This window comes from Adiantum capillus-veneris, chromosome 12 (genome assembly GCF_014529385.1).
Source record: "Adiantum capillus-veneris isolate H3 chromosome 12, ASM1452938v2, whole genome shotgun sequence".
Taxonomy (NCBI): Eukaryota; Viridiplantae; Streptophyta; class Polypodiopsida; order Polypodiales; family Pteridaceae; genus Adiantum; species Adiantum capillus-veneris.
The window spans coordinates 145,252,069-145,396,247 of NC_140942.1; the positions used below are offsets into that span (position 1 = coordinate 145,252,069).

The window sequence follows — 144,179 nt, forward strand, 5'->3', positions numbered from 1 at the left end:
AGGTCTGAGTTTCAGTCTATGAATTCTTTGCAAGGTTGCATACGAGGGGTTCATCATGAACCATTGGTTTTGGTTACTCCTCAGGTTATGCCTGAGCAATGCAAGATGATGGGCTAAGGCAAGACATGAGGCAAGTAGTAGATTTAAGGAAGAATCTCAGCCTCTAAACATGCTAGGTAATGTGGGAAAGGTTCTCGAGGCAGACGCCCACGTGTTATAATTGTGGAGAGATTGGCCACATCAGCCCGCAATGTGATAAGCCACCAAGGATGGGGGGAGCCATGTATCCATTGCCAAGACAGGTGCTAACTAGGTCAATGATTATGGCATCGAAATTAAGGGAGAAGAAGGAGCCAGTGGATGAACCCAAGAGGAAAAGGGAGAGACAAAAGTGATAAGTGTGGTCACCTTTGAGAAGGCAGCAAGGCGGCTGAAGGATACATTAGTGATGCATATTGGGAAGAGGACCACACAGGATAAGGAAGGAAGTAGTGTCCCATGTCCTAGCAAGAAAAAGGGAAAGAGCCATGAAGACGAGGATGTCAAGGCCAAGAGGAAAAGAAGGGCTCTTCGCGAGTTTCATGTTTCAGATTTTCCATTAGGGGATGGGCAATTAAGTTATGACTTGAAGGAGGATCTGACACGCAGGAAAGCAGATGTTACTTTTGGGAAGCTTATAGCGATGGTGCCTAAGCGAAAGCGACACTGGAAGAGGATGGTTAACCCAATGGAGAAAGAACCAAAGAGAGGTTCAGTGAAGGTGTTGGCGATGGTTGAGCTACCAGACATTTTCCAAGTAGTAGATGTGTGGCACAAAAGAAAAAATATAGGACAAGGTTATGTTGATGGCGGAGCCTAAATATGTGTCATAACACACTCATGCGTTGAGAAGATGGGTCTTACAGTGATTGGGGTGTCCGGTTTTTGGATCAGATTAGCAAACCATCAAAAAATAAAATGTTTGGGTGTTGTAAAGAGCTTAGAAGTGCAGGCGTATGATGCAAAGGCGGTGGTTGATTTTCATGTGATGCCAACGGGGTTGAAAGCATATCCTATTATACTGGCCAGACCATGGTTACGTGTAGTGGGAGCTATTCAAGATTGACGACGTGGTACGATTAGCCTCTATGGAAAGATAGGTGCCAAGAAGCTATATAATATGGACACAAGGAAAGTATTGGAAGAGCTTTATGAAGATGAGGATGAGTCTAGTGATGAAGACTATTCCATAGTGATGATTGATGAGAACAATTATAGTAATACCAGCAGTGATGAGGATGTTGATGTTGCATTTCTTTTGATGCATGAACAAAGAAATCCAGGAGTCTGGTTTAGTTGCATTTGCAAATGAGATTGAAGATGAAAGTGAAGGGCGTTATGAAGTGATTGAAGGGCTGATGCAAACCAAGGTTGAATTGTCAAAGAAGCAGGAATTGATGACACAAATGATCGGTGGAGACCTCTCAACTATGAAGAAGGAGATATATTTGCACATGCTGGCTAGTTTTCCTTATTTGTTCATTACTCTATATGAAGATATTAGAGGGTTCAAAAGGGAGAAGAGATGCATATAGAGCTGAAAGAAGGTGCTAAGCCAGTGCGGAAAACGCTAAGAAGGATGGGTCAAGAGTAGATGGAAGCCTTGCGGGAAGAGGTGGACAAGTTATTGAAGGTAGGGTTCATAGTCCCAATGGAGACCACACAATGGGTGAATCCAGTAGTAGTCAACCCAAAGAATTGCAGTGGACTATCTCTCTACATGGGTAGAGGCTACAACAGTAAAACAAAACACTGCAAAGGATGTGGCAAATTTGTGTATGATAAAATATGTTGCATGTTTTGGGTGCCACTAGAGCTACTTTTGGACAAAGGGCTAGGACTTAGAGCTAAACTGCTAGACTTTGTATGTGCGAATATGAAGATTAGGCACCAGCATACCACTCCTTATTATCCACAATGTAATGGCCTAAAAGAAAGATTCAATGGTGAGCTGGTACAAATTCTTTCAAAAGTGACAGAGCACCAAGGAAAGAATTGGGATTTGGAATTGCCTAGTGTCTTATGGGCTTACCGTACTTCGGTGAAGACAGGTATAGGGTTTACTCCATTTCATTTGGTATATGGGAAGGAAGCACTATTGCATGCCGAAGTAGAGTTGCCTGCGGTCTAGATGTTAGAGAAGTTGCTTGGACAGTCTAGTGATGCATTCAAAGAAAGGCTCTTACAATTACAAGAGGTTCAACTAGATACGATGAGCGCATTGGAACATTATGGGCAGATGCAAGATAAGGCTTTAGCAAAGATAAATGAAAAGGTCAAAATTAAGGGGGTATCAAGAAACATGACTTGGTTTTGCGCTACAACAGTAAGCTGGGCAAGACATTCCAAAAGAAGTTTCAAATTAAATGGGAAGGCCCTTTCGAGGTAGTGAAGTGTTTTTCGAATGGTACATATCAGTTGGCTAACTTGGATGGGATTCTACATAAGTCAAGGGTAAATTTATTGCATCTTAAGTTGAATCATACTAGATTAATGATGGTGGAGTAAGATGAGCTATCTGCAGAACAAGTAATGTATGTGAGGGATGAGGAGACATGTGACGCAGAGTGTCTCATATCTCTTTTTGCTGCTACTGATCATGAATGATCTAGCAGGCTAGGGGATGGGCAGATTATGTTAGGAGTTTTTTGGAAGAAGTGATTGCGCATATGTATATACCCATGCATGGTGCATCAAATAAAGAATTGCCCATTTTCTAGAGCCATGTGGTTACATGGGGTCCGCATGTGTACAGGTAGGACAACATGTACATAGTGCATCGATTTTCACTCTCACCAGTAACAGTGTGTTTTTTGTGTAATAAAGAGGAGTTGGTTTAGCGTGTAAAACTTCTCAAGGAATCTATCAGCGGGCGCACACCATGAGGTAAGTAGGTGCGTCAGATGGCATCCAGTGTGTCAGGAGGTCGAATGGGGTCAATACTTGCATGTGGACACACAATGGGGGTGTTTTCTTATGATGAATTATGCAAAAAGGTCATCATGAGAACTGTATTTGGGGGCCGCTTCACGTGATCGCGGGATGCATTATTGGGAAAAGTTGAGTGCCAAGTGTGCGGATGGATGTAGAAAGTTGACAAAAATGCACTACGTGGCCATTTTTGGCTCTGTTTGGGGCTTGTTCAGGGTCCGTTTGAGGTCAACTAAAAGGCCGAAGGTGCCCAAGGGATAAAGTGAAGTGTGGAGACTGAAAAACCTGACAGAAGACCAGAACAAATGTGGAGAGAAGAGGAGGAACAACTGCAACTGAGTTTGTGTTGTTTATGAAGCCTATTTTGGCCATAAACTGCTCAGGCGAGGTCGGCTTTGAGCACTTTGATGTTGTAGACTGGGGTCTTGGGCCGTTCCGGATAAAATGGCACTATCCATTTTGCCAAATTCCTCACTTTTTTCCTGTTGTTTTGGCCGTGTAAGTTTCTCCTTTGAGCGAAGCCTCTGCTCCAATTTGTGATTATATTTGGCATATTTCATCCATATTATGTGAGCCATTTTCCCCATTGGTGTTGGCCCAAGCTCAATTTTATCTAAACATTAGAAATCTTCCTATTTTAAGCAGAGTTTTTTTGTTGTGTGTGTGTCTCTGTGTTGAGTGGGTGAATGGATAGTCTCTCCATCGGTACGTGCCCTGTCTCAACCAGGTGGGTTGTGTAAGCCGAGTGGCCCCATAGTGTTTGTGTGTGTGTATCATTCCAAGAGTGTGTGTCGGGTGATTATAGAGGCATTGTGTGTGTTTCCATCCCGCTCACAGTGCCAGGAAAAAATCGATACCGATATCGATGACTCAAAGCTTGTTTCAAGAGTAAAATACGCTGGAATAATCATCAGCATAGACGCCGGTACGGTGTTGTTGGTAAATGTATCGGTATTTTAGCCATCAAAATAAGCTATGAAAATGGCACTGGAATAAACGCTAAAATAAGCACCAGTGTGATATTGTATAATACCGATGTCTGTTCCGAGGCCTATACCAACATATATACCGAATTTTGTACCAACGACAAAATCTGCAATTTTATTTTTGGACAAAGAGGGCTGGGAATTGATGTTGCATATACTGTGGCAACAAAAAACAACCCTCTATACCCAAAGGAAGAGTGAACAAGCAACTGCACTTGACGCTAAAGAGCTAGTGTATACAGATTAGTAAAATTGTAAGAAGAACAAAACCACAAAAGTCAAAAGTTTAATCATGACAAGTTCTCTAAATCATAACCATAATGTCGACTCCCAAACCATGGGCACAATGGCATAAAGATTTTATATCCATAATTCAAAACATGATTCGAAAACTACAAAACCATGAACATAACCCACTTGGCATACCATAACTATAACCATAATTTGCTTGTCATACCATAATCACAACTGCCTTGCTATCATTGCAAAACCATAACCATAACCATAACCATAACTTGATTTCCAAACCCTAACCATACCATGATTGCCATACCATCATTGCAAAATCATAACCATAACTTGATTGCCAAACCATGACCATAACCTCTGTGCCATACCATAACCATAACCTCTGTGTCATACCATAATTCGAAAACCATAACCATAATCTAATTGTCATAGCATAATCATAATCGCAAATGAAGTGCAAAACCATACACATAAGCGTGAAACTATACATGTATAAAATCACTGAGTAAGAGTGTATCAAGAAGACCACAACTATAAAAAATACTGTATCAAGATGACTAAGTAAGACTGTATCAAGAAGATCCTCATGGTAATGCCTCCTAGTCGACGGCCTCTCCATCCTCCTACAACTAGATCAAAGGGGCTAGAAGTCCATGCTTGTACCCATACTTATCCTCTTGTCGTGTCGGAGAGCGCTTCACGACAACTTCCTCCAAAATTATGGTTTAATCATGAGATAAATCTTCAAATAGTATATACATTTTTAACAATTAAAAGCATACATATAATACTTACAAAGTCATGTCAAAGTGTGTCGTAGCCTCCACTCCCAAGATGTGACGCTCCAACAGACTCCAAACGTGCACTGGCTGCATCTCTTTGCTGCTAATATCTGTCAAGATTGTCTTGTGTGTCTCGTGCAATCCCCATCCACTCCTCTGCGTCCAACCATGCTGGCTTTGGACTACTATTCATTTACATGTCTCTTGCCTCTAACCAACGGTGTGACATTGTGGCACAAGCCACGCCCAAAATCCAGCCATTCGAGACGGGATCGTACCCCTCTACCGGAGTGTACTCTATGTGAATGCCCTCAACGATGTAACTCTTTCTTTCATCATCTTTATTATCCCAAGTCTCCATCACAAAGTGGAAAAATTAAACTCTATAGAGCTACCAAATCCTTTGTCGCATGGCCTTTCCGACCCTATCTACCATACTTGTCCCATCCCTACTCGTGTACACCTTGATAGGATCATGCTCGTGTGATCCCCAAGGTCTACATGGTGTGACAATCGTTGAACTATCTACTGAATAGAGTGGTGGACACTCTAGCAGTGCTATGGATGCATCGGTAGAACCGCTACCAAAACAACTACCGCCTCCAAGTTTTGGGTGCCACTCGAGCTACTTTTGGACAAGAGGCTAGAAGTTAGAGCTAAACTGCTAGACTTTATCTGCGAATATGAAGATTAGGCACCAGCATACCACTCCTTATTATCCACAATGTAATGGCCTAAAAGAAAGATTCAAGGGTGATCTGGTACAAATTCTTTCAAAAGTGATAGAGCACCAAGGAAAGAATTGGGATTTGGAATTGCCTAGTGTATTATGGGCTTACCGTACTTCGGTGAAGACAGGTATAGGGTTTACTCCATTTCATTTGGTATATGGAAAGGAAGCACTATTGCATGCTAAAGTAGAGTTGCTTGCGGTCTACATGTTAGAGAAGTTGCTTGGACAGTCTAGTGATGCATTCAAAGAAAGGCTCTTACAATTACAAGAGGTTTAGCTAGATAGGATGAGCGCATTGGAACATTATGGGAAGATACAAGATAAGGCTTTAGCAAAGATAAATGAAAAGTTCAAAAGTAAGGGGATATCAAGAAACATGACTTGGTTTTGCGCTACAACAATAAGCTGGACAAGACATTCCAAAAGAAGTTTCAAATTAAATGGGAAGGCCCTTTCAAGGTAGTGGAGTGTTTTTCGAATGGTACATATCAATTGGCTAACCTGGATGGGATTCTACATAAGTCAAGGGTAAATTTATTGCATCTTAAATTATATCATGATAGATTATTGATGGTGGAGTAAGATGAGCTATCTGCAGAACAAGTAATGTCTGTGAGGGATGAGGACCTGTGACGCAGAGAGTCTCATATCTCTTTTTGCTCTTGCTGATCATGAATGATCTAGCAGGCTAGGGGATGGGCAGATTATGTTAGGAGTTTTTTGGAAGAAGTGATTGCGCATATGTACATACCCATGCATGGTGCATGAAATAAAGAATTGCCCAATTTCTAGAGCCATGTGGTTACGTGGGGTCCGCATGTGTACAGGTAGGACAACATGTACATAGTGCATCGATTTCCACTATCACCAGTAAGAATGTGGTTTTTGTGTAATAATGAGGAGTTGGTTTAGCGTGTAAAACTTCTCAAGGAATCTATGAGCGGGCACACACCATGAGGTAAGTAGGTGCGTCAGATGGCATCCAGTGTGTCAGGAGGTCGAATGGGGTCAATACTTGCACGTGGACACACTACGGGGGTGTTTTCTTGTGATGAATTATGCAAAAAGGTCATCATGAGAACTCTATGTGGGGGCCACTTCACATGATTGCGGGATGCATTATTGGGAAAAGTTGAGTACCAAGTGTGCGGATGGATGTAGAAAGCTGACAAAAAAGCACTACGTGGCCATTTTTGGCCCTGTTCGGGGCTTATTTAGGGTCCGTTTGAGGTCAACTAAAAGGCCAAAGGTGCCCAAGGGATAAAGTGAAGTGTGGACACTGAAAAACCTGAGGGAAGACCAAAAAAAACGTGGAGAGAAGAGGAGGAACATCTGCAACTGAGTTTTTGCTGTTTATGAAGCCTATTTTGGCCATAAACTGCTCAGGCGAGGTCGGCTTTGAGCACTTTGATATTGTAGATTGGGGTCTTGGGCCGTTCTGGATGTAATGGCTCTATCTATTTTTCCAAATTCCTCACTTTTTTTCTGTTGTTTTGGCTGTGTAAGTTTCTCCTTTGAGCGAAGCCTCTGCTCCAATTTGTGATTATATGTGGGATATTTCATCCATATTGTGTGAGCCATTTTCCCCATTGGTGTTGGCCCAAGCTCAATTTTATCTAAACATTAGAAATCTTCCTCTTTTGAGCTGAGTTTTTCTGTTTTGTGTGTGTCTCTGTGTTGAGTGGGTAAATGGATAGTCTCTCCATCGGTACGTGCCCTGTCTCAACCAGGTGGGTTGTGTAAGCCGAGTGGCCCCATAGTGTTTGTGTGTGTGTATCATTCCAAGAGTGTGTGTCGGGTGATTATAGAGGCATTGTGTGTGTTTCCATCCCGCTCACAAAACCAGGACAAAATCGATACGGATACCGATGACTCAAAGCTTGTTTAAAGAGTAAAATACACTGGAATAATCATCAGAATAGACGCCGGTACGGTGTTGTTGGTAAATGTATCGGTATTTTAGCCATCAAAATAAGCTATGAAAATGGCACTGGAATAAACGCTAAAATAAGCACCAGTGTGATATTGTATAATACCGATGTCTGTTCCGAGGCCTATACCAACATGTATACCGAATTTTGTACCAACGACAAAACCTGCAATTTTATTTTTGGACAAAGAGGGCTAGGAATTGATGTTTCATATACTGTGGCAACAAAAAACAACCCTCCCTACCCAAAGGAAGAGTGAACAAGCAACTGCACTTGACGCTAAAGAGCTAGTGTATACAGATTAGTAAAATTGTAAGAAGAACAAAACCACAAAAGTCAAAAGTTTAATCATGACAAGTTCTCTAAATCATAACCATAACGTCGACTCCCAAACCATGGGCACAATGGCATAACGATTTTATAGCCATAATTCAAAACATGATTCGAAAACTACAAAACCATGAACATAACCCACTTGCCATACCATAACCATAACCATAATTTGCTTGTCATACCATAATCACAACAGCCATGCTATCATTGCAAAACCATAATCATAACTTGATTTCCAAACCCTAACCATACCATGATTGCCATACCATCATTGCAAAATCATAACCATAACTTGATTGCCAAACCATGACCATAACCTCTGTGCCATACCATAACCATAACCTCTGTGTCATACCATAATTCGAAAACCATAACCATAATCTAATTGTCATAGCATTATCATAATCGCAAATGAAGTGCAAAACCATACACATAAGCGTGAAACTATACATGTATAAAATCACTGAGTAAGAGTGTATCAAGAAGACCACAACTCTAAAAAATACTGTATCAAGAAGACTATATCGAGATGACTGAGTAAGACTGTATCTAGAAGATCCTCATGGTAATGCCTCCTAGTCGACGGCCTCTCCCCCCTCCTACAACTGGATCAATAGGGCCACAAGTCCATGCTTGTACCCATACTTCTCCTTTTGGTGTGTCGGAGAGCGCTTCACGACAACTTCCTCCAAAATTATGGTTTAATCATGAGATAAATCTTCAACTAGTATATACATTTTTAACAATTAAAAGCATACATATAATACTTATAGACTCATGTCAAAGTGTGTCGTAGCTTCCACTTCGAAGATGTGACGCTCCAAAAGACTCCAAATGTGCAGTGGCTGCATCTCTTTGCTAGCTGCTGATATCTGTCAAGATTGTCTTGTGTGTCTCGTGCAATCCCCATCCACTCCTCTGCGTCCAACCATGCCGGCTTTGGACTACTGTCCATTTACATGTCTCTTGCCTCTAACCAACGGTGTGACATTGTGGCACAAGCCACGCCCAAAATCCAGCCATTCGAGACGGGATCGTACCCCTCTACCGGCATGTACTCTATGTGAATGGCCTCAACGATGTAACTCTTTCTTTCATCATCTTTATTATCCCAAGTCTCCATCACAAAGTGGAAAAAGTGAACTCTATAGAGCTACCAAATCCTTTGTCGCATGGCCTTTCGGACCCTATCTACCATAATTGTCCCATCCCTACTCTTCTACACCTTGATAGGGTCATGCTCGTGTGATCCCCAAGGTGTACATGGTGTGACAATCGTTGAACTATCTACTGAATAGAGTGGTGGACTCTCTCTCAGTGCTATGGATGCATCGGTAGAACTGCTACCACAACAACCACCGCCTTCAGAATTACTTCTACCTCGTCTCAAGGATGACCCACCCGTTGGTGTAGGGGACACACTCGACTGAGGTGTGGGGCCAGTGGGTGTAGGGGGCACACTAGTACTAAGCGTAGGGGTGGCCGTAGTAGGTCTAGAGGAACCATTTGCCCAAAGGTTCTGTGTGTAACTAATATATTTTGGTGTGTACTGTGTCAAGAAGGAGCCCATCTTCTCGGGTGACATGACGGCCGGAGTGACAGGAAAACTAAAACTAGGAGAGTATGTATCACCATCATTGGCCATGGCTTCACATACAAAAGTAATACATATAAAATACCTTAGTTTACAAAAGAAACGCTTAATCGATACAAATAAAAAAAACAAAGCTGCAATACAACTCAATGAATCTATCTAGTATTGTATACTAATAAAAAGAGTTTTATAAAAGAGCTCCTAGCAAAAATTAGTAGTTAATATCTGATCTTCTATGAGATCGGATGCACCAAAGATGTCTATCTAAATCTGTACTTTTGCATCTTCGTCAATCAAACTCCACTTCTTCGTCGCTCTCCGCATCAGCTTCAGTATTTGAAAGCTCATCTCTAGGTTCAGGCATATGCTCACCACTGACCTCTAGCTCAAAATCCAAACTTATATCATCCATCAGCCATGTACTTTGTTCGTGAATTAGCTCTTTGACCTCAACTTCCAATCCTTCACACACTTGCTTGCTTCATGGAGCAACTTGAACAACATAGAGCCAACGCGGTTTAGAAATATCATTTTCATCATTTTCTCTCCATAGTGGATCTAGTGTGAATACATCTTGTTCACAATGCTGTGGAAGTACGAATGCATCCTGCACATCTGTACACACCTGCCTAGAGTTCACTTGAATCAATCCACTCTTATCTTTGCACACAGTTACATTAGGGCTGCTCGAAATAACTTTGGACCACTTGACATCAAAGATAAAAATATCAAACTTTCTAAAACTAATCTTCAAGATGTATTGGATGTAGCCAAAGTATTCAAGCTAGCTAGTCTCTGTGTTCTCATCCCTAGTACTACTCCAACTTTCTTGGACAAAGCTTTCCCTAACACCACATTTGAAGGTGAACCTTTGTTCATCTATCCGTTGCGCTCTAAAGTGTTTCCCATGCGACCACAAAGCTCCATATTTGTGATATTGCAACCACAAAATTGAAACAAAACTTAAAGCTATTAAGGTAATTTCATCATGTGGAGCTCGAAAAGGAAGTTGTGAAAATTTACATGCCAATCGCAACCCCTTGACATCTCCTCTTCCTCTTCAGTAATCAACACTCCATTCCTCTGCCTCTGAGATTGTCGCATCTAACCATCACCAATTGGAAAGTCACGAAATTTCTGAAGATGATCTGGAAAAGTAAGGTTTCAAATAGCATGGTTGCGCTTGAATTGCAGGCGATCTGTCAAGCATTGTTGTTTTTCCCCTTCATACCTCTTTATCCACTTTTGCATGATATCTGAGTTGAGAAGGAGAAATCTCATAACCTTTTCTCGCATTGTGATGTCCATCTTCCTAATGATGCCTTGTCCCTGTAGCTCGTTCCCTATCACCTTGACATTGACCTCAGTGGTCTACATTCAGGGCATCTTTGGATCAATTGATCCCAAAAATTCATTAATGAGGACAAGAGACTCTTGTGCAAGCCATCCTTTGGCCATGCTACCCTCGGGGCGATCCCTTTGACGAATGAAACCCTTTAAAGTCTTCATAAATCTCTTCAAGAAGAACATCCACGTGCTATGGACTACCCCAGCAACTGCAACTTCATCGATCACATGCACAAGTACATGCATTTGGATGCTAAGAATATTTGTTGGAAAGTACTTCTCCACCATACACACTTCTTCAATAGCATTTAAGTGTGCTGCTTTGATGTCTCCTCTTATCTCTTTTAAACAGGTCCAGTGTACCAACTCACTAATTTTGTACACCGTTCTTCTAATGTCATCTGTCAAACAATCCTTTATGAAAATTGCCTTGAATGTTGTCATCTTCTGTGTTTTCAATGATGGGATCCATGTCAAAGAACACATCTAACATTTTCTCCATTTCTACTTCTTCAAATGCCACATCAGTGGGAGGACTCAGTCGATGGCTGTTCCTTTGAAAATCTTCTTGTCTGGGATGAAGTTGGAGCAATATCTAGTTGTGGAGGTTGATCTTTTGTCTCTAGACCATGAGATCGATAACGTAGGTCTTGTAGTTTCTCTATGGGAAAGAGACCGTTTTTGTATATGTGCTGGTCGCATTTTTTTTTTCAAAAGATCTAATGCTTGCAATGCACACAAGGACACACCATTCTATTGTCCATACTTTATCTAGCAATGATGTAATAAATAATGAAATCACTCTTCTTATAACTACACACTACTAACTACATGACAATACATGATAAACCCCACAGTCTTTAGCTATGCCTCATCCCTGCACACCTCAGTCTAGAGGTGCACGGATATTAGGACCACAGGGTAATAATCTTGTCTTTATTGGTCAATGACTATATATTAGGGTTTTTGAAGTATTTGTGCGCTTTTGAAGTCCGATTGCGTTATTTTACTTTGTTTATCAAAGTGTGTTTGTGTTTTGAAGTACACGTCATTTTCGAAGTCCGTTTGCGTTTTTTCAACTATTTGCCCCTAGCTCTAACAACTTCATATTCTCTAGCCCTGCCTGATCCTTGCACACCTCCATCTAGAGGTGCACGAAGATTAGAACCACAAGGTAATAATCTCGTATTTATTGATCAATGATATATATTAGGATTTTTGAAGTCTGTGTGCGCTTTTAATGTCTGATTGCGTTATTTTACTTCGTTAATCAAAGTTGGTTTGCGTTTTTTGAAGTACACGAGTCATTTTCGAAGTCCGTTTACATTTTCCTTACTGTTTGCCGCTAGCTCTAACCTAGTCTACAACCTAACCTAACTTATAACCTAAACCTAACCTAACCTAACCTAGTTTATAACCTAACCCCTAAACATAAACCTAACCTAACCCAAGTCCGTTTGCATTTTTTGAAGTGCACAAGTCATTTTTGAAGTTTGTTTGCGTTTTTTTTACTATTTGTCGCGACCTGATAGCTCTAACCTAACCTTACCTATAACCTAAATCTAACCTAACCGAAGTTTGTTTGCGTTTTTTGAAGTACACGAGTCATTTTCGAAGTCTGTTTACATTTTTTCTATTATTAGCCGCTAGCTCTAACCCAACCTATAACCTAAACCTAACCTATAACCTATAGCCTAACCTAACCTAATCGAAGACTGTTTACATTTTTTGAAGTACACGAGTCATTTTTCAAGTTCGTTTTTGTTTTTTCTACTATTTTCCGTTAGCTCTAACGTAACTATAACCTAAACTTAACCTAACCTTTAACCTAAACCTAACCTATAACCTAACCTAAAACTAACTTAAACCTATAACATAAACTTCATTCGCATGATGATGATGAGATGGTAGCGAGAACGTTCCCCAAAGCATAATTTCAAAATGAAATTGCATAAAAATTTAAATAACATCAGCTAATACAAGGGTCATTCTTTGAGCAATGAGTTTAGTCAACACCTTGTACACCAGTGTCATCATTGTGATTGGTCTCCAATTCTTGGGTTGAGAGCATGATAATTGCTTGGGGATGAGCTTAATTATTCCTTCCTTCATACCTGATTCAAGCGTACCTTTTATAAAGGATTTGTTGACCATATGCAAGAAAGATGGGTCCAAAACTTCTCAAAACTCTTGACAAAACTCGGTCGTGATCCCATCTTACCTTGGTGACTTTTCTTTGCTCATCTTTTTGAGTGTCATCCAACACTCATCCAAGGTAAAGAGCCTTTCTAAGTAGTTCGCTCCGTCTAAGTCCACAAATACTTGGATGGCTGTGCAAATATTAGCCCTGACTTCATTGATTATGGGAGAGGCAGAATCTTCCTTTCCGGTCGATGATTTGACTGGGATGATCTAGCATCACTTTTCCCATCTAATCAGGGTTGTTGATATGAACTCCTTGGTTGTCGATCAAAGAAGAGATGGTAGCCTAACATTTTTTTAGCTTGATTGTTCTGAGTAGTGTGTCTTTGTTGGCCTCCTTAGTCTTAATGCTCCTCTTCATGCCAAGGGAGTTCACTAAGTAAAATTCTCTTATATCACGTGTGTTCACCAAAATGAATTTTAATTACCCCTTATACCCCTCTTGTACACATGAATCTTTAAATTTACAAATAATTAAAATCCCTTCTGTTGAGAACCCACATGCTATGTTACATATACTTTAGTGAACTCCCCAGGTCTCCTTGCCCTGAAGCCTAAGGAGATTAATCTCCTCTACTTCCCTTTCATGCAAGATTTGCTTGATCTTGAACCATTCCATGTGATCTTGGTTAGAGGCCTTGCCTTGCATTTTGTTTTGGCCTAGCTCCTCAAATCTAGATTTGGAGGTTGAAATTGTGTGACATTTGTAAAGGTTTTATACATATATGTTAGGGGTGAGAAGCTATGAAAGGGATTATGAAGATGTTGGATTACTAGTTCACCAAGGGAGTGGTCTCAAGAATTTCACAAAGCTCATCGATTAGGTGTTAGTCAGGGTTGGAGTGCAATTGCTTAAGGGCTAATGCCATAACTGAGCTTAGTCTCTTGGCCTCTTAGGCTCAAAATTGCTCTAAGTAGACTTTGATGGAGGTGATCTGTGATTAGCCTAGAAGCTTCTTTCTAGGTGAATCGTGGATCACCTCCATCAAATACCATTGCTACCTCCAATGCTTCTGTAAGTAGCAAGCCTATCCCTACTTCTTCTAATGACGGAGACCATGTTCATGAGGTCAAAATTTCCATCTTGCGGTGTGCACATGTACTCTCTTATAGCTTTTTCGATGTTTTTTGGGAGAATACTTTAGCATTATAAAGTCCATTGTATGAGGAATTATAATACAGGTACTACGTATTTACACAATTGAGTGGATCAAAGCTCGAAACCAGGGAGCCAAAATTCAAAACGAAGCTAGGCCTTAAGGTAGCTTTCAGACGCGGCAAAAGAAAAGATTTTGGATCGTAGCTGGCTGTAGCTTTCAAGAAGCACGGTCCCCTGGATGTATATAATTACTGTGTGGGGAGAGAGAGAGAGAGAGAGAGAGAGAGAGAGAGAGATAATTTCTATGCCATCATCATCAACCGATTCGACCTTGTCCTCCTTGACGATACGAAGAGGAAGACGAGAGAGAGAGAGGCGCTAAGCGAGCGAGCTACTGTGGCTCGTGGAAAAGCTCCTACTGTTGCTTGCTCAACGTTGGCCGTGCTGCACCAGGGGCATTGTCATCTTCTTCTCATCATCCAAAGAATCGAGACCTCTCTTTGTGCACGCATGCAGCTGGGGTTAATTACCTTCTGGGCTCCGCTGCTGCGCATAAAGCAGAAGGGAGCTATAGAAATGCTAGCGGTGAGGCTCTGATTTGCAAATAGGCATCTGCGCCTGGTTGAAATGTAGACTGTTGAGTAAGCTGAGCTCAAGCAATATGGCAGAGCACTCCTTTCCAGCTGGACGTACGCCCCGGCAGGCGCAGAGAGAGAATGGCCTAGCTGAACAGCTGCCACCATGGCAGTACTACTCAAGGACACCATCACTTATACCAGAGGCAGTAGTAGAGCCTGCGTGCCTGCTTATATCATCATCGACGTCATCATGGCAGGGAAATGCAGCTGGCCTTCCATCCTCGTCAGATCATGCGCACGCAGACACAGCAGATGAGGATCGAAGAGACCATCATGCGTATTTGCAGCTCATCGACGAGCTTCGCAAGTCCGCACAACTGAAAGCAGAGATTGTAGCGCACCCGCTCTTTCACAACCTGCTGCAGGCGCATGTGGAATGCGTGAGTGTGGGCGTGCCTTCGCAGCAGCTGCCGGCTCTGGAGGACCAGCTGGCCAGAAAGCGGAGTGTCATGCACAAGTATGTCACGCTCGGCTGTAGTGTCGACCCCACATCGACATCCCGCGCAGCTCGTGCAGACCAGCTGAGGTGCAGAACAGCTGAGATCGACGCTTTCATGGTCAGTTCAAATCCTGTCCTTTGTTTAATTATTCTCTGTTGATGCTCTCTTAATCACTGTTCGTTATGTTTATTTTTAATTTCACCGTAGAGATTTCTTTGGCATGCCTTCCGCTTGAGTAAATTCCTTCGATTGTTTCAAAAGGACAAATGTACCGCGTGACCACTGCCTTATTTCTTGCCCGTGTACATGGCAGTAAATACCTGTTGAAACATATGAGATATGCATTGTGCTTGCATCCAATATAGCCGTCCTTGCCACTTGTGCTTGCGAATGTTCGAGTGCTGAGCGAGCCACCTTCCTAGCCAGCCTGCAAACCCCTTCGCCATGAGAAGTGGTCCTATGCAACCCAAGGCTCCCCACATTCGCCATTATTTCTTTAGGTACGTCTGCTTACCCCTCCTTGTTTTGGGGCTGACGAGTAGCTGGGTTTGTGGCCAAGATCACATCCAATGCCATACATTGGATTATGTATATGCTGCATGCAATGATTGCAGTTCCGTTGCCCTAAACAAAAAAGAAAGAAAAAAAGATCCTTCTTCCAAAATAATCGACTTGGGGAATCGCCCTCGATTCCATGGGACAGACAATTTTTCAAAATCGTTAAGGCACGTATTAATCAAAGCTTGTCTTGGGGGCAATGGTGTCCTACCACTTCGCATTGTAGTAGTAGTCGTTGACCTTAGCTCTATGGCTGCATTGTCTTTGTACTGTATTTTGTTTTCTTTCTTTTAGACAGGGACTTGTCATGGAATTTTTTTGTCATAGAACTATGCAATAAAAGAATAAGTCCACAACAACAAGCATAGTTGCAACATACATAACAAAGGAAACAAGAGAGAGAAAGAAAATATTCACAAAACACACAATTTTGTGGTTATAAGCATGATTCTTGACCCTCAACTATGTATGAAAGTATAAGTATTGGTAAATACCTATCTATATACTTCCACATATCTGCTTGCTTGCATAGTCACAATTATATACACATGCATAGTCGTGCTTATAGCCACTAGTTGACTTTAAAAAAAAGTAAAGAAACCTATCTGGATGGCCTACCAAATAATCCATTTGCATAGGTATCTTGTTTTAAAAACCTCTAATTAAACTCTACAATTTAGTATATAACAATTGATGATAGCTCACAAAAACATTAGACATAATAAGTAAAGAGACGATCGAAGTCAAAAGCTAATATTAAAATAAATTGAGTTTTCACAAAAACTTGTGGGATTGCAATAACTACTAAGTTGATTTGGCCTCTAACGAACTCTAAGAAACATTAAAATGAAATACTATATCCCCGAAGGCATGTCACGGTGTGCTAACAAAGCCTCCAAATGGCTAGACTACTTTCTATGTGCCTCTCATCATCTGGCACAAAATTAGGCATTAATCCATGCTTGTATACAAAGGTAATTATTAAGTTTTAATGATTAAGCCACATAGTTCTTTAGATAGCGATAACAACTTTACCACTTATAATGCTAAAAGTGGCTCTTGAAGACATTGATGAGAATTTACATGCTGTTCACAAGGATTACTACCCCCTCACATCACTAAAGAATCGGTATGAGTGTCAGTATCACATAGTCGGCAAGACCATTGGTATCATACTAAGTATGAACATTGGTATCACAAACAATATGAGTATCAAGGGGGTGAAAATCTTGATCTATATACCGATTGTGATAACAATACTCCTCCTGACCATATTGTATGATATAGCAACCATAATACCAATGACATTTGAAAAAAAAATTGGGTGGCTCATCAACCATAATATTTAAGAGGCCATGCCCTAACAAGTGTGCATCACCGATTGGGTAACACTTTGCAATATAACGCTCATCAAAAGCACTTACAAACACAAAAACAACAAGCCCCATATAGGAAAAACTCCCTATCTATAGGCCCTAGAGCACTAACCCAACCCCCTATCTACAAATGCTAAAGTGGTCATATACCCCCTTTCTACGATGTTTGTATAGTCAACATGACCCCCTCTGTAATATATATACGAGTTGTTGTCTCGTCTTTTATTCTATTTTATATTTCACAAAAGCGTTGTCAAAAGATACGAAATCTATGTCAGAAGGCTCTCAAAACAAGAGCATTAATGACAAATCACCTACTTTTTTCAAACGTATACCTTTCTTGCTCTCTAGTTTGTGAGAGGTTTTAAGTCTTTCCATCTATAGTTTCTTTCTTCTCTAATCTCTGAGTTTCCATGGCGTCTTTTGCACGTCACCCTTCACATAACATAACTTCTTGTGACTTTCATAACGTTAGAGAGGATGGTCTTTGGAAGTCCATCTCTTTTCGTGTGAATGACTGGGTAACAATGTTTCCTTCATGCAAAGGTGTACATAGAGTGAAGACAACTAAACGCGATAAAGTAAAAAACCATTGGAAAGGTCGTGTTCTTGCTTTCAAAGTGACCGACAATGGCTGGCTAGCTAAGGTTCAACATGTGTACATGGCCAAGGATATGGTGTTAGATTGGGAAGAACATCCCACATTGCATTCTTACTGTAAGTACAAAAAAAAACTATTTGATACACTGAATTTTTTTCATTATCCCATTGTTTTTCTCATTTTTTGATTCCATTCCATATATATTTCCTTCAACAGCTGTGGAATGGCAGCCTGTGGAGAGTCTGAGTGGGACATTCAAAGCAATGCATAAAGGGATTGCAGATGCTATGTATGCTGACAAGCCACCTTCCTTTTACAAAAAAATGGATTTGTTTGTCTATTTTGCAGAATACAAAGTTCCATCACGAGAAGGTGCATATGGAGAACTACATCAGTTACCCGTTCCCACCATAAGTTCACTTGATTGGGAAGCTCCTGATGCATGTACTATATCAAGCTTCAAATCCAAGATCAAAGAAGACATCCTTAAAGCTATGTCTCCGGGCAGGATATCAAGAAGGATTAAAGTTCAATGGTTCTTGCCTATACATGTCTTTGTGGCATGTTTCAAAACAATGGATTTGCAAAGGACAAAGACGACGTGGCTTAATAGAAGACTTTCTATGACTGAACTGAATAATGTTCTTGGAGACGGATGGAGCACCAAAGAAACTTTCCATATTGGTGACAATATTAGTTGTAGAGTAATCCCAAATTCTATGTCTATCTCATATCAACTATGTCGTCAATCATTAGTTCTCGGCTATGACTATAGGAGATGGAGAAGCAAATTAGGTAGCTGGGTTCCTCTCGACTCTGAGGAAAATTGTCCAGAGTTTGAACTAAAGGTCACAGTCCATCCACACACCGAGTATAGAAGCCTGATAGTAACAACAAATTGCAGACTAAATGATGTTAGAGAATCTCTTGAGTTTCTTGATGAAACATCTCCCGAGTATAGATTCAAAGTGGATGAAATTGTGGTGAGCACAAGGATGAGAATTCAACCTCTTGCATCACATGCCTTCCCCCAAAAAGAGTTGTATTTGAGCCACTTGCAAGGACTTGAAAAAACAAGTTCAATATTGTAATCATTTTGCAAATATATTTATCTTTTCTCTACTTATGTTGTTTTAAACTTACATGACATCATGATACACATTTAAGAATCGACAGTTGGTATTAAGTATTTGAAGTACAAAATTATGAATCACCAAAGGGTATATATATATGTTCATATGGACAAAATTAACAAAAGTCTACATAGCTTTTGTGGACTATTCAATCATGAAACTCCACTTTTCTTTTTGCCTGAGAGGATTCTGCATCCTCAGAGACCCTTTTCCTTTTGTGTTCAGAAGGGGGTGAAAGTTCAGGAGTGGGTGGTGGTGGTGACTTGGCAGGGGTTGGTGCTTTGGACCCCTTAGGGCTTGGCACGGGTGACTTGGCAGGGGTTGGTGCTTTGGGCTCCTTAGGACTGGTTGGCTTGGGTGATTTGGCAGCTTTCTTTGACAACATGAATGGTAGCTTGAAAGGTGAGCTAGGTGCCTCCCCCTTATTGTTCTTAAGTGTACGACGCTTTTGAACCTTGAATTTCAATGGTGAGTGGAATGGATGGCCCTTTGTATCTGCTCTAATTTTTTGCAAGGCTCTTAGTGGGACTCTTTCCCTTGGAATTGTTCTTAGTGAGACTCTTCCCCTTGGCAGGGATCTTCTTTTTGGTAGGACTCTTTCCCTTGGCAGGGATCTTCTTCTTGGGACTCTTCCCCTTGGCAGGACTCTTCTTGTGATCCTTTTTCTTTGTATGGATCTTTGCAGGACTTTTCTTCTTTTGATCCATTTTCTTTGCATCCAAACCTTTGGTGGCTCTACCTTTCTTTGGTGGCAAAGGAGAATCTGGATCATTTGGATTTATTGATCTTTCCAAAACCATAGAAACAGCCTTCTCTCTCACCCACGTGACCCAAGACTCTGGATAGTCATGCAACTGGAAAAAAAAAGAAAAAGGAACTAAAGGACATTACATACATACATAAAACATCAAAATAAATACATGAACCACACTTACAGTGAGTGTAGTCATCCGGCACCTTGACTCAAGATATCTCCATGCATTTGCAAGCACCCTCCATCCACAAGATGTTGAGTCTGTCTGTAAAGGCACTTTTTGATTGTAGTACTTGAAAGCTTCTATATTATAATCCTTATTTGTGGTACTCAGGTGACCAACAATAAGTTTGGCAGCACTGCAAGAAGACATTGAATCAAAAAGCTACTAATAGAAAACAATGGGCCATCATCAAGCATAGATTATGCTTCATACTTACAGTTTACTTATCCCATGGATACTTGACAATGAATTCATAAATATAATATCTTTCTCCAAAAGATTGAAGATAATAAGACTCCAATGTCCTCTACAAAATAAAAAACAATTAGCTAAGAATACCACAAAATGTTAAAAATAACATGTAAGGAGTTAAGAATTACCCTTCAACATAGGGGTATAATATGTAATTGTAGGTCAGCATGTTAAAATCATCAAAAAAACTTGAAAGGGTTCCTTGCTTGTTGAAAAGGCACTGTGTCACTAGAGGGTCAAGTATGGCAATTTGCATAGCTAGAGCCTCTGGAAGATCCCTCATAAGACACCTGGAAAAGGAAACACAAGCCCCAATGAGCCCCTTGTGCCTGCCTGCCATGCACATGCACTAATAATTAGCAAAGCAACACACCTGAGACAGATATAGAGCACAGTGTCACCAAGCTCAATGTTGGGATTTACAAGCATACTTGTGTCTTGAAGGAATATGTCCAAATATGCCTCAGTATCTCCAAACAAGGAGATATCCACCACCATTTGGCCTGTGACTTTTTCATAAAGAAGAGAGTTGGATGCTCTTAAAATTTCAGCTTGCTCTTTAAGGATAGCATCCTCAGATATCATGTCTTGCTCCCTCTCAACTTCCTTTCCTGCTTTAATATCCTCGGACTTTCTTGTCTCGCACTCATATGTAACATCCTCAATGACAACCCCAGAATCTTTCTGCTGCCTGGAAGGAGGGATGTTTAAAATTTGGAAGGCTCTAAGATCCTCACTAGGAATGAGCTCAAGAGCCTTATCAAACTTGTACCTTAGCCTTGACACAAGCACAAAATCTTTGCTCATAATGTGACCCTCTGAGAAAATGCAGCTGCAATGTAGCTATCATTCATAAAGTCTATGAGAAAATCCTCAGCAGCTTCCTGAAGGCACATCACAGCTTGAGATTGCCACCTTACTGAGACAAAAGTTTTGATATTCATCATGCTTACAAGTCTATCAGATATCTCCTTGACAACTCTCATGAAAGAGAGCTTTGGAATCAGTAGACAAGTAGACTTTTGCGCTTTTCTTATTTCTCTTAGGGACTTCACCTGATAATTCAATCTTTTTCTGGCATTGGGCCTCTGACGAGGTAGTGGAGGGGGTGCTTTCTCTGCATCTTTCTCAGCATCACCTATTTCTAGATCAGTTGGGGCTTGGTAGACCTTCCTTGCAGTTTGCTTAGTCCTCGCCATTTGGGTAAAAGAACACACCACGCGACAGACGCGTAAGCCACAACCTTCAAGGTGTTTCTATCGCGCTGTGTATGAGGAGAAGGGTGACAACACGAAGCGATAGAAGGGTGACCCAAGCTGTGGAATAGGTCCGTATCGCGTCGTATGTGATCACCGAAAGATCCAAAAAAAAATTCAAAAAATGCCCTGTACGACGCGATAGAGGGCGCAACCACACCTTAGAATATCACCGTATCGCGTCGTATGTGAGGTGTGACATCTTTAAGCCGAGCAGATCCTACGCACGATGCGATGAGAGCCTCACCTGACCGTTGCAACATACGCCTATCGCGTCGTATGGGAAGCCATGAGTATTCCAAAAAAAAAGACTTTCACAATGCGATAGAGGGCACACAAACACCTTAGGACATGGTATAGAGAGAGGGTATGCGAGTTGTGAAAACGTTTAATTAGCCGAGCAGCAACCCCGTACGACGTGATGAGAGGTTCACCGAGACTCTACAACTTGCGCCTATCGCATCGTAAGGGATACTAAGAGTGGGAAGTGGTAGGAGGTGCACCCACATGCCCAACACTTCCGGTCGCGTCGTTTGAGAAGAAACTTGGCTTGGCTTAGTGGACGAATGACTCGAAGTGCGGGTAGTTGAGGATGACACGACGCGAATGTCGAGTATGGGAGAAAGCACAAAATGAGCATGTGACAAGGGTTTATATAGATAAGACCGTTCGTACGACGACCGTTGTGCATAGGCCACGTGGCACGTGTGCATGGCTGACACGTGTCACTAACGGTCATATTTCGGATGTTATATAAAGCTTGGTCTCGAATTTTAAGAAGGTTGCACGTTCACTTGTCGCATACAACGCGACATATTATCCATTTTTGTGTAATCCTTTCGCCTCGCACGATCTCATCCTTTGCAAATTGCACATCGGTGGCCCCTATCGCTTCTTGTTTGCTTTGTTGTGGCTTTGTCTCGTACGACGCGCAAGGAAGTAGTTCCAAAGGCTGGGTCTAGCGCCTATCGCGTCGTTCGGTGTGGCTTTGTCCTACACGACGCATAGGGAGGCACTTCCAAAGCCTGTGTCCAGCGCGTATCGTGTGGTGCGGGGTTGTTCGTTTTGCTGTGGTTTTGTCCCGCACGATGCGTAGGGAGCAAGTTGCAAAGCTTGGGTCCAGCGCGTATCGCGTGGTTCGGGTTTGTCATTGGCACTAGTACATTAACGTTGGGCGTATTTCCGTACCTTGTACCTAGCTTCACCTGTCGACTTTTCCTCTACCATGATTGAAGGCCGAGAGGAGATTTTGGAGGAGAGTACAAGTGAGAAACTATTGGTGGCTCTGATGGATGGTGGTTACATGGAGGTGTACACCAAAGCATATGAAATATTAACCCTGTGTTTGATCTTGCAGCTTTGTTAGAACATTTGAAAGACTTCTTGGCAGAAGAATTCAAAGAGTTTGAAGAAGCAGTTGAAGGCAAGTGTTTGGTTTTAGATGGAAGGCTTATTGTCATCTAACTGAATATACTACAGACTCAATTGAGAAGAGCAAAGTAACAAGGAGGTTTGGAAGATTTTCTAAGAAGACTTCCTTTGTTTGTCCACCTACCATCTCTTGTCAATTACATTTAAAACCTTGTAACCTTGTTCCAAAAGAAGTTGCTTTTCTTTTCTTTTTGTTCCTTAGAGTTGACATGCAAGGCAAAGCTGATGAAGTGAAAGATATAGATGAGGCAACAAATAAAAATGTTTCCATAGTTTTGCAGCTTGAGAAAAGTGAAATTCTAGAAGAGGAGGAAGTTGATGTTGCAGCTGAGGAGCAGGAGAGTGCAAATTTTGATGTTGCTCAATTTAGAGCTAGTACTGTCATTGATGAGCCAACAGATGAGGTAGAGGTATCTGAAGCTTCCCTTACTATTCCAAATCTTCCCTACTTCTTTATCAATGGGAAAGAGTATATTCCTCTCCATCATATCCAGGGTTTGCTTAATATGAGGGAGGAATACCGTATTGCAACCATTTCTGAAGCTTCTGAGGTGGCCAAAGATTTTATTGACACAGAAGAAGAGTCAAAAGAGGAGTTTTTAGCACTTGATCTTCATACATCCAATTAAGATTTTTTGCCTGCTCCTGATGCACTTGCTCTATGCATAGGAAGAGTGGAAGAGGAAAAACCTTCCCTCAAAGATGAGGATTTTGAGAAGAGGCTTGTTGAGCTTGGCATCCAATCTTTTGGCAGAGACTTTAAGCTGAAAAAAATTGGAAAGGAAGTTGACATAAGAGAGATGACCGGATCATGCAATCTCCTTCAATAGTAAGTCATTGCTGAAGATGAATTGCAAAAGGTGATCTCCCTACTGAAATCTTTCTTTTTTTTCAAGTTAGTTTAAATTACTCATTGTCTTGTTTTGCAGATTGAACTCCTTGACAAAGACAATTTTCTTGGGAGAGCTAAAGGCTCGAGAGGGAAAGCAATAGAGGGCTCTTCAAGAAGGGATGCCTCCTCTCTCATGCACTACATGCCTACATTGGATAGTGCCACCTTCTGTGCTTTCCGCATGCAGTATTCTGAAGATCCTGAGTTGCCAATGGTTGCACTGAAGATATTGTCACGATTTTTAGGATACACTCCCCTTCAAATCAATGCAAACAAGATTATGCTACTTGAGAGAGCAGCAACACTTCGAACGTTTGGATATGCTGCAGGATTCAATGCCTCAAGAGCAATATACTTTCTTTGCTACTCTAGCTATGCAGCAGCAGCTGAGGAGACAAATGTCAACCTTCTTGGGGGCTATAAAAGAAGAAAGTTTTTGAGATATAGGGGTGACATGCCTGGAGATATAAAAAAAATCAAAAACTGATGTAAATTTGACAATTTTTTGCACCAAAATATCTTTTTTGAATTTGGATCTCTTTAGAAAGATTCAGTACAAAGTTTCAAAGTGAAGCATTAATCTCAGATCTGTGGTTGAGCAGCATGGTTGTTTGATCTCATCCGTTGTAATTGCCTCCTATAGAACCAATTGAATAATTCCTTTAGTGCATTGCTCCTTCTTTGTCCACCTCCCTTTCTCGTACATTTGAAAAAAGAAACCCTCGCTTGATAGTGAGATTTTTCCATTCCCTGAGTATTCCATGTTGCAAGGGTCCTTGTTTTGCAAAATATGACATGTTGCAAGGGGTCCATGTTGCAAGGGGTCCTTGTTTTGCAAAACTGATGTAAATTTGACAATTTTTTGCACCAAAATATCTTGTTTGAATTTGGATCTCTTTAGAAATATTCAGTACAAAGTTTCAAAGTGAAGCATTAATCTCAGATCTATGGTTGAGCAGCATGGTTGTTTGATCTCATCCGTTGTAATTGCCTCCTATACGACCAATTGAATAATTCCTTTAGTGCATTGCTCCTTCTTTGTCCACCTCCCTTTCTCGTACATTTGAAAAAAGAAACCATTGCTTGAGAGCGAGATTTTTCCATTCCTTGAGTATTCCATGTTGCAAGGGGTCCTTGTTTTGCAAAATATGGTCCATGCAGGTACAGAATATGCTAAAAATAAAAAAAAGTTAATTAGTTGAACTCAATAGGATGCAAAGTAAAATACTATCCAAACTTTAAAAAGTAATTGAATACTCACCAAGTAATATGTGATGTCTTTTGCTCCCCAAGCATCTGTAATAGCAGTTAGTAAAAGCTTTATTGTCTTTTTAAAGTCATCTGCATAAGTAGTAGAGCTAACTTGTTGTCTCAAAACTTTCAAAAAATTGTTGAGCTTCTTCCACACTTCCATGCGTTTGTTGGCTACATCTGGTCTACTTTTGACATTGGTTGTTATAACACAAAGATCCTTCCAGCAGTTCCACATAGCATAAACTTGTTTGTTGTCATGGTTACTCAAAAGTCTTGTGGCTTTTGCTCCACCCATTGAAACATCTTGCAAAACATCACCGATTCCTTTTGAAAGAGTGGGATCTTTTTTTAGATGCACTTGACAACCATGAAAACCCATTTGAGAGAGCAAAGCTTCGCATTTTCCTATGCACTCGTCTGCAAGTTTAGTTGGCTTAATAGAATATGCATAGTCAAGATGGAGTCGAAGCAATTTGTCCAAGATTCTAATCTCTGCATGCATTGTGCATATATGTACATTTTTTAAATCTATTGTTAGAATTGGATCCCAAATCATAGAAGACGATGGGTAGTCGATGACGTTAACACTATTCCTCGATGGTGCTTTTCCAACCTCGTGTTCTGCAAGCCATCCTTTTGTTCCACTGCTTTCTATGCAATATAGACAAGGATACTTGGTATTGGCACCTCCACATACACCAAACATGCACTTTAATGCTTTTAGGTCGGCACTCAAGTGCCATTCTACAAAAAAGTCACTCATGCCATCTACACAGAGTTTTTCACCTGCATTTTGGTCCTGTATAACAGAAGGGATATCGGTTTGCAAAAACAGCCATTTCAATGTATCGTGATTTTCTATTGGTATTTGAGCTGCTCCGATCCACCAAAGTTTCATTTCTGATTGAGTTTTGTGGTATGGGGAATCAAACTTACCCTGGCTATAGTCCAATGCTCTATTCATAAGGGATATGGATACTCTTTCCATTTTTTGACATTTTTGAATTTGAGCTTCATCCAATTTCAAAACAAATATAAGTTTTCCTTCACAATCTACTTCTTGCATATTATAGTATCTCACCATAGCAGATTGAACATTTTTTATACTCATCCAAATGTTATTAAAAACATTATACTCAAAAGAAGATTTTTTTTTCTGTTTTTCATATGGCATCGTTCCTTCTATATGATAGTACTCTCCAAAATGTTCAGGTATTTCTTCGTTTAATAGAGTCCTAACTTTCCCAACATTATGAGGCCTAGGCAACCCAAAAGCTTTAATCTTGTAATACTTTAAAACCTGAAACCAGGTTTTAGAGATGGCCATGTAACCCCTTCTACTCACCCCCACTGTGTCACAAACTTCTTGCATTTGAGAAGGTTGGACCAGTAAACCCATATCTTTCAGTAAACTTTGAAATACAAATTTTTTCTGAGTTTGATTTTCAAGAAGTTTCAAAAGTTTAAGAATATCACTTTTGTTCATTACCTCATTCAAAAATCTCACTCTCTCTTGACCATTGGACATATCAAATTCTAAAAGACTAGTCACATGTTCTCTAGTAATCTTTAATCTTTTTTTTCTTTGTCCAGAACCTTCTGTTAAGTTTACTACATCTCTCATTCGTTTTACTCGTGCTCTTAATCTTATTGGAGTTTCTTTTAAAGTCCGAAGTTGATGATTTTCTTGTTTTAGAGATGCTATTTGGTTTTCAAGTTCTAAAATTCTTGTTGCATTTGAAGACAAAACAGTTTTGAGATATTGAATGTAATGTGTATGATCAATGTGTAAATGAGATAACCTAGAACTATATCCAAGTAAGCCATCAACCCCATCACCAACAAATCTCATTAAATCATGAGGTGTGTGAAAAGATGGATACCTTCTAGTGCTAGGATCCGGTGGATACAAGCTCCTATCTGTCCATATATCAATGTGTTTCTTTCCCTCGTTGCGAAGTTGTTCTGCTTCATTTGCAGTTGTAACTGGTCTTTGATAGACACTCTGCGTAGTAGCATATTCCTGGCTTAGCTTAATGTTCAAGTGAAACTTGCGGTTATCACTAATGGAAGATGTATTAGTCATTGTAAGTAATGAAGGAGCAGAAAGTATAATGAAAATAACGTAGCAGCAGAACAAGGTGCATCAGAGAAGAAGAGAAAAAGCTCGCGAAAGGTGAGAGAAAAAAGAGAGATTCAAAAGTGGAAACAACTATTTGCTGCCAAGTGAAGTAAATGAAAACAAATTTCGAGGTGAGCCACAAAGGAATGTGAAGAAAACGATATCTTTTTGAATATTTAGAGATATGTACCTAGATACGCTTTAGATTGTGTAGATATGCTTTAAATGGCCAAAACGGACAAATTTGGAGCCGTTTTGACCACAAATGGCTCTGCTAATTAGTAATTTAACCAATTCCTTACATAGCCCTTTTTGAGTCGTTTTTGGCCCTAATGGCTATATAGTGGGTGGTTGGGTGGTGGACTCCTAGGTTCTAGTTCCCCTTGTCTTACAGATCTATCCTCTATGATAGATAAGTGTGCTATGGATCGATTCTTTAAAGATGTAATTCTAGCTATTGCACTTGGGAAGAAAGAGGAACCATATAATGTGCAAGATGATTATCTTTTCTATGACAATAGGTTATACATTACACATAGTTTTTGTGACATGGTCATGTATGAATCTCATGTTCCAGCTTATGCGTGGTATAGAGAGATTCAAGCTAATATTAATGGAATATAGTTGTACTTTACTAGCCAACAATGAACACAAACATACCGGACTATGTTGCCAGATGCATTATATGCCAAAAGACGAAGTATGATAGAGGGAAGAAGCCTGCTAGCTTGCTTCATCCATTGCCTATACCTAATTCCCCATGTGAAAGTATATCCACGGATTTCATCTTTGGATTGCCAAGATCCATTCATGGGAATACAGAAATATAGATAGTAGTAGACCAGTCTAGCAAGAAAGTGCATTTTATATCGGCCAAAACTATTAAAGCACACCATATGGCAGCCCTCTGTATCTCACAAGTCTGTAAGTATCATAGCTTACAAACACATACACAATCTGATAGAGACCCAAGTATGAGTAGCAATTTTTGGAAGGGTCTCATTGAAAATCTGGGTACTAAGTTGAATTTATCATCGACCTATAATCCACACACGTATAGCCAAAGTGAGATAGCAAATTCAACTACTATTGATCTACTTAAATCCTATGTTATACAAGTAGATCAAAGAGATCAATGGGAAAAGTACAAAAACTCATTTTTTTTAAATTCATATAAAGTTTATTTTCTCTCAAAACCTAAACTATTACGTGAGGATGTTGCTTATGTTCCTCAATATACTTTGAGTAGATAATAATTTCACCAAAGGACACTTTTGTAAAGCTTTGATGAGTTCTAAATAGCCATACCATCATTCATATAAAGGTAGCCGATGCATTGGTAAGCCCCAGAGGGAGTACCAAGAATTTATATAGGCCAAAGGTTGTTCAAAGGCCATCTTATAATTGTCACCTTCAAGAACTATCTTTATCTTGTGATAACCACTTTTGAGATATACTCTACTAAAATAGGTAGACCCTTGTAGCTTATCAAATAAATATTTCATATAAGGAACAAGAAATCTATTCTTTATGTTTATAAAATTAAGCACTCAGTAGTCCAGCCACATCCTATAAGTACCATCTTTCTTTTGTACGAATAGAATTTGTGAGAAAAATGGAGATGGACTAGGCCTAACCATCCCTTTTTCCACAAGCTCGTTCACTTGCCTCATAATCTCCTCTTGTTGAGTTGGCATGACTCAATAAAGAGGACTATGAGGAGGTGAACTACTAGGTAGAAGCTCTATGGATTGACCATCTTGTCCTCTTTTGGGAGGTAGCTTCCTAAGAATTTCATTCGTAAACACATCTTGAAACTCATTTAGGAAACTAGATAATTCTTAATCCTCTTTAGTTTCATTTTGAATTCATTAGGAACAAATGCATGTTTCCTAGAATGCTTGACAAAAACCATGTAACAAGAAACAAAACTTTTCTTTACTTTGTCTAAAGCTTGAGTATATGTACAAGTGGTATAGTGTTGCCCATACTATTTACATCAAGTGAAACATCCTTGTCTTTATAAGAGTTAAAGATGACTTTTCTTTTAGGAAACTTCATAGTGATAGCCATGCAATCAAACCATGGTGCCCCTACGATAACATCCCATGCTTGAGTGGAAAGATGAAGAAATCTTCTTTGTTGACATAACTTTGCACATGAAGCCTTAACTTTCCGATCAATGGAGTGGCTAAAGCTTCTTTCCCTTTGAAAGCCCCGTTTGCTTTTATCACATCTCCTATCTCAAAGTCATGAACTCCTAGCTTAGTAGCTAGATCAACATAAATAAAGTTGTGTGTAGAGCTAAGATCAAACAATATGAAAGCATCACGTTCTCTTACTTTTTTCCAAGCATAAGAGAGTGGCGCTCTTTTACAATGTACTTCCTCTTTTAGAGCTTCCAACATAGTGGCTATAGGAGTGTCATTACGTTCATTTCTCTTTGGACATGCCTCGGTAACATGTCCTCGCTCCCCACACTTGAAACAATTGTTATCTTTACAAAAACGCTCAACCTCTTTAGGTGAAAGTTGGTTTCTACCTTTGTAGCCTTTTTTCTTTGCCTTTTCTTTATTGTTGTTGTTGTTTTTAGCATTGGGAGAATTCTTCATCATGTTGTTCTTCCCCTTTGGCTTAGTTGGTTCCTTAGCTTTTGTTGGTTTTGGAGCCCTTCTTACTCCATTGTTGACAATGAATCCTTAAAGCGACCATAGTGTAATGTATGACCGTCAAGATAGTTTTAGGTCCTTGCGAGCTAACATACTCACTCAATTCGTGTTCAAGATTCACCATTCCTTGAGGAATTTTTCTTTGGTATCACTTGCAAGGAAATTGCTTCATAATTGCAATCCTCAAAGCTGTCCATGTCTTTGGAGTTTCCACTTGAACACGAAGGGTTGCCCACGTCTTGCTTGGATTTCATTCTCCCTTCTTCGGATTTTCATGGGAGGGAGTGCTTAACAACTTCCTCTTCTTTTTGAGGGCTAGGTGACCACCGTGTCTGCCATCTCCTTGCGGCACCATCACTTTAAGAGATAGCAGAGGTGCCACTTTCTCTCCCTTTAATGTTTAGGATGCACTTTTTCTTCTTGTACAGTTTGCCTTGGAGGTCCTTTTGGTATCTTCTCTTCATTGCCCAAAGCAATTCCTCTTTTGGGAGGTCTCACTACGAGGTCTTGCAGGAACTCTCTCTTCTTGGGTGCTTGGGAAAACTTGAAGGGCTTGCATTTAACTTTGAACCTCCGCTTGCAAAGTAGGGTTTCCCATTGCTTCTTGTAACTTTTTAACAAGATAATGGACACTCTAGAATCATCATCAAATGCTATACCATGAGCCATATCTAAGTTTTCAATTAATTACTTTCTCTTAGTTATATTGTGCGATTATTAAATTTTCTTGTATTTGTATGCTTGCTCTTTCCTAGCACATCAAAAAATTTGGCTACTACTCCTCTTAACCCTCGAAAAAAAGCACTCGAGCAACTACACCCGTGGTTTAGAATATTGTTAATTGCAAAGAGTATTAGAGTGAATTTAACAGTGCCAAGCTAGTACCGGCTCCTATCGAGCTTGCTAATAGCTCAATAATGGTTAAGCGATAGGCAAGTCCCGAACAGCTCCATTATTAAGACCATAGTTCTTAATGGTGTCCCTCGTACCCTATATTAAATAGTTAGGCCAATTGAGATACTAAATCCTAGTCCCACTTACCCTAGTGCAATGAACAACTCCAATCTTTCATAGATTACTCAAAGAGAAACCTTAGCTCTGATACCAATGTGAGAGAATCTAATACTTACTTTAGATTCATCTGAATTTTAGCTTATGAAAAAAGAGACTTTTCCTTAAGAGAATTCTTTAGATGCAACTAGAGGTTGTGTCTGGCTGATTTCATTGCACATTTATAGATTATAATATTAAAAACCATGTACGTACATAATTCAAAGACAATACCAGAATTAAGATTCATAACTTGATGAGGACTAGATTTTCTTGGAGTCGATTCCCCCCCTCCAAAAGGTCTTTCTATTATAAATCTCTCTCAAAGAGAGCTTTTCTCGAGACGCAAATTGTGCTCTTGCGAAGCTTTCTTTGAACCAAGAAGATCATGTTCTTCAAGATTCAATGGTGTAACCTTCCTTCCCAAGCCCTAAATACCCCAATAAGGAAAAAGAATTGTAAGGTAAGAGGTAGATGAGGTTGAAAGAAGTATTTTTCAAGCAAAATAATTTGTACTTTTTATAAACTTAATCAATGGGCAAGCTCTTAGCATAGCTTAGCATAATAAAGTAGTAGAGATGAAGAATAAGATGAAGCTTTCACTTGCTTAGATTTGTATATATAGCCAAGCTCTTGAGCATAGAGTGTGTCTCTAGAGCTCCCATGAGAGAGAGAGAGAGAGAGAGAGAGATTTTTTGGCCACACTTAGCACTTGAGAGAGTGTGCATGAGGGAGAAGGAGCCAAAAATCCAAGCTTTAATACTCATGCAAATTTGCAAACTTGTCTTCAAATGGAATGCATATAACTTGACCAATGAGAGGTAAACACTCTATTATGCAACTCATGCATGCTCACACACTTGTCGAAGCTTGATATGCTTGAAAAATAGCCCTCTCCTTCCTTGGACTCTTCTTGGAAAGTGTACACACCACACACACTCACACATACTTGTTAACTTCACATAAAGTGAGTTGGTGCTACTTTGGACTTGTGATATATATAGCCAAGCTTAGAAAGAAAGTCCACTATATTCAACTTTCTAAATAAGGAAAGGATGATCTAACCTTAGACTTTAGCTTTTCCCTTTCACTTAAAAAAACCATAAACTTATCCTTTAGTTTTATTAGCTCCAATGCAACACCTTTGCACAAAACCTTGGAGGCTTTATGAAGCTAGCCCAAGCTACAACCTACTTGCTTATTTAGGACTCGCTAAATTTAGACTATTTTTGCAAGTTAGAAATTTATTTAAAGGATTCTCAGACTTCATACTTGGAATAGTTATAATAAAGAGTTATTTTAATGACTTCAACTTAGCACATCTACTTTCTATTTTACACTCCTATAATTGCTCTAGGTCATCTCCTTTGTCTTGTACCTTTGATCAAGGCTTCTCAAGATATATTTATATTTTCCTTGTATGTATCACTGAGATAACTAAATTCCAACTACCCTTGCTCTTTTATGGATTTCTTCTCTTTTGGTCCCAAGCCTTTGATGACCGGGCTAGTACATAAGCACTTAAATCAACTTCACTTGCTCTCTATTTTTTTCTTCGGACTTAAATGGCCAAATTAAGATTAAAAAATTCTTTTAGAAAGTTAGAAATTAATCTTCATGACAAGTAAAACTCTAAGTATGAACAGGTTTTGAACCCTCGTAGTGTAAACCCCAAGGGATTGACATGCCTGGTCCATCCGCCCAAACTCCCTTTAATAGGCTCCTAGCCCCTTTCGGACCCCTTCCCAATGGCAGCCGGCCCTTGGCCGAGTCTGTGACCCCTTGGTTTGGCCCTTGGCCTGACATTACTCCCCCCTTGGAGAAGCGTTTTCGTCCTCAAAAACAAAAGTGGGGAATTTCTTCTTAAGAACACTAATGTTTTCCCAAGTGGCACCCTCTTTAGGGCGATCTTTCCACTTGACTAAAGCTTGACTTCGTACATGATGACGAGTACGGAGTTCATGAAAATCTAAAATTCGTTCAGGTTCATGCGGCTGAGTGGGAGGTTCAGTGAAATCAACCAATATCTGATGGCCGATAACATTGTCGTCCCCATGCAAGCGTTTACGTAAACGACTTACATGAAATACCGGATGGACACGCGAGTGCGCAGGTAACTCAAGTTTGTAGGCCCTATCACCAACTCGCTTGAGTATCTTGAATGGCCCACAATAACGTGGAGATAATTTGGGTGTGGGTCCAGTCTTCAGACTTTCTGAATGCTCTGGCACACGCAAAAATACCTCTTCACCTTCGGTGAAGGTAACTTGCCGACGTTTCTCATCAGCATACTTCTTGTACCGATCATGTGCTTGTCGAACATTTTGACGAGCAAGTCTCAGCATTTCCATATGATCTTGGAGAAACTCCTTGACCTGTTGGAGCTTCTCAGTGGCCAACCCCACCGTCACTGGTGATCTAGGTTGAAAACCATACATAAGCATGAATGGACTAAAACTAGTTGTAACATGCTTAGCACTATTATATGCAAACTCAAGAATAGGAAGATAATCTTCCCAATCTGATTGCTTCTTGCTAACGTATGCTCGTAGCATATCCTCTAGCACTTGGTTGACTCGTTCCGTCTGACCATCTGTTTCAGGGTGATCAGCCGTACTTAAATTAAGTTGTGTACCCAATCGTTTAAAAACAGCATTCCAAAAATGACTATTAAACTTGGGATCACAATCACTCACAATGTTACTTGGCAATCCATACAACCGATAAAGATTGTCCACAAATAACTTAGCTAATTCTGGAGTCTTAATGGTTGACTTGGTTGGAATAAACCGACAAAGTTTAGTCAATTGATCTACGACCACCCATACCGAGTCATGTCCTCGACTAGTGGTTGGTAAACCCACAATAAAATCCATGGAGATACTTTCCCATTTACCATTGGGAATCTCTAAAGGATGTAAGAGTCCTCCTGCTTTCACGCGCTCTGCTTTATTAACTTGACATTTTTGGCAATGAAAGACATAGTCTTGAACATACCCATGCAAACCTGGCCAGTAAAACTGTCGTCTTACGAGTGCATAAGTTTTCTTAATTCTCGGGTGCCCTGCACTTGGACTATCGTGACATTCATAAAGAATTTGGCGCCGAACGTCCGCGTCCGTCGGTACACACACTCTCCCCTTGTGGAGTAGGTACCCATCATCTATGGAAAAATTATTCCATCGTTGCAGTTCATCACTCGAAAGAGGAGAACTGGGTGTGGAGGAAATAGAACCACTACCAACATTGGAGTGAGAAGGATCCCTCTTTCTAACATAGCTCCACACCTTGGAGTATGCAGTATCATGCTCGCACTTACCTTTGAGAGATTCCAAAAACTCACTCCGCAATTCCGTGAAAAGGAGAGAGTTGATCTCTGGCATTCAGCTGAGAGCATCAGCCACTACATTGTACCGCCCTTTACGATATCGTAGGTTGGCATCATACTCCTGAAGAATCTCAGCCCACCTGGCCTTGCGACCCTTCAAATCACTTTGTTGTGTAAACCACTTGATACTTTCATGGTCAAACACAATCTCGAACTGTGCACCATACAAATAATGTCGCCATGTCTTTAAAGCAGACACTATTGCATAGAGCTCTCGTTCGTAAGCAGAGTAATTCTGCTGTGCTGAATCTAGCTTCTTGCTTTCAAATGCAATTGGCCTTCCCTCCTGCAGAAGGACTGCTCCAATCGCACGATTACTAGCATCCGTTTCCAAAACGAATGGCTTTAAGGGATCCACAATAGCCAAAATAGAAGCTGTGGCTAATGTGTCCTTAAGTTTGTCAAAACTTTGCTTTTGTTCTAATCTCCACTGAAAGGACTTGCCCTTGGCTTTCAGTTGATCTGTCATGGGAACAGCAATATGGGCATAGTTTTTAACGAATCGACGATAAAAACCTGCAAAGCCTAAAAAAATGTGGAGCTCTTCCAAATTTTTGGGAGAGGGCCACCTCCGAATGGCATTCACCTTGGATTGATCCATGTGTAACCCTGCAGCCGAAATAACATGCCCCAAGTAGTGAATTTCCTCCTTGAGGAAATCACATTTGGATTCCTTGGCATATAGCTGATTTTGGCGTAACAAATGAAACACTTGTTTCAAATGTACTAAGTGCTCTTCCTCAGATGCACTATATACAAGAATGTCATCGAGGAAAACGATAACAAACTTTTCCAAGTATGGTCTCAAGACACTATCCATGAGTGTCATGAACGTAGCTGGAGCATTGGTTAACCCAAAGGGCATTACCAAAAACTCATAATGTCCAAACCTTGTTTGGAACGCTGTTTTGGGTATATCCACAAGCTTGATGCGTACTTGATGATACCCAGATCGTAAATCAATCTTTGAAAATATACGAGCGTGGGTGAGTTTATCAAATAGCTCATCCACTCGTGGCAATGGGTACTTGTTCTTAATAGTAACCGCATTTAATCCACGATAATCTATGCACATGCGCATACTACCATCCTTTTTCTTCACCAAGAGAATGGGAGAGGCCCATGGTGAAGAACTGGGTTGAATAAACCCTCTACTAAGATAGTCAGCAAGCTGACGTTCCACCTCAACAGCCTCAGAATGAATCATTCTGTAAGGCGGTTTACTCACTGGCTTACTACCTGCAACCACGTCTATGCCATGTTGCACAGAACGTGTCGGCGGTAGCCCTGGTGGTAAATCATCTGGAAAAACATCCTTGAATTCCCTTAAAAGTTCCTTTAATTCATTAGCAACCTTTGCTTGTTTTGAATTAGTAGACATAGCTGGAAGAGGAGAGAGAGAAGAATGTGGCGTTGAGGAAGTTTTAGTCAAAACATTATCAGCATTAAAAACATCATCCACATTGGAAATAAAATGGCACAGTGAGTAACACAAAAAGAGTTCTTCTATTGCATCATCAGAAGCGAGCTTCATAAGCTCCGCTGTACAAATAATTAGTGAGGAAGGTACATCCTTCTCCCCCAACAACAGTACGTGCACACCATTGGATTCGAACATTAGACTATTATGCTCATAGCTACGTCTAAGTGATGATCCTCAACTATGCAACCACTCATGACTAAGAACCACATCCGCCCTCTCCATATTCATGACTTGGAAATCCAAAGAGGTACGGTATCCTTGAATTTCCAAAGGTACATCTTTAACCTGAGTTTCCCATATCTCAGCATCATGGCCGTTAATCATTGCTACCTTGTAGCGATGGGAACTCGGGGTTTGGGGCAATTTGAGTCGTTTCACCAATTTATAATTGATGAAATTGTGCGATGCACCATAGTCTACCAAGATCCGCACCCGATGCCCTTGGATAGAGCCATGCATACGCACCAAATCATGTGGTCCGAAAGTCTGCTGCCACATGGAGGCCGTGATACAGCACTCATGCACCACCTCGGTGTGTGTTACTTCCACATTAGCAAACTGGGAAGAGGACTCAAGAGGTAAAAGCTACACCATGTGTACTGCTTTTTCCTTCCCCTTGTCTTGAGCAACAGATTTCCCCTTGGGACAATCCTTTTTGCTATGTCCAGTTCCCAAACATTTAAAGCACAACTTTTCTTTTTTGGCTTTCTCAAACTCTTCCGTTGAGAGAGGACCTCGAGACCCCTTGGGCTTTTTGGAGGTCTCTGATGCAATAGAGACATTTTTTCTTTTATGATGCACATGCTATGGACGTGTTAAAATAGGTGTAGTGCCATGCACATGCGAACTATGCAATGCTCGATCATCAGGATCAGCATGGATGTGAGCTTGCACTATTGCGTCATCAAGTGTTTGTGGATCCTGGGTTTTAACGTGCTTCTTAAGCTCCGGAGTTAACCCACGGATGAACCCACGCACCTGCTGAAAGGTATCCATCCCTTCCAGCTTGAGGATCACATCCCGATAATGGGAAATATATTCTGATAATGTTTTATGTTGGCGCATAGAACATTCATCCCAGGCGGTCCAATTTCTATCCTTCTCATTGGTAGGTAGAAATTCCTTCCTGAAGACAGTCTCAAAAGCTGCCCAAGTCTCATGCCCTTCTCCTTGAGAGACATCCACCATTTGTAGGCCTTGCCGTCCAAAGTTAGACTTGTTTGCAGCGCCTTGGCTGCATCCGGGGTATGTCTAAGGTCATGAATACCATCCCACTTACTGAGAAAAATATTCACGGTGTCCTTGTTTCGCTCACGCTCTTCTCCCCGAAAAATTGGTGGCTTTGTATTTTTTAACAAATCGTCCACCTCTTTTTGGGTCAGAGAGTGCAACGGACCCGGAGGAGGGCCTTGCCCAACAGCGGGCCCTTGGCCTGGGGTGGAGCCGTGCTCCTGAATTGGCTGACTAGCAGGGCCCGTGGCCTGCTGCCGCATATGCAACTTAATCAAATTGGATAATGCTGTGACATTCTGATTTAATTGTGCAAAATTCGTTTCAAGCACAGTCATGCGTGTTTGCAATGCACGGAAACCTTGCTTGTCCAGCAACTCATACGTATCATCTGTTGCCGTTGGGGCACGATTACTCTCCGAGACAGGAACCGTCTGCGTGGCATCGGCAGACATAACGGGTGCGGACTGCTCGAAATCAAAGGCATGATGCATATCTATGTCCGAATCCATGCTGTGGACGTACTGTGCGAGAAAAGAAAGAAGAATACCTGAATTCCAATGAGCTCGTAGCCGTATGCGGTAAGGAACTGTATTATTTCGCCTTTGAGAAGAAAGAACGCCGACTTCGAAAGCGAAGTTCAATCCACAACCACTATCAGCTTGACAACAACGAGGAAAACTGCAGTGGATGATTCACTCGAAAACAAGGAACAAATTCGATTTGCCCATAATATGGTTTGCGTCGTATGCAATACACCAAATAAACTGGAGAGGTGGTGACAAAATTTGCAGCCAAGAAGAAACTTGAAAACACAAATCAAGTTGTACTTGCCGCCGATTGGGCTTGCATCGTATGCAAGAAGCCACGATGGAGAAAAATACGAGCAATTGCCGGCTCTTGGAAACTTGTAAGGCCGAGTTGCAGCAAATGCGGGCTGTAAAATATGCACTACCATAGCCTTTGTGTGTTGTGTATGCCCACCGATGCGGAGACAAATCCCTTGGAGCAACAGAATTATCAAGGTATGGCCCTTTTTCAAAACCCGCTAGGGTTTGTCGGGTGTGAATGGCCTACCCTTAAGGGGTTTTGCAAAAAAAAAACGTGGAGGTCTCTGCTGCAGACGACGGCCGCCTGCGCCCTGCTTCTTGATGCTCTACCTCGCGATGGCGAGGTCTGCTGAGGTCGGGCCAGTGACGAAATTTGCCGCCCTTCACCTTGCGCTCCTACTGAGCCCAGCCACACCCAATTCGGTGCAGGTCGTCAGATAGCCTCGGCCCCGACAAAGGATTGCTGCACACGCGGGCTTCGACCTCCTCTCTTCCTCCCTCTATTGGTTATGCATGCAACATGCAGCCCCCAAAAGCAAAAACGTGCCTCAGTTCTATGTTTAGCTCTGATACCAGTGTAAACCCCAAGGGACTGCCATGCCTAGTCCATCCGCCCAACCTCCCTTTAATAGGCTCCTAGCCCCTTTCGGACCCCTTCCCACTGGCAGCCGGCCCTTGGCCGAGTCCGTGACCCCTTGGTTTGGCCCTTGGCCTGACACGTAGCCCCCTTGGGAGATCTAGAGTCACTACTATAGTCATCTACACCATAGTAATTCATGATTGCAAGTATATGTCTCAACTTAACCAAAAAACTCTCCAGCTTTACGTCTCTACATTCCGGAGTGGATAGCTATCAACCACTTGCCTCTCGTATAAGCATCATGTTCCTCGTGTCATCGTCCACCTCGTTCCTCTTTCTACTCGTCGCCTCATTGCCCATCAGTCCGTCTTTGCTAGCTAGTCAAAGTTGGCATCTTGAAAAGATACTGTCAATTCCATATTTTGTAAAATGTGTAGAACATACCGTTTTATTCATTTTTGGTAGATTCCTTCAAATCCCGTCATTTCCTCCTAAGGACCTTACTGTTTCTATTTCCCAGTAAAAGGCAAAGAAAGGGATTCTATCACGGTCCCTAGAAGAGTACAACCCAATGAAAGCTCCCGTAACCTTAACACACGTCCCTGACGGGATTTGACTGTAAGAATAAACAAGTGAAAGAATCACAGTGGCTTTCTAAAATAATTAGAACGTGATAAAATCTTTAGGTTGAATTAAAGTAGAATCATTGTTCACGAAAGGAATGCCTCAGCTTAGCCTTGAGCCGGTTGTAAATGGAGACTACCTGGTTGCAAACCATGGTAAAGGGAAGAAAAATTGGTGAAATATGTGAGAAAATAGTTCAAAAATCCTACAAATTTTAAATTTATGTTAGTATTTCCGGTTCGCTTCTTTGTTGGAAGGAAACTCAGTCGACGGCCGCTTAATAAAAGGGACTTTCTTGAATATTGACTAAAATTAAGTTATAGAATGTAAGAAAAGTCAAGCCATGTGAGGCTATGAAATGAAATGTGAAATTAAGAAAACTCATTAATATATATGTGTGTGTGTGTGTGTGTGTGTGTGTTTCCATCGAATTTACTAGAATTATGCAAATGAAGTTTCACTTTACATTCTAAAACAATAGAATACAAAAATATTCAAGACTTGTCAGGATATGAAATGAAAGTGAAATAAAAATTTAAAGTAAGTCTCTATCATGCATTGAAAACAATGAAAGTCTACCTAACTCAACACAACACTAAGGTTTCTTTTAAAAAGCAAAAAGGTGCTCGGATCCCCATTATCATGTCTATCGCCTGCTTTCTGTTTCGTCCCCGCTCATGCTTGCTTCTTCGTCTTCCTCCCCGTCTCCGCCTCCGGTTTTGTCCCTGCCTCCGCCTCTTGTTCATCCCCTCCCTCTTCATTTTTTTTCTGCTTTCAGTGCCAACGCAACGCAACATCATTGCCGATTCTTACTTCTTTTCTTTCTTCAACACGGTAGGTGCATACTCGCTCCACTCACTTTTATTCATTACTTTACAAGATGCCGTCCTACTATTGAAAGATGCTAACAACAAATTGTATCCTCACCTGGCCTTCGATAAGCTCTAAACGGTGTTGTTGTAACCACACTAGCTATCACATCAAGTTGTGTTGCGATTGCAATCCTCGGCATTAATAAAAAATCCCTGGCACAGCACCATGACTTTGTTGCAATCTCTACCTCTGGCTTTCCCTCCATTCCTTTTTCCGTGCTTCGATGGCGGCACAACATCATTTTTTATTCGGCTCTGTATTTGCTTTTTTGAAAATGGGTCACACCTACTACTCGCTCCACTCTTTGGTGCTCCACTCTTTGGTCAAGGGAGTTACAATTAGAACCCTTTTTGGCCTGCGGAAGGCCATAGGGTTTGGGCTGCAAAGTTGTTGCAACTTTTGGGCCGTCCAATAGATTCACTGGATGCGTGCCACGTGGCCCTAGGTTCACTAAAGGGTCTTTGAGAGAACCCGTAATGTCTTTTCCTGCTGAGGAGGCCCCGTTGGCTTTTGCCCTGCTCCTAGCAGAGAGGGCGACACGTGTAGGAGCTGTCGTCCTCCCGTGAAGGTGGCGCGCAGCAGTTGCATGTATTCTCGTGCTGCTGCCAGAAGACGTGTGCAGTGGTGCGGGTCTTCCACACGGCAGTGCGGTGTGTTGAATGCTGAAGGCGGGCGCTGTCTGGATGCTTTTTGAGGTTGTGGATCCGTGTGATTTTAGGGGAGACTCCATTCAATGCCGTCAGCAAGTGTGGCCTCAGGTGCTGAATGGCGTTCGTCTTCATTCCCTGTGCTTGAGAGTAGGTCTTGGGATGTGATGCTTAGAATATATTAATCCAGTCTAGATGCTCATTTTAGCTTCTATAAAAGATGAGAAAAACGCATTGTTGTAAGAACTCCCTGTCTCAGCTGATCATCATTTATGCTATGTCGTCGTTTTGCACATGTAGCAGAAATTCTCAAGTGTCTTTTACTGTTCCAGCTTTTGAGCTATCTATGGAAGATTCTCTCTGTCCTGCCTCTGTAAATATGCCAGGAAGTATTTTCTAAATATGCCAGCAAGCCTTTTGTGGACGTAGCAACAAGTGTCGAGTCTTTTTTACTACTTCAGATTTTGATGTATCTATCTACTGGAAGATTTTGCGTGTCCTGCTTTTGTGAATATGCCAGCAAGTGGTGATCTTTGCTTCGATGTTTAAGCCTTGAGCTATCACTATTTGGCGGAAGGTTCTCTTTCCGGTATTCAATTTCTATGTGCTGATATGCTGGAATTTGAAATTTAAGTTCGCTTGAGTCACCATATGTGAACGAACGTTTTCTTTTGCTGAATTCTGTTGAAGAGGTTGCTGTTGGCCGTGAGCAGTTAAAATTTGTCGACCATCTGCTGCGAATTGGTTTGAGGGTTGTGTGTTTTTCTTAAATTATCTGGATCCTTTATTATCATGGCACCGGATGCTGGTATTTCTGGTGGCGGTGAAGGGAGTGCAAGCAATGCCTCACCTAGCAGTGGTGAGAGCAGGGACTTCTCCGGAGGTTTGTTTCCCTGCTTGCTCGACGGTTTCGTGTACGCTTATGTATACCGATAATTGTTGTTGATTTGCTTGCGCTATGCTGGTCTTGATTTTGACTGTTAGTGCTGGTTTCTTTTCACGTGCGAGTGATGCACTCGAAGTGTTTCTTGCGACGATGTTCTTGCTGGTCCTGCTTTCTTTTGGCTTGGTGCACCTGATGTGGCAACTGAGCATGGCAGGACAAGGCTAGTTCTCGGCCTTGGCTGCACTACGAGTTTCAAGTGCTGAACAAACTAAATATATTGCTTGGTTGTACTTGTTATTAATAAAAGTAGTTATGCTACCCTTGTTCGCTAAGCCCTGCAGTACACTGTCGGTCTCAATCTTGGCCGGCTCTTGGTTATATGGAATCTTTCAATGAGCGAGAGAGAGAGAGAGAGAGAGAGAGAGAGAGAGAGAGAGAGAGAGAGAGAGAGAGAGAGAGAGAGAGAGAGAGAGAGAGAGAGAGAGAGAGAGAGAGAGAGAGAGAGAGAGAGAGAGAGAGAGAGCTGGACTAATAATCATCTGGCACAGCAACAGATGTTGCTCTTTGTCATGGCCATTGAAACTGTTTCGAGATTATGTGAAGTTGCTTTAGTTCTTTGCGACGGCAGCAAGGGACAGCAAAATTTCCAGCGCTTCGGCGATGACCGAGTGTCGGCTGGCAATGACAGCTAGCAGGACACGTTGCTTTATTGTCCCCGCCATTTCAATAGTGATGCCCAGCTCATCCACCATTGCAATTACACATTCAATGTCGAAATCAACCTCGGTTTCGGGAGCCTGAAGCTTGACTTCGAGCCCGGTGGCGTTTATGACCATCATTCCACGCAAGGCCGGTGCAATTACACTATAGGGGGCATCGGCAAGTAAAGTTGTGAGTAGCATGAGCAATGAACTTGTCAGATCTGCATCGAATTTCCCCCACACTACTCAGTTGCGTCAACTCCTCGACTAAAGGATCAGTCAACGTTTCCATGTGTAGACCTTTTGCATGACGCGCCCACGGATGTCGTAGTTCCAAAACTAGAATCTTCCTTCTTGCTAGGGATTGCTTTTCTTTTTCCTCCCTGCTTGATCCAAATCTGCTGCAAATTGAGAACATATCGTCTGTTCTATAAGTGTTGCATGGCTCAGCAAATGCCACTGATGCATCCTGTTCCAGGATAGCACGCTCCGACATTGTCATTGCATGCCACAGTGAGTAAGAGAGTGACAGAGAGAGAGTGTGTGTGTGTCTTGCATCTAAAACATTGCTAGATCTTGATTTTTAGGATCCATTCAAATAGATAATCATAATCAATGTCCAAAATAAGGTGTTTAGAACTATATTGCCCAAATTTTGACCTTGGAAATCAAAGATTCAATTAAATTGAAACCGGGAAATCTACGCTTCAAACTGGGATATGTGAGCATTAATTCACTTGAGTATTGGGGCTCGGTCGATAAAGAATGGGCTTCATGCTTTCCGCATTTCTGTTGGGATAAGATCGGTGCAGGCAATGTGGACTCCTTGTCAGCATGGAGACCATTGCAAGGCTGTAGTCATTCACACACCTAAATCCTTGTTGCCATACCATACATGTCATGTGTAGTGTATGACAAGAAGCACGAGAATTCTCACAACGTGACTTGCCTCAACATCATGAGCTTCTGTGACGGGGGCACCGTATGCCTGGCTGGGCACGATTCGGGGCAAGCGGCTTAGCAGTAGCAACATGCGCACGTAGCGGCTATCTGGTATCCCATAGATCGACTCTTCTTATCCTCTGGTTATACCTTTTGCTGAGCTGTCTCTACATGCAACAGCTCGCAAGCCTCAGCAGGCCCAGGCTCAAGCAATAGTCCTCCATTAGCTTTTGACTTATGCATCTCTACACATGGTCGCACCTCCTGCTCGCTTGAGGAGAGTGAATCAAGAGGCTCCAACTGACGCTCTTTATGTTCATGCTCGCTTTAGTAACTTGCAATGTCGCTTCCTAGCTCGATGGCCTCCATATACGTTGTCTCTCGAGCAGAGGCTCATGATCTTATATATTGTAAGAAAAACATTGAGAGACTCTGTTTCCCTGGATCATAAAATTTCTAAATCTTCTTGTGTATGCAACCTTGCGAGGGATTTGAAAGGTGACATTTTTCAAGATTAAATAGGTTGTTTGCTTGCTCGCTCAAAAAGAAATCATATTCCCAGCAATTTTGTTCGCATCCTTCCAATAAGTTCATTCCCGCGCCTCGTTCTTCCTTTGGTTTTGCGAGAGTGCTTCTTGTAGGATCTTTTTTGATCTCTCTTTGCTTTCCTCAACTAGTCAATGCTATGGTTAACTGGATTCTTGCTTTTCTTTTCCTCCTGCAGAACTGGGCAGGTTCGTTGAGTCTCCTCCATGCCCTGCAGGCAAACGTTCATCGCAGCGGGTGGTGTCAAGCTCTGTCGGGTCACCGCCAGATCCAGCCTTCGAGGAAATCGCAATTGGGAAGAGGTGTAGGCGTGCGTTGCTTCAAGGAAGCCCTTCTGCCGATCTCGTTGGCAATGCAGGTATCGCTGATGCGCACAATCATTCCTTGCGGAATAGGCTTAACGTGTCTACCACTTTCTTTGCTACACTGCATTCTTGACTGGCGAGTTGCGTTAAGATGGTGCTCTGCTTTTTTTTTGCAGACAAAGGATACTCTCCAATGGGAGAGGAGTGCACACAAGCACCATCTTCTTCTCAACAACAACTTCCTTGCCCATCTCACGAATTAGGGAAAGCTACAGCCTCATTTTCTAAAGTTGGCCAATCTTCGCCTGCTCGGAATGTCTTGGACAGTGGCAAGCTACTGGACAAAGGGAAAAGCTTGTTAGTCAAGGAAACCTTGCCGCTACTCATGATCAGCGATATAGATGAGGATAGTAAACCTTTCTCCATAGAGGGGAAAATCTTGAATTGGTATGGCACATACCGTTCTATCTCGTCTAGGCAAAAGAAAAATGCACGTTACTTCAAGTTTGACATCGTCGATGCCGAGTGCATTGACACGATTACGGTCGTCGTTGTGGATCCCTTCATTGAGACCTACACCAGGGAGCTCAAGATCTCGGCTTCTTTGTCAGGCTTGATTGTCCTCTTGTGAGGGCTAAAAACCATAACGATGCTAGGTCAGCTTTGTTCTCCTTGCATGTCGATGCGTCGACAACCATTAGACCTTGCGACGCATTCCCTGTTACTTTAGCTTTCTATCCTGAGACCAAGATAAGAACATTTCTCGCTGACGCTGCAATTTCCGAGGCTACTAGCCCACGTCCGCCCTTAGCGACACTAGCGTTTGTTGTCTTGCAAAGTCGTAATTTCCATCAAAGAATTGGTGCTACATTTGGGGATTTGGTTGTTGCTAATGGCCCGACCCCAGATGACAAAGCAGTTGTACGTATCAGAAGCATTGGCTCCAGCGTTTCTTTCTTTTGAAATTGACAAACCTTTTGCCATATGTAGGTCAGCTTTGTCAACTCTCGAAAGCAAGACTACGATCGGGTCATGGCCCAGATGGCTAGGGAGCACATTGTTATGTTTGTGGCTAGGAATATTGGCCTCTTCGTGGGCAAGGTGCGCACATTGCCTGTTCTGGATGTCACAACTTTGGCCCCCGTGCGAGGATCACGTTTGAAGGAAGAATTGACCATAGCATTTCATAGACAGTGTGAGACTCTCGGCTACAATAGAGAGGTGACTTTCCATGGTTTGCACTCAACCGCATGAAGACATCTTTAGTGATCTTTACACGTTTGTTTTTTTTGTAGGTTGTGGGGACTTTGCGCTTTGTGAACTTCAATAGGGCTCTCTTGCATTCCCAGTGCTCAGTCTGTGACTCGCCGAAGGTGAAGAAGGTCGAAGGCCGACTGTGTTGTTCTCTTTGCGATAAAGATCACGTCATCAACACGACGCTCAGACTAGAGGCACAGATTCGAAGCAGCATTGACAGACGTGTTGTGGCGGTTCAAGTGCCAGAATCTATGGTGGATCGTCTTCTGAGCTTGCCAAGGAGCTTCAAGGAGCTGTACATGGAGAGCATTCCAGTGGCGAGGGATATTTTATCGACATCTATTGTCGAGGGTGTGTTCAAAATTGGCACAAATGGCTCTATGATATCTTTCACTCCTCTGTTGGAAACCTAGATGCTTTGAGAGCATGTATTTGAATAGCTTTTGGCCTTTCACCACGAATAACTATTCTTCCTTACCTAGATCCCTCTACAATCGATGAACTAAATTTTGGCTTGTCCATTGTATATCCCGTTTCAAAAGAAAGTCCATGGTGTCTCTCCATAGCTCGCTTTCTACTCTTCCTTCCTCTCTATCTTTTCAACCTTCCAAAGCACAGACTCTCTCTCTCTCTCTCTCTCTCTCTCTCTCTCTCTCTCTCTCTCTCTCTCTCTCTCTCTCTCTCTCTCTCTCTCTCTCTCTCTCTAGCACACGTATACAAACAAACACACAAGCTGACTTAATGTTTACAATCTTTGCGTGTCTTTCCAATGACTCTCTTGGCCGAACAAGACATCGATACCGTTTTTGCGGCGCAGTTTCCGAACAATTCAGACATCTTCCTCGTGCTACACCATCTCCAAAACTCAACAGGTGCACCGCAAGACCTTAGATCAAATTTGCTCGACAAAAACAATGACAGCCACAAAATTCTTGTCTTTGTATTCAACATCCACCAGCTCACTTGCCCTTAGCCTCGACATATTAACGGCCTTCGTTTACTCTGTGACTTGTAGGTTAAAAGTGTATTTGAAAATAGATGACAGTGTGAGAACAATCATCTTGGGGATGCCATCGAAACCATTTCTTGCAAAGGGCATTCTGCTCTCCGAAACAACCAACGGCATGACATACCTTCCCACCTTCACAATGTCCTCAAACTGTGCACGTGTTCGATGGGAAGAAGATGAGGTGGCCACTTTGCATCAACTATCCTTCTTGCATGAGGCTTTGCCAGATATTGAGGTCGTTTGCATGTTCCAAGCCAAACACCGACACACATTGCACATAACCCAGGTCGTGAAATGCAAGCTTTCACGCCTGAAGAACGAGAAGGGCCTGGTCACCGGTGCTCAGATACGACGCACCCATGCCAGGTTGAGCAAGGCGATTAAGAGATACAACATAAGCATCAAAGACAAGCCCATTACACCCTGCGAAAAATGTGGACGCTTGGTATTCCGCCGCCAGATAACACGCCAGCTTCTGCCTTCACTTGCGGAATCCACTTCAACGAAGCGAAGATGCTATGCGGATGTGTACATCTGCAACCAGTGCAAGAAACACTTGGCAAGCGATAGCAACCGCCTATGGATCTTGCAAGAGACAGGGTTCAATCCAGCGCTTCCCTTCGAATCAGATCTAAACCCCATAGAGGCACGCTTGGTCTCCATTCGTATTCCCTTCGCCAAGATTCGTGAACTGACGTACGATGGTCAGTATGGGCTTAGAGGTAGTGTTGTCAATGTGCTTGCCAACTTGGAGAAGAGCCAGGCTGTGCTGCCTGGCTTCATTGAGGATGAGGCTTCTGTCCTTGTGGGCATCAAACGGAAGCTCGAGTACGATAGATGTTACCTAAGCGGTGTTGTGCGACCCTTGCTCACAATGCGTGCAACCACTACGTTGTTGTCCACACCACTATACACACGAGAAGGTGTCACCATCAACGACAGGTGGCTTGCACATCTTTCCAGTCTAAGTATGCCTCTTGCAAATACCCTTAACAACAATACGCACGATGCTGAGCTTGAGGATGATCAGACTGATGTCATGCTTCATGGGGTCACAAGTGCGGCAGAGGTTGTCGACTACAGTGGCACGATTCTTCATGTTGCGCCTTGTGAGGGAAATTCACCGTTGAGCATCTTCACGGACGAGTATTGAGAGGAGTTGAGCTTCCCGACTCTTTTCTTCGGGTCCCCTAGAAGATATAGGGAGGCCGCGAACAAAGATTATCAAACGATCGCAAAGTGCGAGCTCCTAAACGTCGATAGAAGATTCACCCTGGACATCGAGAATTTATTTTTCAAGTCTATCAAAATCATGTCACAACAAGTTGCTTCCTATGTTTGGGTGCGAATGCGCAAGGGAAAGCTAGGGGGTGCAGTGCTAACCGCAAGGCAGGTTGTAGAAGACACAAACATAGAGAGGCTTCTCAACTCAAGATTAGGCTTTAGAGACTTCGAGGCGCTGCGCACGTCCCCCAACTACAAGGAAAAGATGAGAAAAAATGTCTTCGCAATGATCCGGCAACTTGGACCGCCTACATTTTTTGTCACGTTCTCATCCGCAGAACGAAGATGGAAAGAGCTTCTTGCTGCACTTGAGAAGTTGGTCCCGCTGAGCCAAGAGCCTGACGAGAGTCTGAGCTCATATCAACGTCGCCTCATTCGTGCCGATCCCATTACAACTGCTCGTTTCTACGTAAACAGGTTCAATGCAATGAAATGGTTGTTGCGCACTGATTCCTCCACATGCGGTAAAATACGGGACTTCTTTTTCATCACAGAGTTCCAAAGTCGCGGTAGCCAACATGATCATGGTTTACTGTGGCTACAAAATGCTCCATCACTCACAACACACTCAGATCAAGATATTGTATTATTTCTAGATATCCACATTAGCACAGATAGATCCATCTTGCCCAATGACCTTTCTGAAGCTTACAAGCACAAGCATCATAAGACTTGACAAAAGAAGAGCAAAAGTTACCGTTTTGGATTTCCACGTTTTCCCATGCCATTCACAACTATTATCCGACAAGGAATACTTGAGGCAAACATAGCTAGACAAGGCAAGCTTTATTTGCAACAAATAGAAAAACAACTCAACGAAATTGATTTACAAAATGCCCCTACGTTTGAAGAATGGCTAGAACAAGTACAACTCTCCATGGAACAGTACTTGCCTGCATTGCAAGCAACTATCTCAACACCCACCATTTTTCTCAAGCGCAAACCAAGCGATATATTCACAAACAACTTCAAGAAATCAATAGCTTCACTTTGGGATGCAAATACAGATATACAGTTTGTGCTAAATGCACATGGAGCTGCGAGCTATTGCATCTCATACATGACAAAAATGGACAACACGTTAATAGGAGCAATCAAGTCACAAGTTGATCACTGTGTTGCAAACAATGCAACAACGCTGGAAAGACTACGAAAAGTTGGTAGCACAATCCTTAAGACACAGCAAATTAGTTCACAGCAAGCTGCTTACATATGTCTCTCGCTCCCATTGCATAGCTCCTCTAGAGAATGCATATACATAAATACTAACCCACCTGAAGAGCGTGCCCTCGTTCTCAAAAAGAAGAACACCCTACAAAAAATGCACCCCGACACAACAGAAATCTTCTCTGCCTCCACCATTGACAAATATGCCTCTAGACCACACTCGTTCTTTGCCATGTGCTTGGCCCAGTTCGCTTCCACAACCAAAAACCCCTCCAGGCCTGACAAGTTGCTGTAGAGGGCATGCATCGTGCAGTACGTCAGATACAATAAAGCCAAAGACCCTAACAACCACTACAGAGAACAATGCCTTCTCTTCTTGCCGTGGTCAAGACATGAGAATGAGCACCTACCCGAAGGTTCATCTTGGATCGATGTCTACACTTCGAACATTGAGACAGTAAAAAACAATGAATCACAGTTCGTTGTCGAACCAGCTCCACTTGATAGACTCGCAACAGCTATCACAACCTCACGCAACACGATGAGTGTAAGTTCCTTAAACGATTCCAACAATCCCAGCGTGATGATCAACACCCCATCAAACCAACTGACAAAGAAACCATTTGCTTTGCATTTTTCCAAACATATTGGCATGACCAATGAGGATTTCCACACATCAATAAAGAAACTAAACCCACAACAGCGACTCATCCTCGATGATGTCATGCTTAAAAAACGCATAGCGCCATATGAAAAGATACATCTCTTCCTCACGGGTGGAGCAGGCACTGGGAAAACATTCACGCTACTCTTGCTTGTCGAAGCCCTCATTCGTTTCTACACGCATAAGTCGGGCCACAATCCTGACTTTCCTAAGGCACTCCTGATGGCATATACAAGCAAGGCAGCATTCAACATTGGTGGTACAACTATACACTCAGCTTTACATTTTCCTTTGATAACTACGACACACACAAGCCTCAGAGCAGAAAAGCTAAATGCATTATCCTTACTTTATCAAGATTTGGAGCTTGTAGTGTTTGATGAAGTCTTCTTGATAGGATCAACTGTCTTCTCATTGGCCGACTCACATCTTCGTGCCATGAAGAGAAAACACGACCAACCTTTTGGTGGCCTAGATGTCATACTTTGTGGTGACCTCTGCCAAGCTAGCCCAGTCAAAGACTCTTGGATATTCACAACCAAGCAACCTCTTCTCGAGGCGGTTGCACCTTCGTACTGGCATGAATTCCTTAAGTGCTACGAATTAACGATGACAATGAGACAAACCGATGGACAGTTTATAGAGGTGCTGAACCGAATGAGAACTGGCTCACACACCAACAACGACGTTGCTTACATTAACAACTCCTTCCACAGAGAGCTGCCTGCTGACATAACCATATCACACCTATTCTACTCTAACAAGGCAAAGGATGAACACAACGAAAAGGTCTTCGCAGAATTTCCCGGTGAGCCACACATATTCAAAGCAATTGACAAGCGTGGCGCCTCTTGCAGCAAAACAATAGCAACTCCATTGGACGCCAGGCAAACTGCAGGTCTCCAAGCAACATTGTGCCTGAAGCCAGGCCTAGTGGTCGAGCTATGCGCTGGAAATCTGGACATTCCCGACGGCCTCGTCAACGGTGCAGAAGGCGTTTACAAGCTCTACACTACATTCTCCGACAGGGCATGCCTCTGGATTCATTTCACCAACCCTAGCATAGGGAAAAAACAAAGGTACGACCACTGTCATCTTCACAACCCACTCACATTGCCTAGTTGGACGCCAATTCTCCGCATCACACGCGAATTCCAAATTGGCAAGAACTACTTCAACACCCTCACAAGCAAGCAATTCCCAGTTCAGCCTGCTGCAGCCCGCACGATTCACCGCTCGCAAGGGCTTACACTCAACACACTAGCTTTCAACCCCAAAGGGATTAGGTCTCATGGCCTCACATACACTGCTCTTACACGAATTCGTGACACTGCAAATCTATATTTGGTGGAGAGCTTGCTGCCCTGCAACATTCACACCGACGCATCAGTTCTCAAAGAGCTCCACAGGTTGAGAACAGAAGCAACTTATCTCTCCGTCCAAAAGCAACTAGATCTCCACCAAGATACACATTACATTGTCCAATCACTGAATGTCGTCTCCCTTGCAAAGCATGCAAACGATATCATCCACGACAAAAGCCTAATGGCCTCCGATGTCCTCTGCCTACAAGAGACGCGACAACATGCGACAACCATTCCAAGCTTCCGCAGCATATCCTCAACACAACTACACGGCATCTCCATTCTGCATAAAGACAACCTAATACCTACACAAATACACATCTGCATCAATCAAACACTTGAAACGATCCATGCAACTTTCCACTGCGCCAACAAGCGCCTAGCAACAGTCATTTCACTCTACAAGACACCGACATCATCGGTCCCGCAGTTCCTGCATAGCGTCTCCAATCTTCTTGATTCAACCCGCACCATGCGACCACTAATCATAGTGGGAGATTTCAACATTGACGCACTTGAGGAAACCACCACATATAGAACCCTTTCCAACCTCATTCTCCAGCACGGTCTCCACCAATTGATACACCATCCAACCACAGTACACAACTCTATGCTAAACCACGTATGGGTTAGCAATGACCTGCCACAAACCATGTCCGGCACTAACTACAACTACTCGTCCAACCACTCCACTACATACCTCCTCATCACCAAAAACTAACCTTCCCTTCCTTTCTGCAGGCCACTGTGAGTTCTCACCTTGTTACCATACTGTGGGTTTGCATGCGCATGGAGTAGATACCATGAATGATGTAACAGCGGGTTAGCTCAATATTAACAATCGGTGTGCATGTGATAGCTAATGTTGTGCTGCTGTTTCATGACTGCATGTGGGTGGAAAAGGAAAGCTACTTGCAGCTGCTGATGGTATGGAGAAAGCAGTTTCTGCCGGCAACAATGGATGCCTTAGCTACATTAGCAGGAATGCAGAAATCCTTTAGGGATATGACGGGTGAGTATAGATACGCATTTCTGCTATTCATAACGTCGCTAATACAGCAATTGAAGGGAGGACATATGTATTTGTTAATGTGGGCGCAGGAGTCGCTCTCAACCTGGAGGAAGCTGCGTCTGCAGATGAAGAGATGGAAGATCTGTCATGCGCAGACTGTGTTTCAGACATGGACCGCTCTATATGCGACATAGACCAAGCTCTGCTTGAGCACGTTCGCCTGGAGCTCAAGCAGAAGCTCAAAGAGGTAATTTCTCTGCATACCCTAATAACCCCCCCCCCCCCCCCCCCCCCCCCCCCCCCCCCCCCCCCCCCCCCGGGTCACTTTTGTTGTTCTCACCTTCTAAACCTGTGGAAATCTTTGCTATTCAGGGCTACAAAGAGAGCATCATTGCAATGCAGAAGGAGATTCTGAGAAAACGGCAAGCTGGCAAGCTTCCTGGGGACATAACAGCACTTAAGACGTGGTGGGACATCCATTCAAAGTGGCCATATCCCACGGTTGGTCTGCATATCCCTTTCTACAGTTTCTTCATACTTAATTTCAATGTACCCAGGTCATCTTTGTTACTTTCTTATGCTTTTATCTTTTATGCTTTCCAAGTCCTTTTGTAGTAGCCAATGAAACGAATGGAATATTCACATCCGTTTCTCGGAATTACCTCTGTTTTATGGCTTTGCAAGAGGGAACACATTAAAGCCTGAGATTGATTATGGAAGGCAACTTGCTTTTCCATTGCTTATTCTTATGGGAGTTCAATAGAAGGGCTTATTTAGCCTTTTTTTTAAAGACATGTAAAACATATAGAGGGGGACCAATTAAAGGGGAGATAAAGAAATTAACTGGGAAAAGGGTGTGTTACATTCATGAGACATTTACATATTCCTAAGTAGTCCTTGAATGCACATGATATGGAGGGTTTACATTTGATAAACCCCTCAAGAGCTGAGTAGAGTGAGTCCTCGGAAAGAGCCTTATTGTTGGATTGTTTAATTAGTCTCCCCATGGATCTCAAATCTCAATGCTCAATAATGCTTGCATTATAATATTTGCCCAAGCCAACTTCTTGTTAGATGTAGTTTTCTCTGTCTTGAAGCCTAGATTTTTGGTGACCAAAGCATTCACATATTGAGCTTGTGCTAACATCCTATATAAAAAAATTGTTCCTTCAAATCAAGAGCCCCCTACAATAGTTTCTTCTTTAGCTGCTCAACAATTATGATTAACCAAAAGGAATCTACAGCTAGGAGATATGCACCCCATAGATTTTGGTTATAGGTGTAATAAATGTCTTACCTCATCCTATTTCCGATGGAAGGTGTTAGATTTTGCACTTTGTCATCCTTTCTTATAATAGTTTTACCCCTATAGAGGAGTGAGTTGATCATAAGGTGTGGCCTAACCTAAAGTGGTTCAAAAGGTGATTTCATTGTAGTAAGAAACATGCCTCCAACTATTGCTTAAAAGAGTTATATAAAGAATTGTGTCTTGCATGTCTTCCATAATTCTTGTCATAGTGTCCCAAAGCCTCATAGCCTCCATGTTGTATCCATGGATTTGATAGACTAGCGAAATTTGAAAAAAGAAGTGGTAGTGTCTATGAAGAATTATTGCGAGAAAATGGAAAGTGTCACAAGATGGCACCATGTGCCAATAGAAAAGAATAGACTAAACAGACTTTTAGCACTTCAACAACAACTGGAAGAGAGAGAGAGAGAGAGAGAGAGAGAGAGAGAGCACATGACATGGAGTGACGAAATTCCACCCTAGAGAGTATTGGCCCTAAGTCTTTCGGTATTTCTTTATATTACTTGAACTCAATACAATGCCGGTACTTGTGCTCTGCGTCTTCACCAAGAAGAGTGCCATAGACTGAGCCCTGTGCACTTATTTAAAGGCCCTTCGCCTTGAAAAGTAGTTTACATGAAAAGATTGAAACTCAAAAGCAATTGGTCCAAAAGTTGGCGTTGAAAATCAGCCAACAAAAATAACAAAAATCCATGCTCCTATCACGTCAGCAGGTCAGCGCAAAAAGCGGGAATCCGTACAAGTTGCCACGTCAACAATCACTGTGTTTTACGAATTGTCCGTACAGCTGTCACATCATTAGTTTCTGCGCAAGTTAGCATGTGTGTGTGTTGGTCCAACTTTATTTTTAATGCCTTTATGTCCTCTGGCCCCATCAGACGGGGTCCCAAAAGTTGGTGAAAATTTTTAATTCTTCTGTTGGTTCTTTTTAGGGTTTAGGCCCTCGGCCAGTGGCTCCGTTCTTCAGTGGCTTGACATGTTAGTAATTTGTGACATCCCCCCTTCTTGAAGTATGCAAAACAACTCAAGTTAGCTAAAAGAATTATTTTCAAGGGACATTTCGAGGGACAATCAGTTTGCTCTTTTTTGTTAAGGAGTTGGCTTCTCCTTTCGGTTCTTTTGATCAAGGAGTTGTCTTCTCTTTTCATCCAGATCGAAACTCTTGATATTTCGGCGTAGTAAAATTAGCCATCAAACCCAAACCCCACTAATCTTCCACGGGTGTTTTAATGCACTAAAATTACATACACAGGCAATCTCATCCAATTAGTAATATTCAGTGGATGACACGTCACAATGCAACACAAATGCTCACATATGCATGTTACAAGACACAACGAACATCGCCGTTGAGCACTCCCCCAAGAAGAACGGTATGCGGTATGAAGCTACTCAATGTAGACCGCACTGTGCGCTGCTTGGAGGTTCAAGCATACAACCAAATGCTCCCCAGACATCGATTTGCGTTGTTCAGAGTTTTTCTAGCATACAACGGAACACTCCCCAGACATCGGCCTTGGTCATTCCGAGGTTTTCAAACATATAGCGAAACGCTTCTTCCACATCGGCCTCCATCGTTTCGAGGTTCAAACAATACCAAAACAAAAAAAAAATCACTTCTCCACTGGGGAGTAAAATCACAAAGCATTGAAACCAGTATTTAAACCAGATTCAAACATTTTAAATCAACACTAAGACAGGTTCTAAACAGATACCATCCATTTCAAACAGATTCCAAACAAGATCACCTAATAAGTTCTTAAACAGATTCTCAAACAAAATTCAAACTTAAAATGTCACGTGCACATCTAACCCTATGTGTACGTGGATAAGGTACTTTATGACAAGGATTCAGTTAGCCTAGCTTAGGAAGTGTTGTCGCACTTTTGTGAGTCTGTTCGCAGACCGTGCATGTCGAGGCACTTAGAGTAGATGCAAATCCTTTGGTTGCACTCAGCATGATCCTCTGCATTACCATCAAATTCCATCAGGAGCATTTTATAGTGCACATAATCTATTTTTCCTATTTTAGCAATTTTTCACTTATTATTAATAAGTGACTTTGTTTGGAAAGTAGGTAGGATAATTCTGCAAGATAATATATAAGAAACCTAGCGCTAGTACTTTCTGGCAGAAGAAGCAGCAGCAATTCATTGAAGTACACCTTCTCAACAAGACGGCAAGAGGACCTAGCGTTTTCAAGTCACCGAGACCGGCTAGTGTTTTCTCAGCAAATGCACATCAGCCCCAACGTTTTGCAGTTCCTCATTGGCCTGGCGACAACAGATCCCTTCGCGTTTTTGCAGCAAGACATCAGATCAGTCCTAGCATTTTTGGATAAAAATTCAACCTGGCGTTTTGCAGTTTCTTGGCGACAAGTATGAGATTTGCATCAGCGTTTTCCATTTTCAGGGTAAAGACTCTGTACCGCAGTCCCCGAACCTCACAGATCTCACCTTTCCGCAGCAGATCCCCGCCTCACGGCCAGATCAACCAGCATTTGCAGATTCAGCCCGAAAAATGTAGATTTCAGCATCTGCGTTTTCAGCTCGTCGTCGTCATCACCCTCGTCATCGCCATAGAGTCAGAATTCAGCAGATACAAGATTTACATATTTCAGCCATTAGCATTTTTAGATTTCAGCTCGTCTTGTCATAGTCCTCATCGTCGTAGACACCGTCAGCAAGTCCATTGCATTGTAGAGATATGTGCAATCAATAGTAGACCGCTCTGACCATAGAGAGTGGGGCCTTCGAAGAAGGGTTTGACAACATTCTGGTGTCGTATTCTTCTCTCTCTATCTCTTAGTCTCAGCACCTTTATTCACAGTGTTTATCCAATTTGTTTGTGATTATTTACGCTTTCTCACTAAAAGAACGAAAGGCTCTCCCTTTCAAAAGTAAAAGGAATCCTTTAGCACAGTTCGCAGCACTCATCTTGAGCAAAGTTCAACATTCACATCCGTTGCACCTTACATAAAAAGAAATCTCGACATCAGTCGAGCTCAAAAAGTCGACACAATATTGGGACTAGGGGCTGGTCTCCCCCCGGTAATAGTATCTTTATTACTAAGGAGAAGTCTTTACAAGCACTTGAACCGAATGTATTACCATGCTCGTTCTACAATAAGACTCAATGGTTCCTGGAAGCCTCAACTTTCGATTCCTAGGGCAAAACCCTATTCCATGGAACTTCCGTTCCTTATTCCAAATCCTTGAGAACCAAGGTTCTTGCCTCTCGATCTCACCTTCGAGACTCAGGACATGGCATCCCTGCAACTCTTTTCCGACTATTCCCAAAGGCTTCTTCCTGTAGAATAACTCTGCTTTCCCGGACGCGGAGTCCTTCCTTGAGAATCTCAACTCCCGGATCCCCAACTCGAGAGTCTACCACTCCCGTCTCCCTGGATCTACTTCCCAAATTCGAGTATGAAACCCTTGGGCTGATGTGGCTCTAGTTCCTCAGAGCGCTTTTCTCCTGCCTGCAGTGGCTCATGCCTTCCTCTGCTCCTACTCTCTCACGAAGAGAAAGTTCACCTGCAAATAAAAAGACTCAGAGATCATAACATGGAAATCGTTACCTTCACAAGTCTTGATGCTCATTACGCGATTTGGTTCTCAAAAAGAAACTTCCCAGAAGAGATCTCTGCTCAAAGGATCCTCTCTTCCAATCTCGCACACCGAAGAGGTACGCTCTCGGGTTCTTTTTTGTAAATTAGTCCTATCTACAACATTTAGGGACTGAAAATAGATAAAAACAGCAACTTGTCGCGATGGAAACTCTTACAATAGGCACTTCTTCATGATGGAATTCGCGTATTGGGTCTTGGCAATATCTGGTACATGTGGGGCAGCCATGGGCATCACGAGTGCGTCAACTTCATGGCTGAAATCTGTAGTAGCGTCCTCTTCTTGCTAGCGTTGGCCTCCTTCTTTGAGTCAAGGCATGTGATGCTTTTATAGCTCTAGGCCACGACACGAATAGCTGAGCGCAGGGTGCTTGCATAGAGATCACGTTTTTTTTTGTTTTGCGGTGTTTTGTCAGAAAGAGAGAGAGAGAGAGAGAGAGAGAGAGAGAGAGAGAGAGAGAGAGAGAGAAAACGTTGGTGGCTAATCTGTTGCCTTATTTATCAGATGGCTGCCCACTTATTAAGCGGCTGGCCGGCGTATTTTTAAAATAGTTTGAATAAGTCCAAAAACCCAATAAAACCTTATAAGTTAAAAATAATGCTTTCAAGGAATCCCCAGATGCAATCACATGCATAGCTGCAATGCAAACATAGAATTCCTGAAAGGAAAGCATTTGCTTTCTCAAAAAGTAATCCCGCTTTCTTAAAAGTCATTTGTTTTTTCTCAAAGTTTTCTCTAAACCCATCTTCATTCAAGTGCTTGCTTTTTCCTTGTGCACAATTCTCTCACAGCTCAGAATTTCCTCCTGACTATGGATATTCCCTTTCCGAGACACCCGTCACCCACCTTGTGACGCATAGGGAATACCCATCACCTAGTCCTTTCCTATCAAACTTACGGTATAATCTTCTTCGCAATGCTCTCTGTCACCCATCCTATGATGCATCAGAGGTTTCCTTTCTCAGATGGTCGAACAATTCTTGATTCTCCCTGTCACCCATCCGATGACGCATCAGAGATGTCCGCATTCCCAGATGGTCGAATACTTCTTCCTGATGCTCCCTGTCATCCATCTGATGTGATGCATCAGAAGTACCCGTTTCTGATGGCCTTATAGATATTCCCTTTCACAGTGCTCTCGTCATTACTCTGAATGATGCACTAGGAATAAGCTGTACTTGGATGTCTCCAGGAGAAAAACCCTCTCACTTAAAATTCCAATAATTCATTTAGGATTATTTTTGTCTTGGTGTTCCAAGTGAGAAAACCCTCTCACTTATAAATCCAATAATTCATTTCAAATTAATTTCCTGTCAGATAAAGCCAATTTAGCAATAATGGATGTAGATGTTATGTGAGTTTCATTGATGACTATACGAGAAAGATATGGGTCTATGTGGCATAAAGCAAAACAATGAGGTATTTATGCACTTTTGAAATTTCAAAATTATAGTAAAAAAACAGACTAGCAAAAATATAAAGTGTTTGAGGTTAGATAGAGGGAGAGATTATTTCTCTAATGAACTCAATGGTTTTTGAAAAGGCGTGGAGTTGAAAGAAAATTTTCATGCGGGTATACTCCACAAAAAAATGGTGTTGCTAAGCAAAAGAATAGGAACATTGCAAAAGTCGTTAAAGTGTTGATGAATAAGGAGTACATACCTCATTATTATTGGACTGAGACTGTTTTTATAGGTGTTTACATTATAAATTGGACCCCTACCTATTGGTGTAGTACATGATATGATACCAGGAGAGAAGTTTTGTGTGAAAAATCGGATGTGTCAAATTTTAAAGTGTTCAGAGATATTGCTTTTGTGCATGTTTCAGATGAGCTAAAACATAAGCTTGATCCAGAAGCAAATTTTTTAATGTTCATTGGCTATTATCTTGAGCAAAATGGGTACAAGTGTTATAATCCTGTCATGGGTAAAGTGACGGTGATCAAATATGTTCTTTATGAAATAGTAAGTTGGTATTCTGATGTGAAAGATAATTTAGGGACTAATGTAAGAGACAATGTGATTGTAGAAAACATAGGTGCATAATCATAGATCTTGAGTGTGCCACAAGGATCACCTAGTGAGGTCATGGTGAGAAGCCATGGAGTGGTAGGTTGCGTGAAAGAGTGAGTCTTGCTAACTCTTCGAATGTATCAAAGAAAGGGAAGAAGAAAGTTGACGATGTCCCTAAGCTACCAACTTTGAGTGTTATCTTATCTTTCATGGAAGCACGGAACCTTCAATAATCTCAAATGATGCCTTTCCCATCAAAGAGTGGATCATGTTATTGTAGGCAAATTCCACCAAGGACAATTATTTTTCCATTTAGTCTTCTAATGAGAAATGTAAGACTTCAATAAATTCAGTACAAATGAATTTGCAATCTCAGATTACCCATCTGTCTGCGGGTTGAAAGATGACGAGAACTACAACCGTGGGTCAATGTTCTCCGGGATCCCAAACAACCTTCCAAAACAAACTCGTGAATTAGAGATCTCTGTCAGAGACTATTGTCTCAGGCATGCCATGTAATCTAAAAATCTGTGAAATGAACAATCTTGCTAAAAGATGCGGCTTGACTATTTTCTTCACTAGAACGAAGTGGGCTTACTTGCTAAATTTGTCGATGATAGTCCAAATGCCATCATGCACACTCTCTGTCTTTGGGAGATAAAAAATGGTAATACTTCCTAAGGGCGGGTGGGAATGGGTAAAGGCTGTAACAAGGTCATTATAATAGTGATAATAGGTCATCATAACATTGGTTCTGAGTAGAGTTTAGATGAGGAGTTCAACATGTCCTTTGTGAAAACTCCGGGTACAAGGAGGATGCAAGCAGGGAACAAGGTGCCTAAAAGTGATCTTGGACCATGCAAGTGTGCAAGAACAAAGAATCGTACGAAGAGATTGACTTATGACAGTTATGTGACTCATCATTGTGTATCTATGGAAAAAATTACACAAGAGGTAGAATCTACATATTTTGAAGATGTTGTTGAAGATGAAAAAGGGCAGCAAGCTATGGATGAAGAGATAGTTGCCCTTGATACAAATGGAAAAAGGAGTGAGTGCCATGACTAAAGAGAAAGAAGGCAATTGGATGTAAGTAGGTTTGCAAAATAAATCATAATGCTAATAGTAGTGTGAGCTGGTACAAGGTCAGGCTTGTGGCCAAAGGTTATGCACATACTTATGGGATTGATTATGAGGATACATTCACTCCCATAGAAAAGATAGATATCGTTCATGTTTTTATTGCAGTGGATGTAGCTTTAAAATAAGTGTTGAAACAAATGGATCTAAAGAATGCCTTTTTTATTGGATACTTGGAGGAAGTTGTGTATATAGAGTATCCACAAGGTTATGCTTATATGAGGCTATGTGACCTTGTATGTAGCTTAAAGAAAGCATTGTATAGACTGAAGTAAGCACCTAGAGCCTGGTATGAGAGGATTGTGACATTCCTCATCTCATTGGACTTTGAGATGTTTGATGCAGATCAGTCATTGTATGTTCAGAAGAATGCAGTAAGAATTGTGGTGATATCCATCTATGTGAATGACTTGATTATTGGAGGTGATAATGTGATTGAAGTAGAGGGTGTACAGGCTCTACTTATGGAGGAGTTTGAGATGAAAGACTTGGGAAACTTACGATATTTTTTTGGCATTGAAATTGTTTGCAAAAAAGAGGGTGTATGACTGCCACAAAGACAATATGCTTTGGACATGTTGAAAAAGTATGTTTTGTTTGATTGTAAGCCGATTGCAATTCTCTTATATCAAAAATTGAAGTTGAAAAATGATATAGGTGAAATACTTGAGAATGCTACCATATACATATATTGAAGATTGTGCTTAGCTTGATCTACTTGACTATCTCATGCTCGACTTGACCTATACACTTGGATTGGTGAGTAAGTTTATGCAGTCTCGCAAGAAACCACACTTGAATACAATGAGGTGCACGCCACTCCATATGAGTGCTACCTTTGATTATTTACTTTTTTATAGGGTTGATATAGAGTTGCAACTCTATGATTACACATATGTGTACTGGGCTAGTAGCATATATAGTCGCATGTTTACAAATGGATTCATGTTTCTATTTGGGAGTGTTGTGATCACATGGAGTAGCAAGAAACAACCTACGGTTGTTCTTTCAAGTACAAAGACAGAGTACAGGGGTGTTGCAGCGACGGCATGTGATATAGCATGGTTGGGATTGCTAATTTAGGACTTTGGAGTAGGGGTATCGAGGTCGGTTGTCATATATTGTGACAACCTCTGTAATATACAATTGGCACAAAACCCAGTGTTTCATGCCAGGACAAAGCACATTAAGGTGCATTATGATTTCATCAAAGAGAGAGTCTTAGCAGGAAACATCGACCTTGAGTATGTGGCGGCACCTAAGCAAGTTGTGTATATCTTCACGAAGGCCCTTGGAACAGAGAATCTATGATGATTTTGAGCGATCATTGGCATATGAGAGATGGCATTGATCTTGAGGGGGAGTGGTGAGATGTTAAGCTGAACATGTACGAGTCGTGGAAGACTATCACTGACAACCATTATCATTCACATACCTTGGTGGTTACACATATCTTTTCTAGTGATACTACAACTCTATCACACCAAGTTGGTCTACCTACAGAAGTGATGGCACACTTATTCATTCACCTCACTCACTAGTGGTTCATACTAGATCGTTGTATTAGTTTCCTTTTACGTTGTTATTTTCCTCTGTTAGATAGACCTCTTATCTTGAGTTACTGAACTGCCTCTTATCTATGTTTTCCATAGATATGTTACATGATATGGTTTCATATCACATTCCTCCTCTTGTACGTGAATCCCTTGTACCTTTAGTGACTCTCCTTCACCCTATGATTGTCGATGAATAGACTCGACCAGATTCTACCTCTTTCATTTATGCTATCTATAATCTGCACATAGAATTCATGCTTGGCTATGCCAAGAACTTTACCCAAAGTAACTCAACTTTAATATTCAAAATCCTTTCCTCAAATATCTGCTTTGAGTTTCTATCAGCTTCAATGCTAGATCGTAATCTATAAGTAGGGCCTTTTGCTTTTTCTTTTCCCTGCTCTATTTTTTCTCACATACATGATTTCTTTAGGAGGAACCTCAAGAGGAGGAGGCACCTATGGTTAAGCCTCATGAGAGGGTCCTATACCTTTTCTTCCCCAACATCTTGTAACCTTCTTGGAAGTTAAGGGTCCTTCATCCATATTTTCACACCTATGCTTATCTTCCACAAGCGCTTCATTGTTATGACATTTGGAAACATAGGAATGCACTTAGAAAGATTCCACATGATCATCCCAAGGGAGCTCCCTCCTTTCCCCCCGTCTGTGTACAAGGAGCCACACACTCATATGGACTATAGCAAGCATTGGCCCTAACAAAATCCTATATATGTTCATTTTTTAAGCCTTTGAGATGCTAGCATGGGAGAGAGACTCTTACTTTGCATCAACTTATAGACTCGTCCCTCCTCATTTCTACACATTGTAAAGTCAGTGGTCCCAGATATATCTGCCCAAACCAAAATTTGATGCTTTTCAAATACTTTCTGTGCTCTTACAATTATCACACAACACGTGGCTTACAAACACCAACTTGTTTCCTATGCATTTGTCTCTCGAAAACAATCCATAAACATATGTATGCTATTGCCTAATGGTACAAATATCTAGGCTATTGACACTCACTTCTTGAATTAGAGATTGGACCAACGTGATGAATATCAACACTTGTATCCTATTGCCTTGTTACAATTGCTGGTGCACAATCTTTAGTAAGATAAATGAGTGGTTCACTTACTAACCACAATATAACTAGCTTGGTTGGTTGAGCATTCTTCCTCTATGACTTGGGTCATGGGTTTAAATGTGGCCAAGTGACCCTAATAGCGCTCATAGATGTTTGTATCGTCTCACATGGAAAGTGCGATTTGCTACAGAAAAAGATAAATGAGTGGTTCACTTACTAAACACAACATAACTAAAGATTGTTGCTTTCTAAAACCATTTATTTTCAAGTATGTATTTGTACATCTTGGGACCTTCTTAGGGATACATGATGCTCAATGGTTCCTAAGTGGTCTTCATAGAGAAATTCTTGTGAAAATATGATGTTGTGATGAAGAGTAGGGAGAGTTAAAGTTAGGGCATTGAGGGTCTAATGTACTGTACACGAAATAAAAGTTCACACTAGAGTCAATGTCCTTAACAATACAAATTTAAATCCCCACTGAAAAAACAATGAGGCAAGCATTGGCCTAAGTCAATGGCCCAAGTCAAGATGGGAGGGAGTCATGAAGAACATCGGTGCCCTCAATGGACGCATGGGATAAAGGTCTTCTTATGGAAGGTACTATGGGAGCCTTGTCAATTGAAATGAAGCCTTGTACCAAGGATAGTGGTCCAGATAGATGCTCGCAATGCTGAACAACTAGTGAAGACCTCCCACATCTTTTCAAGGATTGCCTGGTGATTTGTAGCCTAGCGAGAAAGATATGCAAATGGGTCCAAAAGACCTGGAAGATAGAATTCTTTAAGAGCGATCTCTTCCTGGAAGGGAAGGTGTTTAAGAGCCAAGATCACATGGAAACAATTAAGTTCACCGAGATAATACAAGAAAATAGGGTGGCTATTATTGCCACTGGGAAACGGATAAACATTGATGAGGGGAACAGAGCAAGTGGCACACAATGATTGACTTATTTAGGTAAGGATGTGGGCCCTATGTTTTTCGTCAGGTGGCGCCCGTGTCAACTATTGTAACTATGGTCTATTAAGGATGTCATGGCTCAACATGAGCATGACAAGAAATTTTATTTTTTGGTTTTGATACTATAATCCATTCACCATTGTGAGTTTTGCAAAAAAAAAAAACAATACAAATTTAAACAGCATTTAATATAAACCTATTTCAGCTTACTACTCCCCCTCTATGCCGCCGAGCTTACTACTCCCCCTCTTTGCCGCCGCAATTGGTCTTCATGCTTGCAAGTACGCAGCAGTCGGAGAGAGAGAGGTACATGTATACACTTGTAGCCACTCACCAACTTGGATGTTTCTAGAGACAGGGTGTGTGTGTGTGTGTGTGTGTGTGTGTGTGTGTGTGAGAGAGAGAGAGAGAGAGAGAGAGAGAGAGAGAGAGAGAGAGAGATTTTATTATCGTCCTCGAAGATCAAATATGACCTATGGGATCAAAGTTACATGTGATGTAGAATGTATATGGCTCATGAGTGACTCTTGATGCTTCAAAATTTTAGTGATGAGAGTCTCAATGGAGAGCCTACAGTGTGGCTGGGAGAGGAAAGTGTGTAGGTCTAAGCTATGGCTGAAAATGTGAGAAGAAAATTCGGATGTGACCAAAAGCTAAGTAGTCTAGTAGTGTGTGGTACTTAGACTCTCGAACTTACAGTAAGCATAATTTGCAAAGTCAATTCGACTCTTCTCCATTGCCCCAACGCCCTGTCTCGCATCAAAGAAAATGGTAGATAAGCCGAATGTGGCTGCAATAGTACATATTGTTGACAAGGGGATAAGCTCAAGTGTATAAGTGAGTACAATTTTCTCTTTCAACAAAGAACATGGTTTTGTAGTTGGGGGTAATATTGGTGGTGTAATGTATGAAGCATGACCCATCAGATTTCTCCCAAGCCGTAATACATTGGCATTGTAGAAAAGCTTCATTCACTTGGGAGTCCATTGAAGCATCATGTAGCAAGTGTAATGCATCCCATCTCCCAAACCACTTCTTTATGTCTTGCATTCATTCCATGCTCAAGATCTTGCTTTTATGCATCTTTTGAACGTTTTTGTTTACTTCCCATACAATCGTAGGAAGTCGATGTGAGGGGTTTTGATGCATCTTTATTATGTACTCCATAACCCTTTCCATGTCCATAACCTCAATTGGAAGAGATCCCAACTCAAGAAGTAGGAGCATATATGGTGTTTGTGTCTTACCTTGGAGAAAGTTTGTAAGAAAACACTTTTGGAAATTCTCAAACTCTTTCTGAGTAGACTTTGAGATCTCCCGTCCCGCACTTCGACTCCATAAAAAAGAACCGGTGTCACCAATGCATCAAAAAGGTACTTCTTGAGAACCCAACACTTGATGCTTCCCGCATTACACATTTTCTCAAATGCATAATATGCTCTCTTTTCCGCTTCCAAACAATGCATATCACATTCATGAAACTTGTGATTGGACGGAATCGCAAGGCCAAGGTACTTAAATCTCTTAACAACTACAAGTGTCTCATTGTTGTACACAATACATGGCTTCTCCTTATGGTTGGTTTTCACAAGCATAAGCTTTGTTTTCGATTCATTCACAATCAGCCCACTATGGAAGAAAAAGTTCTCAAGGACAATCATAAGCTTTTGTGAATCTACAGTGTGTGCTACAAGCACGACATCATCTGCATACAACAAAAGCATGATTACCTCATTGCAAATAGTGACCTCTTCAATGCCTTCTTCTTGCATAAAGTCAAGTACCATTTGTTCCAATTGATCGATGTGCGGACACATTATTTGCTCGCTGTGCTCCCAGTTAGATGGTTGTTTGCTTTCGCATTTGCTGGTGTCTTTTCGACGATTGATGACTCTAGGGGACACTGGCTATACTGATTCAACTCTACCTTCAATGACATCGACCTGCCATTGGACCCTAAAGAAAGGACCGTTATCCTCCTTGGTGGAGAGGCTCACGGGAAGTCGCTGCCCTTCTGGGTAAGTCGTGATCCGCAGTCGAGGGATGGAGCCACAAGGCACATGTTTGTGGCGAAGTTCCTTAGTGAGGTTGTACCCCGGTACTTTGGTGCTCTGCATAGACAGATGGGAGGATATATAATGTCCCCCTTTCTATGATTTATTTTTAATCCGATCCCTTTCAAGGGAAATGATATCATTCTCCCCAAGCAAAGCCAAATAAGCTACAAGAGCGCCGAAGTGTCTTGCCCCTACGGGGAAGTCAACCTCAGCTAAAAGGGGTTGAGAGGTGCAAAGCATTAGGTGAAATTTGGACTCACAAAAGGGGCCCTTTAAGGAGTTTGACTTCACCTCTCTGTACCAAAATGGATGTATGGATAAATTTTTGCAAAAAAAATCCAAAGCTTGCGGAGGTTTGACAGTTAGAATGTCCTCTTCAAGCTCTATCTACTGATATATAGCACACCATGAGATTACTCATATTTTAGAAGATTCTTTTTTTGATTCACCTATGATGTGACAACTCTGTTTGTGAATCTAAGTGAATTAAAAAAAGAATCTTCTAAAATATAAGCAATCTCATGGCGTGTTATATATCAATAGATAGAGCTTGAAGAGGACATTCTAACTGTCAAACCTACGCCAACTTTGGAGTTTGTTTACAAAAATTTATCCATGCGGCCGTTTTGATAGAGAGAGTTAAAGTCAAACTCCTTAAAGAGCCCCTTTGTGAGTCCAAATTTCACCTAATGGGGAGACACCACCAATATTAGTGGACACCACCTATGAGCGGACGCCCTTCCAAGAGGGTGTGACATTTTTTAGGGGAAAACCATCCGGTTACAAGGGCAGTTAGTGAGGTGAGCGATAAGTTACCTGGAGGAGGCAGCTCCAAAGGAAAGACCGACGCAAGTCCCGCAATACCAAGGCCCATGAATAGAGGTACTTGGTGGCTGTCACGCCCATAACTAGTCAACAAAATGGGTCTCTCAAGGGCACGACTCTAAGAGTGTAGATAATTCTGGCCTCACGTATTCTAGAGTAAACTAGTGACAAAAGCGTCTACCCTAGGAGCCTGTGTGCATAGTCCTGTGTGTATAGTCCTCGTCGTTCTTCTTGTGCACTTTTTTGTATATGAGGGGAGCCTCCGGCAGTGCACAACCCGACTCCTAAAACAAAACAAAAAATTGATACAAAGACCAAAGAGAGTTAGTGACAACGGACATCCTTGTCTAACCCCAATAGTGATTACAAAAATTTCTAAAATTTCTCTTCCCATGAGAGAGAGAGAGAGAGAGAGAGAGAGAGAGAGAGAGAGAGAGAGAGAGAGAGATTGAATTATCGTCCGCAAAGGTCAGATATGACCCATGGAACTGAAATCAAAGCATTACAAAGGAGTTCTTCTAAACAGGAGGATCGTGAGAAACATCTCAGTTAAGGATTGAGCATCCAAAGAGGTGTCAAAAGGAAAGTTAAAATAAGCAAAGCTAAGAAGGGGAAGGTGAGGAGGGAGCCGGCTTGGGAGTTCGAGACTCCTGGATGATGACTTTATCTTCTCGATAGACTGCCCATTTCCCACATACACACACACACACACACACACACACACACAGAGAGAGAGAGAGAGAGAGAGAGAGAGAGAGAGAGAGAGAGAGAGAGAGAGAGAGAGAGAGAGAGAGAGAGAGAGAGAGAGAGAGCTGCCCTCTTGGGCCTACATACGCCAGACTCCCTTGGGGAATGTGGCTCCTCTCTCTTGCTTCCCTCCTTGCAACCTGCAGGGAGGGAAGCATCATCTTGGGCCTGCATTTGTCAGACTCCCTTGGGAAACATTGCTCCTCTCTCTTGCTTCCCTCCCTGCAAGCTACATTTCAAGCATGATCTGGAGATTCTGGTTTTTGATGACTTTTGTAGAATTGACCCCACATATATATTATGTCCAAATGCTACTAAAATGATTAATTTATCTTAGAGATTCCAAGATTCTCTTGGAAATGACTAAAATCACACCCCCTTTTGTCTTGATCTGCACACTCTACATCCCTCACCATTGTTATCTCCATTGCCATTGCCGTTGCCATCTTGAGTACTTCGGAAGAAAATGAGAAATGCAAGCTACTCACCTACACTTGGCACCTTCCCTACAAACCAACCACACACACACACACACGCACACACACACACATAGATTGGACTGGTCTCGATCTCCATCGCGTGCAAAGATCTCTCTTCACGTCTGAGCTCGCAGTGCCACATCCCACACAAAAAACTCTCTCTCTATACATTTTTAGCATATAAAACGGTACTTATCAAAGGGAATATGCATGCATTGAACTAGAAAAGGTTGTGTTATATTCATGGAAAATCCATAGATTTATAAATTAGACCTTGTATACAACTGACATGACGTGCTTGCATATATATAGTGAATTCCTCAATATTCGCTTAAATCATCGCTAGATGTGGGAGGTATCAAAAGTCTTAGATTTGGCACATTTTCAATCTTAAGAGGCCCAACCTTGAGTCAAGTGTATAAATAAAACATAAAATGATGGGAGAAAGATGGGCTTACAGTAGTTAAAATAATACAACGGGAGCAAGAGAAAGATGTACCCAATGTGAGCCCATTATTTATTTTGGCTTTTAGGTATTATTTTACTTATTTGTCAATGTCTAGGTATGGCAATTTACTAAGGTTGATATATAATATGCAACCCCTTGGCTGCATTGTACACATTCAGTTATTCATTGCTAAGGTTGATTGGTTTAGGAGACTCTCTCTCTCTCTCTCTCTCTCTCTCTCTCTCTCTCTCTCTCTCTCTCTCTCTCTCTGGTGTATGCATGATAAGTTGTACCCATTTTCAGCAGTTGCCCCCACCAAGACAACCAAGAAACAGCCTCTTTTTTGCCATTCATACATACATTTGACTCGCTTGCTTTTACTTTGAAGAGACAAGATTTGGTAGCCACACAAAGCACATAGTTGCAAACACAATGAAAAGCTTTGATCTTCATTTCTTCACATCTAAATGAAAATTTTATTGTGCAAGGACTAATCTGGTTTAGTCTGTCACACCTTGTTACAACATTGTGACCTTGATGAATAAATACTTATAACTTTTCACGGGCTTTTCTTCTTTACTTACCCTGTTGCACATGAACAGTTCACATGTCAAGCAATTTAACTTGATTTATTGATAATTTTTTGTATCTTTGTATAATTAATATTCATTTTTTTTGTTATAATTTATATGTACAAAAACCTATTTTTTAAACACCAGATATCTAATGATGTAAAACTTATTTTGCAAGATCCACGAGTCATTTGATAGATTATGACGCAAGAAATGTGACCATGCCAAAAAAAAGTCAACTTCAATGGTTCATTTTTTAAAGATCTATATTAGAAAATAACAAAGATTGCTAAGAGAACCTTGATATAGTTTTAAAATAAAATCTAATAAAAAATGTACATTGCCACTCATTTTAATTTTCATGTATGTCATAACTCTTAGTGTGAGGTGCTCATAGATTTTTTTTTGAGTCGACTTGAGTAAGGGAATAACACGTATTCATTGTTTTATATTTTTTCACTTGCACCATTCACTTGAGGTGTGCCTCTTTAGGCTTGGTAAATACCAAACCTAGAAATTTTGACACTTGTCAACCAACCATGGCTTTGTTCTACCCCCCCAATCCTAGTTGGCTAGTCCACCTCATAGAAGGAGGCCGCGAGATCACCAAAGGTCCATGTCAATATCCCATCTCACCTTCCACATCATCACAATCAACACTTTGGCCGCAATACTTAGCTTGCTATGTCACTCTAATTGCTAACTCATCCACAACCTTTTACTGCCACCTTGAATGCCACTTCATCTTAAGAGCCATGTCATCCACCATCTCACATGCCACGTGTAAATATTGCTTGCATGGCTTGCCACATCACTCGCCACCTTATGAGCCACCAATCATGCCACATCGCCACCTTGTCAATTCATCACCTCCTTTTTTGCCACCAAATCATTACATATCACCATTTTGACACATCATTATATGACATGGAAAATGAGGGGATCCCATCTGCCACCTCATCTTTCCACCTATGCATTCTGTGTCATCAATCATCCACATCAGCTTGCCACATGGATGACCATGTCATTCATGCACGGTCACCTCAATAGCCATGTCATTTTTTAAATAATATAAATAAACTAAAAATCAAGGTATCTCAAGCTAATTATTTACGTGGTAATTTAAGCAAAAACAATTATATTTTTATGTAATTTTTTATTTTTTTAAAGTATAAAATTCTGTTTATTTGAAATATCATTGGATTTTGGTTTACTTATGTACATGGGTTCGGAACCTTCCGTATCGATATAAGCCGCACGTAGCTCACGACATCCATCGTGTTCCTTGATCACACCGCGGCCCATGCGAGAGCTTACCATAGTTGTTGTCTCGGTCCTGGACACAATCGGCCATCACTCATCGTCTATCGAGCCCCGTCAGCCACCCTAAGTGCGTTAAGCCCCGCGAGACCTGAAAACGGTCCGAAAGTAGCCAAGCCCGTCGATAAAAGGTAGCCTTGGCACTCCCCTGAGGGAGGGGATTGCATCCCAATGTCAGAGGAGGGGTTTGGGGAACTCTTCTCCTCACCTGACTTGTCCTTCGCTCCGCGGTCTGCTGTTATAGTTTTACACAATCCGGTGCTGGATCCACAAATCCCCCAAGAACCATGACACACGGCCCGGCAAACAGGGGAAACCCCCTTGTTGGGGGAACGCGGCAAGAGAAGGTTTCCATGAGAGGATGCGATGGACAAGGGCACGAAAATGATGCGTCCATTGACGACACTCGATGCACTGACGGGATGGCTCGTGATGTGGCAAGGAGCTAAGTGGACGGACGAACCGATAAGTGCTTGACGGAGCCACCAGCGACTCCATCATGATGTGGCTCACTACGTGCATGGAGGATAACGAAGGGAATGTACGCATTGATGGGACAGCATAGGCCGACGATTGGGTTGACGCTCTGAGTATGTCGACGAGGATTGACAGGTACTTGAAGCACGAAGCGGACAACGTCATTGCCGATGACAACGTGACATGGCCAATCGAGGTTGGGTGCATTGACGGGACCGACTATGTCAAGGGAGGACAATCAAGGGGTTATCTGTGCAAGCCTTTGATGACAGGATGGATCGGGCCGATTTAGGGTGGATAGGTAAGCGGGTACTTAAATCACGGAGTGGCGACGCCACCGTTGACTGCACCGTGATAGAGCCAATCGAGGTCGGTAGTGCTGACGGAGCCGACGAGCCATGCACATCAAGGGTGATGGGGCCGCGTGGTTCTACGTGTGAGCCACACGAGTATCAAAGAGTGCTTGAAGGACAGAGCGAACGATGCCACCTCCGACTTCACTGTGATAGCATCGGCAAAGCCTACACACCCTGCACGGGTGCGACGATGGGATGGCGTGGGCGGATTGGTGAGCCAACACAACGGGTGTGTCGATGAGAACCAATGGGTGTGTGAAGAACGAAGCGGACAACGCCTTGACCTATATCACCATGACGGGGCCATCTGTGTTAAACTAGAAGGATGGCCACGAGAGTTTGCAAGGGTGGATAAATGGAGTTGAAACCAACCGGTGCAAAGTCACTTGGCCATCTGATATGGTTTGGGTGGTTCCGAACCATACTATACGCTAAAATGGACCGTACAAAAGCCATACGATCCATTTTACCGCAAAGTATGGGTCCTCACCACCCATAGTAGTTTCGAAGGCTATGCAAATCTGCAAGGGTTGAAAAATAGTGCTCACCTCTACCCGTTATACGTTCTGTAGCCATCGGATATTGTTTGGGAGGTCTCGATACATAATATACGCTAAAATTGGCCATATGAGCCATACAAACCATTATAGACATAGTATGAGCTTTGATCACCCAAACCATATTTGATCCATGTGAAACTTTGCAGGGATGGGATTCTCAGCCCCACACATGAAAAGTCTCATGGCCATCCAATATGGTTTGGGTGGTCCCGACCTATACTATGCCCTAAAATGGGTTGTATGAGCCATAGAGCCCATTTTAACGCATAGTTTGAGCCTTGACGGCCTGTAACATACTGAATGGATGTGCAACTTTTCACTCATGGGTAATTTGAGCTCAATACCACCCATGAAAAGTTTTAGAACCATCCAATATGGTCTGGACATTCCCGACCCATACTATGCACTAAAATGGGCCATATGTCTCATACATCCCATTTTAGCGTTGCATAGTAAGCGCCTTGACTGCATATACCATATTAGATGGCTATGAAATCGCATGGATAGAGGAATGGCGCTCATCCCCACCCGTGAAAATTACTTTATTAATATAATATAATTTATGTGGTCCCGAACCATACTATGTGCTAAAATGAGCCACACGCTCATATGACCCATTCTATCACATAATATGATCCTTGACCACTCATACCATATCAAATTGTTGTTTAGCCTTGTAGGGGTTAGATAATGGTTCTTTCATCCACCCGTGAAAAGACTTGCGGCCATACAATATGGTTTGGGCAGTCTCGAACCATACTATGCACTAAAACAAACCGTATGGCTCATACGACACATTTTAGTACATAGTATGGGCCTTGAACACCCATATCTATTTGGATAGTTGCGAAAATTTGCAAGGGTGGTATGATGCTGCTCATCCTCACCCATGCAAACTCTCATAGCCATCCAATATAGTTTGGGTGATCAAGACCCATACTATGCGCTAAAATAGGTTATATCAGCCATATGGTCCATTCTAGTGCATTGTATAGACCTTGATTACCCAAACCATATCAACTGACTGTTAAACTTTGCACCGGGGATATAAATGGTCCTCACCCTCACCGGTGCAAAGTCTCCTTGCCATCCAATATGGTTTGAGCGGTCTCGATCCATACTATGCGTTGTAAATCTAAACCCTGAACTCGAAACTGTAACCCCTAAACCATAAATCCAATATCTTTAACTTTGAACTATGAACCTAAATCCTTATCCCTACCATAAACCCTAAACCCTAAACCGTAAATCCTAAAATATAAACCATAAACCCTAAACCCTATGCATAGTATGGTTGAAGACCACCCAAACTATATTCGATCGCCACAAGACTTTGTATGGGTGGGTTTAAGCACTATTCTCCCTCCCCTACAATGTTTCACGGCCATACTATATTGTATGGGCGATCAAGGCCCATAATATATGCTAAAATGGTCCGTATGAGACATACAATCCATTTTAGCACATTGTATGGTTAGGAACCGCCCAAAACATATTAGTTAGCCACAAGACTTTCCACGAATGGGGGTCATCACCAATACTTCACCCCTGCAATGTTACACAACTATCTAATATGGTATGGACGGTCAAGGCCCATATTATGCGCTAAAATGGGACATATGAGGCACACAGCCCATTTTAGCGCATAGTTGGGGCGAAATTGCCCAAATTATATTGGATGGCCAAAAAAATTTTACACCAGGGGGTGAGAGTATAATATTTTCATCCTGTAGAATTTTCTAGCCATCCAATATGGTATGTGCAGTTAAGGCCCATATTGTGTGCTAAAATGAGACATATGGCTCATACAACAACTTTTAGTACATAGTATGGATCAAGACCTCTCAAAACATATTGGATGGCCATAAGACTTTACATAGGCAGGTTTGAGTACTATTGCCTTACTTGTGCAAAGTCTCACAGCTATTTAATATGGTTTGGATGGTCAAATCCCTTACTATGCATTAAAATATAGTGTATGAGTATACGACCCATTCTACCGTATAGTACTGTTTGAGACCATCCAAACCATATTAGATTGTCAGAAGAATTTTGTACGGATGGAGGTGAGTACTATTCTGCCACTCCTACAATGTTTCACAGTCATTCAATATAGTATGTGCGATCAAGGCCCATAATATGTGCTAAAATGGACTGTATGACACATACGATCCATTTTAGCACATAGAATGGCCAGGGACTACCCAAAACATATTGGATGGCCACAAGACTTTGTGCAGATGGGGTTCATCATCATTGCTTCACCCTTGAAATGTTACACAACCATCCGATATGATATGGACTGTCAAGGCCCATACTATGTGCTAAATTACGACGTATGAGACATATAGCCCATTTTACCGCATAGTTGGGTCGGATTGCCCAAACTATATTGGATGGCCACAAGACTTTGCACAAGTGCAGGAAGAGTAAAAATTTTTCACCCCTGTAAATTTTCTCAGCCATCTGATATGGTATGGACATTCAAGGCCCATACTATGTGCTAAAATGAGACATATGGCTCATACAACAAATTTTAACATATAGTACAGGTTGCCACCTCTCAAACCATATTAGATAGCCCTAAGACTTTCATGGGAGGTTTTGAGTACTATTTTCTCACTTGTGAAAAGTATCACAGCTATTCCATATGGTTTGGGTGGTCAAAGCCCATACTATGCGCTAAAATGGACCGTATGAACCATATGACCTATTCTTTCGTATAGTATGGTTTGAGACCATCCAAATCATATTGGATTGCCACAAGACTTTGCACAGGAGGGTGAGAACTATTCTCCTATCCCTACAATGTTTCACAACCATTCAATATAATATGGGTGATCAAGGCCCATAATATGTGCTAAAATGGGCCGTATGAGACATACAATCCATTTTAGCACATAGTATGGTTCAAGACTGCCCAAACCAGCCACAACACTTTTCAGGAGTGGGGGTGAGAACTATTAGCTCACCCCTAAAATGTTACACAACCATCCTATATGATATGGGAAGTTAAGGCCCATACTATGTGCTAAAATGGGATATATGGCTCATACAACCCATTTTAGAGCATAGTATGGGACTTGACCGCCCATACCATATCGGATGAATGTAAAAATTTGCACGGTGGTAGAATAATACTCACTCCCATTTGTTAAATTTTTCACAGCCATCCAATATGGTTTGGGCGGTCTTGATCGATAGTATGCGCTAAAACAAGCCGTAGGGGTCATACGACCCATTTTAGCGTATAGTATAGGCCTTGACCACCTATACCACTTTGGATGGGTGTGCAACTTTGTACAAGTGGTGAAATGGGACTCATACCCACCCTTGAAATGTCCTACAACCATGTGAAATGGTTTGAGCGGTTTCGATCCATACTATGCGCTAAAATGGGTCGTTTCTCTTATACAACCGATTTTAGTGCATAGTATCGGTCTTGAACACCCATACCATAGTGGATGGCTGTGAAACATTGCATAAGTAGGAAAATGGTTCTCAAACCCACCCCTAAAAAGTTGCATAGAAATCCAAACTGGTATGGGTGGTCAAAGCCCATACTATGTGCTAAAATGGGCCGTATGTCCATATGAGCACATAGTATGGTTCACGACCACCCAAAATATATTGGATGACCTTAAGAATTTTCATTGGTTGGGGCTGAGAACCATTTCAACACCCCTGAAAATTTTCATAGCCATCCAATATGGTATGGGTGGTCAAAGCCCATAATATGTGCTAAAATGTGTCATATGAGACATACGACTCATTTTAACGCATAGTATGGTTTGGAAATGTCCAAACCATATTAGATGGCCATGAGAATTTCCATGGATTGGTGTGAGAATCACTTAATCACCCCTACAAAGTTTCACAGTCATCATACTAGCTTATCTAGCATGAGCATGTGCCTACAAGTTTAGGACTCCCAAGCCCCCCTAGTTCTTAGGAAAGACAACAAAGTCCCATCTGATAAAAGAACAGGTTTTTCCTTTATTCCCTCAAAGACATTTTGTTAGTAAAGTTTGTATCTAACGTAGACCAGTCTTTTTTCACTCCAAGAGTGGCAAGTAATACAACAGATAGGGAATCAGCATAGCCTGTGTAATTTTGAGCCTCACATTTTGACTCTATATAGTATGTAATATTTAATGTACTAGTAACTTGTGTGTAGTGGAAATTGATAACATAGTGAGCATAGAGGGAGTACTGAATTGAGAAAGCAGCATAGCAATTTACACCTAGCTAATTTGGCATTGAAAATACTTGAAAAGAGAGAGAAACATAACAATTGACAACAGTTGAGGACCGGATTTACATGGAGCCGATCCCCCCTCCATAATTAAGGCTTTGTATTATAGCTTCTCCCATCAAAAGGAGACTTTTGTATAATACAATCTCTGTGTTCCTTGATAAAACTAGTTGGTGTAATGAAGATGGAAGCTTCATACACCACATTATGCTTGGAAAACACACCTAGTGTCCCTAGCCTCAGTCCCAAGACCTCACACACCTTCCAAAATAGTGAGAGTTAGCAGGAAATGAGGATAGATTTAGAGGAAGAATAGGTATCTTACGAGAAAGAAGTATTATCCTCACATATCACTCTAATAACATAGCTTAGCTTAGTAATTAGCATGGTAGAGAAGATGAGCATGCCATTGAATCTTGGCTCTTGGTTGGATTTGCATTCTATATCCAAGAGTCGTTGGTGTAGGCCTCTACTTCTCAATGCCTGGAGAAGGAGATGGAGTTCTTCTTACACACATGAGTTTTGTGTGTGTGTGTGTGTGTGTGTGTGTGTGTGTGTGTAGCAATGACACGGAGTAAAAAGCAACCTACTCTCTCATCTCGTCGAGCCCTCTTTCTAATTGCTCTTGTTGGCATCCCATTGATCCCTATAAAGCTTAGCCAATCATCAATTAGAAGCATCATTTCTAGCCTTGTGACATGTGTCCCCCTTCCCCCTTTTGTGAGAGCTTTAGGTATTTACATAATTCAATTAAACTCTCATTGTACCTCTTAGTCTTCTGGCCAATAGTAATTAGGCAAGCCATTGGGCTATTGAATGCTCATTGGATCCCTTGGTAGACTGTCCAATAGTCTTCTAGGGAGCTTATTTTTAATTGGTTCTTTTATCAAGAATTTTTAAATTGATTAGACTAAATTTACTCTAGCCTAATTCTCATTGGTCCACCTTTATGGCCATCCAATATATAGGATTTGAGGGGAGGTTGGGGGTAACTGGCCTATGAGCTTGATATTTGTGTGTGTGTTTCTCTCTCATCCCCTACAAAATGGACTTGCCCCCTCCTTCTTAGGAATGTGGAAAGACTTTTTAGTGTTCGGATGACCATCCAATTTCCCTATGCTTTGGCCATTGGATAATTGAATAAGAAATTAGGAACCTTAGCCTATGGAAGTCTTAATGGAGTTGAACCTTAGGTATTTTAAGCCCTAATATTGAAGCACGTTGCTCTTTTGCAGGTGTACCCCTTTGGATCCCTAACAAAGATCAGTCTGCAGCCTTATCGATATTCTAGCTTTTACTCTCCTGGTACTTCCCATATTAAATGATCAGTTTAACATGAGAACATCATTTGGGAGTATTAGATATTAGTTTTTATGACATTACCTCTCTCTTGAAATCATAGTCGTCCTCGACTATGAGGTAGAGAATATAAATCCTATTCATTAGTCTGTTTGCTAGCGGGTAGAGGACCCCTATTTTACCCTACGATATCATCCCAGAATGGATGACTAGTCCATTTCATGCTTGAGAGCGTTAGCTACCGCAAGCATGTCTGCACATTAGTATCAATCTTCCATAGTAGAGTGACAATCTCTACTTGGTGTTCGGGAGACGTCATAATCCACAAACATGATTCTTGTGTGAGTCAATGGCTGGACAACTTGAGTTGATAGGCCATCTCATTGATTGGTCTAAGAATCTTGAAGGGACCATAGTACCTTTTTGCTAACTTAGCATAGTACTTTATGTGTCCCGTAGGGTTTTTGCCCGTTGTGTGCCTTAATCGAGCCTTGGGAAAATTAAGCAAGACCCAATAATTTTGGTTAAAGGCTAGGGCTATTCTGTGCTTATCAGCAGCCTTTTGTCTTTATTAAGAGATGGATATAACATCCTTAATCTTTTAGAAAGATTCTTGCAGGTCTTGGCTATAATTATATGCAGCTAAGATTTTCCGATGTACCTTAAGTAGCAAGGGACTTTTTGATCTTCCCTCTATCACCTCAAAATGTGCTTTTCCCGTGGAAGTATGTATATTGTTATTGTAAGCATACTCCACTAAGGGTAAGTACTTCTCCCATTGGGACCTTTGGTCTAGCTCTGTGACATAAGATTTAGTAGATCACTTTGGCCATCCGTTTGGGGATGATAGGCCGAAGAGAAGTTTAGTCTTGTACGTAAATACTCAAAGAGACCCTTTTTAAAATTTAGGTACTAGGGGACCCACAAAGGTGACTGCCCTTTCAGGCTTTGAAAGAGAAATTGACTACGTGACTAATTTTGACTTTGCCGGACTTGCAGATGTCATTTGAAGTATATTGTGCTGCTTGTGGTCCTAGTCTGGGTGCGGCCTTACTGCAAGAAGGCCATGTCATTGCTTACGAGAGATGATTGTTCTCAAGGCCGGAAATGACAACACAAATTTATGAGAAAGAGAGTTTGCTGGTTATCCATGCTCTTACTCAGTGGTGGCACTACCTACTCGAAGAGGACTTTACTGTCTTTACAGACCATCAGAGTCTCGAAGGAAAGACATGACATTAATATCTAATACTCCCAAATGATGTTCTCTTGTTAAACTGATCATGTTACGTGCCGCGATCTCTACGCGAGCAGCTATTCGTGCCATGGCAAAGGAGTTATAAAAGCACCACATGCTCTCACTGAAACGGGGTTACCAACGTCAGCAAGACAAGACTCTGCCTCTAGGTAACGCAAGAGATCACGAGACTATGAAGCACAGAAGTCGCTTTTTCGTGCAAGAGCGACCGGTATCTATTGTGGATTCACCATACGAATTGTTGTCGCGTGTTTGCTTGTGTGTTTGCAGGTACTTCATCATGAAGGAGAAGCAAGAAGGCTTCGGCCTATGCTTGGGAATTCCAGAAATAGAATTCGGAAATTGTCTGCGAAATCTCAACTCCGAGTACAAACGGAAAAAGGATTGAGAGCTCGTCTCTCGGATTTCCCTTACGGGAAGGAACAACCATCGAGTCAGAGAATTAGAACGGAGGGGTTTTCTCCGGTTCTTGTGCTTGTAAAAAGATTCTCCCTAATTAAGAATTCTCTTTAAGGGGGGGACCAACACATCTTCTGGTCCCCAATACTGTGTCGATCTTCTCTCTCTCTCTCTCTCTCTATCTATTTCTCTCTATATCCTTTGGCTTCAGTATTAAGTGATAAATTCTATTTATCCGAGTATATTTTATATTGTTGTGCGCCTTCGTTTGTGACAATGGTATCAGAGCATGGTCTCCTCTCTTTTTTCTGCAAACGAGGATGACTCTAGGAAGATATGGGAAGAAGCCATGACAAGCCAAGTGAGAAGTAAGCAGGCGGAACCCTAAGCCCCGCAGGAAAAGCTTGCAGAGTTGGGTATTTTTTTTCTCTCTGTAAGAAGTCGACACAAGACTTGGGATTCTCTGAGAAGGCGACAAGAGCATGATGCTGAAGAACCTAGAGAATCCAAGGAGCGGAGTGCTCAAGATCCTTCAGAATCCAGAAAACATCAATCCATAACCATAGCCAAGAAATCCCGTCATTCCGGGAAGGATATAGGTCTTTAATCTCAAAACACTCCAGTTAAGTTTGATACTTTTGACGGAAGGGAAGATGTTCCGAAAGCTACGACTTTCATTCAACAGTTTGAAGTTGCCTTTGTAAACGACAATTTCTGAAAAGCGTCGAAGGTGAGGTATGTGATCAAACACCTCAAGGGGAATTGCAAGTACTTGGTGGTATACCAAAGCTATACAAGGAATTCACAACAAGATTAATATTCAATTCAAGGTTGAATTTTTGGACAAACTTTTTTTCCTCTACGTACGCTTTGAGGAAGGCATCCAAGAAGATTGGGATCGGTTTGCCCAATAGGCACACGAGTGAGTCAAAGCAAGTAGTGGTTCACTCTTGCCAAGGTAGCTCGACTCTCGACCCTCTCTGAGAGAGGAAAGATGAAGAAATTCAACAAAGGATTTTTGCCCGAATTTTATAGACGTATCTGCAAAATACTTTGCAGCAAATGGTAGAGTTAGCAATAAAAGCTGAAAGTGTACACCTTAGTGTACATAGAATACAATCCCCGAAGTGGGACGAGAACCATTGAACATAGAAACAATAAATTTTTGTTGCCTCTCCTCGACGGATACGTTGCTATCCGGAGAAAGTTTGGAGTAAGGGAATTCAATCTAACTCCTAAGTCTTTGAATAGAAGACCCTCAAACTTTAAGTGAGAGGGCAGGTCTTTGATTAAAGTTAAATCTTTGAGAAACTCATCAACTGCGTATTGCTTTTATGCATGAGATATGCATGTGTCTAACCAAGACAATCACTCTCGAGTATTTATGAGAGTAAGGTTGAGTCAAAACATTGTTTTATACGATGAACTGCTTTGCTTACCATCTGGAAGGTCCATGATTGATCTGGTATCCGGTATTTCTCCAACAAATTACTTGCTATTGTGGGTAGGAAATTATGAAGGAACCATTCTGAGCTTTCAAGCAAAGAAAAGCTTTCATGAAGCTTGAGTACTCTTTAAGCCCACACCCCTTACCCGGTAAGCGAAGATATGGTAGAGCTTTTTGCACAAGTGAATGAACACTCTCTTTACGAGGGAAGGAACAAGCAACGACTATGGCCTGTGCTCGAGGAAATCCAAGGATTGAAATCCTAGATTATTTGATGAACGGGTTTTGCTCTAAGATCAAGCCAAGGGATCGTCAAGTTGAGCGTCTTCGCTCTAAGGATCGCATGAAGGGAAGTTAATTTCCCAGGTTCACTGAAACTCTAACACAGCTTAATAATTACGAAGATGCAGACCTATGTCAAGGAACTGGACGAGAGTTTGTTATACTCTCTTCAATGCCTTTTTGCAGGCAAGGATATTTCGACACGAGAATCTCTATTTGAGATGTCTTCGGTAGAAGGAATTTGAGTTTCTCTACAGAGAAGAGTTTTTCTGACGGTCGTTGATCATTGAGTACCCTATGCGCCTTTACCATTACAATAACAACTTTTGGTTGCGGTATATGTTTCTCCATGAGCAGGTCAAGTAGCATTTACACGTTACTGGAATAAATGCGAACTATTATGTTCGTAAGAATATAGTTGGCCAACCGTTTCAAAATGGTAAGAATTACATTTGGGAGAACATCCCTAAGAATCAAAGAGGGTTCGCTCTATTGTGAACCAAGTTTGAACGTACGTTCAGAAAATGCTATGTCTAGAATCCTATCTGCCTGAGATTTTACAAGGCATCATTGATGCTCGCAAGGTGAATCATTTTTTATGATTATGTAAGGACGAAACTCTAATGGGCGTCGGGAAAACACTGTTGGTGGTAATAACTCGCAGGAGGAAAATATTAGAAGGAAGTGCCGCCGTGCACAAGGAATCTTCGGATTAGAACCGTCCGCCTACGTTGAGCGACGGCCTGGAACAAGAACCTCCTTTAAGGTGATCGAAAATTATGAAAGAAAGACATCGAGCTTAATGCTCTATGACTTGGGCATTCCCTATATGGGAGGACACAAGAGACTAATAGCGCAAGGTTATGTGCAAGGACATAGACCTAGATTGATATCTAGGAGGATTATTCTTCTCGGATTGAGAAGGTAGAATTGAGTTAACAGATTCTTGAATGAGGAAACTTCCAATCTATTAGAAAGATGCGAATGACGAGTTCTTACATGGCTCGTAACTTTAATGAAAGGTGAAGGATATCCTCGAGGTACTAAAGGAAGGATATAAACTGGTAAGGTAGGTACTGAATTATTGAATTTATGTTTAATTTAATTTTTAAGTTCTCTTTTGAGAAAGGACCAGCTGAACTCACCAGTGAGCAAGATTTGGAATCTTTCTGGTTTCTCCTCGGCAGTTCAGTTGGACCTCTACAGTTGAGGACAACTGTTTATAAGTGAGAGGGATGTTGCTAAATTGGCTTTATTTGACATAAAAATAATTCTAAATGAATTATTGGAATTTTAAGTGAGAGGGTTTTTCTCACTGGAGACATCAGAGTACAGAGTATTCCTAGTGCGTCATTCAATGTAATGATGGGAGCGCTGTGAATGGGAATATCTGTAAGGCCACCAAGAACGGGTACTTCTGATGCCGCACATCGGATGGGTGACAGGGAGCATCGAGAAGAAGTATCCGACCATCTAGGAACAAACATCTCTGATGCGTCATAGGATGGGTGACATAGAGCATCGTGCAGGGGATTGTACCGTAAGTTCTGTAGGAAAGGACTAGGTGATGGGTATTCCTGATGCATCACAAGGTGGGTGATGGGTGCATCGGAAAGGGGATATCCATAGTCGAGAGGAAATCCGAACTCAAAAGAGATTACTATAAATACGCAAGCACAAGAATAAAGATGGGTTCTGAGAAGCTTTTCTTAAAAAGAGGAAAATTTTAACGAGTTTTTCGAGAAGAGCAAACGCTTTCCCGCGAGGAATCTATGTTTGCATTGCATTCGTGCTTGTGGTGGCTGCATCCAGGGATGCCTGGGAAGTGTTGTGAAAAGCATTGTTTTTTACTTATAAGGTTTTATTGAGTTTTTGGGTAGGTTCAGATCAATTTTAAAATATGCCGGCCGCCCACTTAATAAGTGGGAAGTCACTTAGTAAAAAAAGCAAAAAACCCAGCCAACGAATTCTCTCTCCCTACTTCGGGAAGTACAACAAAAAAAAAAAACCTGCCGCAATCTCTACGCGAGCAGCTATTCGTGAAGTGGCAAAGGAGCTATAAAAGCACCACATGTCCTCACTGAAAGGGGGTTACCAGCGTCAGCAAGAGAAGACTCTGCCGCCAGATAACGAAAGAGATCGCGAGATTTCGAAGCACGGAAGTCACTTTTCCGCGCAAGAGCGACAGGTATCTGTTGTGGATTCTCCATACAAATTGTTGTCGCGTATTTGTGTGTGTGTTTGCAGATACTTGATCACGAAGGAGAAGCGATAAGGCTTCGATCTATGCTTGGGAATTCCGAAAATAGAATTCGGAAATTGCCTGCAGAATCTCAACTCCGAGTACAGACGGAAAACGGATTGAGAGCTCGTCTTTCGGATTTCCCTTACGGGAAGGAACAACAGTCGAGTCAAAGAATTAGAACGAAGAGGTTTTCTCTGGTTCTTGTGCTTGTAAAAGATTCTCCCTAATAAAGGTTTCTCTTTAAGGAGGGGGACCATCCCATCTTCTGGTCCCCAGTACTGTGTCGATCTTCTCACTCTCTTTCTCTCTATCTATTTCTCTTTATATCCTTTGGCTTCAGTATTAAGTGATAAATTCTATTTATCCGAGTATATTTTATATTGTTGTGCGCTCCCATTTGTGACAGTGGTATCAGAGCATGGTCTCCTCTCTTTTTTTTTGCAAAGGAGGACGACTCTGGGAAGATACGGAAAGAAGCCATGACAAGCCAGTACTGTGTCGATCTTCTCACTCTCTTTCTCTCTCTATCTATTTCTCTCTATATCCTTTGGCTTCAATACTAAGTGATAAATTCTATTTATTCGAGTATATTTTATATTGTTGTGCGCTCCCGTTTGTGACAGTCGTTGAGGGAAAAGGTTATGACTGAATGCCACTCTCCACCATTTATGAGAGATACTTCTTTTGGCCGAGACTCAGGAAGGATGTGGAGGAGTTTGTGCGCAGTTTCTTGGTATGCCAGAAGTTCAATTTTCACATGCATAAAGCACAGGGATTGTTACATCCTTTGCCTATATCCATCCGTCCCTGGGAAAGTATTGCAATGGATTTCATTTTTGATCTCCCGAGTGTTAAGTATGGAGCTTGATTTACCCTTGTAATTTTCTGTGGTAAAAGCGCACATTTGTAAGGCCCCCATTATGAGGAGAAGCCATCGTGCGTGAAGGAAAATCACTCACCGGAAACCAAAATTTTCATGGACAAGAATCAGGGGCAACTTTAAAGGCCTCGGGGGCGGAGGCCCCCGATACTTTTTTTTCATCGGAATATTCTTTTTCGCCGGAATATTATGGCCGGACGGTGGTCGGAAAAAAACCGGTCGGTTGGCCGGTGGCTGGTAGTCAATGGCCGGTGGCCGGTGGTCGGAAGTCAATGGCCGGTGGCCGGTGGCCGAATTCAAAAGTGGACTTGTCTTCTCAAGGGCGGCCACACATGGGCGGATTGGAGGGTCCGATTTGGACTTATTCGTACAAGGGCGGCTACACATGGCTGTCTCTCATAAGAGAGGGCAACCCTTTTGGCCTATAAAAGGAGGCCATTTCTACACACATTTCATAGTGTGAAGTTGATGCAACAAGGTGAGTGTGAGGTGGTGAGAGTGAAGCAAGGCGGGAGCTCCATTAAGGGTATAATCCCTTTGTAAACTACTTCTTGTTTTGAAGTACTAAAGCCATTGAGTGGCTGCTTTCCCGTGGACGTAGCCCACATTGGGTGAACCACGTATATCGTGTGTACTCTCTCTCTCTCTCTCTACTCTATAATCTCGTGTATATAAATCTGTCTCTCTCCATTAAGTAATCTACTCAATTATCTATTTAGCTACGTCTTATTTCCTAACACCGAGAAAACAGAGTGGTCACGATGGTATTTGGACTATCAAAATCTCTTAACAACTACAAGTGTCTCATTGTTGTACACAACAATGAGACACTTATGGTTGGTTTTCACAAGCATAACCTTTGTTTTGGATTCATTCACAATCAGCCCACTATGGAAGAAAAAGTTCTCAAGGACAACCATAAGCTTTTGTGAATCTACTAAAGTGTGTGCTGCAAGCACGACATCATCTGCATACAACAAAATCATGATTATCGCATTGCAAATAGTGACCTCTTCAATGCATTCTTCTTGCATAAAGTCAAGTACCATTATTTCCAATTGATCGATGCGCAGACACATTCTTGCTCGTTGTGCTCCCAGTTAGACAGTCGTTTGTTTTCGCATTTGCTAGTGTCTTTTCGATGATTGATGACTCTAGGGGACACTGGCTAAACAGATTCAACTCCACCTTCAATGACATCAACCTGTCGTTGGACCGTAAAGAAAGGACCGTTATCCGTCTTGGTGGAGAGGCTCATGCGAAGCGGTTGCCCTTCTGGGTACGTCGTGATCCGCAGTCGAGGGATGGAACCGCAAGACACATGTATTTGGCGAAGTTCCTTAGTGAGGTTGTACCCCGATACTTGGGTGCTCTGAATAGACGGATGGGAGGATAATGCCCCCCTTCCTATGCTTTATTTTTAATCCTATCCCCATTGAGAGAAATGATATCATTCTCCCCAAGCAAAGCCAATAAGCTACAAGAGTGTCCAAGTGTCTTTCCCCCGCGGGAAAGTCAACCTCAGCTAAAAGGGGTTGAGAGGTGCAAAGCATTCGGTGAAATTTGGTCTAACGAAAAGGCCCTTTAAGGAGTTTGACTTTACCTCTCTCTATCAAAACGGACGCATGGATAAATTTTTGCAAACAAACTCCAAAGCTGACGAAGGCTCGACAGTTATAATGTCCTCTTCAAGCTCTATCTACTGATATATAGCACACCATGAGATTACTCATATTTTAGAAGATTCTTTTTCTGATTCACCTATGATGTGACAACTTTGTTTGAATCTAAGTGAATAAAAAAAAGAATCTTCTAAAATATGAGCAATCTCATGGCGTGCTATATATAAGAAGATAGAGCTTGAAGAGGACATTCTAACTGTCAAACCTCTCCCAACTTTGGAGTTTGTTTACAAAAATTTATCCATGTGCTCATTTTGGTAGAGAGAGGTAAAGTCAAACTCCTTAAAGGGCCCCTTTGTGAGTAAAATTTCACCTAATGAGGAGACACCACCAATCTTAATGGACACCACCTATGGGCCGATGCTCTTCCAAGAGGGTATGGCATTTCCTAGGGGACAAATGTCGGGTTACAAGGGCAGTTTAGTGAGGTGAGCGATAAGTTACCTGGAGGAAGCATCTCCTAAGGAAAGATCGAAGCAAGTTCCGCAATACCACGGCCCATGAATAGAGGTACTTGGTGGCTGTCACGCCGATAACTTGTCAGCAAAATGGGTCTCTCAAGGGCACGACTCTAAGAGTGTAGATAATTCTGGCCTCATGTATTCTAGAGTAAACTACTAACAAAAGCGACTACCGTAGGAGTGTGTGTGCATAGTCCTCATCGTTCTTCTTGTGCACTTTTTTGGTATATGAGGGGAGCCTCCGGGAGTGCACAACCTGACTCCTAAACCAAAAAAAAAAATCGATACAAAGACCAAAGAAAGTCGGTGACAACGGACATCCTTGTTCAACCCCAATACTGCTTACAAAAATTTCTAAAATTTTTCTTACCATGAGAGAGAGAGAGAGCTCTCACTGCCCTCTTGGGCCTACATTCGCCAGACTCCCTTGGGGAACGTGGCTCCTCTCTCTTGCTTCCATCCGTGCAACCTACAGGGAGAGAAGCATCATCTTGGGCCTGCATTTGTCAGACTCCCTTGGGAAACATTGCTCCTCTCTCTTGCTTCCCTCCCTGCAATCTACATTTCAAGCATGATCTGGAGATTCTGTTTTTTGAAGGCTTTTGTAGAATTGACCCCACATATATATTATGTCCAAATGCTACTAAAATGATTAATTTATCATAGAGATTCCAAGATTCTCTTGGAAATGACTAAAATCACACCCCCTTTTGTCTTGATCTGCACACTTTACATCCGTCACCATTATTATCTCCATTGCCATTATTTCCATCTTGAGTACTTCGGAAGAAAAAGAGAAATGCAAGATACTCACCTACACTTGGCACCTTCGCTACTGACCAACCACACACACACGCACGCACGCACGCGCACACACAGATTGGACTTGGTTTCGATCTTCATCACGTGCAAAGATCTCTCTTCACATCTGAGCTTGAAGTGCCACATCCCACACAAAAATCTCTCTATATACATTTTTAGCATATGAAACGGTACTTATCAAAGGAGATATGCATGCATTGAACTAGAAAAGGTTGTGTTATATTCATGGAAAATCCATAGATTTATAAATTAGACCTTGTACACAACCGACATGATGTGCTTGCATATATATAGTGAATTCCTCAATATTCGCTTAAATTGTAGCTAGATGTGGGAGGTATCAAAAGTCTTAGGTTTGGCACATTTTGAGTCTTAAGTGGCCATGTCTTGAGTCAAGTGTATAAATAAAAAATAAAATGATGGGAGAAAGATGGGCTTACAGTAGTTAAAATGGGCTTACAGTAGTTAAAATAATACAACGGGAGCAAGAGAAAGATGTACCCAACGTGAGCCCATTATTTATTTTGGATTTTCGGTAATATTTTACTTATTTGTCAAAGTCTAGGTATGGAAATGTACTGAGGTTGATATATAGTATGCAAACCCCTTGCCTCCATTGTACAAATTCAGTTATTCATTGCTAAGGTTGATTGGTTTAGGAGAAAGATGGGCTTACAGTAGTTAAAATAATACAACGGGAGCAAGAGAAAGATGTACCCAACGTGAGCCCATTATTTATTTTGGATTTTCGGTAATATTTTACTTATTTGTCAAAGTCTAGGTATGGAAATGTACTGAGGTTGATATATAGTATGCAAACCCCTTGCCTCCATTGTACAAATTCAGTTATTCATTGCTAAGGTTGATTGGTTTAGGAGAGACTCTCTCTCTCTCTCTCTCTCTCTCTCTCTCTCTCTCTCGTGTATGCATGATAAGTTGTACCCACTTTCAGCAGTTGCCCCCACCAAGACAACCAAGAAAAATAGCCTCTTTTTTGCCATTCCTACATACATTTGACTTGCTTGCTTTTACTTTGAAGAGACAAGATTTGGTAGCCCCACTAAGCACTTTAATGAAAACACAATGAAAAGCTTTGATCTTCATTTCTTCATCTCTAAATGAAAATTTTATTGTGCAATGACTAATCTAGTTCAATCTGTCACACCTTGTCACAACATTGTGACCTTGATGAATAAATACTTATAACTTTTTATGGGCTTTTCTTCTTTACTTACACTGTTGCACATGAAAAGTTCACATGGCAAGCAATTTAAGTTCATTTATTGATAATTTTTTGGATCTTTGTATAATTAATATTCATTTTTCTTTGTAATTAGAATTTCTATTTATAAAAACCTTTTTTTTAATAGCAGATATTTAATGATGTAAAACTTATTTTGCAAGATCCAACGGTCATTTGATAGATTATGACACAAGAAATGTGACCATGCAAAAAAAAATCAACTTCAATGGTTCATTTTTGAAAGATCTACCTAAGAAAATAACAAAGACTCCTAAGAGAACCTTGGTATAGTTTTAAAATAAAATCTAATAAAAAATGTACATTGCCACTCATTTTAATTTTCATATATGTCATAACTCTTAGTGTGAGGTCCTCATAGAATTTTTTTTGAGTCGACTTGAGTAAGGGAATAACACGTATTCATTGTTTTAATTTTTTTCACTTGCACCATTCACTTGAGGTGGCCTCCTTAGGTTTGGTAAATACCAAACCTAGAAATTTTGACACTTGTCAACCAACCATGGCTTGGTTCTACTCTCCCAATCCTAGCTGGCTAGTCCACCTCATAGAAGGAGGCTACCACATCACCAAAGGTCCATGTCACCACCCCATCTCACCTTCCACATCACCACAATCAACGCTTTGACCGTAATACTTAGCTTGCTATGTCACTCTAATTGCCAACTCGTCCACCACCTATCATTGCCACCTCGAATGCCACTTCATCTTAAGTGCCATATCATCCACCACCTCACATGCCACATGTAAGTATAGCTTGAATGGCTTGCCACATCACTCGCCACCTCATGAGCCACCAAGCATGCATCGCCATCTTGTCAATTCATCACCTCCTTTTTTGCCACCAAATCATTACATATCACCATTGACATGGAAAATGAGGGGATCCCATCTGCGACCTCATCTTTTCACCTATGCATTCCATGTCATCAATCATCCACATTATCCTGCCACATGGATGACCATGTCATTCATGCACGGTCACCTCAATATCCATGTCATTTTTTTAAATAATATAAATAAACTAAAAATAAAGATATCTCAACCTAATTATTTACATGGTAATTTAAGCAAAAAAATTATATTTCTATGTAATTTTTTGTTTTTTAGAGTATAAAGCATAATAAAATTCTATTTATTTGAAATATCATTGGATCACATAAATTAAAAAAAAAGATTTTGGTTTACTTATGTACATGGGTTCGGGACCTTTTGTATCGATACAAGCCGCACGTAGCTTGCGACGTCCGCCGTGTTCCTTGATCACACCGCGGCCCGTCGTGCGAGAGCTCACCATAGTCGGTGTCTTGGCCCTAGACACTGTCCGCCATCACTCATCGTCTATCGAGCCCCGTCAGTCACCCTGAGCGCATTAAGCTCCGCGAGACCTGAAAACAGCCCGAAAGTAGCCAAGCCCGTCGGTGGAAGGTAGCCTTGGCACTTGCCTGAGGGAGGGGATTGCATCCCATTGTCAGAGGAGGGGTTCGGGGAACTCTTCGCCTCACCTGACTTGTCCCTCGCTCCGCGGTCCGCTTTTATAGTTATACACAATCCGGTGTGGGATCCACAAGCCCCCCAAGAACCATGACACACGGGCCGGCAAACATGGGAAACCCCCTTGTTGGGGTAACGCTGCAAGAGAAGGTTTCCATGAAAGGATGAGATGGACGAGGGCACGAAAATGATGCGTCCATTGAAGACACTCGATGCACTGACGGGATGGCTCGTGATGCGGCAAGGAGCTAAGTGGACGGACGAGCCGATAGGTACTTGACGGAGCCACCAGCGACTCCATCATGATGTGGTTGACTACATGAACGGAGGATAACCAAGGGACTGTACGCATTGATGGGACGGCATAGGCCGACGATTGGGTTGACACTCTGAGTATGTCGACAAGGACTGAGAGGTACTTGAAGCACGAAGCGGACAACGTCATTGCCGATGAAAACGTGATAGGGCCAATCGAGGTTGGGTGCATCGACATGGCCGACTATGTCAAGGGAGGACAATCAAGAGGTTATCCGTAGAAGTCTTCGATGACAGGATGGATCGGGCCGACAAGGGTGGACAGGTGAGCGGGTACTTAAATCACGGAATGGACGACGCCACCGTCGATTGTACCATGATAGAGCCAATCAAGGCCGGTAGTGCTGACAGATCTGACAAGCCATGCACATCAAGGGTGATGGAGCCGTGTGGGTCTACGTGTGAGCCACACGAGTATCAAAGAGTGCTTGAAGGACGGAACGAACGATGCCATCTCCGGCTTCACCGTGATAGCATCGGCAAGGCCGAAAAGCCATGCACGGGTGCGACGATGGGATGGCGTGAACGGATGGGTGAGCCAACACAACAGGTGTGTCGATGAGGGCCGATGGGTGTGTGAAGATCGAAGCGGACAACACCTTGGCCGATGACACCATAACGGGGCCACCTGTGTTAAACTATAAGGATGGCCACGAGAGTTCACAAGGGTGGATGGGTGAGCCAACATGACAGATGTGTCGATGAGGGCCGATGGGTGTGTGAAGATCGAAGTGGACAACACCGGTCTCGATACATAATATACGCTAAAATTGGCCATATGAGCCATACAAACCATTATAGCACATAGTATGAGCTTTGATCACCCAAACCATATTTGATCCATGTGAAACTTTGCAGGGATGGGGAAATAGTTCTTACCCCCACACATTAAAAGTATCATGGCCATCCGATATGGTTTGAGTGGTCCCGACTTATACTATGCCTTAAAATCAGTTGTATGAGTCAAAGAGCCCATTTTAACCCATAGTTTCGGCCTTGACAGCCTATGATATACTTAATGGATGTGCAACTTTTCACGCATGGGTAATTTGTGCTCAATACCACCCATGAAAAGTTTCAGAGCCATCCAATATGGTTTGGATAGTCCCGACCCATACAATGGGCCATATGTCACATACATCCTATTTTAGCGTCGCATAGTAAGGGCCTTGAGTGCCTATACCATATTAGATGGCTGTGAAATCGCATGGATAGAGGAATGGCGCTCATCCCCACCCGTGCAAATTATTTTATTAATCTGATATAATTTGTGTGGTCCCGAACTATACTATGTGCTAAAATGAACCACACGCTCATATGACCCATTTTAGCACATAGTATGAGCCTTGACCACTCATACCATATCAAATGGTTGGTCAGCCTTGTAGGGGTTAGATAATGGTTCTCTCATCCACCCGTGAAAAGTCTTGCGGCCATACAATATGGTTTGGGCAGTCTCGAACCATACTATGCACTAAAACAAACCGTGTGGCTCATACGACACATTTTAGTACATAGTATGCACCTTGAACACCCATACCTATCTGGATGGTTGTGAAATTTGCAAGGGTGGGATAATGGTGCTCATCCCCACCCATGAAAACTCTCATAGCCATACAATATATTTTGGGTGATCAAGACCCATACTATGCGCTAAAATAGGTTGTATCAGCCATATGGTCCATTCTAGTGCATAGTATAGACCTTGATCACCCAAACCATAGCAAATGACTGTTAAACTTTGCATGGGGATATAAATGGTGCTCACCCTCACCGGTGCAAAGTTTCTTTGCAATCCATTATGGTTTGAGCGGTCTCGATCCATACTATGCGTTGTAAGTCCTAAACCCTGAACTTGAAATCGTAATCCCTAAAGCACAAACCCAATACCTTCAACCTTGAACTATGAACCTAAATACTTATCCCTACCATAAACACTAATCCCTAAATCCTAAAATATAAACCATAAACCATAAACCCTAAACCCTAAACTCTATGCATAGTATGGTTCAAGACCACCCAAACCATATTGGATTTCCACAAGACTTTTTATGGGTGGATTTGAGCACTATTCTCCCACCCCTACAATGTTTCATAGCCATACGATATCGTATGGGCGATCAAGGCCCATAATATATACTAAAATGGTCCGTATGAGACATACCATCCATTTTAGCACATTGTATGGTTAGTAACCGCCCAAAACATATCAGATAGCCATACGACCCATTCTTCCGCATAGTACGGATTGAGACCACCCAGACCATATTGGATTATCAGAAGAATTTGTACGGATGGAGGTGAGTACTATTCTCCTACTCCTACAATGTTTTACAGTCATTCAATATAGTATAGGCGATCAAGGTCCATAATATGTGCTAAAATAGGCCGTAGGAGACATACGATCCATTTTAGCACATAGAATGGTCAGGGACTGCCCAAAACATATCGGATCGCCACGAGACTTTGCACAGATGGGGTTCATCATCATTACTGCACCCTTGCAATGTTACACAACCATCCGATATGATATGGACGGTCAAGGCCCATACTATGTGCTAAAATAGGACGTATGAGCCATATAGCCCATTTTACCGCATAGTTGGGTCGGATTGTCCAAACTATATTGGATGGCCACAAGACTTTGCACAAGAGGAGGGAGAGTATAAATTTCTCACCCCTGTAAATTTTCTCAACCATCTGATATGGTATGGAAATTCAAGGCCCATACTATGTGCTAAAATGAGACATGGCTCATACAACAAATTCTAACATATAGTACAAGTCGAGACCTCTCAAACCATATTAGATAGCCCTAAGACTTTTCATGGGAGGGTTTGAGTACTATTTTCTCACTTGTGAAAAGTATCACAGCTATTCCATATGGTTTGGGTGGCCAAAGCCCATACTATGCGCTAAAATCGACCGTCTGCAGCGTTATCGATATTCCAGCTTTTACTCTCCTGGTACTTCTCATATTAAATGATCAGTTGAACATGAGAAAATCATTTGGGAGTATTAGATATTAGTTTTTATGACATTACCTCTCTCTTGAAATCATAGTCGTCCTCGACTATGAGGTAGAGAAGATAAAGCCTAGTTATTAGTCCGTTTGCTAGCGGGTAGAGGACCCCTATTTTACCCTACAATATCATCCCAGAATGGATGACTAGTCCATTTCATGCTTGAGAGCTTTAGCTGCGGCAAGCATATCTACACATTAGTATCAATCTTCCATAGTAGAGTGACAAGTTCTACTTGGTGTTCGGGAGACGTCGTCTCCACAAACATGATCCCAAGCATGCATACTCGTTAACATGTGCGCACCATAAAGAAAAAAAAGAGTCTTATAAGACAAAAACTTTGTTCATTTATACATATTTACATTTGCTTACTCTAGGGAATCATTCTAAGCATTGACATGGTTTAGGTTATATACCTAACGTTTTTCTTTGTTAGGTCATGTAATGGTCCCGGGATTTGTGAGAACTTTTCTATGAAGCATCTATAATTTGCCTACAAAGCTTCTTAGTTCATGTTGATTCCTTGGATTAGGCCATCCTTTTATTACCTCTAGCTTTGAAGGATCCATTTGGATGCCATCTTGAGAGATACTGTGACCTAAATATTGAATCTCTTGTAAGAAAAATTCTATTTTCTTTTTATTAATATAAAGTTTATTCTCTCACAAAACTTGAAATATTACCTAGAGGTGTTTCTTGTATTCGTCTAGTGAATTAGAGTAGATGATTATATCATCAAAGAACACTCTCGTAAAGGTTCGGAGAGGCTTGAATAGCTTCTCCATCAAGCGGTTAAATGTGGTTGATGCATTGGTCAAGCCGAAAGGAATGACATTAATGTACTCCTAAAGATCAAACTTAGTGCGAAATGTGGTCTTTACAATGTCTTTATCAACTATCCTTATTTGATGGTAGCTACTTTATAGGTCAATCCTACTAAAGTAGGTTGACCCTTGTAGCTTATGAAATAGGTATTCTACCGGTGGAACGGGAAACCTATTCTTGATAGTGATCCTATTTAGTGCTCTATAGTCAACACACATACGATATGTGCCATCTTTCTTTTGCACTAATAACACGGGTGAACAGAATGGAGATGAGCTAGGCCTAACCATGCCTTTCTCAACCAACTCAAGTACTTGCCGCATAATGTCCTCTTTTTGAGCTTGGGAAACTCTATAAGGAGGTTTATTAGGCGGTGAACTTCCTTGTTGACAGACACTATAGGTTGGTCAATCGGATCTGTTTTGTTGGTTAGTCGGATTGTGGTTAATCATATTGTAGTTCATTGGATTGAAGCGTCGGACTGTAGTCAGTCAGATGTTGGTCTATCGGATTCTGTTGGTCAGACAGATGTTGCTTAGTTGGATTTTTCTGGTTAGTCAGATTCTGGTAGGTTTAATCAGTTGAGGTTAAAAACCTATAAATTGTAATGTTCTTGGGGAGTTTTTGGACGAGTCATATGAAAATCAGGTACGAGTCTCTCTTTCTCTTTTCTTGCTCTCTCTCGGTCTTTACATTAAATTTTGAGAGAACGGTATGTGTATGCCCTCAACACATTGGCGATCACGGGCAAGTAACCCTACTTCCACTGCAGATGAAGGCGTGGCACTCAAGTGTGTGGAGGTCAAGCTGCAAAACGAGGAATTCTCTGTTACAAGCCTCTGACTCTTCCCTCTCTAGTCATGGCGAGCAAGCTGACCACAAAGAATTGAGGGCTTCTGACCCTATAAGGCAAGCCCCAATCCAAGCCTTCGACCCTTGCGAGCCAGCAGGGCAAGCAAATAAAAATTCAGCCTTTGATCCTTGTGCAAGAACTACACTGTAAGCCATTCAAGAAACGGCCTCTGACCCATGCAAAGGGCAAGCCTCAAATTCAGAAGTCTTTGACCCGTTCAATGGGCAAGTGGACCAGCCAAACATTAAAGCCTCTGACCCTGTCGGAATTGCAGGGCAAGCATCTCTAAATGCAGCCTCTGACTTGAATCCAATCCATGGAGCCGGACCACTTTAACCTGGGGCAAGCTCTTTGCTGTCAGTTCCTGTCTCTTTGTTACTGGAGCAGCGCCAAGAACCGACTGCTATGGTGTGTCTATGGAAAGTGGAGTAGAAGGGTGCTGGCTGCAAATGAGGTCCAGCAAGAAGTGCAGGTCAGAGATTATAGCGAGAGGGCAACTCTATCATAGTCCAAGATGAAGCGAGTTTTGAAGCTGGAGTGAAGGTGGGTGTGCGAAGGAAGAGAAGTGTTGCAAAATCGGATGTAAATGAGCAGTACAATTGGGGTTTGGTGGCGGTTCTGGCTGCTACACAGAGGGCGTAATTGGGCTGCAGAAAAAAGACAGAGAAGCGGAGAGAAATGAAGTGGCGGATCAGGTGGAGTGTAGGCCATGATCAAGAATTAGTAGAAGGTTTCACGCTGCGTGTTGCTCTGCCAGTTCTAACAAACTCAACAAGTCTTCGTTTCTATCTTGTGTGCCAGCAATTCACCTCTGTATGTTTTATTAAGGAAACCTAATCTTCCCTAGAAGGTATTCACACACATATACATACACATGACAATTCGGGTGATGAGCATCCTTCAAAATCCAGCAAGTGCATAGTTTCACGTGGCAAATTTCATAGCAAATTTTTATTCATAAGATTCAGAGGGCTGGCAGCGGATTGCAAATCAGTGGAGATGAAATCAAGAGGGTTTTCTAGAAGCGGTTTTGAGATGATGACTCTTGACATGGACGAAGTGATCCGATGGAGACATACCAAGAAAAAGACCAGATGTACTACCTGGAGACGCAAAGCCTGCAAGAAGCGAAATCTTGGACAGCTTATGGAGAAATCTTTTGGTGAACCATTGCGAAATGAAATCATTATGTTTTTCCCACATGTGTTATTCTCAAATCTTTTCTAATCCTATGTCATGTGATAAGGCATTTGACTCTGATCAAGGGATATGTGAATCTGTGTCAAATTTCTACGAAATCTACCACCGGGCTGTGCCATGTGTTGACAGACACTATAGGTTGGTCAATCGGATCTATTTTGTTGGTTAATCGGATTGTGGTGAGTCGCACTGTAGTCAGTCAGATGTTGCTTAGTCGGATTTTTCTGGTTAGTCAGATTCTGGTAGGTTTAGTCAGTTGAGGTTAAAAACCTATAAATTGTAATGTTCTTGGGGAGTTTTTGGACAAGTCATATGAAAATCAGTTACGAGTCTCTCTTTCTCTTTTCTTGCTCTCTCTCAGTCTTTACATGCAATTTTAAGAGTCGTTCTGTGTTTTTCCCTGTTGAGGGTGTATGCCCTCAACATTCCTGGAAGAAGTTCAATTGCATGGTCGTCTCATTACCTCGTTTGGGACGTAGTTCACAAGGGATATCGTCTCAATAAAAACATCTTGGAACCCCTTGAAGAAATTGGATAACTCTAATTCCTTTTGATTGTTTATTGTTTTCTTTTACTAAAGTATTAGGTTCATTTTGAGAATCTTTAACAAAAATCATGTAGATGGAAATAGAGCTCTTTATTGACTTATTGAAAGCTTGCTTATGTACAAGAGGTATGGTACTACCTAACTCCTTAGCATCTATATACATATCTTTTTCTGTGAACCTAAAGTAGATTTGTCTTTTAGGAAAATTAACATTGGCAGCCATGCGATGAAACCATGGTGCCCCTAGGATTACATCCTAGTGCTTCAAAAAAGAGATAAAGAAATCCTCCTTGTCCACATGGCTTTGGACATGGAGCCTCAATTTCCCAATTAAGGGAGTGACTGATCGAGGCTTCTTGCCCTTTGAAAGCACCATTGGCAGGTAGGACATCTCCCATTTGATAGGCTTGGATGCCTAGCTTCGTTGACAACTCTTTGGATATAAAATTGTGAGTATAACAAGGGTCAAAGAGAATAAAAGCGTCATGTTCTCTTACCTTTTCCCGAGCATGGCATAGAGGATATCCTTTGTGATGAGCATCCTCTTCTTGAATTTTGACCAAGGTAGCTCTAGGAGGCTCAGTACGTGTATTCTTGTGGGGACAAGCACGATAGGTATGCCCTTGCTCCCCGCACTTGAAACAACGGTTTTATTTCCGATAACGCTCTAGCTCTTTAGGAGAGAGTTTATTATTGCGTTTATAAAATCCCTTCTCCTTAGCTTTGTTGTTGTTTGCATTGCCTTTGAGAGACTTTTGGACATTGTCCTTCCTCTTAGGCTCGTTACGGTCCTTGTTTTCCATGGGCTTAAGATCTCTCTTAGCCTCTTGTTGGAAGTTGATTTGTGAAGCCACCATGGTATGGTGTATGATCGCAGATATGGTGCGTGGCCTTTACAAGTTAACATATTCTACCATATCCTCAGTTAAACCCGCACAAAACTGTTGGTTTTGCTTTCTAAATCCATCTTTTTGAAGACAGTGGCTTTGAGATGTAAATCCCAAAATTTGTCTACATATTTATGAATAGATTTGTACGGAGAGCTTCAAGCTTCGCCATTCGGTGAGTACTTTGTCTTTGGTATTGGTAGCCAAAAACTGCTTCATGGTGGAAGCTCTTAAAGCTTTCTATGTTCGTAGAGCTTCAACATTTGCTCATAGGCTAGACCACCATTGCCTGGCGGTCTTCTAAAAATGCATAGCTACATGACGTAGCTTAGAGGACTCTGTGAAGCCCTCATCTCCAAACGCCGCATCGAATTATTGGATAAAGGCCAAGAATTTGTCCATAGCACCAAAAGTGCCATTTTAGGTAAGGAAAGAGATGTTCTTTCCTCCCTCTTTGAACTTTTCGAGCTTGGACGACCTCTTCCAGGCCGCATAGGATTTTCCATGGCCTCTTCTTTTAGGTGATTCAAGAGTTGCACCATCACTTTCTTCAGAAGAGGAAGAGTATGAGGAGGATGGGGAAGAGGTTGACCTCTTTCTCCCCTTGTTCCTCCTTGTCTGCACCATCAATTTCTTCAGAAAAGGAAGAGGGTGAGGAAGATGGAGAAGAGGGTGACCTCTTTCTCGCCTTTTTCTTCTCTTGTTTTCTCTCGTCCCTCTTTGAATTATGGTGTAGAGAAATATGCGATGGTCTTCTCTGTTTAGGGGGTGTTGAAGAGCGTTTTGCCTGCCGTCTTCATAGAGCCATCTCTGTCGAGGTGACAGGAGATTCACTTCTTTCTCGTTCTTTCGGTGGGGGCTCTATTGTTGAAACTTGGGTTCTCCTTTGGAGAGGAAATGCGTCATCGAGTAGTAGATTTTTGAACCCTTTGTATGGATCCTCTTCTTCTTTCCTTATCGGAGAGAGTCCTCTTTTGGATGTCTCACTAGGAGGCTTCCTAGGTACTCTCTCTTCTTGGTGGGGAGTTTGGAGAATACCATAGGTACGTAATTGCTGTAGCACTTCACGTTGGAGGGATGGGTTGCCTAGGGCTTGTTGTAGCCTAGAAACAAGATAGTTTACAAGCATACAGATATCATTAGTTTCTCTTTTGTTAGCAAAATCAAAGCTATCAACATTCATTTCAATGTCTTTTCCTTTGTCATCCATACTAGCAAATTTAAGGTGTAAACTTTAACTTGTACTTTTGCACTTCATGCCCTAGTTGCTACTCCTCTTACCTTCAAAGATAAGCACTCAAGCATCTATACACGTGGCTCGAATATTATTAACTGCAAGGAATAGAAGAGAGGGTTCAACAGAGCCAAGAGAGCACTGGTTCCTGTCAAGCTTTTAATAGCTCAATAATGGTTAAGCCATAAGCAAGCCCCGTAGGACTCCATTATTAAGACCATAGCAGGCGTGCTTCAAGGATGAAAAATTTCTATTCTACTTATGTTTTTGCAATTAATAACACCAACCATTTGTAGCAAGCTTGATGACCTCTCTTTTGAGCAAGAAAAGAGAAACCAATAGCTCTGATACCAATGTAATATTTAATACACTAGTAACTTGTGTGTAGCGGAAATTGATAACATAGTGAGCATTTCATTAAGAACAAGTTCTTAATGAGCATAGAGAGAGTACTTGATTGAGAAAGCAACATAGCAATTTAACCTTAGCTAATTTGGCATTGACAATACTTGAAAAGAGAGAGAAATAGAACAATTGATGACAACACGGTCTCCCCTCCATAAAGGCTTTGTATTATAGCTTCTCCCATCAAAGGATACTTTTGTACAATACAATCTTTGTGTTCCTTGATAAAACTAATCGATGTAATGAAGATGGAAGCTTCATACACCAAATTATGCTTGAAAAACACACGTAGTGTCCCTAGCCTCAATTCCTTATGCCATGTAAAAGAGCAGACCCCATTACAATGTGTGTAGCATTTGCTTGTCTCACGCAATATGCCTGTAGGAAAAAAAAAATGTTCTTTGGAAATAGGCAAGCCATAACTGATGGAGGCATCATTCGGGTCCTTGTATTTGTTCAAGCCATCGTCATTATTAAGCACAGTCTTGTTATTCTGAATAGTGGTCTTTTTTGGTGGCGGAAATTAGCGGGCACTATACACGAAGAGTATGTGCATCTAACTATACTAAGTGCAACATCTAGATTGTAACTCTTGGTTGTTTTGCAATCAGATTCTCGACAGGAAACATTCTTCCTAGAATAGCGAAAATGTTACATTAAAAATGTACGTAGAAAACTTCTCATTTCATTAAGTGGAGCTGAGGTGACTATAAGATGGAAGTCTTTTATATCATGCCTTGCTAGGTTATCCAACAACCCAAAGAGGGCATGATTAGTGTATTTTGTTCACCCATATGCTTCATCAAACATGATAATAGAATAAACTGAGAGCTGGCCATCCACAAACACTTCTCTTAGAAGCATTCTATCAGTCATATACTTGATTACAATATCAAGCCCCACCCAATCCTCAAACCTAATTGCACAACCAACCTAATTTTGCTCCTATTAATACAACGGGAGCAAGAGAGAGATGTACACTGTTCGAGCATGCAAGGGCAAACAAGCCCGAGTAGAACGCAATGTAGCAAGAGAATGAGGGTGGGGCTTCTAAGGCTATCAGAGGAGATGCGATGGTTTAACAAACATTGCTATTGTGAATTCAACCTATAATGTTGTGTGCTGAAACTGCTTACTGTTAAGGTGAGCGCACTGACTCAGCTAGTGAATATTATGTGCTGTATTGGTACTGCTGCGATGATTATACGAGCAGTTCTCAGCCTGCCTGTCGTATCAACTGCGTGCAGATTGCGTGTCAACTGCTAGTTGTATGTGTTAGCTTTTTCTAGTGGCTGTAGAAGCACCCGCTGGCCGTTAGAATTCCAGCGAGCAACGGTTCATCACGCTGTGCAATGGATCTACTTCGCGCCTTCTATATTTATGTGTAGGCCAACCGTGTGCAACTATTCATTAATAGCAATCGAGTCCATGTGCTCAGAACCTCAGCCTTCAGCCGACCAGTAGCAGCCAGCATCTATGCTGCCGCATTTGTGGCCGCTGAGGGTTTCCATGTGCTAAGGCTATCCGACCTCTACTGCAACCGTACAACTTTTGATAGTTATTGATGTGCCTTTCAACTGATCATTGCAAGGACCGGCCTTTTGAGGGCTTCCACTTGCCCATCAAATGCGCTTACTGGCACACATCGAGCTCACCATCCCGCACAACCCCCCTTCCCTGATGTGCTCCTTCACCACCCCAAGTCCACGCTTGCAAACACGCAGCGTTAGCAGGGTACCTCTGCCTTCTCTCTATCCATTAGTGTCTCTCTCTCTCTCTCTCTCTACATATCTCTCTCTCTCTCTCTCTCTCTCTCTCTCTCTCTCAATGTAGAAGTTATAGAGGGATAGAGAGACTTATCCGCACAGTTACACAGGCCGCGAGTACGCCATGGCTTGATACACAGATGCAGATGTAGGTTTCAGTCAACGTTATATTATGTTCGTTCATTTATATTTTTATAACAAAACATTGACGTCCCTTCATGCGTTCACATGCGGACGAGTATTATCTTCTACACTCCCCCTTAATACAAATGTCAGCATAAAGGTCAATGACAATCTCATGATTAGTGCACATGTGTGTATGATTTTTTATTGTGTTACATTCAAAATGTGTTAGCCATAACTGCTAAGCATTAATATGTGTGCCTAACTAGCAGTGTGTGTTCTTTGTGAGAAACTTGAAAGCTGCAACTCTTATCTTGAGGTGATTTGTTGGTTCTTGATATTAGCACATGCAAATGCTTTGATTTGATAAGCATATTTGTGCTCTTCTCGAAACTTGTCTTCATTTTCTCCCCCTCAAGGAGAGAAGAGCTACATGCAAAATAAGTAAAATCTTTAGTAGCTTTACTAGATCAAGTATAAAGTGTGTTTTAAGTGAGGTTGTATGAAATATTTCAACAAAATAACGTTATGCATATGATAATATTACCTTTTTCTCTTGTTCAAATTTGCTACCTATTTTTGGTACATCCAATGTCTCAACTTTTACTTTGGTTTCAATTTATCAAATCTACTTAATATGGAGTGTGTGGAGAGCTATGCTAACTCCACTCGTGAGATGATCATGTGGGTACTGTAGTTAGCTCAAAGGATGCGATTATCATTTACGCATCTTGGCTTGCAATTGGCTCAGAGGATGCGATTAGCATTTGCGCATCTTGGCCATCTTGACATGTGAGGTGTTTCCTCACCTTTAGAGTGTGCTCTTGTTATCACTCTAGGATCCCTCAATGGGGCTTAGTTATGCTAAGCAATTGTCTCTTTGTTTTCCACGCTTGCATGGCATTGTTTTGGCTATTCATTTTTTCCCATCCGTTGTGGGAGTATGGCCATTGTGGGCCTTTCACTAGTGCCCTCATTGGGCAATAACTGATTGGTTGCTTAGGGGCAAGGCCTCCATAAGCCATTTTGGGTTCAATAAACATCTTGGGAGTTTGTTTCTCTTGGTTGCCTATGCCATCTTTGGCATGAATATGTTGCTTCATAGTTTAGGTTTCATAGATGATATCATGCATAAGTGAAGCGTGAAGGAAATTTGATGGGTTAAGGTGAAGCGGTTGGTTTAAACATGTGTGAAAGATCTGGTAGAAGAAAGGTATGCATATGGACAGGAAGGATATGTAAGTAGAGGAGTGTGATGGATACATCAATATTAGCAAAGACAGAGCCAAAGATTGTTTTGGTTTTAAAGGATCATGGAGATCGGCTAGGGCTTTGTCATAAGAATCATCTAGGGCTTTTTCATAAGGAGGAATTATTGATGGGACTAAGGGAAGGTGGTTATGGTCAATTTTATCATCCATTCTTGATGTGTATGACGGCGTATAAGCATTGATATGCAAGCTTGTAACTTCCATCAAGATTATATTGGAGCTCGATGGTAAGGATACTTCCATGAGGGTATCAACAACGTTTATGTGTGGTGGATATTTATGAGGCCCACGCAAAGAGCATGGTATACAAAGCTCTCGACAAGGTGAGAGACTAAACAAGCATTCATTGATAATCATAGTATTCATAGCCTCTTCCGATTGAAAAGCATTTTCATGTTCAACGAACAAGCATAAATCCTCAACAAAGTTGGCAATCTTGGAAATGGTGGAGCCCAATGCTTGAAGAAGCAATTATGTGTTGATTCCTCTACAATATATATGTATATATATTACTTGAGACCTTTCAATTCTTTTAGTAACAGCATCAAAGTAAAAGTGTGTAGCTACAGGGTGGAGTCAGTTACGCGTACGAGTTGCAAAACAAGCGGATGCGCACCATGTACAGGTTGAGGGACGGTCCGAAGTGAGTGCAGGGTATGGTGGCAGAATACAGAAGAGGTTTGTGTAGGCAAGCACTTTGAAACACGATGGCCCGAGTTGTTGGGCAAGGGCTATAGGATGGACTTGCAATGCAACGGGAAAAGAAGGCGTAGGAGTAGAAAATTATGTGGGTAAAGGGATGTTGCCAAAGAACCTAACGGCGCTTGTAGGAAGCGAAAAGACTTGCGGTCAAGACATTGAGGGTGGCGCTGAGGGAGAGAGTGGTGCAAGATAAGGTGGTGCAGGCGGCGAGAGGTTAAGCGACCATGCCTAAGATTCAGGGCTGCAAGTGCTGGAATGATTGAACTAGCAAAAGCATGGAAAATACGTGGGCTCGCATAGGCGCTCCAAGATGAGGCTACCTACGATGATACCATGTAGAAGTTACAGAGGGATAGAGAGACTTATCTGCACAGTTACACAGGTTGCGAGTACGCCATGGCTTGATACACAGACACAGATGTTCGTTTCAATCGACGTTATATTATGTTCATTCATTTACATTTTAATAACAAGACATTGACGTCCCTTCGTGCGTTCACATGCGGACGAGTTTTATCTTCTACTCTCTCTCTCTCTCTCTCTCTCACTCATACACACAAACACACGAAGCTTCGGACAAATTCTCACAATAATTCCAACATTGTGACATCATGAGCTTCTGTGAGGGAGGCACCGCTTACCTAGCTAGGTACGATTGGGGGCAGGGAACGGCTAGCCCAGTGGGGGGGCTGGTGGTCCCCTTCCCCCAATAGTACCTAGCAAGGTATGCGGTGCCTCTCGAGCAAAAGCTCATGATGTTATTCATTTTATGAAAAACACTGAAAAGACTTCGTTTTCCTACGTGAGAAAATTTATATATCTTCTTGTGAAACACACACACAAGCATATGCGTGCTCACAGTTTTTGCGCATTAAAGATGAACCTGCTCGCTGTGTGAACAAGCTCGTTGCTTACGAGGTGCTTGAATTGATCAAAGAGCTTGTTGTACACAGCTCATGGACAATTTTGTAGCTGACAGAGAGCTGTTGCCGGCCGATTTGGAGGCAAATAGCAAGATACTGAGCATATAAGGAGCTGCTGCTGCAAATTATATGCTTGCGATCTTTGCAGTTGTGTGCAGGCAATCTTTTGCCTTCACGACCGTAGTTATTGCTGGGAACGAGAAAGACGCAGACGTGGAGTCGACGTGAAATTATGTGCTCAAGGCCTGCAACCACTCTTCAGCAGTGTCAAGAGTAGAGGTGTTCAAAGGGGCAGAGCAGAGCAATTGAAGAGGGCCGAGGATCATGTATTGTTGGAGATGTTCAGCGTTTGCAGGGATTAGCGGTATTGCTTATCTGCTTTGCTAGGCTTTTTTTTTTCAACCATCAAGAGGAAGTCAATCACATGCTTCCAAGTGGCACATCTCTGTTTGGAGCATTTTTTACTAGCTTAGATATTTGATGTGGTTTAATGTGACAACTATGGTGTAAACTCAAAAAGAAAATCAATGGTAAATTAATTACTTATTGGGTGATCATTTGTCCAATGTTCGGCAGGAAGCAGAGAAGAGGAAGCTGGTGGAAGAGACAGGCTTAGAGATGCGCCAGGTCAACAACTGGTTCATCAACCATCGCAAGCGCAACTGGAACGATCGTTCTCCCGCTTCCACGTCGTCTAACTCGACTCCCTCTAGGGAAGGTACGTGTGTGTGTGTGTGTGTGTGTGTGTGTGTGTGTGAGAGAGAGAGAGAGAGAGAGAGAGAGAGAGAGAGATTGAGAGATTTAGTGTTGCAGGTTTTCCCCCAAGCAGAAACCCGGAGAATTAGCACATGCATAGGGTTTGAAAGTTTGCTCTTTCAATCCCAATTGTCAAAAAAGCAAGCCCAAAAGGGCACTAGCAACCCTACATTGATTGAATAAGATGGCCGTTAAGGGATTCACCATGCCACTGCCACCACCAAGAAAATCCCTTCGCTACCAATTAGCATATTTGCATCAAACCCTCTTATTGCTTCTCATTCAATGAAAGAACGAAGAGAGGAGAGAAGACATGGAACATGGAACCCACAAAGAAGGGCTCATGATGCTTCTTACTGAAAGGCAGGCTAATTCTTGAGAAGATGAGTGGCTAGCTCGACTCTTGTGATAGACGTTTCTAGTTAGTTGCCCTATTACATACTTTTTGACTATACCATGTCCACTTTTGGTTTTGTTCAAAACACAATGCTCTACATAAAACGTTAGTAAACCACTGAATTCTTGTTTTGGCATCAACTGTTCTCTGTCAGATGAATCTTGTCGATCAATGCCACATGATGGCAAAACTTTTGTCTTCCTTATTCTTGTAAGGGGCATTAAGTAGGCATTGTCCTATGTATATCACAAGAAATTTTGGACAAATTCTCACAATATTTCCCACATTGTGACTCACCTCAACATCATGAGCTTCTGTGAGGGAGGCACCGCATACCTAGCAGTGGCCCCCTAGCCTGTCCCCAATCATACCTAGCTAGGTATGCGGTGCCTCCCTCACAGAGGCTCATGATGTTATGCATTGTATGAAAAACATTGAGAAAGACTTCGCTTTCCTACATGATAAAATTTCTAAATCTTCTTGTGCATGTAGGCCATGTGAGTGATAGTTGACCATTGTTTTCGTGTAGTGGGTCTGATACATTCTTTCAAGTCCTCATGTGGTACATCATGGTTTTTCGCCTTATTTTTAGTATTGCACATTTATCAACTCAAGATAGCTTTTGTCAAATGTACGTGAGCCTATTCTTAAGAGGAAGAAGCATCTAAGTGAGTTGCAAAGAGTACTGCTGTCCTCTTTCCATCTATAAATTTTGCATGATTAAAAGTATACAAACCATTGGTCTTCAATCCATTAACTACTAAGCCCTTAACTACTATTGCTCGATACACTAATTAGGCAAAATGCTTAACACAAATTGCCTATAAAGCTTAATGATCCCATTAATCATTGAGAAAGTGTTCTCTCCATGATAACCTACTAAATGTAGCTATAGAAAAATCTAAATTTAATTTCCAAGTTTGCTTATGCCTATGGGCTCTATTTTATAAAATATGACATACAATTGCAAAATAACAAAAGAAGCAATTGCTTCAATGGTTTCCTACGTAGATGGTCACATCACACACTCAGTGTTTTCTTCTTGTCATTGTCTTATCTAAATTGTCTATTAGATTGAGTTTAAAGTTGCTCAATTGTAAAATTGGGTGTCTAAACTATTGTATTTGAAATTTAATTTACTTAATCTCTTAGCTATGTCTATGAAGGTCAACCATCTCATACTGAGAAACCCTTTGTGTTATTCTAAATGAAAATCAAATTTTTAACCATAAAAAAAGGATTGTGCGTAGACACAAATGTTTTTTTGGATAAAATGCAACCTTGAGGCCTAAGATGCAAATCAATCAGTATGCTAGAGAGAAAGAAATGCTAAAATTAATCCATGAAGCTATTACAAGGATGGTGATGTCAAATTTTGGATGCATTCCAGCACTCGAGATTCTTTATATTGATATGAACTTCATAGCTAAAATCCTTTGGAAGAGCTCCTATGAGCTCTACCTTGAAGCATTGTTTGGAAGTGTCCACTATGAAAATCTCCAAGTGTTTACCGTATTATGAGATCTCTGCCTTGAAGCATTGCTTAGAAGTGTCCACTATGAAAATCTCCAAGTGTTTACCGTATTGTTTTACCGCGTTTTGTAGAGAGAAGGTGCAAACTCAGACAGAGAAAGAAGAGAGAGAAAAGCGGGGATATTTTTGTGCTTAAAATATTACCACAATAATTTTCGTGTTTATTACCGTAGATATTATTGCGTTTATTTTCGACCACAAAATTTAGCGCATAAACTTTCGAATTCTAGCTTAAACATCCCCCCCCCGTTTTAAATTTTGGTGTTTCCCTCCTCTCAATAAAAATTAAAGAATATTGTATAAAATTTTCAAATTAAAAAAAGAAGAGAGAGAGAAGGGCGGGGGGGGGGGGAGGAGGAGGGGGAGATAATAAGATTACACTTGGTTATAAGTCAAATAATCACTGTCAATTGATTAACATAATTGAGCATGCTCCCAAATCTAGATAGAGGAAGAGGAGACAGAGAGAGATAAATGGATTACACGACTAAAAAACTTCATAACTTTAAAATGTTTATGAATTATCTTCCAAAAGATCTCTACATGAGACGTCATCCAATTCTAAGCCCATGGCTCCTAAATCAATAAAGAGAGAAACAGAATTGTCGTTTGTAGATGCATTGGCTTCATCATCTTCGAGTTCGTCATCCTCCATTTCATCATCTTCTTCATCATGACAATCATCCTCCCTAAGACTTGCTGCCGCCGAACTTGATTCATCGACCTCCCTCTCCTTTGTTTCCACCTCATCCAAAGTCGGAGGTGGAAGAGGGTCGAAGATGGTCTCCACTTCATTAGTGGAAAAAATGGTTCTTCTCGGAGGTGTCACGAGAATTACGAACCAAAGTTTTGGTTGGGGGATTGCTGCAATATAGATGACCTACAAAAGAGAAGCTCAAAGTGAGTAACATTGGTATAATTAATGCTACAAGCAAATAAAAATAAAAAAGGTACATGTCACTTAGCTGCTCACAATTTTACGGTAAAACTAAATTGTCATACCTCCCTGTATGATGCACACTAAAGTCCACCATGTAGAGGCCATTCGCATGTCGTCTAGACACATTTGCAAACCACTTGAAAGGTTTTAAAATTAACCTTTAGTATCCTTTCAATAGTTCCGCAATACCTGGCTTCATCACCGTCTACGTCAAAGTTGCGCATGATGGCACAATCCATCGTGGTTCTACGCTCATTAATGTGGCGTATACGAAAGTGACGACCCTTTGACCACATAGAGTTAAAGGAAAGGCACTACAAAATAGAAAAATATCTTTTATCAAATACATATTAAAGATAATTTCAAGAAAAAAATTTACAATATGGTTTAGGTATATGAGTACTCTACCTTTGTATGCAGCCTCGTGGATACTCCCATTCTTTGCTGGTGATCTCATCTCCGTGCGCTTTTAGCTCGGTCATTCTCTCATGAATCCACTCTGCACTAATGAGATCTGGTAAACATGCAAGGTGTCTAGGCACTGGGGGTGCCCTCCTTCCTCCATGTGCTTGTTTCCATGCTTCTCTCTTTTGCAAACGCCTTGCCTTTGCCACTGTCCACAAGTCTACTCACTTGGTTTGCATTGAGGATACAAAAGTTATTGACCACTCGGGATAGATTCATATCCATGTTAAGTAGTTTCCCCTTTCCACTTGGCAAGTGTGAAGTCATCCTTGCATCTTCCTCGTCTGACCACATGCGAGGCATTGAAGGATCAACTTGTGCCCAATACTTTGATATGTAAACAAATGCCTCTTGAACGATCCACCCTCGGTCATACATGCCTCTAGTTGAGACCGTAGCCGCAAAAATCTTCGAGAGTCTTTCAAAACCTCTCTAAGAAGAACATCCATCATGCGTGCACTACTCCACATATAGTGATCTCCTCCACTACCTGAACCAAGAGGTGAATTTGACTAAGAAGGACCGATCGAGGAAATGCATCTTCAAGAGTTTTTGTTGCAAGTGCTAGTTGAAATTTTTGTGTACATAAAAAAGGTGCAGTTGAGTGGAGTCTTGTGGTGTACCTTACTAGCTCTCCTAGTTTGAAAATAGCATCCCTCACTTTCTTGTCCCAACACCAGCAGAATGAACTACAATGTAAATCAAGGGAAGGGAAAGTGAGTGAAAGTCATACACACAAACTATAAATAGAATAGGGAGTATGTAGATTACTTGAAGCATCTTGTGTCAATCATGGAACTAAAACCCACACAATTGAATGCTTCCACCCTTCTTCGCTTTTGTGAAAACTCCCTTTGGCGACCTCATGTATCTTGTTGGTGTGTGAATAGACACAATGGTACCCTTCACCTTGTCTAATTCTTCTTTGGCTAGCATCCATGGTGCTTTAGGAAGCACAATCTTTCCATTTGGGGCACGAGGTGGAGTAGCAGAGGCAGCGAGACGTTTTAAAAGCTTCAAATCCTCCCTTGCACCCAAAGAGTCCTTCTTGCCAATAATGTGGTCCCATAGTGTTTGGGCTACATTCTTGAATATGTGCACGTGATCCAAGAGGTGTTGTATTTTTAAGTCCTTCCAATATGGAAGCCTTGAAAATATGGAATACCTTGACATACTTTTGGTGGAGGACACAAAGCTAGATTGTTGTGGTGGTGCTTTTCCAAAATGGATTCCCAATCTGCCATCGTGAGCTTTAGAGGGGTCATCCCATTTGTTGGAGCCTTGTGCTTGTTATGCCCTTGGGGTAAGATATGATGGTTGTCTGGATAGATTACCTTACGCAAGGAATCAGGCCTCTCCGTCACCAATGATGACCCGCAAGTAAGACATGCATTGTGCCCTGATGTGGACAACCTTGCAAACATATCATATCGCTAGGGAGAGAGAAAAAGATAGAGAGAGAGATAGAGGAAAGGGGTTTACCAGAAATATCTCCAAGCCCAGGATAGTCGTGCATAGTCCACATAACGATTCCCCTCACATTCGCCTCTCTCTCTCTCCCCCTTTGCAAATGAGACATTGACAATAGGAATGCCTCTCCATAACTCCTCCAACTCCTCGATGAGGGGCTCGAGGTAGACATCAATATTTGACACTTTTGTACTTCCCTCACACTTTTAAAAATGCTTTGGATGTGAGGAATTATTGGAAAATGTCTCAATACCTTGCGAGGTAGGCGCGCCCTACTCACTCCGGTCTTATATCGTGCCTCTCCACACACGGGACATGAGGTAGAATGTGCATGCTCCTTGCAGTATAGCATGGAATTTTTGACGCATGCATAGATACACTCATACTCCATTCCAAGTGCAATGACATATGATCTAGCTTGTCGACGATCTGGAGGCATGTGGTAATCTTATGGCAACATTTTCCCCTTCAACTACAATAAACAAGTGTATTAGTATAATTTCTAGAAGACGTTACCATAAAGCAAGTGGAGAGTATATAAAAGACACATTCCATACTTACAGAAGTAGTGCATCGACACTTGCATTACTCCAATCAAAGTTTGCTTGCAAGTTGAGGACTTCCAACGATTGTCGGAGCACCGAGTATCGTACACGATCGTAAAGAGGTGTTCCGATTCTCGCTATCAATCTATCCTCCATTTCGGTAGTCCGTTTAGTGCAAGGATGACAATCCTGCTCGCAAACGGCGCACTCATGAGCTAGTAACTCATCACACATGTCAACCATGTGTTCATCCTCTGCCTCAAAGTGCGACAGAGATGCCATAGGAGTTGCCGAAGTAGAGCCAATGGGAGGATCACCATGTGGTTCACCCAAATCTCGCAGTCGCTCTTGCCTCTACTGTTTGGCCTTGCGCGCCGGTGCACCACCACCGAACACAGACCAATGGGGCACCTCCTCAAGCGACGCGTGAGTCGCGCTCTCATCACTCCGATCACTTTTTCGAGGATGCCAAAGCCCTTTGTTCTCCACGTGCTCCAAGGAAATGCACCTCAAGCGAGGGATTTCCCTTTTGCACTTGGAGCAAGGACAAAGGAGTTTTTTCTTGAACTAGCAATCGTGCTCACGGCCTCCAGGGGGACTACGATCGTCCTAGTCAATGTCATGCACACGCGAAATATTGTTTATTTAGTCATGTGTCCTAAAAAATAAATACTTAGAAAAGTCATAAATTCCATTAAAATAATTACATGAAGTTAAGTTTAATGAGAATAAATAACAATGAGTGTGGGACGGGTGTCTAACCTCACTCCTATGTTATTGCAAACATAGCGAGAACCATGATTAATCCATGGGACGAAGCTGACTCGACTAGTGCATAGAGGCTACAAGAAGTTGTGAATCTTTTGAAAAACAACAAACAACTTGCATCTAACTCAAGCTACACTCATGTGATTGAAATCACCAAAAGCCAATCGCTCATCGACAAACAAATCACATCCGTTACAACATCAAATGACATCCAAACGTAACGGAACTTCTAGGACATGATTATAAGACCTAACCACACATGGTTATAGACTCAAATCCCACTTTAGGTCAAGTGTAAAAATCACTATTATTAACAGTAGTGGATTTTTGACCTAGTCATTTTTTACCCAGAATGCATCTTAATGCTTAGTAATGATGCCCCAATACCCCGCCTATGCTTAGTTTTTTTTTTTTGAAGTGTAAAGTCCTACTTATGATGAAATTAGGCCGCAGGACGATGACGCCAAAAGCCACAAAATACTATGAAATGCTTACGTCAATACGTAGAGCTCTTACCTGCGGTTGCAACACGCAACAGACGCGACTGCAATGTGACAACCGGGGAGAGAGTAGGAAGCGCGAGAAGGAGAGAAGTGAGTGGCGCTAGTGTACACTGTGTATTTCATTATCCAAAACTTAATAATACCTTACAAGAATTGACTTTTATACCTTAGCTAAGGTTTTTGGTGGTCAAAACTAATAATCTGGGAGTTCTAACCAAAGGCAAGTTAATACAATCTAGAAGCTTGTATCCCCAGCTCATTGATTACAAATTTTATCCAAAAAATAGGAGTTACAATATTCTCGATTCTTCAAAATAGTAATTATTTTTACAATGAGAGCTCCGAAAAATGGTATCCGAGTTACTCTTGGTACAGGACAAAAAGTTGGGTCTTTTTGAAGTGCCGAAGGTGCTCTAGGATTCTTGTTCAACCAGCTCTTTCTCCACTTGGTATGGAGTTCATCTACGCCTTCTGCTTGCATATCTTTATATAGTTGTTCTTTGACCTGTAGCATCTCTACCTTGATCAAGGGATGTGGCAGTGACTGTTGATGCCATTGTGCATTGATTTGGTTGGGAGTGAGTTGAGTACCATTAACAAAATGAAGAATTCTCAACTCCCAATCCATCGTTGGTTTCCACTGCTCATCCGTCTCCTAAGAAACGTTCTCCTTAAGTGCATCTTCTTCAGCTTTTGACAGTTGTACCATTGACACTTGATCGTCATCTGTTATTGGTACTTGAAATTCTTCTTCTCCACTTAGTCCTTCTGCCAGCTGTGTTTCCATCTCACTCAAAGAGACTGAGGGAATATCAATGTGGGGTTATTCTGATGTACCCGCTTCTTCCTGGATCTCTTGTTGTCCATCTCGCAGTAGCTAGTTAACTCTCTTTAGCTTTGCTATCTCCTTGAGAAGCTCTTATTCTCTTTGTACCCGCATTAATGCAAGGTCTTTGCGTTGTGACTGCTCTAGCTCGAGATCTTTATTCTTTTTCTCCAGTGCTTTATACACTTTTTCTGTACTCTTGATCGAGGCAACTGGGGTTTTTTCTTATTTGCCACAAGAAGGCTGCCTGATCGTTGATCCTCTACTCTGAGTATTGTAGTGAAGCATTTTCCATGTCGAGCTGCACTTCAATTTTTTGAACTGACAGAGTTTTAGTTAAGAGTTTGTTGGTAACCTCTGTCAGTTGTTTGTCGTTGGTTTTACAGGCATCTGTTAACTTCGCACCTAGCTCTTCCATTTCCTTTTGTTTCTTTTCTCTGGCAAAGAAAAGATCATAAAGTCCAAGGAAAATTTTGCAACAAAAGTAAATAATCGCGATTATTTACAACTGATTTTTTTTATTTTTTGCAATTTTGGCATCCTGGGCTTGAAATAGACATCAATTAGATACTCTGAGTGAAGTGTGGGCTCATTTGAGTGCACAGTGTGAATGGTGCCAAATTTAGGCTTTCAGTCTCTGAAACAGTAGGTATAAAGGAATTTTGAGATTTTGAGCTCCAAATTTTCTCTTAAATTGATTAATGGACTTAGGACATCATGTGGTTTGGTCCCATGAAAGAAAAGTTGCAATTCCCCCATCTTGGTAAAGAAGTAAATAATCGCGATTATTAACTTTTTCATCACGATGAACATTTTTTGGTGCAACTTGATTCTAGGCATGATGTAGACCCTGTGTATGAGATATGAGGTGATTTGGATCAAGAACTGTGACTGATAACTCAGAAATTGGTTTGAAAGGACTTCTTTGCATTTTTTTATAATTTTTCAAGTTATCATTGATCATTTTGGCTCATACTTGAAATGTGGCATGTAATCGGTGTGCACAAGTGATAGGTGAGGTGATGGTATCATTGTCAAGTCAAAATTTGCAAAAGTAAATCACGATTATTTACAACAATCAACATTTTTTTGCAAAACTTGAAAATTTTGACCTAAACATATTATTTTCATTTTTCTATGGTAGCCTCATAACAAGAGAGATTTATTTTGACCCCTTTATATTTTTTCCACCTATATTATTTATATTTGACATGTACATATCTTTTAGACCCCATTAATATTTGATTTTCTAAGTTGTACTATTCACTTATATCATGATCTCAACAATATCTTCAATTATAGACCTACAAAATAAGGTGAAGAGTATGTGGCATGCATGCATGCACTATGGAGGGCTTACTCTTGGAAGCATTCAAAAGAATCATCCAAAGAAGGACCCCACAAAGACTTTGTGGGGTGGAAAAAAAGAAGGACCCCACAAAGACTTTGTGTAGTGGAAAAAAACAGTCAGTTTTGCTGAATTTATAAAGACCACTTGCTCTCCGAATTTAAAAAGGTGATAAAGACAAGAATTGTAGCTCGTGAGCTGAACTTTTGCCTTAAATTGTTTCATATTTTTTAGAGCTACGAGCTGTGAGCTATGATTTTATTTGTGGACCCCACTTTGCCCATGCCATGCAGCCACACTCGATCTTCCACTTTATCATTTTCCTCTTTCACACACACTTCTCCACTCATCATCCCCACCTCTCTCACCACGCCTCTCTGCACCCTACTCACCTTCTCCTCAACGTTAACCTTGAGGAATAAGAGAAACCATGGTGAACTCATGGCTCCTACACACACTTCCATTCCAAAATTGACCATGTAGTCTCACTTTTCCTCCTCCAAATTACCCATATCTATAAAAAAAACCCCATCTTTTGGCCTCTTCTCTTGAAAGACAACATCATGGTGATTGATTACTCATCTTCAATTACCTTGGCTCCGAAGAAAGGTCAAGAGTGGAGAAAAAATGCACCGTCAAAGCTAGTGGACCGTCAACTAGCGTCAAAATTGGCCCTACTCAAGACACTTGGAGCATCAACATTGTAAGAAATCCATCTTTTCTTACCTCTTAAGAGTTTTTCTTCCTTAAATTGTATCCTACATGGATACTCTCATTGTAAATATCCAATTCCATTTGTAAATTAACAAAAATACTAACTCTACTAACACTAACCCACTATGAAAAATCCTATCACCTCCATTTCTCTCCTCTCTCTTTTCTTCATCTATCCCCACGAACTTCTTGATAATTACAAGCAAAAGAAACTAGATAAAGTACTGAAAATCTAACCCAACCATGGTTAGAGGAGTAGCCCTAGCCCTCAAAATTGCTATAAAAGGAGGGTTTAGCTAGCACTAAGGGGGAAAGACATAAGCAAGAGTACTATTCTATAGCTTTAGAACCCAAGCTTAATCTCTTGAGAAGGAGCTCTTAAGTGGAATCTCATTGGTTTATGCACATGTATGTGTTGTATTAGGGTTGATTAGCAAGGGAGCTCTATGCCATTGTAAGAGAGGGTGATCATTTAATTGAGATTAGGAAGCCTATCATTTCTCCTACTAGTGTAAGTCCAACATTTGCTGAATCAAGGAGGGTGGATTTGGACTAAGCATGAATACTTCGTCTCTATTCCAACATGAAGTCGTGGACAACAATGATGTGTAAGTGTCTTGGTGTTTTATCTAAGTTCTTAATAGCTTGTCTTCGGGTTTTGTTATCAATTTAGCCATAAATCCCACATGTTGTAAGAGGGCGACAGGGTGGAGAGGACTCCCCTGGCCTTAAGATACTGATTGGGATGGCTTGTCTTGTGATGTGTTGCAGTACAATTTACTCAATCTATGATGAACAAAAATTAATCTCACTTTGATTGGTCATGACAGATTTGTAAGAAGGTATTAGTGCAACGAGCACCCCCTTTCCCCTTCTCTCTCTTTCTTACATATATATTTGTGTCTCCTTGATAACTATTGATACATTTTATAGTAGACCGAGCACTCTCTCTCTCTCTCTCTCTCTCTCTCTCTCTCTCTCTCTCTCTCTTTACCCGTCCTAGTTCGCATCCAAAACTAGGTGGTGGCCCAAATTTGTGTAGGACTAGGTTGCGGGTTTGTGTGTGTGTTTTTTGTTTTTTCCAACCCCAACCCAATTGAGCAGCACGCGAGACTAAAAGGGTGCTTAGAGGCCACTCTTCTTGTTGCCCGCCCCAGACCACCTCAATGGCTTCGATGTCCACTGCATGTTCTTGCCATCTCATAATATGTTGGTGTTTGAGAAAGCGTTCTACACAGGGCTCTTCACTTGGCTAACAAAGATTTTTGGGCCAGTGATCAACAACCTAACATCCAGATTTGTAGGCTACTCCGCCATCGAGCTCAAGAACAGAGTCACTATGAAATTTTTGCAGGTTCCAAACAAAGAACGAAAGATCAGATATGAGAAATCTTACATGCACTTGAAGACCGCCTTGCAAGTCGTCAAACCGACGATTATTTCAGCCCATAAAGCTGTGTCAAGGGACGACACAGGTGGGGAGGGGAGAAATGTTAACAAAATGCGCTAAAAAAGCAAGTGAAAATCCAATAATAAAGAAAATCCATTGAAAAACACAGCTTTATTTTCTTTTATAGAATCTCTCCATTTTTAAGTCCCAAGATCAAGAAAAATAATGTATAATAACAAAAAAGGACTATTGTTTGATAATTTTCTGATATTATATACACTATTTACACTCATCGCGGAGATATTATTAGTTAAATTTCTCTGATGATGATTTATAAGTGTATTATTAGGTAATTATGAAAAATATCACACGTTAACATCAATTTTTTTTCCTCCCTCTTCAAACATTGCCCTTAATTACTTAGTTTCCTTCTATCCCTCCTGGATGGCGTACTCTAGGACTACTGTGTGTATGTGTTGAACAATAGTGTCTATGCATAGCCTTGGCTCTACCATGCTTTGAAGATCAATGCAGTTCAAACTACTATGCTGTGCAAGAGTTGGGTCTTGAGTAATTAACTCAAGGGTTTCTGATGTCGAGGTTTTCTGCATGATGCTTTCTTCCAAAGAGAAAATCTTGTAGCTTGTGTGCTCTTTGCTTGATTGTACCATCAGGATGCTTTAGCACATTGATTTGTTGATCTATCGATATCAATAATGGTTGTTGTCGATCTTTTTCTCGCCATTGATATCTTGGTTTGCTTTGTGCAGAATGGTGTGGTGGAGTCTTTTGAGACTTAACTCTCCATTGTTTGATCGGTTTTACAGTTTGCGGAGAAGATATGTGCTCCTTTTTTTTCCAAATCCATTTCGTGTTAGGTGGCTTGCGCGGAGATGGTCCTCTCTATGTTTTGAACCTTGGAACCATTTTCGATAGAGTAGATGATGTTCTACGCATCCAGATTTGAATTGGCTTGTCCTTAAGCTGTGCTTTTGGTACCCAAATTGGCCTGACTCCTTGCATGCTACTTGTAGCATTTGCCTATTGATAGGATGAAGAAGATTGATTGCTTTGTGGTTTGCTATGCTGGTAACCTACTTTCCATTCCTCTTAATTTGGTGCAATTGGAATGTGGAGTTGCCCACCTTTAGGTGATAGCTTGAGCTGATTGATATACCAATCTGGTACTACCTTGTATATCTACATCCATGAAATTCCAAGAATCATTGTCTCATTCATGTGTTCATCTAGTAAGCATACAAACTAATAGGGCATGAACTATTAGGAAATATGACGTAGCTAAATAGATATTTAAGTAGATTAATGGAGAGAGATAGATTTCACACACAAGAGATTATAGAGTAGAGAGAGAGAGAGAGAGAGAGAGAGAGAGAGTACACACGATATACGTGGTTCACCCAATGTGGGCTACGTCCACGAGAAAGCAACCACTCAATGGCTTTAGTACTTCAAAACAAGAAGTACTTTACAAAGGGATTATACACTTTATAGAGCTTCCGCCTTGGTTCACTCTCATCACCTCACACCCACTTTGTTGCATCAACTTCACACTACATCATGTGTGTAGAAATGGCCTCTTTTATAGGCCAAAAGGGCTGCCCTCTCTCATGAGAGACAGCCATGTGTAGCCACCCTTGTGTAGATAAGTCCAAATCTCACCCTCCAATCCACCCATGTGTGGCCACCCTTGAGAAGACAAGTCCGCTTTTGAATTCAGCCAGTGGCCACCGGCCATTGACTTTCGACCACCGACCAACCAACCGATCATTTTTCGACCACTTTCCAACCATCGTCCAGCCATAATATTCCGCCGAAAAGGAATATTCAGGTTGCTCGAGATTGGCCAAGAAAATTTTGGTTTTCGGCGAGTGATTTCCCTTCACGCACGATGGCTTTTCCTCATAATGGGGGCCTTATAGATGTGCGTTTTTACCACTGAAAATTACAAGGGGTAAATCAGGCTCCATACTTAACATGAACATCCGTGTACTATCACATTTATGTTGACTACTCCCAATGTTCGTGTTGGGTTCTTCTTGCATCCTTTGATAGTCGTTATTCCTGTTGTCAAAGATTGACGTGTTTCTTTCTTGGACGTGGAATAGCTGGCTGCATTTACTCAAGCTCCCGTGTCAACCAATGCATTTGTGCTATGATTGTTCGATTGTACTTTGATGCGAAGGTCCGTTCCATCTAACCAATCATCATCTGTTGACATGGAATCTTTCTGCAATTTCCATTGTCGGTCCTTTATTTCCAGAGTTTTGATGGGAATAGATATCTATTGATTCTTTAGAGCAGCTTTCCTTTTGAGTACTCGAAGTCGATCTTCTTCTTGGGTTTCTTCAATAACGTACTATTGTTTTATCTTTCTTCCTTAGCTGCATGTATCCTTTCTAACATTTCATTGGTTAGTAGAAAATTATACTTCTTTAATTGACAACCACTAATCCAATTAGCCATTGGTTCACCATCTAGGGTGGACAACTTAGCTGCTCCACTTCGAGATACATCTTCAATGATAAATGGTCCGTTTCTCCTTTTCTTAAACTTGGAAATGTGTTGCTTAAGGGAATAGATTAGAACTAAGTCCCCTTTTTTGAAGATTTCTGTAATTAGATGGGAATCAAAAAACTGTTTTTGTTTCCACTTTTGTGCATAGATGTGAGCTACAACATTTAGCCTTTGCCCATCTATCTTTTCTAAATCTTCAAGTCTCTCTGAAAATTCATGTCTAGTCCACCGAATATCCTTAGCTACCCTTAGTGTCGGCAATAGAAATTCTACTGGCAGTATGGCATCAAGACCATAAACAAGGTTAAAGGGTGTTGCATTTAAAGTCATTTTGAATGCAACTCGATAAGCCCATAGAGCATCATGAAGATTCATTTCTCAGCCTGTCCTTCCTCAACTAACCACTTTAGTCAAAACCGAGCTAAGAATGTTACTCGTATGCTCAACTTGTTCATTTGCTTGTGGGTGATAGGGAGCTGATTTGTTATGGATGACCACAAATTCATCAAGCGGATACTCGATTACCTCATTGAAGAAATGAGTTTCCCTATCATTGACTATTTCTATTGGCAATCCATATCTTGTGAACACATGCTCATATAAGAACGCAGTGGTGGTTCTCGCATCATTGTTTTGAGTTACTCTAGCCTCGACCCACTTGATCAAAGAGTCCATAGCTACAATGATACATTGAGCTTGGGTTCTATAAGTAGGTGGCTGCATTGGCCCAACAAAATCTATACCCCATTTTGCGAAAGCTCTAGCCCCCATCATTGGTCTTAAGGGCATGGTATCTACACGAGTTGGAATTTTTGCGAATTGACATTATCACACCTTTGAACATGTTCCCTGGCATCTGCAAAGAGTGTTGTCCGCCATATGCTTGCCAATAAGATTACTCTTGTGGTGATCTCGCTAGAAAAGTGACCTCCATCTAATCCAGCATGTGCCTGTTCTATAATGGGAATATACTCGTCTTCATTTGCATAAAGACGCAAATGTTGATCCTTACCTCTCTGATACAATTGGTTTCCAATAAGATCATAGTCTCTTGCTTATGTTTCAATTGCTCTTTGACGACGTTTACTCATATCCTTAGGAAATGTTCGGCTCGATAAGTAAGTAACTAAATAGTTACTCCACTTAGGAACAGGTGACATTTGGAACAATGCTAGATGAGAGGTAAGGGTGTTTGTTTTTGACATCAAGGATAATCTTTCACAAAAGAATGAACATCACTCCTCATAGTTTTCCAAAATACTCCAAGTCTAAAGATCCATCGCATAGTTTTCTCTTCCGCAAAGTGAAGTCCTACTATGGTACTATGTGCTTGACTTAGGTATTGGGTTTTCTCCTCAGTTTTTCTACATCTAGTAATTGATACATAGCCGATTGCTCAATTAATCCGATTGTAATAGGAAATGGTATTAATTGAGAGTCCACTTGGGCTATGATCATCAATGATACCATATTTTTTGATCATCGAGGTATCATTTCAATAGAGAACAGATATGCCTCTGGAAGATCATCATCTACTCCTTTAGGTGGTTTTCCTGAAACAATCCTTGACAAATGATTTGCTCTTTGATGAGTGGTGCCCTTTTGCACAACTAAAGTAAAATCAAATTCTAGAATAATGATGAGCCATCTCACTATTCTTCCTGTGTTGCATGGCTTGTTGACCAAGTATAATAAGGCTAGGTGGTCCACAAAGAACACAAATTTGTTAGTCAATAGGTAATCTCTATACTTTTTTATGGCATATATCATTCATAGTCCTTCCCTTTCAATGGTGGTATAGTTTTTTTCTACCATATTGGACTGTCGCTAGCATAACAAATAAAAACATTAAATTTTTTGTCTCTTGGTTGAGCTAGTATACACCCAATGGAAAAATTGGAAGCATCTACGTATACATGTATGTGAAATATCTTATTCCAATCTAGTGCATGCTTTCAATAGTGGAACTGAGGTGAGAGCTTGCTTAAGCTTCATGAAGGATTCTTCACACTCATCAGTCCATTCAAAGTGTGTAATCAAGCTGTACATGGGTTTTGCAATTATAACGTACATGTAAATGAATCATCTATAATACCCACAATGTCCCATGAAGGCTTGAACCCCTTTGACTTTTGTTGGTATGGGCAAATCGGCAACTAAATCGGTGAATCTACACCAAGATGAGCATTTACACACTGCCTAAATCGACGGATCTGTGTGCATGTGACCAATGGACTAGACAAGACATAAAAAGACAAAACATGTACTACCTGTGTGACACCACATTGGAGTGTAGTTGAGTAGCAGAGTACTTACAAATTTTTGTTCACTAACTCAAAACAATACAACTCATATGAGTAGCTGCATAACTTAATGCCAAATCCTTTCAATAGAAATTACATGCAGTGCAAGCACTAACTCAAAACAATACAACTCATATGAGTAGCTGCATAGCTTAATGCCAAATCCTTTCAATAGAAATTACATGCAGTGCAAGCACAAGCGAGAACTTTAGGGATTCTTCATTTCATATGCCATAAGAAAATGCAAGGAAGTAAATGATTTTTTTTAATGAAAAAAAAATTGTCTGTATTATCCTTATTGTAAACTGCTTGACGTTGTGTCATTAAATATATGCACCAACAATATAAACTTCCAAGCAAGTAGAGAAAGTGAGTATTATTGTAGGAATATGTTTAAAAGGGATGTCATTGCAGTATAGGCAGACGAGATATGTTGCATAAGTAACGTGATCTTAAGAGATATCATAGCCGTAGATATATGTAGGAATGGATTCATTAACGAGAAAAATACTATGGAAAACAATGAGAAATTACGTACCTGGAGGTGGTTTGCAGAAGTGACTAGTATCCAAATCGGCAAATGCTAAACAATTTCTTGAAAACAAAGGTAAACAACAAAATTCATCATTTGAGTAATGTTATGCAAGTTAGAACAAACCAAAATTCAAGTCGTACTGATGGATGTCAGATATCGGTAAGGTGGACTGTATATGTGAGTAAGTGTTTAAACCATTGATTTTTGTCGCAAGAAAATTAGTAAAATTTCACCATTGTTATTGAAAGTAGTTAAAATAGCAAAACATCGGCTAGATTCCATGCTTTGCTTCACGTAAATCGGCAAAGTTTTATAAGTTTTAGTGTGAATACTTGAAAATCTTTGAGTTGTGACCTGAAAGCAAAAAAAGCTCTAGGTGTGCCCTTATTGTCTTTAGCTAGAAAAATTGTTTTTGGCAAGCCCTAACTTGATCAACAAACATTGCTATGAGTACTCTGATCCAAAGTTTGATTGCCACCATTGCTCTCTCAAAGAGAATTTCTTGGGAAAATTTTCATAGGAACTACTTTCAATCGTCATCTTTGAATGGATACAACTAACACTGAAATACCAAGAGACATAGCAACGCTTATCTTCACATTAAATATAGACATACAAATCGCAAAGCCAAAAAGGAAAATTTTAATAATAATAATAATAGGCACAGACCGGCAAGGTTGAAAACTGCAACCCTTCCCACCTGGGGAAAGTGTGTCTCTGCTTACAATCATGCTGCTTGAAAATTCAATAATGCCCCTTAGGGGGGGAGGAAAAGGAACCATTCTGATTGAAACTTAAGAGAAATAGTGTAAAAAGAAGAAAAAATGCAAGTAATTCTTCTAAACTTTCCTCTTTCTGTGTATGGTTAAGAAAATGATTTGTCTCGAACACTGTTTCTCATCACAAGCACGGGAAAATATTGTAGCTCTTCCCACCTCTAACGCGCAAGGTTCTCAACAAGCAATTTCTCTAGGAAAAGAACCCTACCCAATGAAGGGTTCATCTTTTGGAAGCCCTTCAAATATTAACTCAAATTTTATAAATGGATAATGGTGATATATTCTTGTGCACGACTACAATGCGTCTGAAAAAACAAGCCCTAAAACTAGTGTAGATTAGAAGTACATGGGAGCTACAAGCTGGCAGATCTCACAAGTAGTGATAGAATTCTCCTCCGATGTTACATTGCTCCTTTGACGTTATAGGCAAAGGGAAAAATGTGATCATGCTATTGCGCAACAATTTGCGAAGACGTAGAAGGATTACTCTACGTTAGTCCCCGTCCTTCGTTTGAGAGCCGTAGTGATGGTTCATGCTTTCTCTGTAGGCATGGCTTGAGATAAGGACACAAAGATGTAGTAGATATAGCAGTAGCGGCTTCATTGCCATGCCATGTCAGATAGTGCAGGAAGGTCCCTCGATGTTTGATGAGCTGATGTGGGTCATTGTGGCCTGGCAACGGAGGAGGTAGGATTGGAAGATTAGAAGCAGGGAGTCAAGGTTACGCCAGTGTGCTTCAAGATCCGGCACAGCTCCTTGCTCCCCAAATTCCAGCTTACTGAGAGATGCACCAACGCTCACCATCACCTTGGACCACACCCTTGGGGCAGGGCCTGCTTCTTTTGGGGCGTGAACGCTGTAACAAAGGCGTGGATGACTGCCATGGTGCCAATGAAGCGCAGGATGAAGGAGGAGCCTCGAGGGCATAGGCAAAGCACGCGCGGAGAGCACGATCAAGATATGGGGGAACATAAGGGTAAGGAAGAATCCCAGGGAGGGTTGTTCACCACAACACGAGAGAGATGGTTGATAGAGGAGGCAGCCGCCCTCTGCACGGTGTGGACTCATTCTAAATGGAAGGTGTGTTTGTGTGTGTGTATAGAAAATAAGGAAGAGACCAGACAGAGAAGGCAGCACTAAAGTTTTCATGCGTGTGGCTGCTTTCATGGCTAATGGTGAGCTTGCATGAGAGATGTAATGTTCGACCAATGTTTCGATGAGTGTTACCATGCCTAACGTGCCATGGACAAAGTCACCATGAAGTGGCAGACGCACTGCAGCTATAGTAGGTGGTTGGGGAGGGTGTGCGGTACCAATACGCCAAAATAGGTGGGAGGTTGGTGGTTGTAACTTGTAAATGATGCGAATAATGCATGATGAAAAATAGTGGCAACAAATTGAGATCCATGCAGGCTACGATCCGTTCGAAGGGAATATGACTGGTAGTACAACACTAGCTTTTGCATTGGAAGTCAAAGCTGGCGGGCCAGATTGGTCCTTAGCTAAGATCACAGGGCATGGGGGGCTGGGATGGATAGTGGGCGGCTGTGTTGTGCGCCACAAACAACTGGTGGTCTGTGGAGTGGCGACTGTAATTGAGGGGGAAAGAGAGAGAGAGAGAGAGAGAGAGAGAGAGAGAGAGAGAGAGAGAGAGAGAGAGAGAGAGAGAGAGAGAGAGAGAGAGAGAGAGAGAGAGAGAGAGAGAGAGAGAGAAGAAGAAGAGATAGGGTCATGGTTGGTTGGCTGGTGGGTGGTGCAGTTCACGAAAGGGCCATGTAGAACTCTTTGGCATGCAACCAGTAAATGATGCAGCTCTGGTCGGCGCCATCATCGACTGGTGTGTGTGTGTGTGTGTGTGTGTGTGTGTGTGTGTGTGTGGTGGTGTGAGAGAGAGAGAGAGAGAGAGAGAGAGAGAGAGAGAGAGAGAGAGAGAGAGAGAGAGAGAGAGAGAGAGAGAGAGAGAGAGAGAGAGAGAGAGAGAGAGAGAGAGAGAGAGAGAGAGAGTTTCAAGTGGTCTATGGTCTGCATGCTTTATAGGTGAACAAGCAAGAGGTGGATGGATGGGAAGCTGAAGAGGTGTGGCTGGGAAACTGTGAGAGAGTCGATAGTTGATAAGAGAGAGAGAGAGAGAGAGAGAGAGAGAGAGAGAGAGAGAGAGAGAGAGAGAGAGAGAGAGAGAGAGAGAGAGCGAGCAGCGACGATAAGACGACATCCATCGTGAGTTTGCATGGATGCATTTGAGAGAGGATTTGCATGGTTCTCAAGTGGGAGGGGATGAGTGTTTACTAGTCGAGGAGTGATTACTCACAATCCTTATGAAATGATTGCAATAGAAATTTTAGTCTGCCGATATTAATTTTAGTCTTTTAATTCAATTTTTCACTACACTTCATTTTATTTTGTACTCGACATTGTATTAGATCCATAAGGATTGTACGAGTTTGACCCCATGGCTTTTAAAGACGAGTAATATAACTTTTCATTTCATTTCTCTCTCTCTCTTCCCCCCAATACCACTACCTACAACGATGGACAATCACAATGCTCTAGATGCAATACTTCCTGCAACAATGCTAGAGCATTGACGACGACGATGATGATTTTATTTTACAGTCAGACTCGATGCCCTTTAGTGTATTTTAATTTCTTGAACTTGTAAATCCCCCATTACCTCTTTTGCTTGCCTTAAAGAACAGTCACAAATTTACACAAGTTTAGTGTAATTACCAGTGAAATCTTTATTATATTTGACCTAAAATCGCATGAATTTCAAGTTTTCACTTATTTTCAATGATTAGCACAGAATCTATTTTTTTCACCTTGTCAAAGATCACAAGTACACAACATGCGAACCATAGCAGAGCATGCAAATCCAATCAAAATTCATTACACCATCGCTATAGACTGTCGTTGCCAATTCCATTCCTATAAATACTCTGCCTATTATGTATGATGATGTTATATCAACCATTAGAATGAGGATCAAGACACTTAAGTAATTATCTACTAAAAAGGAGAAAATTGCTCTGTCCTCACTATCTGCATGAGACATTATGGCAGTTATACCCATTAGCAGTAACGTAATTTACTTAGATTTTCATTTTGATTGCTCTACAATTATCCTAAACGTTGAATCATTGGGGTAGTGAAATTATTGTTGCATATTACTCAATATTGTTTCATCTATTTGTTTCTGCATCCCACCCCTCCTAATGTTTCTAATACTCATTGATAGAGGACTACAATTATTGAGGAATATTAACTTTTCTGCAAGGATGTGATATCAACACCTTTCCATTAGGAGACCTTCTTGTAACCCATCGAAACAGTTATTCATTGAGCTTTGTATTGCTTTGCCCTAAGACTGCTATCCACTAGCTATCTCAGCTTTGCACACCACTCAACAAATTTATATAGCACCTTCATTATCTGTTTGTTTGTACTCAAACTTGCCTGATTTCATCCTCTTTTACTAACAAATAATCCAACTTCGCATCAATTCTATCATCACAATTTATTTACTGTACGATTATATTGTTCTTAAATTGAACAAGAAATTGTAATTGCTTTGTCTTTGAGAAACACTTTAATTTCCAGATAAAGCTCAATACAATTCTAACATCTCGGCAACCCTCCAGGTATGAAATTTATCAAGGTACTGTTATCTACGAAGATCATCTACTACATAATCTGTCTCTATGTATATGTAGACCCATATACAAATACACCAACCTTTCGCTTATTCTACCTCCTTTCTTGTGTTAAGGTCTACAGATTATCCATCACCTATTACACCAACTTCCTATACGAAAATCCTATAGTTTAATAAGAATTTGATAAATCCATGCTCATTCTATTTAATTTCTTTCAAGTAACTCTATTTACATGCGTTTTCACAAGACTATACCTAAGCAATTTTCCAATATGTAAGAATATCATTGGTTATTTTTAGAAGAGGGAGCTTCTTTCCTTGTTCGCATATGTTATAAGCTGCAAAATCTATTGTTTCTAATATCATGGCTCGTACTTACTTTGATTGAAATCTTTACTAACATGACTTGTCACACCACTACTTACATGAGCTCAGTTGGTGCGCGATGATCGCTAACATTTGGTACATGCTTCCACATTCTAGTCTATTCCAATTTCATATCAAATAGGTCTTTTATTTTCCACTTTTTATATCTTGTCTAGTCCATTGGTCACAAGCACACAGATTCGCCGATTTAGGCAGCACACCAACAAACTGCAGATTCATAATTTTCTTCACCAAATGCAGATTCACCGATTTAGGCATCACATCTTATTGGTGTAGATTCGTCAATTTAGGCAACACCAACCACGAAATCATGCTACAGTGGCTGGCCACCACTGTAACTGGTATGATTTTGTTACCTGGGTACATCATGAAAGTGATTTGAATTTGGTCTTATAGTGTGGAATTGGAATTGGATTGGGATTTGGCATTTAATGATTTTATCACAGCAGTGTTCATGTGATGAGACTTGACAATATAAGATTGATGATGAGTGTGACCAATGATATCCTGATTCATCAGGGTATGACATATACTGCTTATTCTAGTGGTATGGGACACTAGAATAGGTAGTATGTGGATGACGGCAGGCATAAGCAATGTTGTCTGATTTTATGGATTTTTTTACTATTTGATACAGATTTCTAACCATTGTTTTTGACAAGTATTGTTTGCAGATTTTTATCTTCGCAACTGAGGACAATTGCTTTCCAATGGAGAGGTATGTTATGGAATTGATATTTTATTGTTCAATGCAGGTGACAGGTGGAAAAGGCTAAGGGTTATGTGAAAGGATCTCGAAAGGATATTATATTTTATAATTTATTATTCAAGTGCTCTTTTATGAGCTTTGGCCATTTATGACGGGCCGGCCAATTTGTACTCACTTTGACAATTCAAGAATCTATAAATTAAATACGTGCAAGAGGGAAATGGTCACTCTTGCATGGGGGGAGATTGCACCCAGCATCATCTTATTCTTCTCTTCCCTCCTCTCTTCTCTCCTGTCATGCTAGGCGTAGCACTCTGCTCTAGGAGGTGCACCTGCACACGCTCTCTTGCTCTCTCTTGCTCTCTTTCCCTCTCTGTTTGTGTTGTGCTCGATTATGGATTTGCGTGAGTCAACAGGTACATAGATTTATTCATTTTTGTCTTGCTACGTGCTATTTCGAGCATTTTGCAGGGCAGCCAGGCTTCCGACTGTAGAGCAGAGAGAGGTATTCCAATTGTGAATTTCAATTCCCCAAATGCAGGCGCTAGTTCTTCCAATGATGGTAGAATGAAATCATCAGCTCAGGTAAATGCAGTGTTTTTGGAAGAGATTGACACTTCAAATGAAAAATAGGGCAGTCAACCATCAGAACCTGACAACAAACTATTTACTGAGGAAATAGGAGAAAAGTTACCCAAACCATACATTGATTCTATGCACACTTTTTAGTGTGACTGCTCTCATTGTATTCAAATTGAGGAAGTGTTTAACAAACCACAAGAAGTGCAAACTTTAGCCATCACAAGATCCAAGGGAAAGCTGCCACCACAGGAAAAGGAGCAAGGAAAAGATGTTGAGGACCCTATTGATTGGAAATCTCAGGAGAAGACCAGGAGAGGAGTCTTACAAGAGATCCAATCTAATAAAAAACCCGACAAAGCAGTAGATTTTTGGCCCACAAATTTAGTTCAGAAAATCTGTGAGAAGATGGGTAGTAAGCAGTCGAATTCTGCATCACTGCTACATTCCTTGAAGCCAGATAATTCAGTGCAATATTCTACCAAGGGGTTATTTGATGACCTTTTTGAAGACCTTATGGATGCCCCAATTTCAATCAAAGTGGGACAGCTCTTGAAACTCGTCCCTGACTTTAGTCAGATGCTCCTCAAAAACTAACAGATGAAGCTAAAGGAAAGAAATTACCACAGGAAGAAATGGGACATGTCCATCTAGCACATATTGATTCTGGAGATGTAGAACCGGTGGATGTAGACTACAAAGTTCCAGTGATCAACATTTCCATTGGGAAGGTGTACTTGTCAGATGTGTTAGTGGATGGAGGTTCGGGAGTTAACAATCTTCCCGAATCAGTGTGTAAGAAACTGAAATTAACCAATTGGGCACCTACACCATTTCAAGTGAAAATGGAAGATCAGAGGAGAGTGCAACCTTTAGGGATCTTAGGAACCAAACCATAAGTGTTGCAGGATCAATTTCCATTGTGAACTTTTTGATTCTCGGACTCGAAGAAGCAAGCTATTCCTACCCAATGATCCTGGAAAGACCATGGTTAAGGGCAACTAAAGTCAAGCAACTTTGGGGTACAGACACCATTGTGACCAAACAGGGCAAGAAGAAGGTTAGGATGCAGATGATATATACCCAAGAAAACAATCCCACCACGTTTTAGACCTTTGTATGCAGAGGGCATTAATATGGGAAGCAATTGAAGAAGAGTTTCTTCAAAGGAATGAGACATTTATTCCTATTTTTGAGGTTGATGTTCAAAAAATTGTAGACACAGTTCAGAATATGGACCAATCACCTAATCCAAAATTGACAAACAACAGAAATGTTTCACGTATTTCAACTTCCACCAAAAAGTCACAAGAGGAGCAGGAAGCATTAGAAGCAATTAAACATGTAGAGTAGATCTTTGATGAGAAAATGGTAAAGAGATCAAGAGTTAGGGAATATGATTTGGAAGACATGAATCTGGGAGAGGACAGAGACTCCAGGATAGTTAAAGTGTCCATTGAATTGGATGTGAACTTCAAAGAGTCATTGAAAACCTTGTTAAAGGAGTTTAAAGATGTTTTTAATTGGTCTTACACTGATATGAAGGGAGCAGACCCAACAATGTGTCATCATAGGATCAATTTGAAAATTGATGTAGTTCTAGTCAAGCAACAGAGGTATAGGATGAACCCCAATTATGCAAAACAGGTGAAGGAGGAGATTTATAAACTTGTAGAAGTAGGTTTCATTTATCCGACGGATAAAGTAACCTGGTTGTCACCCATTGTGGTGGTGCCAAACAAGAATGGCAAGATCAAAATTTGTGTGGATTACAAGAAATTGAATGCTACCACCATTACCAATCCATTCCCATTATCTTGTTGTGACACAATGCTAGATGCAGTTGCAAGGAAGGAGATGTACAGCTTCTTGGATGGATTTAGTGGATACAATGAGGTCAGTATGGCTTTGGAAGACAGGGATAGAACAACATTCATAATAGAATGGGGAGTCTATGCTTCCATAGTTATGAATTTTGGCCTTAAAAATGCACCACCAACATTTCAGAAATGGCCGATGGAGGTTTTTGCTCCTTGCCTCACAACATTTATCAAGGTTTTTTTTTATGATTTCAGTGTGTCAAGAAGTAAAATTGAACATTTTGCATCGTTTGAGATTATGTTTTTGGCAATGCAGGGAGACCAGGATGTCACTCAACCCTACAAAATATGCATTTGTAGTGAAAAGGGGTATTTTGTTGGGACACATCATCAGTAAAGAGGGCATTGCCATTGATCCCAAGAAAGTGGAAGCTATTCTAAAAGCACATGCTGCTAAAATTGTTAAGCAACCGATGAGGTTCATTGGACAGGTTATATGGCACACCAGGTTTCTCAGATACCTGGCTCATGTGTGTTTAGCCTTGACCTACTTAACAAAAAAGAATGTCGAGTTTGCATGGAAAGAAGAGTAGGAAAGGGCTTTTACATTGTTGAAGAAAATGCTAGTAATTGCACCTATCTTGATTCCTCCTGACTTGAAAAAGCCATTCCACTTGTTTGAGGATGCCTCTCATTCAGCTATTGGTGCAGTCTTGATGCACGAAGCCGAGAAGGGTTGGTTTAAACCAATCTATTATGCAAGCACGGTATTATCTTCTATAGAGAGGAACTATTCAGTAAACTGAAAGGAAACTCCTTGGGATGATCTTTGGACTTCATATGTTCAGGCATTATTTGCTAGGTAATCAGGTTACAATTCATGTAGATCTTCAAGCTTTGGTCTACTTGGTAAATAAACCTGATTTTTCAAGGAGACTGGCTAGATGGGTATTGTTGATGCAGAAGTTTGATTATTCAGTCATTCATAAACCAAGCCAGGAACAGGTTATTGCAGATTACCTGAGCAGATTGTCTACAGGTGAAGTTCCCAATCAAGAAATTGATGAATTACTTGATGCAAACCTGTTTCTAGTTTAGGTCATTCAAGACAAAGACTCATGGTATGCAGATATGCTATACTTTCTTCTCGATGGTGTTCTACCCAAAGAGATGGTGGTTACCCAGAGGAAGAAACTTGCATGGCAAAGAAGGTCCTTCACAGTGATTATGGGAGTTTTGTACAAAAAGAAAATTGATCAAATACTTAGGAAATGTGTGGAGCAATTTGAACAACATGCATTGTTAAATGAAGCCCATTCAGGTGATGCAGGTGGTCACTTTTTAGGAGAGATTACTGCAAAGAAAATATTACAAACAGGTTTGTGGTGGCCGTCAATTTTTAAGAATTCCCATGAGTTTGTGAAGTCCTGCGTAACTTGTCAGAGGGATGATAGACCTCTCAATGCTGATAGGATGCCTTTACAACCTATTCTACCACTTGAACCTTTTAAGAAGTGGGGATTAGACTTTGTGGGCCCTGTGAAGCCAACAACAAAATTTACAGGTAATAAGTATATTCTTATGGCAACAAATTACTGTACCAAGTGGGTAGAAGCATAGTCAATGAAGGATAACAAGGCAAAAAGTGTAGCCAATTTCCTTTACAGAAACATAATGACCAGGTTTGGATGTTCAGTTGGACAGATTAGGGTGGACATTTCATCAATAAAGTGATTAGGAAGCTAATACTGAATATCACCTGATTATCCACAAGAAGTCCACAGTTTACTATCCACAAGCTAATGGTCAGGCAGAGTCTACCAAAAAAACTCTAGTGAGGATCCTGAGGAGAATTGTTTCAGAGAACAAGAAGGATTGGGATACCAAACTAGATTCAACATTGTGGGCATTCAGGATAGCATTTAAAGTTAGCACGAGGATGACACCATTTAAGATGGTGTATGGTATAGAAGCCATTGTTCCTATGGAATTTGTTGTTCCAAGTTTGAATATTACACTTCAGTAAAAATTGTCAGGAGATGAGTCTTCAATTCAAGAACAATTACTGAAATTAGAGGAGAGCAGAATTCAGGTAGAATATATCACTGAAGCAATTCAGAGAAGAAGACAAGCTTGGGTGGACAAGAACATTAAGTACAAATCCTTTACAGAAGGTGATTGGGTACTTATGTACAACAACAGACTTGGCAAAAGACCTAGTAAGCTCAAGTTAAGGTACTTGGGGCCTTTTTAGATAGCAGAAGAGATAGAAGATTCAACATTTTTGCTTGCTGATGAGCAAGGCAAAATTTTCCCAAAGGCAATTAATGGCTTTAGGCTAAAACCCTCTGTAGGTGTGAATCATCTCCTAGAGAGTAAAAATATTCATGGTTTAGCACATGGAATATTTTTCATAGAGAGTTGTGCGGTGGATGCTAGAATGTCACGTCGGGTGAGTTGCAAATTTACCTTTAAATGTTACCTCGATGTTTACCCTTGTCAACACACCAAATCTTTCTCCTACGTGTGTTTTTTGCACCTCTTTTGCTGCGTTTTCTTAAGCTTCCTAGCCATGTCAACGAATCCACTCACTGTTGACATCTCCTTTGCTATCCCTACTCAAGAATCTGAAGAGCACACTGGTCTAGGGACACGGAGTTCAACAAGGAAAGCTTTGCACAGCAGGCTATTGTGGTTGAGGATGTTGTGATTGATGAAGAACTCTCAACACTATTGGACGCATCTCCATTGGCAATGGACACTGGTCTAGTTAACTCCATCTTCTTAGAGATGAGACAAGAGCTTGACTTGTCTGTGATGGCACATCAAAAGTGGTTGCAGAAGATTAACCTTCTTCAGTTTTCCAGACTTCCATGGAAACACTGGAAGAACAATGATTCTCTTATGACCTTGCTCAGTCATATACAGGACACAAAGGGGAATATCTTTGGTGATTACTGGCTAAGTCCTGAACACATCTCTACTATTTTTTATCTTCACTTGGAGGAAGACAATTCAGTTGGTAGAGCTTCTGAGGCAATGATGAACAAGGAATTTGGTCCGGATCAAGGTGAGAAAGGATATTATCCCATCAACAAACTTCAGAATCCTTTTAGATTTCAAAAACTGAAATGGTTTTTAGAGAAGGCATGTGTTCTTGTAAAGCTGGAGTATATCTCAAAGGAGAATTTTGCACTGTTGTATGTTGTAGAGTGTGGAAGGACAATTGGTTGAGCAAATCTACTTTTTCAAAGGCTTACTTAAGAAATTTTTCAGAAGAAAAAGAGGAAGGATAGGTCTACCAAGACTAGAGCATTCTTGATTGCTTTACAAAGCCATGCAATGAGTACTAGATGCATTATCTCCAAAAGATTCTGTATTTGGAGGTCATCTTGAGGGAACAAGGACAATGAAGCAGGCAGTCCTCAGATAGAGAATAGAAAGAAGAAGGTAGCAGATTCTCAGGAGCAAGACATGAAGTTTACCCCAATAGAACAAGAGAAGGAAGATCTATGGAGGAATTTGGGTGATCATTTTGAAACTCATCTGGATTCTCTCATTGAAACTCCTAAACCTGCATTGAAAGATGATGCTGCTACATTGTTTTCCCCTAAGTCTTCTTTGAAACTCAAAAGAAAGAATCTTAGCAGCCCCGTAGCAGAGGTCAAACCAGACTTGCAAGAGGAAGTATAGTTCGATAAATTTGGTGAACAAATTGGAATTTTTTATGTTTATAAAGCTCTTGATCTGGTGAGAAACTTTGCATCCCAGTCTCAACTCAACAGATCAGTACTGTAGAGGGAAAAATTTTAGTTGCAACTCAGGTAGCTCAGTTACAAAGTGTTTCAAAGAGAGTGCAAAAGATAGAAGGTTGATTGAGGAGCAAGAGGGAATAATTCATGAACTCAAAGATGATTTAGCTACTACTAAAAACTCTGTTGACTTCTATAGATCACAATTGGAGGAAAAGAGAAATCTTCAGAACAGATTCAGATTTGGAAAGAGCAGGTGCTGTCGTGTTTGAATAGTCATTTGGAAGTCATAGCTCAGGACTATTTGAAAGTGCAGTCAGAGAATAGTGTACTCTTGAGTAGAGTCCAAGCCTGTCAAGAGCTAGAAGAAAATATCAGGGATATGTCTGAGGAGGACCTAGAATTGAATGGCTGATACCTCTTACCACATGACGTAGAGATTTGGAAGAATGAAGTCAAAAAGCAGGGTAACCAACTGTGGTTAGAATAATTGAGACGAAAAATGTTTTTCCTGGTGAATATTCCCTATCAAAGTTATGCAAATGAGGAGGAGAATGAACATTATGTTCTTTTGCAAAAACAATTTGATGACTTGAGTTTTGAGCAAATGAAGATGCAACAAAGTTCAAAATCTACTCAGGGATGTAAAAATGAACAAGGTAGTAGTAAAAAGATGGTCACAGGTCAGGTAGTTGATCCTGAAACCAGTACTGATTTTCATACCTTGATTAGTGTTGTGGAAACTCATGAGGCAATGGATGTAGGAGATCCTGTACCTGTAAGTGAAAATGACTCAATTCATAATGGATGTAGGAGATCCTGAACAAACTGAGATAGGTGCAGTGAAAGAAATTGTGGAGGAGATCATGAATACCAAGGAATTTAATGAGGAATTTCTAGGTTTCCAGAAAGAGGAGGCAATGCTTGAGGATGGGCAAAAAGTGGAAAAAGGCATTGCAGATACAACAATTGCTGTAGATTTCAATCAGGAAGCGGAGAGTTGCCAGGGGAAACGGATGTCTAAATGTTCAATAGTGTTTTTAAACACTAAGTGGAAAAGGGTAGTGTTTTATTGGGTATAGTAATACATTTGTGTACCTTGGATTTGGTTTCAGGAACTGCACTTTGTTTTACTTTATCTTTTGAGCACTAGATTTTGATTAACAAGGGATTTATGGAAAACAAGTCAAATGTTTTTTTTGGTTTTCAAAAACGTTTTTCCACCGGGCTGTGCTAGGTGTTAGCCTTGCATATTCTTTCAGTAAAGTGTTATTGAACCTTAGTAGTTTACTTTTCAGTTTGTAATTAGGGAAGAGCTTTGTGCCTCTTCATTCTTCCTAGTAGCTTGCCTCACACCTGATGGTAGCGCATTGTATGGGAGAAGGACGATGAATGCAAGGCTATGGTTATGAAGATTCTATGCTTCTCTGTTGTATTTTGTGTTCAGTTTCCATTCAGTACCCTGATTTTGTTCCGAACCTGTTCAAGTATTGAAACTGTTCTGATTATGTGAGGTGATGATGTAATGCTTTAATGGTTGATTTAGTCATAATTCCCACTCCCTGTATGCCTCAACATTAGGAAAAACTTGGACTCATAAAGGGGCCCTTTAAGGAGTTTGACTTTACCTCTCTCTACCAAAATGGATGCATGGATAAATTTTTGCAAACAAACTCCAAAGTTGGCAGAGTTTTGACAATTAGAATGTCCTCTTGAAGCTCTATCTACTGATATATAGCACACCATGAGATTCCTCATATTTTAGAAGATTCTTTTTCTGATTCACTTAGATTCCGACAGAGTTGTCACATCATAGGTGAATAAAAAAGGAATCTTCTAAAATATGAGGAATCTCATGGCGTGTTATATATCGGTAGATAGAGCTTGAAGAGGACATTCTAACTGTCAAACCTATGCCAACTTTGGGGTTTGTTTGAAAAAAATTATCCATGTGCCCGTTTTGGTAGAGAGAGGTAAAGTCAAACTCCTTAAAGGGCCCCTTTGCGAGTCCGAATTTTTCCTAATGTAACAGTACCCATCCCCCACCCTGCAACCTCAGATTTGCATGTATCTGTTTGAAATGACCAATCGCAGTAAGAGGAGCGGTAATAGGCACGATAATAGGCGCGGTATTATCCACGGTAATGCTTGGCACCTAAAATAGGCAAGGATAGAGAGTATGCCACGTTTTTGCTACATACTCTAATGTCCTTCCTCTCCGCCATCGCTCCCTCTCCAAGCTCCCCCCCCCCCCCCCCCCCCCCCCCCCCCCCCCCCTCCCTACACCTTCTCTCCCTACTCTATCTCAAGCACAACATCAACACATACACACACACACACCCACATCCACACACGTTTGAGTCAAAGAGGAGTTCGTTGAAGGGGGTTTTTCGCGTTCATCATTGGAAGCTCAACCTAGCTAGCAACCGCGCTACAACGAAAGGTAAACACAAAACACCGCTCTTTGCCTATTGTTTTCTACTAGACACACACACACACACACACACACACACACACACACACACACACACACACACATGCATAAACCCTCTAAAACAAAAAAGTAGAGATATCATGACATACCTTTTCATTTCCCAAATGGTTGCGTTGTTGAAATGTCTCTTCGTGCGTGGTAGAGAAGAGACACTTGTTTGGAAATGGTTGCGTTGCTTGGCTTGTTAGATTTGCAAATGTTAAAAATGTTAGGTTTCTTAGATAGAGTAAATGCTAGATAGATTTAGAGATAGTGAATGTTAGATAAAAATGTTAAGTTTGTTAGATGGAAATGTTACGTAGAAATAGAGAGAGAGAGAGATAAATGGAGAGGGATATATATATATATATATATAGAGAGAGAGAGAGAGAGAGAGAGAGAGAGAGGGAGAATAGATAAAGGGAGAGAGAGAAAGAGGGATAGATAGAGAGGAATAGAAAGAGAGAGGAGAGAAACACTACAAGAGGCTATTCATATTAGCGACGCTCAAAAAAAAAAATCCCGGCGTCGCTATGAGCGTTGCAAATTTACAAAGAAATTTGCGACGCTCATAGCGACGCCGGCTGGGCTAAAAAAATAACCGAGCGTGCCCAAAAACTGAGATCTCAGATCTGAGTTTTTCGACGCCCTCAAACAAGGAGCAGGTAACGCTCTTCCTCTCTCTCTCTCTCTCTCTCTCTCTCTCTCTCTTTTTCTTCTCCACACACACACACACACACACACGAGGAGAGGAAGGAGAGCCAGGTATGCTCGTTCCCTCTCCTCATTCTCATGTTCCCTTCCCCTCTTTCTCTCTCCCTCTCTCTCTCTCTCTCACACACACATACACACACACACACATAGTGTTTTTGAGAGAGAGAGAGAGAGAGAGAGAGAGAGAGAGAGAGAGAGAGAGTACAAACATAAACAAAAACGCACACACACATACATAAACAAAGAATGCACACACACATTGAGAGAGGAAAAGAGAGAGAGAGCATGCATAAACAAAAAACGCACGCATTGAGAGAGGAAAAGAGAGAGAGAACATGCATAAACAAAAAACGCACACATTGAGAGAGGAAAAGAGAGAGAAAACATGCATACGATCCAAAAAAACGCACACACATTGAGAAAGAAAGAGAGAGAAACTAATTTAACGTCATAGGAAACTAATTAAAATTAAAAGACCTAAAGATCTAGCCGACGAGGAGTTGAACTCAAGACCTATTATTCAAGAGGGAAATGGCATAATCAATCTATCATACTTGGCATGGGTGATAGAAAGGTTATACCATTTATCTCTTTTTATTGGCACACACATCCACACACGCGCACACACACAAGAAGAAGAGAGTTACAACGTCGTAGGAAACTATCCTAAAAGACGTTAAAGATTGATCTAGCCGACGAGGAGTTGAACTCAAGACCTATTATTCAAGAGGGAAATGGCATAATCAATCTATCATACTTGGCATGGGTGATAGAAAGGTTATACCATTTATCTCTTTTTATTGGCACACACATCCACACACGCGCACACACACAAGAAGAAGAGAGTTACAACGTCGTAGGAAACTATCCTAAAAGACGTTAAAGATTAGGTTAGATGTAGACTTACGTTAAATTAGATTTAGGTTTATTTAAGTTAAATTAGATTAGATTTAGGTTTATTTTTAACTAGATTTACGTTTATTTACGCTAGATTTAGATTTACGTTTCATGAAAACGCTTAAGGGATATGTGCGTCAAAAGGCACGTCCGGAGGGTAGCATGGCAGAAGGTTGGTTGGTATCAGAGTCCCTAGTGTACATTGGAGAGTGGCTAGACGGATATGATAAAGCCCGGGACACGCTATGGCGAACCATAGATGATGAGCGCATATCTGGGATTGTCATGTGCAATCTCGGTGTTGAGAAGAAGATGACGGAAGATCTAGAGGCTAAAATCAACCGATTTTGCATGCTTCACAATCCAGTGATGCAAAAGTGGATTTCACAATATGAGGATGCAAAGCAAGAGCGACAAAGGGCACGAATCGAGTGGAGACGGGGAAGACGACCACCGATGCACTATCCAGCGGTTCTGGAGAGCCTACCAACCTTCATGAGCTTAAGATGGTTGCACAACCAATTGAAAAGCGCACAACAATGCGGTGACGAAGTGACTGAGGAAGAGTGGGAGTACTCTCGGGATTGCGCGACCAAGGTAAGTTTGCAATGTACGACTAACAAGTGACTTTATTTATAAACGTTTGAACGGCCACTCATAATCTTTGTTCGTTGTAGTATAAGTCATACACAGCAGCATGGTGTAAAGGTCGACATTTTAGGGTGGAACGAATCGACAAAAAGCGTTTTACTCAAGATTGTGAAATCATGGCAAAATTTGAACAGTCTAGTCGACGACGTTCCTCTGATGCAGATCCTGTGGTGGCGGAACTCACTTACTTCGGCACGCTGCAAGAGATTTTGAGGATCGATTACAGAGGATTTTTTGTCGACTTGTTCGACGTGCAATGGTTCAAGATAATCATGGAGGGTCGCAACGCTACTGTGCGTAGAGGAGAGTCTGGTTTTCTTGAGGTGGATTCTACTAAGAAATGGACTGACCTAAGAGACACTTTCGTACTACCCGAGCATTGTGAACAAGTAAGTATGTAAATAGTTAACATCCCCCTTTTACAAGTTATGTGCTTGAAAGCTCTCATGTAAGGTATGTGGCTCTGGCAGGTAATATTTCATCCTACAAAGTCTACATCAAACTGGTGGTATGTCATAGAGGTAGCCCCTCGTAGTGCAAGGACGTATGAAGGCTACCATGTGCCAATCACAACGACATCAATGGAGGAGATCAGAGAAGATGCTCAATCAGAAGCCGCTGCGGTGGTGCCAGACGAGCATCAAGATGCTACTACTCTATATGGGGTGCATGAAGAGGAGCTACAAAATGAAACAGAGGATATGTGTTTAAACGGAGAGCTCTATATAGATATAGGAAGTTATGCTGAGTTATGCGAGGATGAGAGAGAGATCTCTTAAAGCCACAAATATTGTATTTGAACAATTTTGCTCCGTGTTGTAAAAGCTCTGGCTCTCTAAGTACCTTCCATGGTGTATAACGCTCTTTTCTACTCGCGCTCACATCTTTTGATTGAAAATTCTGAGTTTTCGACTTGCCTCTTCTATCACTCAATTCATTGCATCATTGTATTTATATGCGTCATTACGTCATTGTATTTAATGGTCTTTGCGTCATTGTCTACTCTATTCATTCAATATTAAGTTTAAATATTTGTGTGTTTAATGCAGGTATGGATGATGAGGAGTTTCTTTCTTCTTTGTCACCGCAGCAGAGACAGTGGTACGTGGAGCGTCATCGCTCTGGCGCATCATCGCGCGTTCCTACTCCATCCGCATCTCCCTCTCTTTCGGAGCATTCGGCGCGCTCCGAAGCTTTGGCATCGACGAGACGAGCTTCACACTCGTCTAGACACCGGCGCTCTAGTGGTGGCGGTGGCGGTTGTTGTGGGGATTCCGCCACCGATGCCTCCACACCGCCTCGTGTTCGACGAGGCTCTTTACCCTCCCCTTCTTTGCCCGCCCCCACACCAGCCACAACATCGCCATCTATGCCAGGTTTTGCACGGCTGACTGTTCCTAGAAGCTACACACCTCTACCTACTCCGCCAGGAGCCACCCCACTCGACACTCCTCGCTTCGGGGCCCAGACGCCGTTGGAGACACCTGACGTCCGTACCCCCATCGACACGCTGCTAGAGACCCCTGCCGGGACACCGAGGTTCACGCATCACCGGCCAGAGGGCTTGTCTTACTCCGTCGACTTCAGCGGCGGCATCATCATGGATGATGACGGCAAGAAGGTGATCTCGCGCATGCGTGGTCTTTGCTCTCAGCTGTTTAGACACTACATACTAAACAAACGGAGTGAAGTACCAAGTGATTTAAAAAACAGAGTCATCAGCATACTTCATGATGAGTTTCCCGTTCCAACACGGGATCAACGCTTCAATGAAGACCTGATGAAGATTCGAATGCGCGAATACTGCAAACACAAGCGTTCCGAAGTGCAAAAATCAATCAAGAATGGGTGGAACAGGCCAGATTGGCTGGCCAAAGAAGATTGGAAGAATGCGAATAAAGCAGCGCCCGAGAATCCCGACAAGTGGAAGCAACAAAAGGATGCAGCCAGAGCGCGAGTAGAGGCAGGGAGCTCGCACCACTTGGGGAGCAGTGGATGGGCATCATTTGAGGCCGATTTTGTAAGTGTTTTCGCATTGCTCTTTATGTTCGATAGTTTAGGGTTTATGAGTTTTTTAATTCTAACATAATGAAATCTTTGTATGTTTTGACAGTGGTCGATGACAGGACGTGATCCCACACCGTACGAGCGCGAGTACGCAGGCAGGAAGGGCTTAAATGCCCTGATGGACATTCTCAGTTCTCGCGGCGGCATGGTTAGTATTAGGGTTTACTCTTTTCTATTTTTTGTATTGTTTTATAAATGTCGTTATATGTCTATACTTACTGAAAGCTGTCTTATTGTCTTTTTTTGCAGAATCCGACAGATACGCCGCTTGGACGCGATGAGACGTCTGACTAGACGACGTCAGTTTAGCCGTAGCTAGATAGCATTAGTTTAGGGTTTCTCATAGCTTATGTATCATGAGACGGATTTTATATGTCTTTTTGAACCATGTATATTATTACATTTGTCACCGCAGTTCCTTTTGCCAATCAATTCTTTATGCCTATGATGTTGTACAATTGTCATTATTACATTTTCCAATCAATTCATTTTGCCTATGATGTATACAATTGTCAATTTTGCAAACAATGCGTCTTGTGGGTGACTATTTTAGGTTTATTATCTACCCTTGCACTTTTTTTAAAAAGTGAATCAAGTACAATATGGTTGATGGGTGGCAGGGCATTCAATGCCCTGCCACCAAAAAAAAATTCTCTCGGGTGTCGCTATAACCGTCGCTATTTATGGCTCTGTAGCGTCGCTATAGTCTTCTGTGTAAACGTCGCTATAACCGTCGCTATGAGCGTCGCTAAGAGCGTCGCTATATAGCGACGCATATAGCTACGCTTATAGCGACGCTCTCGTAGCGACACTTTTAGCGACGCCGGGGGTTATAAAAACCCAGTGTATTTCCGTCGCTAACAGCGTCACAAGAGCACACAACCTCTTGTAGTGAAAAGGGGATAGATAGATAGATAGATAGAGAGAGAGAGAGAGAGATAGATAGATAGATAGATAGATAGATTATATTATCGTCCACGGAGGTCAAATATGACCTATGGGACCAAAAACAAAACATTACAATGGATCGGGTTGTCATATACATCTCAGTTAAGGACTGAGGGTCCAACGGGGGATAAAAAAGAAAAGAGAACAAGAAAAAAGCCAAAGTGGGAGCAAGGCCGGTTTAGGAGTTCCAAACTCCTCGATGATGGCTTAACCTCCTTGGTGCACTGTCCATTTTCCTACTGCATGTGCTTTGCGTACCTTTTGAAGTTCTACCTTTTTTTGTTTGAGTTGCGTGAGTGTAAGATCTTCCAAAAACCAAAATTTAGTGTCTTTGAGAAGCCTTGATTGTTGAAGGAGTCTGATTCGATCTGATTTAGTCTTGAGAGTGAGGATGACATGGTTGGTTCGATACTCATGATAGAGAGAGAGAGAGAGAGAGAGAGAGAGAGAGAGAGAGAGAGAGAGAGAGAGAGAGAGAGGGAAAGAGAGACAGAGGAGAAGAGTGAGAGAAAGATAAGAGGGATAGAGAAAGAGGGGGAGAGAGAAAGAGAGAGAGAGAGAGAGAGAGAGAGAGAGAGAGGGAGAGAGAGAATAGATAAAGAGAGAGAGAAAGAGGGATAGATATTTGAGAGGAATCTATATATATATATATAGAGAGAGAGAGAGAGAGAGAGAGTGAGAGAGAGGGATAGAGGGAAAGACGGAGAAAGCAGGAACGAGGGAGAGAGAGAATTAGAGATATCCGTCAGTAGAAAGACATAGGTAGAGAGAGGAAGATAAAGAAATAGGGAGATAAAGAGAAATATATGTTTGTAGGCGGAGCAACCATTTTGTGGTGTGCGCAGTGCGGGTGTGCTTCTGCTTCTATAGAGTGCTATGAAAAAGACTTTCTTTACGTGATGTCGACAGACCCTCGAAAATTACTTTCTACTTGCTTCTCCTTAACACTAGGTTGGCAACCTAACAGGACATAAAAGTGTCCTTTCAGGGTTTTGAAAAAAACCTCCAAAACCATAGTAGATCCACTCCTTTTGTAAAATCCTTTCATGAGGTTATAGTTCAAGGACTACTACACATGGAAAAAATAAGAAACTTGTAAAATTTCTCATCTTTTGGTCACACCAAGCCTCCAAAGTTGATGGACCAGTACATTTTCATCAAAACAGTCATTTCTTACGTTTTGCTGCATAAAAATAAGATTAGGGATTTTTGTAGGACTTGAGATAAATTCCTTAGCTAACTTCAATGGGTTGGTGATCAGAACATATGATTGCTTCTCACTCACTATTTTTTGTTTTGCCAAAAGAAATAGGTACAAAAAAGTTGAATTTTTACCATTCTGCAAACCTATCATCAAAGTTTCTATAGCCACGCTCAATACAAATAATATATTCATGTTTTCTTAGTTCCCTGTTGTCCTTTAGGTTCATAATTAAAAGGAGCCATGGAGCATGTCAAAAGAATAATACATCTCTTACCAAGGGGAATCTTGGGGACAAAGATGAAGTGCTAAATACAGCAAACATGAAAAAACTGGGTTCAACATTATGAGTTGTAGAATCCCATAGAGACTATTCAATATCTAGCCAAATTTGATCCTTATGACTAGATATGGTTACTACCTACAAAATGCATGTAGTTGTCACAAGAAACAAACAATATTGAAAAAGCTATACTTGATATACTAGAATGTTTTGTTTTCTTCTATAATTGAAAAAATCAACCATCGTTGTCTACTATGCAAAATAGGGTATTAGGTGCCCCAAAACTCAAGGAATATTAGCTTTATGTTACAATATGTGACATAGAAAATCAAAACTGCATTTGGATATCATGAAAGCCACCAAAAAAATCATAGAAGAGCTAAAATTGGCTAAAAAACAGGATTTGACAATTTTTGTAATTTGGTCATAACTTACAACTTTAACATTTATTCCTCCCTAGAAGCATCAGGACATGTTGAGGACTACTAAAGATAGTTCTCTAGCGTTATAGACCTCACAAACATGAATTATAGAGTGGTATAGTTGCAAAAAGCTAAAAAAAGACAAAAACAGGACCCGTTTTTTCACACAGTTTAGGTTGTGAAATGTTGTGCAAGGACAATGTTAAAGATGGAATTGATATTCCAAAAAAATGTCAAGTTTTTTTCAGCTCATGAGACAACTTTCTAGACAGATAGCACCTCAAAATCCGTTTTGAAACTCTTGACATAATTCAAGGAAAATGGTCACTTAACAGGACATAAAAATGTCCCAGGACATAAAAGTGTCTCATTACCAACCTAGTGTTAGCTTCTCTATATTTCTCTCTATCTCTCTTCCTATCTCTTTCTCCCCATCGAATAGGCATTAGGTTTTACAGCTTTTAACAATACCGTACCTGAGAATGGAGGCAGGTATGCGTGCAAAATGGAGGCAAAGTAGTCCCTCAAACAAGGAGCTGCTGTGAAGAGATGTTGTGCAAGAAGCACAATAAAGAAGCTCTTCTTCATAGCACTCTACAGAAGCAACGAGCACTCTCGCACTGTGCACAACACAAAACGATGGCTACATTTACAACCATAACTCTTTATCTCTACTCAAAATGATGGATACATCACGCATATGTATATATATTTGTGTGTACATATATATTTGTTTATGCATGTATGTAGGCACTACTTATGGGAGCATAGCACCCGAAGGTTAGACATTTCCTCTTGAGTATAGTCCATTTTTAATCATGGCATTGTGGTCATTGCTCCACTTCTGCATGGATTACCGCAACGTATCTTTGGTTTTACCACGGTTGAGACTGTGATGATATCTAAAGAGGTGCCACTTGACCTTTGGCACTACTAGCCTCTACTTAGGTCTACTAGTATGTATATGTATCTACGTGTTTGTGTGCTAATATACTTGTGTACGCATTTATATATGAGTGAGTAAGGGGGAAAGCTAAATCTTATATTGCTCTTTGTAATGTAGATGTCAGACGAGAGACCATGTGGTGAGGAGCAACCAGCTAGCTCTTCTTTTGGTTGGTTCATAGATCCCAAGTCTTGAGACGATGAGAACAAGCAAAGAAATAAAGAATGTTTCTGGCTAGTTAATCCTAAACATGAGTGTCATAGGTTTATTTTTGTTCTTTGCAAGCATGGCCATCCTACAAGTACCCTTCTAAGGTTCCTCCACCGGTCGTAGATCTAGACCTACAACGGGCACCCTCTTTACGAGACCAGTATCTCCGTTTGACAGAGGAATTGTTTGGTCACTACATTCCACAATAGCTTGCAACCTATGATCTTTCTCCGTAGACTACACCATGGGGGAGTCAGGGAGGGACTCCTTATCTACAGAGCCTCGCACCGACGACACCTCAGTCTATGGCCCCTTCTTATTATCCTAGTGCCCTTCCATCTCACAGGGTCCCACTCCCATCACATTAATGGGTCCTACCCCACTGCATTCCACTCCTCCTTTGCCAGAACACCGTCGATGAACTTCCTCTAGCAGTGCACGTCGATGCTCGTCTCAGCGCAACGAGCACTGTGAGAGACGAAGCAACGGTGGATCTTCTGGTTTCACATTTTTTGGTAGTGGCAGGGGAACGGAGTTCCCACTTTGAGAGCATGACACCCCTGATGTAGAGGACGAGGATACTGATGAACCTCTGCGAGACACGCATGGGTGCTACTATAGGGTTAAATATGGCGCGGAGGTGGACTTCGGCATGGCACAGCACATGGCAGGGCATTTCGATTCCATCTACAAATTCTCATACATTCAACATATAAGAACTGTTTTATAAAGTTTAGAGACCAACTGTTCGATCATGCATAGTACATTGAGGACGCGCTGTTAGCTAGATTTTCAAATGTCCCTGATCAACGTTTTTCACAACAGTGGTTGGAGGGCTACATAAAGATATTTCTAAAAGCCAAGTAGTCCAATGTGCGACGCACAGTAGCCAACTAGGTTAGAGATCCAAACAGGAGCTACCGCAATGGCAACATGGCAGACGTGGAGTGGGAGTGGGCAATTCAGGAAAAGAGAAATCAAGCTACGATGGGCTCATCGTACAGACAACAATGTGAGGCTCACACCAGACAAACTCCCACATACTATGGCTCAGGAGGCAAGGGAGCTTGGAAGGACAAATCTGTAAGATTAATTAAATTATAATGTACATTCGCACGAATTTAATATTTATGTAATTACATCAAATTTTGTGTGATCACAAGGTCTTATTGACACATTTACATGATCACAGTAAACATGATCACACAGAACCCGGTTAGTGGTGACTTGCAAACCCACAAAATTCCCGCCGAACTTTTTTAGTTTTCCTGGCGGGCCCACCGGGGTTCATTATTTTCCCTACGAGCCCGTAGGGAATCCTGAAAAGCCCGGCGAGCTGTTAGCGTTATATATATGCGGGCCCGATCGGACCCGCTGGGTGTATTACCGTTTTGCTTTTGGCTTGAGAGAGAGAGAGAGAGAGAGAGAGAGAGAGAGAGAGAGAGAGAGAGAGAGAGAGAGAGAGAGAGAGAGAGCGCTTGCGACCACCTTTGTAGGTACGTCGAGAGGAGAGAGGAGAGAGGGAGAGAGGGGTTCGTGTGGGAGTGTGCTCTGCGTCACGCTCCACGGCAGCAGCAGCAGAGTACCTGACCACA

The 144,179-nt window shown here is 41.4% G+C and overlaps 2 protein-coding genes and 3 pseudogenes across 4 annotated transcripts; 3 read left to right on the top strand and 2 right to left on the bottom strand.

Moving 5' to 3' along the window:
• The first annotated feature begins 14,513 nt into the window (after positions 1–14,513).
• On the top strand, positions 14,514–104,417 carry LOC147446638 (homeobox protein knotted-1-like 7). Of its 3 annotated transcripts, none has more exons than XR_015189899.1 (6): positions 14,516–15,421; positions 51,559–51,667; positions 51,757–51,914; positions 52,040–52,168; positions 103,096–103,429; positions 103,642–103,779. XR_015189899.1 is itself a non-coding variant. In XM_086525829.1 (6 exons), the coding sequence occupies exons 1-6, from the start codon at positions 14,888–14,890 to the stop codon at positions 103,908–103,910; spliced, it is 1,104 nt and encodes a 367-aa protein (XP_086381955.1). In that variant the 5' UTR covers positions 14,520–14,887; the 3' UTR covers positions 103,911–104,417. The 3 variants fall into 3 exon arrangements, 2 of the variants coding, with proteins under 2 accessions (XP_086381954.1, XP_086381955.1); XM_086525829.1 differs by lacking the exon at positions 103,096–103,429 and adding an exon at positions 103,879–104,417 and having other exon boundaries at positions 14,520–15,421; positions 103,642–103,783; XM_086525828.1 differs by lacking the exons at positions 103,096–103,429; positions 103,642–103,779 and adding an exon at positions 93,927–95,521 and having other exon boundaries at positions 14,514–15,421.
• LOC147446639 (uncharacterized) lies at positions 41,974–42,268 on the bottom strand. The gene has a single exon (XM_086525830.1). The coding sequence runs from the start codon at positions 42,253–42,255 to the stop codon at positions 42,025–42,027; it is 231 nt and encodes a 76-aa protein (XP_086381956.1). The 5' UTR covers positions 42,256–42,268; the 3' UTR covers positions 41,974–42,024.
• On the top strand, positions 44,296–45,746 carry LOC147446640 (uncharacterized; annotated as a pseudogene).
• LOC147446641 (uncharacterized) lies at positions 46,481–46,839 on the bottom strand (annotated as a pseudogene).
• On the top strand, positions 70,474–71,081 carry LOC147446642 (uncharacterized; annotated as a pseudogene).
• Positions 104,418–144,179: the final 39,762 nt, after the last annotated feature.

Coding starts and splice junctions, on each gene's coding strand:
- LOC147446638 (XM_086525828.1), top strand. CDS start 14,888: ATGGCAGAGCACTCCTTTCCAGCTGGACGTACGCCCCGGCAGGCGCAG. Junction 51,668..51,756: donor ATCCTTTAGGGATATGACGG/GTGAGTATAGAT, acceptor ATGTGGGCGCAG/GAGTCGCTCTCAACCTGGAG. Junction 52,169..93,926: donor CAAAGTGGCCATATCCCACG/GTTGGTCTGCAT, acceptor CTTCCACTGCAG/ATGAAGGCGTGGCACTCAAG.
- LOC147446639 (XM_086525830.1), bottom strand. CDS start 42,255: ATGATGGTCATAAACGCCACCGGGCTCGAAGTCAAGCTTCAGGCTCCC.